The sequence below is a fragment of the Mauremys mutica genome, chromosome 7, assembly GCF_020497125.1.
Source record: "Mauremys mutica isolate MM-2020 ecotype Southern chromosome 7, ASM2049712v1, whole genome shotgun sequence".
In the NCBI taxonomy this organism is placed as follows: Eukaryota; Metazoa; Chordata; order Testudines; family Geoemydidae; genus Mauremys; species Mauremys mutica.
In genome coordinates, this window is record NC_059078.1 from 45,600,636 (window position 1) to 45,744,814 (window position 144,179).

General features: G+C 43.4%; 1 protein-coding gene across 9 annotated transcripts; it reads right to left on the reverse strand.

Moving 5' to 3' along the window:
* Positions 1-3,238: 3,238 nt before the first annotated feature.
* POC1A (POC1 centriolar protein A) lies at positions 3,239-121,006 on the reverse strand. 9 transcript variants are annotated; one of them, XR_006580765.1, is made up of 12 exons: positions 113,877-114,038; positions 112,859-112,943; positions 109,704-109,875; positions 105,193-105,372; positions 97,900-98,007; positions 96,278-96,393; positions 88,843-88,976; positions 62,294-62,362; positions 49,518-49,616; positions 22,048-22,084; positions 21,525-21,665; positions 3,239-5,644 (listed from the first exon to the last, which is right to left on the reverse strand). XR_006580765.1 is itself a non-coding variant. In XM_045022546.1 (12 exons), the coding sequence occupies exons 1-11, from the start codon at positions 113,895-113,897 to the stop codon at positions 15,919-15,921; spliced, it is 1,203 nt and encodes a 400-aa protein (XP_044878481.1). In that variant the 5' UTR covers positions 113,898-114,027; the 3' UTR covers positions 3,240-5,644; positions 15,907-15,918. The 9 variants fall into 9 exon arrangements, 6 of the variants coding, with proteins under 6 accessions (XP_044878481.1, XP_044878486.1, XP_044878483.1 ...); XM_045022546.1 differs by lacking the exon at positions 22,048-22,084 and adding an exon at positions 15,907-15,996 and having other exon boundaries at positions 3,240-5,644; positions 113,877-114,027; XM_045022551.1 differs by lacking the exons at positions 22,048-22,084; positions 113,877-114,038 and adding exons at positions 111,681-111,798; positions 113,386-113,475 and having other exon boundaries at positions 5,344-5,644.
* Positions 121,007-144,179: the final 23,173 nt, after the last annotated feature.

The following is a 144,179-nucleotide window of genomic DNA, read 5'->3' on the forward strand; positions in this document are numbered from 1 at the left end:
GAACCCAATGGCAATAATGAGATTCTTACACTGCCAACGCTTGGCCCCAGTGATCTCCCAAAGCTCTCCGTTGAGTCAGCTGTTTACAGCAGGATAACAGCTTGGATCGGTTGGTGTCCTCCACCTTCTCTCCCTAACTCCTGGAAAGTGTCCATATTTAATGAGATGTGGACATTTACTGCTGCCTTTACTAAACGTGTTTTTTTTTTTAAATCTAGCGACAGATACCAACAGCTGAAGTAACAAAACTCTTTCTCCAGGGCAAAGAACAGAGTCTCCTGAACCAAGCCCAACCTTGTGGCAAGATTGTACAGTACAACCTTGCATCTTGAGGGGTGAGGAAGGAATTCAGGAGTGAAAGCCAACTTGATGTCTCTGCAGTTAGCACGTGGCACCTGGCTACACTGATAATGCACTACACAAGTTAACACAGGCAACACCTTGTCCTATTACTGCCTCACCTACATACAGTGTATGACTTCACAGAAAGGTGGGAAGTAGTGACCTTGTCCTCTAACTGGGGTTCCATGGGGATCCTATTCACTGAATGTACAAAGCGAAGTGGTGAGACCACTCAGATTTCCAGAGACCCTTTTCGCTTGCTGTTTCAGCAGAGTGATGGAATTTCCCCCTCCATTAAGAATAAAAATACGGTATCAAGAAAGTCATGCTCCATGGCAAATTGCAGGAGCGTGCACCAAGGCCCATTTTTAGCTTTCCAGTAAAGGCTATGTGTGTGTGACAATGGAAACTTTCCTGAGTGCAGCAGACTAAGTGTTTTCATAGGCCCACGCTGGGGGAAGTCTGAATGGAACAGCTCCCAGACAGCTGTTAAGAAAATACTCACTGAGGGAGTGTAGAAGGGAAGTGAAGCAATGCTAAACCTCATCCAGGCAGCTATTCTGCAACTTCTGGAATTAACCCTTCCAGCAGGCAAACCAGCATTACTACCAAAAGATGCTGCCCCTCCTCCACTGTGCTGAAGGCTTGCAAAATGATTTAGACCTGCTGCTTATTTGCCATTTTCAGAAACACACACTGATGTGGCCTGCTAACAGTTTAGCCATACGAAGAGTCACTGTGCTCTTCACTGAAGCTGCATTAACAACGTGGAAGTGAATTATTGGCTGTGTGAAAAATGCCCGCAAGGAGTAGAAATGGCAAAGGGGCGCAGAAGCGATAGGATTCTGGACACTACTCACCATGCTAATTTAGCCTGGTTGTTTTTGTGACGATGTAAGATCCATGGGGTTCCCAGCATGCACTGCACTACTGGAGAGGAGGATGTTTATGTCCTAAGTGATGTACGGAGCATAAAGTAGTTCGGAGTGCTGCTAGGGAAAGGCCCCATCGTTTAGTGTACATCCAGAGTACAACTGTCTCCAAAACATTCCAGTCTGAAAAATCCTAAGTGACAGGAGCCAGTCATTCAAGCCAAGGTAAAGCAAATGCCAGAGAGGTGGGAAATTTGTAACTACACACTGATGGCTTAATTTGCTGCAGTTAGAAAGATGAACCAAAGTATGCTAAAAATCTACTTGAACAGAATATTGGTTCTCCCCCCCCCTTTAACAAACATACTGTATTAAGATCTATCATTTGCTCTTCTATAGAGCTCAAAGCACATTACAAAAGTTGTGTCATTATCCCTATTTTAGAGACTGGGAAACTGAGTCACAGAGATAATGAGATTCCCCCATGATGACCGTTTCATTTTAGAGCTGGAAACAGAACCCAGACTTCATGGCTCACAGTCCAGCATGCTATCGACAGCACCAAGCTGGCTCCACGCGAGACAGATGTTGGTTGGGTTCTGGTTTTTCCCCCAACACCTGGATTCATGTGAGCCATCCATGTTCTTCACTTCAAATCAGTGCTGTGTGGAACAAAGGTAACAGAATAAATCATCCCATTGGAAATGCACTTGGCATAGGGTGACTTTTTCTAAAACCTGGAGAAAAATTGCACCTCTGCCTTCTTAGCACCGCAAAGTGGCTATTTCAAGATGCTTAGGCTTTGAAAAGCAGTTTAATTTTAATGCAGATGTAACTTTTTTTTTCATTATTAAAAGACCAAGAAAATGTGTGATTTGTACCACCAGACTGGTAAGGACAAGCACAGCTTCTCCATAGTGCTGAGTTTAATCTTATTTTTTAGTTAGCTAACGGATGTCTGGTTATGACACTGCAGCTAGAGGTAATTTCTGCTGGGCACCCAGCCTCTAACCCAGAACAATCAGCATCATAGTGCTCTGTGCTTTTACCTACTTAGTTATGAGCTAAACTGTGGAATTGGCTTTCCAATTCCAGCTCTCAGACAGGAAGGAAAGTGGGCAGTGCTTGAAGATTCTTGCATTTTCACAGATCATGCTTATGTTTAACATGCTCCATACCCAGAACAGCCAAAAATCCATTTGCTGCAGCCTTCAGGCATATGTAGCTCCCCTAGGGACCAATCTCGGCACAAAGAACTGTTGCTAAAAGTTTAGTGAGGTCATATGTCTGGCAAACTTAATGCCAACAAATTAAACTACTTTTTTAAGAACTTGGCTTAGGGTTTGCCTTGGAGATCCAAACCAAAATCCTTAACCCCTGGTTGTCCTCCCAGGAGTCACCCAGAGCAAAATCAGCAAAACCGAGCCCTTTTCAGACTGTATAGATGTACATTTTGGAATAAAATTACAATCCATCCCCCCCCCCCACTCATCTATTCAATTGCTTCCTGAAGTAGTAGTTTTGCAAAATGGTCATTGCAGATTGTCCAGTGCCATGAAAATGAGAAATTTAAAAGTGTGAGGAGATTTAAATCATTCGGGGGGGGGGCGGGGGGAGGGGAGTATTTTGTTCTAGGTTCTGTTAAGATACTTTGTCAGTCTTTCTGAGATCACAGAAACCTGGAGCTACATTAGTAACATGAAATGTGGAATTTCCAAAACCGCCTAAGTGAATTAAGAGGGCAATTCTCATTGAAGATCCATGGCACTTGTGTTCCTAACTTGAGAATACAACCTCTAATGCTCAGGAGAATAACCGGAAATGTATTGATCCCATCTACCTATATACACACAAATGAGTATCTTTGAAATTAGTTCACCTTAAAAACTAAAAGGAAAAGGATCTACATTGAATGTTATACCCAAATTGCTTTTATTGAAAGCTTCCATCAAAAATACTACACAAAATGCTTACATCTCCAAGACGTTAATATATTTACACTATTAAGAGCAATACAAAGCATTGTTTGATAAAGTTTTAGATGAAAAGCACTTAAGAGAATCAAGAAACTGGAGAAAATTGAAATTTAACTTAACTAAAGAGCGTTCCAAGATCTTTCGATTCAATTGACAAGATCCAATTACAAGTTCTCATTCCATGAAACCACTTTTTATTTTAATCATTTCTGCCAGTCAAATTAGATCAGTTTAGGGATAGCCCTTCTCCTTTAAAAGCAAATTTTCATTTTTTTTAAATTTTTCTTTCTCCATCAATGAAAATGATGTAATGACTTCAAAACAGAAGGCCACTGAAAGTTTCTAGAAAGAGAATTAAAAAAATGGCTGTTAGGGGAAAAAATATCACTGTATCGATTCCAGTAGATGAATCTAAGTGAAAATAATGATTTCTCAGATTCACAGCTTGGAAATGGAGAAAATAAGCATTCTTAGTCTGTGGTTATGCAGAAAGAGATTCAAATTCATCAACCAAAGATGCTTGGAAATAAAACAAAACCACTGGCTGCTTGCAAACCAAAAGGAGTGAAATCTATTATGTAGCTCCAGCTAGAAGGAGTTGGAGATGTGGGAAGCACTTGCATAGGAGGAGATAAGGAACTTTCTGGTGCTGGGAGACACAATGTAAAGAGTTTTATCCTGGTGGAAATAAGCATCTCTCAGTCAGATTTAACAAGGTTTCAATAGAATTCAGGGGGACACAGCCTTCCACAGAAACAGGTGCAAGAAAAGGGCTAGTTTTGCATAGCCCTGTGTGAAGACAGACATGCCAGCCAGGCCTCAGGCAAACTTCCATAATGCCCAGAGGATTTGGAAGCTATGTGGGAGAGGAATGAGGCCAGGAGTCAGTGCAACTGAAAGGGTCAGAAATGCAGCAGCTAGGAGGATTTCAGCAGCCAAGTGATGCTGGGGCTTCTGCAGCCGATTTCTCAAGGTGGGTAGGTAGTAGTGACACAGCAAGCAGTTACGTCGGGGGAGGTCATGGGTGAATGCTGGGAGGAGTATTAGCAAAGGTTCCTGTGCAGTCACATACTAGACACATGCATAGAGCCCTGACAGTAGAGTATATGGGGGGAAAATATCAATGTGAACTGAAGTGCCATTCCAGCTATAAAATATCAAGATAAAATTGATTTGAGACAGTCAGAAAAAGTAAAAGGCTGCGCTAGCAGTTCTGCTATTTATCCTCCTCCCCACAACTCCCTTAAAAAAATGAATCAAGATTTATTAAGGAGAATGTTCCTTGGGACCATATTGTTTCTTACTAGCTGGTGCATCTCATCTCACCTTAGGCCCTGCTATTTTCACTCTCTATACACTGCATAAGAGATGAGTAGATCCCACATACTACTATATCCTTTGTGCAAAGGACATTCAGATTCGCTCTTCATCAAATTCCCTAGGAGCCATTTGGGACTTGGATGATGCAGAACCTTCTAGAAGCATGAGTCACATTCTCTGCTTGATGCTTGCTACAATTTCAGAATAGAAGTACACGGCCACCATTTGGGCATTCTTTGCCTGTGAGCAAACCCCCCAGCACGCACGCAGACACCTCAACTATAGATCAGCAAATCTGGTACAACACTTTCCAGATGCTTCACATTCCCCAGATGCTCAGATTAACTAGTTTAACTCAGCAGCAGCTCCGAGAAGTTAGGCTCTTCCCTTCCCCTACACTCCACATACACTTGTGCTCTCAACAGAGCTGGCGCTAGGCATAAGCAGACTTCGAGTTTGTACACACTAGTGCTTACTTCGGTATAACTTATGTCACTCAGGGGTGTGAATAAGCCACACCCCTGAGTGACCTAAGCTACTGCTGCTCGGGGAGGTCTACTAATGATGCCGATGGGAGAGCTCTCCCCTGTCGGCATACAGCATCTGCTCTAGCAGCGCTACCGCGGCGCACCTACAGGCATACAGCTGTGCTGCTGGAGCGATTCTAGTACAGACTAGTGCTAAGTAATTGCTTAGGGTCCCGAGCAACTCATAGGGGACCCCTATTCACATTTTATTATGTATTGTGGAGACAAAAAATATTCCTGCTTAGGGCCCCCCATGGGCTAGCACTGCCTCTGCTCAATGGGGATTTAACTCAAAGGATCACAAATTGTTAGCTGTGTTTAGTGAAATAAGAGAATTTTATTCTTACAGTAACAAAAAAGTGTATTTACAGATGCCATTGGCTGTACATTTTATTTTAATAAAATAAGTGATTCCATCTGTTAAAAATGATTCACCCAAAGTATTAGAAACACACAAACAAACCCCCAAGCCTCCAGACAACTCCGGCTTGGTCAGCCCCTCGTGGAATCAATTCCCTTTACTGTGCATGAGCTTCTGCTGATTCTCAAGACACTCCTTCAGCTTGTCTTCAGTCAGCGTCAGTCTCTGCTCCAGAATGGAAACAGTCTGCAAAGGGAAATAATAAAATAAAGGGTGCTGCTGAGTGATATATGAAGATAAGCCACATGCTGTACGTTTACTGCTCAGCACAGCTGCTAAATATAACGTATCACAAGCTATTCCAGGGCTATTCTCCACAATCAGAATTTCCAAAGAGGCTTCAAGCTCAGCAACTTCTATGGAGGATAATGGGAGCTGCTGAGCTCAGTCAAAAATCTGGCCCTAGTTATGGGTGTTGAGCACTTTCAAAGCGTGGGCCCAGATTTCCTCTTCACTCCCTCCCTCCTTTTGGTGGAGTGGTGTCTCTTTTGACATATAGGCCAAATACCAGAGAGCTCATGTAATAGGTGTACACTTTAAACCCCTGACATACAGGTGTTTTGAGTAGTTATTCCCTTTTTTGGCCTGTTGTCTTTGATTTCATGTCTTAGTTCCAATTCTTTTCTCCTTTCCTGATTGCTGTGACAGTTAGCTTAGATGGGCTGCGGATTTATGACAAACAGACCAGAAATTAAATAAGCAAAAAATCAAGTCTAGAGTAGGCACAATTGCAAAAACAATGGTAAATATTCTTAGATATGCTGTGACATTACACTCCATATTCTTAATGAAATATGCTTATGATATGGATATGACATAACTGATATACTTTATGTAAGATATCATGGGAAAGGTTATGATTTACTGAATGTGATTATCCAATCTGTATGCCTGTATCATTTCTGTATCTGAAGTTAGGAATATTGACTATCTGTATTTCAAATGTGTTACTTTGAGTGTCATCCCCAACTAGCCCTTCAGGTACAACAATGGAAAAGCCACACAGGACTAATGGGCTGTTAGCAAAGACAATGGTCTTCCTGTGGACACTCCAGACAGCCTCGGAGTAATGGCTGCCACAGCCCTACAGAGACATGAGTCTGGGCCACCTGGTACTGGACCCACCTCTTGGAATGCCAGTGTTCTTCCACTGGGAGACAAAGGGTTCCCACCATACACAAGAGCTATATACAGCAGGGGAGTGACATCATCATGGTTCTCCTCTTCCTCCCCACCCAAAGAGACACTGAAAAACACCTGGGAGCAAGAACTGAACTGAGGGGAGAAGGCTTGAACCCAGGCTGGGAGGGTGTCCAATCTGTGAGTGGAAATATCTGAAGTCTCAAGCTGCAGGCCAGTGCAGCTGCCTTTCAAGACTTTCTGTAATCTACCTGTGACAATATTTAGGGTGAGAAATTATATTTTGTAACCTGTTTCTTTAGTGAATTAAACTTAGTTTGCGTGTTTTGTTTTATTTGCTTAGTAATCTGTTTTGTTCTGTTTGCTACCCCTTTAACCACTTAAAATCTGCCTTTTATAGTTAATGAAATTTGTTTTGTTTATTATTAAACCCAGTTTCTGTAATTTTTAACTGGGGGGGGCAAGTTGTATTACATATCTTCCTCCACATTGAGGGAGGAGGCAAATTTATTAGCTTGCGTTGTATAGATTTCTCCACAGCGCACTACAATATACCTTTGGGTCTGCACTCCAAGGGAGGTGGACACCTGAGTGCTGGGGCTTCCCAGAGCTGATCTCAGTGTCTGTCGTTTTGCAGTTGGGTGTGGCCCTCCCTGTGTGTGTGCTAGAGACGACTTAATAGCCTGGCTCAGCAGGACAGGGTAAAGGGGGCCCAGGCTGGCAGAACAGGTGGGCTCAGTGGTATCCCAGCACAACAGGTGGCATCTTAAAGCATCACATGCTTATTTTAAGATTGTATTTGTTCCCTCTAAAGAGACTGATTAATGCCTTATGAATACGATCACCACTAGCTCTTTCTCATAGCTCTAAAATCTAGATACAGACATGCAAAGTATGCAGGAAGCATATTTTAAATTACATGGAGATAAAATTTTCTACTGGAAGTCATTTATCGATTACTTTGAAGTAATCCAGGATAGTCAGCAAGGTAAAAGTGCATTTCAAGGACACTGGAGCAGTTGGTAATATTGAAACATTAGATAGAGAAAGCATTAAATATAATTAATCAATATTTAAACACTAAAACACAATAATTTCACATATTTTTTTACTAGGGCTGTCAACTAATTCCAGTTAAGTCACACGATTAACAAAAAAATTAATTGCAATTAATCGCAGTTTTAATCGTACTGTTAAACAATAGAATACCAATTGAAATTTATTAAATATTTTGGATGTTTTTCTACATTTTCACATATATTGTATTCTGTGTTGTAATTTAAATCAAACTATATTTTTTATTACAAATATTTGCACTGTAAAAATGAAAAACAAAAGAAATAGTATTTTTCAATTCATTTCTTACAAGTACTGTAGTGCAATCTCTTTGTTGGGAAAGTGCAATTTACAAATGTAGATTTTTTTGTTGTTGTTACATAACTGCATTCAAAAACAACAACAAAAAAATGTAAAATTTCAGAGCCTACAATTCCACTCAGTCCTACTTCTTGTTCAGCCAATTGCTAAGACAGACAAGTTTGTTTGCATTTACAGGGGGAGGGATAGCTCAGTGGTTTGAGCATTGGCCTACTAAACCCAGCATTGTGAGCTCAATCCTTGAGGGGGCCATTTAGGGAACTGGGATAAAAATCTGTCTAGGGATTGGTCCTGCTTTGAGCAGGGGGTTAGACTAAATGACCTTCTGAGGTCCCTTCCTTCTATGATCCTACAGGAGATAATGCTGCCCCCTTATAGATGCATAGACTTTAAGGTCAGAAGGGACCATTATGATCATCTAGTCTGACCTCCTGCACAACGTAGGTCACAGAATCTCACCCATCCACTTCAATAACAAACCTCTAACCTATGTCTGAGTTATTGAAGTCCTCAAAATTGTGGTTTGAAGACCTCAAGCTGCAGAGAATCCTCCAGCAAGTGACCCGTGCCCCATGCTGCAGAGGAAGGCGAAAAACCTCCAGGGCCTCTGTCAATCTGCCCTGGAGGAAAATTCCTTCCCAACCCCAAATACGGCGATCTTATTTACGTCACCAGAAAGTAAGAGCAGGCACGTTTGTAGCCAGCACTGCAAGGTATTTACGTGCCAGATATGCTAAACATTCATATGCCCCTTCATGCTTCAGCCACCATTCCAGAGGACATGCTTCCATGCTGATGACGCTCATTAAAAAAAAATAGTGTTAATTAAATTTGTGACTGAACTCCTTGGGGGAGAATTGTATGTCTCCTGCTCTGTTTTACCCACATTCAGCCATATATTTCGTGTTATAGCAGTCTCGAATGATGACCCAGCACATGTTCATTTTAAGGACACTTTCACAGCAGATTTCACAAAACACAAAGAAGGTACCAATGTGAGATAGCTATCTAAAGATAGCTACAGCACTCGAGACAAGATTTAAGGATCTGAAGTGCTTCCAAAATCTGAGAGGGACAAGGTGTGAAACCTGCTTTCAGAAGTCTTAAAAGAGCAGCAAAGAATCCTGTGGCACCTTATAGACTAACAGACGTTTTGCAGCATGAGCTTTCGTGGGTGAATACCCACTTCTTCAGATGCAAGTGGTGGAAATTTCCTGGGGCAGGTATATATAAGCAAGCAAGAAGCAAGCTAGAGATAACGAGGTTAGATCAATCAGGGTGGATGAGGCCCTGTCCTAGCAGTTGAGGTGTGAAAACCAAGGGAGGAGAAACTGGTTCTGTAATTGGCAAGCCATTCACAGTCTTTGTTTAGTCCTGAGCTGATGGTGTCAAATTTGCAGATGAACTGGAGCTCAGCAGTTTCTCTTTGAAGTCTGGTCCTAAAGTTTTTTTGCTGTAGGATGGCCACCTTAAGATCTGCTATTGTGTGGCCAGGGAGGTTGAAGTGTTCTCCTACAGGTTTTTGTATATTGCCATTCCTAATGTCTGATTTGTGTCCATTTATCCTTTTCCTTAGAGACTGTCCAGTTTGGCCGATGTACATAGCAGAGGGGCATTGCTGGCATATGATGACATATATTACATTGGTGGAAGTGCAGGTGAATGAACCGGTGATGTTGTGGCTGATCTGGTTTGGTCCTGTGATGGTGTTGCTGGTGTAGATATGTGGGCAGAGTTGGCATCGAGGTTTGTTGCATGGATTGGTTCCTGAGCTAGAGTTACTATGGTGCTGTGTGCAGTTGCTGGTGAGAATATGCTTCAGGTTGGCAGGTTGTCTGTGGGCGAGAACTGGTCTGCCATCCAAGGCCTGTGAAAGTGTGGGATCTTAAAAGAGCAACACTCTGATGCGGAAACTACAGAACCCTAGCCACCAAAAACGAAAATCAACTTTCTGCTGGTGTCATCTGATTCAGATGACGAAAATGAGCATGCATCGATTCGCATTGCTTTGGATAGTTATGGAGCAGAACCCATCATCAGCATGGACACATGCCCACTGGAAAGGTGGTTGAAGCATGAAGGGACATATGAATCTTTAGTGCATCTGGCATGTAAATATCTTGCGACGCCAGCTACAACAGTGCCATCAGAATGCCTGTTTTCACTTTCAGGTAACATTTTAAACAAGAGGCGGGCAGCATTATGTCCTGCAAATGTAAACAGACTTGTTTGTCTGAGCAATTGGCTGAAGTAGGACTGAGTGGACTTGCAGGTTCTAAAATGTACACTGGTTTATTTTTGAATGCAAGTTTTTTTGTACATAATTCTACATTTGTAATTTCAACTTTCATGATAAAGAGATTGCACAACAGTACTTGTATTAGGCAAATTGAAAAAATACTCTTGTTTTTTTACAGTGCAAATACTTGTAATCAAAAATAAATATAAAGTGAGAACTTTGCATTCTGTGTTGTAATTTAAACCAATACACTTGAAAATGTAGAAAACATCCAAAAATATGTAAATAAATGGTATTCTACTATTGTTTAACAGTGCGATTAATCGCACAATTAATTGTGATTAATTTTTTTTAATCACTTGACAGCCCTAATTTTTACTTTTATCAGTTAAAAGCTAAAATGAGCTCTGTTATAAACACTGATAAAACACTCCTCACACAAATGAAACTGGTGTTTATCCAATAAACACTAGAAAAACATGAGAAATGGTTATTAGTATCCAGGGCCTTCTCTACACAGAGCAGTAATGCAGACCATCAGCAGGTTGGGGGGTGATTTCTAAAATTAGTAATTCTATTGGCTACTGACTCCTCAATCAACACAGCAGCAGATCTAGACACGAGAGGAACACCACACATCCCCCTGGATAGTTGGGAAGTGGAATCAGTCTAGCAAGATGACTGGTCAATCCAGCAATCTGTTTTGGCCTGGGTCTGAGGGTGAAATAGATAAAAATATAGATCAAAGACTTAATGCCAGGGACTAGCACAGCCCCACTAAGACATCTACAGGTGGATGCTATGGACATTGTTGGAATTATTTTCCTTACTCCCTCATCGTTAAAGATTTTACAGTACAGAATCTGTATTTTTTTTTAATTGAGATTTGAAGAGTTTACAGCTTGATCTTTTAACTTGAGGAGTCTTTGTTATTTCAAATACAATTTGGATGAAACTTGTTTGGTGGTTTTATGATAAGCGGAAGCTAGTATTTTGGACACAGTTTGGAACATGTTACCTTAGAAATATTTGGCAGAGCATTAGCATATATTGTATCAAATAGAAAAAGAGCTACTATTCCTACCTCTTAAGATTTTATTCTAAATCACACACATTAATTTATAAAGATATGTTTTCATTCTACCAAAAGAATCTATCAGAACAGGACACAATGGCAAAAATCTTTTAGTGGAAAAGGAATTAAAGGCATCCTAATAACTTAATTTTAGATATGAGGATTTTCAAACCAAAAAGCACAAAGGGGACACTGGGGGGGAGGGATAGCTCAGTGGTTTGAGCATTGGCTTGCTAAACTCAGGGTTGTGAGTTCAATCCTTGAGGAGGCTACTTAGGAATCTGGGGCAAAAATTGGTCCTGCTAGTGAAGGCAGGGGGCTGGACTAGATGACCTTTCAAGGTCCCTTCCAGTTCTAGGAGATTGGTATATCTCCAATTATTACCTTTTATTACGAATGATTACATTTTGGCATTATGAATACGTTATTTCATTTTCTTCAGTTTTCATAATCTCATAATGATGCTATCAGTATAATAAGGCCAACACAGATTTCTAGACCTAATGTATGAAACAATCCAAGTCCCACAGAATAGTTTGTGATCCATATCCATGCCAATGTTCCTGGTAGTATTTGCCATATGAAAAGCAGTGCTGAAGCACCACAATATTGTACTGACAAACATCAGAATATAGACTTAGACTCAGACTTTACGGTCAGAAGGGACCATCATGAACTTCTAGTCTGACCCTCTGCACACTGCAGCCACAGAACCTAATCCACTCACTCCTTTAATAAACCCCTAACCTCTGGCTAAGTTAGTGAAGTCCTCGAATCATGATTTAAAGACTTCAAGTTACAGAGACTCCACTATTTACACTAGTTTAAACCTGCATGTGACCCGTGCCTCGTGGTGCAGAGCAAAGTGAACCTCCTCAAATTATGGCTGAAGTTTTAGGGTGTAATACTCCTCACAAGGCCCTCACAATTCTCATGGACACTTATGACAAACATGGCCAAACTGCACTGGTGTTAATCGTGATGTATTTATCTGAATCATACATTTATTGTTGAGATTAAGGAGTTACCTGGAAGTATCTACCTGAGCAAGGACTGCTTCGAGATATTATTTAGGCTTGTTAATGCTATATTGGAGTAGCTAAAGCCTTTCACACAAGTCCCTAGGGGAAGACTGATACATTCCAAACATACAAACTAATCAAAGAAAGGAAAGAAAAAATACAAAGTAACTCAAAGCCCCAAAGCCCTGAGGGCTTTTTCATAATTACACCAAGAAAAATGGGCTTCAAAAAACTAAGATGGGGTGGGCCACATGATTCAATGTCATCAAAACAATGCATGCTGGATTATAGCAAGGTAAACTCTGAAGGGAACTGCATATTGAAGGACTGTAGTCTCTAGGGCTGGTCTACACTAAGGGGAAAAATCGATATAAGATACGCAACTTCAGCTACGTGAATAACGTAGCTGAAGTCGAAGTATCTTATATCGATAACTTACCCGTCCTCACGGCACGGGATCGATCTCCGGGGCTCTCCATATCGACGACGCCACCGCCGTTCGCGGTGGTGGAGTTCCGGAATCGATATAAGCGCGTTCGGGGATCGATATATCGCGTCTAGATGAGACGCGATATATCGATCCCTGAAAAATCGATCGCTACCCGCCGATACGGCGGGTAGTGTAGACGTAGCCGTAGTGTCATATTTTTAACCAAAGTGGCAACATGAGAGTTTGCTTAATCATTCTTTATTGCATTTAAGACACGATCATTTTTAGAGCACTTTAATGGTTAGATTATCTTAATATTATATTGGAGTTTTATTTAAGGACACTGCATGGGATATTTAAAGATGGAAGCTGTTCTTAACTTTGATTTTTGGTCTCCTCCCCCGTGTGTTATTTGGTGACCTTTCAGACGTTTACACTGTTTTATAGTATATAGAGAAATATATACAATATACTCCTAAAATTATCTACTTTAGTTTAGCCACAAATATATACTGAATATGCATAGCTAAATATAGTTCACAGTGATCTAAACACTGATACTGTCACAGTAGCTCTGCAGAATTAGTCATTTTAAAGGCATTCAAACCACTTTAAACATATTTAGTCTATCAGATTTCTTCTTCAGCGGACATGGACAACAGCCCAGGTTTAAAGTAATAGCTTCTAGAAGCCAAAGTCCCAGTCCTGCAAGATGCTGTGCACCTCGGGCCTAATCCAAAGACCACTGAAGTCAATGGAAATATTCCCATTGACTGCAGAGGGGGATTGCATCAGGCCATTTCTGAGAGAGCTTCTTCTCATTGAAGGCCAATAGAAGCTGAAGGTCCTCAGCAGCCCAAGGGAGGTGCTCAGCACAGGAGTAGAACTTTGGATTGTATCGTTCAGTGATACTACAGTGAGACACGAGGAGCATAAGGGTGGTATTTAAGCAGTTTTAGAAGGAAAAAACCTTCCACATTTCCAGATTATAAAGGACTCAAAACAAGCATATTTCAGAGAGTTGCTTTCAGCAAACAGTAGCTACAAGAAAATAATGCAGAGCACTGTCAATATCCTGCAAAGAAATGAAATATCCTGAATGAGTCAGAGCTCAAAGCTATTGTATCATCAAAAGGGAGGACTGAGAATATGAAAAATAGTATCTTGGTCCTCTAGATGAGGTTAAGATGTCAAAAAGCAACAGTTCCTCCAGTATTTCAGAGGTTTTTCAGACTGAAATGTTTCTAAAGATATCAAATAAGGAACACAGCATTGGAATCAAAACTGAGTCATTTAATATGTTCTAAAAGCCTCTCTTCTGATCTCTATTATCCACTGGTGTGTTTGTGTAGTGACAGAGGCACAAGAGCCAAAATTTGCAACTATTTAAAGTCATCAGTGAATTTTACTGAACCACTTGCTTGTTCTACACTTAATGCATCTCAGAGAAGGGAAGGGCCATTTCATTCCTTTGCATTATGTGTTTTGAATAACATTTCTGAATGTAAGCACAATAATGATTTTGCTTTACTTATTTTAGACTACATAATTTATTTTGAAGACCACTTTCAGTTTGAATTCAACTCATTCTCCCCCCACCCCAACTGCATTTTTATACTAGTGAATTTCATTTAAAAACTTACCCCTGCTACAGTCACTTCCGGAATAAGTGAAATGATCTTTTAATCTCACACAACCTAGACTGTCCTGAGTTCCTGGTGGGGATTATCTCAGGGCTTTAGGAACTCTTCTAAATTTAACTGTGTTGTTTTTCCCCTGGCTTTAATGCAGGATTAGTTTGGATGCATATGAAACTCCATTTCCTGTGGGTGGATTCTCTCAGCAATTTATGAATTTTTATGATAACCTGATTCTGAACTCGGTTTTCATTTGGAATAGACACATCTTTCTTCCCACACAAAACAGAAGCTATTTCTCCCAGCAAGTGCCCACTGTGTACTAGTGTTACATATATTTGTCCTACTGATAATGTCAACTGCAGGTGTTTGTGATAATGGCAAAGTATATTAACCTTGCATGCTAATCATTCCAAATTAAGTTTTCCCATTACAGCTGAGATATTCATTCACTAACCTTCTGCTCTTACAGAGGAATACTTGAGCTGTAAGTGCAGCTAAGAAAGAGTGTGAGATAGCACACTTTAACACACATTTGAATACCAGCTTTGCTCTAGTTACATCAAACATATCCTAGAGCAAACAGGTTTTGAATGAAAAAGCTACCCAAAAGAAAACATCTTTGTTGCCTCATAAAAATGTTATGAGAATATTCATTCCAACTCCTCATCTGGACACATTTGGTATGACTACACTGCAATTAAACACCAGTGGCTGGTCCATATCAACTGACTTGGGCTCAGGAGGCTCAGGCTACTGTGCTGTTCAACTGCGGTGTAGTTGCTTAGTGGAGCCCATGCTTGGGACCCTCCCCACTCCACCCCGGACAGGGTCCCACAGCCCATGCTCCAGCCCAAGCTTGAACACCTCCACCGCAATTAAACAAATCCATTGCCTACGCCCCTCGAGCCCAAGTCAGCTGCTGCAGGCCAGCTGTGGGTGTTTAATGCAGCATAAATGTACCCATTGAATTGAGTGCTGCATCTTTAAGTTTAGCCCATTTCTGAGAACAGCAAAGATATGAATTTCATGCTGCTACTCAGGAAAATGAAGCCTAAAGTTTTTAACTTTTTATCTTTGCAGGTCAAATCTAGGATAACACTCATATTTAAGATTGTGTGTGTGTGTGTATATATACATATATATATATACACATACATATATACATACATATATACATACACACACACACAAAATATTTGCAAAGTAAATCAAAACTAAAAGTGATTCTAGTTAATATTCTAAATACATAATTCTTGCTTACATGTCATCTTAAAATCACTTCATCTACAAAGTAAACAAAGGAAGATGGAGTAACATTTACTCTCAAGTAAAAATATACAATATTGGTTAAAAACATTTGCACAAACCAAGAGTAAAACATCATAACATGATGCTAATGGGCATAACAAGAAGCATCATCATGGACATTAGCTACATCAAATTCACCTACTGTGTCATTGCTAAAAGTGGTATGCAGCAGCCACTAGTCCCTTCTCATACAGCTTTCTAGAGTTAGTTAACGTACTTCACTGAAGAATCAACCCCGCTTCAGTACGTCCAGTTGGGCAGGCCATAGCGTCTCTACAGCTTCATCACTTCTACTTCCAGCTGGCATCTGGCAGGAAGAGGCCTCTTAGTAGAATCAAAACAGTCCTCCTGTCTCATAAGTAGACAGCACTCCACTTCTTTGTTACAGCCGCTCTCGGTGGAGGGACGGTACTGACAACCGGTGAGCAGACAACGTAACTTCACAAATTTGCAACATGGACCAAAGAACTGTGCGTTGGCCGCAGCACAGTTCTCAACTTTCAGATGACAATGTTCAACTGGTTCCCTAGTACAAATGATCTCTCAGCATTGCGAAGTCATGAAAAATCATCTTTTCTCCCCCCCGTAAAATACTATTTAGGATATAAAATTATAAATCATTTAAGTGATGGGCGAAGTAAAAAGAGACATTAGAAGGGGGGAGGGATAGCTCAGTGGTTTGAGCATTGGCCTGCTAAACCCAGGATTGTGAGTTCAATCCTTGAGGGGGCCATCTGGGGCAAAATCAGTACTTGGTCCTGCTAGTGAAGGCAGGAGACTGGACTCGATGACCTTCAAGGTCCCTTCCAGTTCTATGAGATAGGTATATCTCTATATGTTAAAAAATGAATAGGAGATCAATGTGATGTTTGCAAAATTTCCAACCAAAGTAGTTTATTACAACTACAGTGTGTTCCCCACATTATGTTAATTAAAAGGTTAGAGCTGAGTAAATTCAATGAGAACAAAAGAACATCATGATCACAGTTTTACTCCAACCTTCTCAAGATAGTTTATTAGAAATATACTAACGCTCCCTCGATGCTAAACAATTAAAATGCCTGGGAAAACTGGGACAAATGTGCAAATATATAGCATGTGGAAATATCACAGCAGAAGCCTGTCTTGTTTTCTTAAATGCGTGGTTCCGCTTATGAACGTAAAGCTTTTCTAACTGGTGCTATTCAGGCATATTAATTAAACGGTTCATTGTAAGATACCAGTAAGAGACAGCTAACATACTCCTGGTCTTTTTCCAAGCAGACCCTTTGTGTACCTTTAATTTTACGGAGACACCAGAATTTTTTTTAAGAACCACTTGAAATGCAGTGGCATTTATATATTTTAGAGAGAGAAGCCTTTTATATCTGGAATCTGAATTCAAACATGCAGCACCAGTCAAGAGGTAGATCGACACTTCACTAGGCAATGGGCAGCATGCAGATGAGTTGCCACCAGAGCAGCTCAGGAAGAAGACTGGTATTCAGAGTCACAATCTCCTTCCCAGTTTACTCTTGCTCTGGATGGAGGGCATTGCCTCAGGGCTACATCCAGCAAAGGTCATGTTACCTGGTTACCAAGGCTTCTCCCAGTCCCCAACCACCTGTGTGAAAAAGTAGTAGTGGTGGCTTCGCAGAGCCTACTTCCTCAAGTGTTGTAATCCATGGTCCATGTAGCCTGCACAAGACAGGAAGAGGCATTTTACACCCCTTTACTCCCTTGCATGGATCCAGAGAGCTACTGGTGATCTAGGGCCAAGGCCTCAGGGAATGGTAAATTTAACCAAACTCTAATAACATGGTTAGTTATGTCCTCCAGACTTGCAATGATAAAACTCCACAATCCTTTGGAGCGCCTGACTCCACAGAAGCACAAATTCAGTCCTTTCTGACCTCCTCTGGCCTCCTATTCTCCACACATGCCTCTCCTCTCGGTAATAAGAGTAATTATTTCTACTGTTCCCACCTGCAGCACTCTGAAGTCTTAGTTGTTTTTGTCTTGTCTCATTCAGCCAGTCACACACTCTAAGGGGTACAATACCATCATAGTGCTTGCAAAATTATGGAATTGTTTAATATCATTAAATGCACAAATCACCTCTCACATAAGTATACTGGGTGCAGCTAAGGATACAGACAGTGTCAAGTGAAAATTAAAACATTAACATTAAATTATTTTAGTGTTATTCTGGTGTCGGTACAGCTTGGAAAACTTTTTCCCTAAATGCAGCTATTTTTACCATCTTTTCAGACTTCATTTCCAACTTTATCCTATGTTCTAATTTATTCCTCCTCCACTCCTCTCCCTGCTAGGTCTAAAATAACATTTGGAATTTCTGAAGTTACTGAACCTCTTTTTAAAAGGTATGTTTGCATTGCATAGATCTATTTTAAACCTCACATATAGTGTTTACTACAGTATTTTTCCTCCTATAAAAACACCTGTACAGTAGGAATAGAGCCCATTACACAACAATTAGAATTGTGTATCAGAATACATAATGAAAGAAAGAATGCATTCCAATCCTACTACTGGTGGGATACTGTATGAACTACTAGTTTCCATTTTATTCATGTGTACAACATTGGAGATGCTAACCAGAACGGTTTGAAATAGATCAGCAGTAGGATCTAAAAGTACTCCCCCTACTTCCCACCCCATCGTTTTCTTGTATTTCTATTGAATAGCATTATGGTTCTTTTGAAAGAAAATGTTTTTTGGTTTTTACCTCCCTATTTCCACTCAAGATGTAAGTGTCGCAAGATTCAACACATTTAGATAAAACTAAGACTATTTTGACAATCCACCCCAACCTCCACACTTTTCAATCATGTTCATGTTCCTCAGGAGCAGAAGACTGAGTTGGAATGAGAATTAGTGTTATATATATGATGATACGATACATTCAGATTCTTCTGAATTCTATGAAAAGGGCAGGATTTCTTTTTAATATGAGAAACAAGGGAGACAAACCTGTTATATAAATGCATATAGAGACACTAATTTTTATATCCCCCTCAGACAAAAAAATACCTTAATTAAAAAACAAGTATGTGCACTTGAATAACCATACCACAAATATAACCATTAAGATAGCTATGAAGCCACTTGTTAAATCTTCTCACTCAGCCTTTCCAAATCACAACCATGAATTAATCTTCTTTGCATTATGTCATCAACATGCACAACTCTAATACGTGGCTTCTCCCTGCACCTCCACATACAATATTTAATCTTTCCATTCCACATGGTTACCATTAAGAAATTACAATTTTCTAACTGGAGTGATGAACTGGTGTTTTGTTGAAGGTGGTGTTGATTTTTAGTTGCTGGTTATGTTTTGTTATGCTGTTAGATTTGTATGTGTTGCATGTTCACGGTGGGGATTGTTTAAGTGGAAATGGTTTGTAAGTTGTTTATCATTTTAGGAAGCTGGTATTGTAATGTTTAGAGTATGTCATTTAAGTGATACTGTAAGTAAGAACAGTATGTTAAGATTTTTTCAACAGTTAAATGTTTGTGGTTGAAGTTAAAGAAGTGTGCGGAATTAGTGGAGGCTGGAGTTGTGTGTGGTGGATGTGGGTGAGGTAATGTGGTTAAGACAAAATTAATGCTTAAAAACTTAACACCCCCCCCCCCCACACACACCCCACAAGACAGGGCTGTGGTGAGACCCAGATATGTGCAAGGGAGAAGCATGGTGGAGAGAAACAGGACAGAAGCTGTTGAGGAACATGTTGGAACTTCAAGTATGTGGAAGGAGTTAGGGAAAGAGTAGGATTTGAGCAGGGGAGGGGACAATGGAGCTACGCTGATTTTACAGGCTGAGGATCTAGAACTGAAGTTAATTCTCTTATGCAAGATAGCGATGCATTCCCCAAACGGAAGAATACTATGTGTAGAATCTACTGACACGGTTTTTTTAAAATATGAATTGAACACATAGATTTCCTTAATTTCCAGAAAATAGTATGCTACTAGACCACCCCTACCATGATCCATGCAGGCTTTCACACTTGTGGAAAAGGAAAGTTTAAAGGACACAAAGAAATTTATTTTAATGTTTGGAACGCCACATGATTGTAAATTCACAGAAAGTGGTCTTAATTTTAGTATATGATTTGTAACCACTGCAAATTTAAATTTTACAGTGCTTTGAAAGCATAAAGTGCTTATATAAAGGACCAAGAATTAATTGCTGCAAAGGTTACTGCTGACATACATTTTAATAGAATAATCTAGATCTGAATTTAGATTGTTATACTAGCCCCTGTGACGCATGACCAGAAAGGTTAAGTGTCCTGCAGGATGAATGACTCAAATTCAACCCTTAAAGACATATGGGGAGAAAATGTTTGTGTTTTTGTGAGTTTACATATATATTGGTAGTGGTCAACAATGTAATCAAACAGTCCCTATCTATGCTATATTCCGTTAATTCAGAGATCAAAGGGACATAAATGAACTGTAAACATAGGCTGTCTGCAATATTAATCTCTCTTTGAAATATATAGCAAATCTGCAAATGGTGGAAAAACAGGCAATTGCCTTATGTTAATCTGTGTGAATAATTAAGAGCAATGCTTAGGAAATGAGAGTCTATTGTTTGCCGAGGGACTCCAAGCTATCAAAGGCCTGAACTTTATAAAAATGGGTTGGGTCCTAATCCTATCATCTCAGATCTGCTTAAGCTTTATCAGCAGAAGTTTAAGTCGCAAGATGAGATCCCAGTTAGGCTGTAAAAGCAGCAAAGAATCCTGTGGCACCTTATAGTACCAGTTAGGCTGGTACTCCCTGGATATGATATTGGACATTGGACTATAACCTATGGACTAAATTCTAAAAGAACTCTTTGAAACTACAAAGCTCATCTCTGTCATAAATCTGAACCTCAAGAAAAACTCACGTTTTTATGTATATTGAGCTGTTAACCATACTCTCTCTTTTCTTTTTAATACATTTTAGTTAATAAGAATTGGCTGTAAGCGTATATTAGGGTAAGATCTGGAATATTTATTAATACGGAAAGTAATGGTGTGATCCTTTGGGATTGGTAGAACTTTTTTATGTGATGAAATAAGATTTTCATTAATTTTCATCATATCTGACTTGGGTAACTAGGTGGAGGCCTGAGGCTGGGTTACTTTAAAGGAACTATGTTTTAGACTTCTAAGTAACCAGTAAGGTATAACAGAAGCTGTTTAGTGCTGGCTTGGTAAATCTAAGTATTGAAATATCCACCAGCTTTGGGGTTGTCTGCCCCATTCTTTGCAGTTCACCTTAATTGAGTAACCTCAGCTGGCTCTCCATGGGACTCCAGTCACACAACCCTATATTATTCTCTAATGAGCTCCAAAGTACTCCCTGAAAAAAAGTTAAGATTAGCTCCACAAAAGGGGATAAAATATAAGGTGGGATTTTGAAAAGCCATCAGCACTGGACTAACTCTGCTCTCAATGAAGCCAGTAGAATGTGGCACAATGCATATGCCATAGATGTTGAATTCACTAGCCGTTTGTGTTTTACCATAAAGCAAGATAATAATAGATGGAGATGGGATTATATTTAAATTACACGTTTTGTGGAGTGTAAACTTCTCTATGTCCTTCCAATACTTATCAGAAACAACATTTTAAGGATATTGTGACAACTTTTTAGATAATCCAGAAATTTGACACTCCATCATTCTACAGAGATTTACCAATAAGCTTATGTAAAACAGATGAGTTTTGAGACTACTCACATATTTACTTTAAGGATCTATTTCAAAAAGTCCCTATTTCACTTGATGACTGAAGATGGCCTATTATCAAGAGCCTATAAAGCATTTCATACCTGAGTAAGAACATCTAACTGTCCCACAATATGTTCTAGGGTATCTGCAAGACTTGTCTCCTCCTCTTGCTGGTGCTGGTTCCTGGCAGATTCTTGTATTTTGTTTTTCTTAGGAGGATCACTGCAATCCATTTCTGATTGCTAGGAAAGCAAAGAGACACTATATGTTAGTACAATGCAAGCAACAGAAGTATTTCTGCCTCAGGGATAGGTGGCAATGAAGTATGATCTGACCTGGAGAACTGAATCTGTGCTATGAAAAGGGACTGATGGTGTTGAGGCAACAGCACACAGCTAGAAATCAGGAAAGCTACCATGGACTTGTGTGACTTAGGGAAAGTAACCTCTGGAATATGGCAATAATCGCAAGATTCAAGTTACTAAAGATTGTGAAGAGCTATGGGCTATTAGGATGGAAGGTGCTACAGAAATATGAAGTGTACCTGAAGAGAGAGACACCAGGGAGACAATTTGTATACTTTTGCACACACACAAACATGATTATAAATAATATACAAGTTACCATGGTGATGAACATCTCCTACAATTTTAGTCCAACACTGTAAAAAGCAGAGAGGTTTATATCAATAATACAGGGAACAACAGGCTCTCTTCTCAGATCTATTGGCTACACTAAACTTGACTTCTACAGCTAAGCATGTAAAATTAAGCAAAAATGTTCCAATATACATGTAAGTTAAACATGCATAGTTAGGTTCAGCCATTTTAATTTTGTTTAGATCTTGAACTCTCTCTCTCGCCTCACAAAAACAAGTCAACTTTGAAGTTTCAATCTCAGCTGTTTTTGTTATGCAAGCTTGATAATTTCACTACATAAACTAAAACATTTTTGCTAAAACTTCTCCCGTCCGTCCTCCTTAAAAGGTGATCTTTTATGTGAGACAAGCCCTATAACTTTATCTACCTTCTGGATGCAAATGAACTGGGGTCAGCTGAATAAACTGAAAGCTGTTTTTGGTAATGTAAAAGCTAGCTGCTGGAATAAGTGATGCTGAATGTTCCAATACTTACTACTTTACATAAACGATCAGAATTCGACATGGATTTGAACCTAAACTCCAGATCCAGACATCCCCAGAATCTGATCCTCCATCACCTTGCACAGTAATTGATAACCAAAGAAGAATGTTAGCATCTTTCACTTGCTTGGGACTAGTGTAAATGACTGCAAAATGTCCAAGCCAGAGAATCAGGCACTCAGACTTTGGATTGCTGGAAATCATGCTGCTCAGGCGCATCTCTAGTTAGAACGTGGCTAATGACTCCTTGCCTTCTTCACTCCTGACCACAGTATTAATAATCTGTTTCTCTGAATAATGCTGTTTATTCTGTCCCAGCCCTACTTGATGTGAGTCACTTGAATACATTATACAACAATGCTGTAATTTTAAGACTAGGACAAGTTCTTACCCCATCTGAAATATTTTATATATTTCAGATGGGGTGTGTGTATATGTAAACGGGTCGGACTCACCCCTGCGGCGCCTCCTGCTGGTTGCTTTCCGAATCTAGCTCTTTTTCCAGTCCGGAGCGCCCTCTGCAGGCTGGTGATCCACCTGCTTTACTCTCGGCCCCGTGTCCCTCCCTGGACCCGGTGCCCCTTTAACTATACCTGGGTCTCCCCCTCCCAGGGGAACCCCCACTCTACTATCCCCACTTTGCCTCAGTAGTGGCCACTGACAGTCATGGTCTAGCCCCACACCCTGGGGCAGACTGCAGCATCGGCCCACTCATCACAGGCCAAGGGGGTTTGGACCTGCTGCTTTGCCTACTCCTGGGTTGTCCCTTGCAACCCCCCCACAGTACCTTCTGGCCTACCGCTAGGCTGCAGCCTGGGGTTTTCCTGGCCAGAGCTCCCCAGCTCCTTAGCCTTCCCAGCCCTGCTTCACCCAGGTACTCTTGCTCTGCTTCTAAGCAGCCAGGCCCATCTCTCTCTAACCACAGAGAGAGACTGTCTGGGCTCCTGGCTTCCCTGCCTTTTATATGGCCCTGCTCCTCAGTTTGGGGCGTGGCCCCCAGCTGCAGCCACTTTCCCAATCAGCCCAGCCAAAAGCCCCTTCCCAGGGCTGTTTTAAAGCCCCACCAGGCAGGAGCGGATAGCCACTCCACTACAGTATATATATATCAACAGCCCTGCTCCCTAACAATCCACATTAATTCTACATCCCTTGGCTTTTGAAGTTAGAAAAGCATAATTGTGAAACATTTGTTTTAAATATTAATTGCATTGCTTGGTGCCCTACATTCCTTCCAGCTGTTGCTCAAAATAAGGCCCTGATCCTGCACTGGTGTAATTCACTGTCTGCGCAGAACCCCACTGAAGTCCATGGATCAGCAGGCCATCTGAGCAGATCACAAATAAAGTCAGAACCTCATTTGTACACAAGCTTTATTTTAAGCAAAGAAGTTGTTGGGAAGAGGGGGAAACCAGAGCCCTACAAAGAATCTCCACAATTTGTATATTAGATCTGTTCCAGGAATGTTTAACCACCAAGGATTGCACTCCAAACAGTGACCGTTTACTAATATAAGTTTGCTCTAGCATAAGCTAATCAACTCCAAAGGAAACCTGATAGAACTGCAATTTGTCTGAGTTTACTTAAAAGAAAAATTTGATGTGCCCAGTAGATGATCAGCTTAAAAAAAAACCCCAAAATATTCTACTGTTACTAACCAAACTAATTTTATATTTTGATTGACTGCTCTATAGTTACTCCATACCCATTCCTGTGTATCTGAGCTTCAAGCAAACGAACATTATACAAAATCTTCACTTAAAATGTTTACGGGCTTTCATGTCAGAACCCATTAGAAGAAGTTGACTCGCTGAAGCAGAAAAATAATTGTACTGATAAACTGTTATCCTTCTACCTTTAAACAAAGCAAGAACCTGACAGCTTTTCTTTTTTTAAAAAATGGTTCAACTTATAATAATCCTGAAAAAATACTTATAAAAGTTTTTTTTTTTTGGTTCTTCGTATTTAGAGACAGTCAAGAAATAAAGGTTTAAGAGCCCATTGCCTCAACATTTAGCTGGCACTACCATTATTCTATGTGATCTTCCCTCCCCAACAAAAATCATCACTTTTCCTTTTCTGGGGTAAGTGAAAGCATTTTCATACAGATTTCCATCTTGTTCAGATTCTGGCAGAGCTATTAGACTCTAAAAATATGGATTTGATTAAAATGGGACAGATGAGGCTCAGAAGCCTGTAAACGACACTATTGCCCGAAACATCCTAAAACAGAAGTCAATGAGAGTTTTGCCTGTATAAGAAACAGAACCAGTACTTTGCAGGGCAAAGGCTGCGTAGAGTAACTAACAGATTTTAAAACATACCAAACCTGATTGGGGCCTCTGGGATTTCTTTTGTGACCCACTTAGGGGGAAAAAAGGTAGACAAATTATTATTTTTAAAAATGAAAGAAGTTCTCCTTGGTTTAAAAACAAATAGATGGGAAAGAGCCTGTGCTACATAACTGTGTGCCAGGCTGAGCGGCAGTTCTTCCAGAAGCAACTTCCAGCCCTTTTGGCTCAGTGCAAATACAACGAGATGGGGGAGGGGTATCTCAGTGGTTTGAGTATTGGCCTGATAAACCCAGGGTTGTGAGTTCAATCCTTGAGGGGGTCACTTAGAGGAATCTGGGGCAAAATCAGTACTGGGTCCTGCTAGTAAAGGCAGGGGGCTGGACTCAATGACCTTTCAGGGTCCCTTCCAGCTCTATGAGATAGGCATATCTCCATAGGTTGCTGCTGCATTATTGGGAAATAACCTGCCATTATTAACTAGTTACTATGTCCCCCAGATTACAGTGATAAATATCATTGTGGGGTCCCAGGAGAGCCTGCAGGAGCTCTCTTGTCCTCCTTTTGTTTTTAATGAAAGGCCCAAGTGCTTGCAAACTTTTCCGTAACAACCACCACCAACTTGTGTCTGGGATACTGGAAGTAGTAACATGGCCTACTGGAATTTTGTACCCAACTGAAGAAAAATAAGGAGAATATGAATATTGACACTGTTTTCCATTTTGTCATAGGGCTATTTTTGTTCCTTTTACTGTGCTTTGAAAAAAAGCAGCAGCTATCTTGTATTTAATAGATGTATAGGGCACGTGGTAAGCTGGTGACTACAATGGGACGGGAAGTAGGTTCAAGAGCCCATTCTTCAAGCAGATGAAAAAGAAAAAAATGCTACAAAAATAATACATGCTATCAACAGCATGAAATAGGTACCAGCTTCACAATTGTTTCAGCACTGTCAAGTGTCATCATTACATAAAAAGACACGTGTACTCCCTCACTACTAAATTATAAGGTAACATGCCCGATGAACTCTGGGAAAGGACACTAAAAACAATGACACTGCTGTGGAGGTTTAATCTTTTTTAGTCAGTTCAAGTGAACAGTTTATTCAGCACAACTGAGTAAATGTATGTGCTATTAAATATCTTATTACAACATCTGCTCATCTAGCATTGAAAGTACACCTCTACCTTGATATAACGCTGTCCTTGGGAGCCAAAAAATCTTACCGCGTTATAGGTGAAACCGCACTATATCCAACTTGCTTTGATCCCCCAGAGTGTGCAGCCCCGCCCCTCCGGAGCACTGCTTTACCACGTTATATCTGAATGCGTTATATTGGGGTAGAGGTGTATAGCGAGAAGCAACTGAACATTAAAAGAAGACTGGATAAGCAGTTTTTGAATACAATACAGCTCTTAGCACTCACTTAAATGGCACACTTCAACTACTTGGAGGGCCATGGAGACAGGTGAAATAAATCAGCCTTCATTCCAAAAGTCTTCACATTGAAACTTTTTATGAAAACTGTTCTAACTAGAGAGCATTCTACTAAGCTACTGTACTGCTGGGTCTTGGACGAGTCAATTTTGGAACATATAATCCAGTGGAAAATATAAATTGATAAGCATTATATAAAATTACAGCTAGCTTCTGAAAAGCTAATCTTAAAAAGGGACACAATCAGCTTAATCACATTTCTATCTGAAACCTTTATACTGACTATTGTTACAATTAACACCCAAGATTAATATAACAAAGTAGGAGCAAAAGGTTTTTCTGGGGTTTTTTTGCAGTCTATTTTATCCATTTGACAACACCCTGCCTCTAGTCAGTTTCTCTGTTTCTCATTGACTATTAAGTTTCTCCCTTACTTGACAGACCCTCAGAAGCTAAAAGGGGGAGCTAAAAACTCACTTAAAATAAAACAAAAAAAGGAATTAACAAGAAGTCAACAGACACTACTTAAAGGGTACTTTATAAAAAACTGGAATTTTTAAAAATAATGTTAATTTAGAAAGAAAACAGTTGACAGTCTAAACTATGGATAGTCTGATATTACAAATATTAGACTGTTTGAGGGCTTAGCTGGAATAAAACAGGAACTAATAGAAAGAAATTGGGTAGTACAAGTTGTCTTATCTGGGTTCTTATTATGCAAGTCAAACAAAGAAGATACTTAAATCTCTTTCAGAGTCATTTTCACTACAGGTAAAATGTTATTTTAACTGCATCTGTGGAGAGTAACAGTGACATCCAGTGGAAATTCTCATTAGCTTCAAGATAAACTAATCAGGAAGGTCACGAGTACTACACAATACCAGTTCTTGGGCACTCCCCATCGTGAGGTTCTCTTGTTCCTCCCTGCTCATCGATGCAAAATACCATTATCCAAACAAATACAACATGATTTTAAATGTGTAAAACTATTCAAAAGCAGACTGTGAGAACTTAGAGAGGGATCTCACCAAACTGGGTGAATGGACAACAAAATAGCATGAAATTCAATACTGAAAAGTGCAAACGTAAGGCATATTGGAAAAAATCATCCCAGCTATACATACAAAATGAAGGCATCTAAATTAGCTGTTACCACCCAAGAAAGACCTCAGAGTCACAGTGGCTAGTTCTCTAAATACTTCTGCTCCATGTACAGCAGTGGTCAAAAAGGCTAATAGAAACCATTAGGAAGGGATAGAAAATAAGACAAAATATAATAATCCATAAATCCATGGTAGGCTCACACCTTGAATATGTCCAGTTCTGATTGCCCCATCTCGAAAGAGATATAATGAAACTGGATAAAAGTTCAGAAAAGAGTAATAAAGGTGATCCAAGGGTATGGAACAGCTTCCATACGAGGGGAGAGACTAAAACGAGTAGGGCTTTACAGCTTAGAAATGAGATGACTAAGGGGGGATATGAAAGATCTATAAAATTACGAATGGTGTGGAAAAAATGAATTGAAACGCATCCTTTACCCTCTCATACAATACAAAAAAACAGGGTCACATGATGAAATGAATAGGCAACAAGTTTAATACACACAAGAGGAAGTACTTTTTCACACAACACACAGCTAACCTGTGGAACTCATTGGCATGTGATATTGTGATGACCAATTGTATAACTGGGTTAAAAAAAGGACCAGATATGTTTATGGAGGATAAGTTGGTCCATCAATGACTATTAGCCAAGACAGTCGGGCTGCAACCCCATAATCAGGGCGACCCTAAATCTCTGACTACAGGAAGTCAGGAATGGAAGTTGTGTGGAGCATTCCATAATTGCCCTATTTTACACCTTCCCCCTGAAGTCTGATACAGGCCACCATTAGAGACAGGATATTGGGCAAGATGGACCATGGTCTGATAATATGGCAGCTCTTATGCTTCCTTGTCAAGTCAGTGTTAGCATTTGAATTTCTGGAATGCTCAAATTCGGAACTATTCCACAAATCAACATATTTGCATCTGTAGCTAAGAAAACACAAGCTGTACTAATTTGGAGGAACACTCAGATACACACCATTATGGCTCATCTCTAGAGGCAGCCTGTCAGTCTACCACACAACTCGTTTTTGATTCTCTAAAAAATAGAGCATATCCCCAAAACACCATGCGCGTTTTTGTTTAAGGTATACTTCTACACCGTGCTGAAATGCAGGATAGATCAGATAGCCCACATGTGCATACATCAACTTTATCCAAAAATATTTCAAATGGAATCCCCTTTTCCTTTTGCTGGCACAGAGAATGTTAAGTTATAACATTAATACATGGCTCATCTACATTAGCGCCCTTGGTTTTTGTAAACCATGGAGTATTCTTTCTAGTATTCCATGATTATATGGAAGATAAAGACATTAATTTCAATCAATCAAGTAACTTTAAACTCAAAAGGGACCATTGCCAGATGCCTGACATCTTCCTACACTGATAAAACTAGGCACTGACAAATTTGGGATATTTCCAGTGAAAGAGCATCATCATCTAGCTTTGCTAAATAAGAAACAAAATAAAATGCTGATGGGGAGGACAGCTAATGGCCAGTTAGCAATCTTACTACATGTATTTCAATAATCAATTTAAGACAGAGAGCTTATGAACAAAAAGGGGGGGAAATGTTTATGGAAAAAATTTAGATTTTCATAAAAAACATTTGAGTGTCCAGTCGCTCATTCCTTTAACACCCACTTCCTCCCCAGCATTTTTATATTAAAAAAAAAAAAAAAAAAAAGAGCAGCAGTTCCTCTTTTCTACAGATGGGCATTCCTAGCATGAGCTTCTCTTTTCCCTACCCCTTTCCTCCTGTTTACCTAGCTCTTCTCTTTCACTTTCTCAGTCTCACCTTGTTCTACTCAGCTGTGCTTTATCTTTAGCAAACGTCACTTTGCAGACTAAGAGATAACTGTTATTAGATAAGTTTTTAAAGGTAATGTGCAGAAGCATAAAAAAAACCAGAATTCCTACAATGTCTCTTCAGAGTGACCAATTTCCACGGCATCCAGGCATTCCATTTGGTTTGTATTTTGTGCCAAAATTCCATGGTATCCATGGTTTCCATCCATTATTATGCTCACGTTTTCTGGGCCATATTTTCCTTGTTTCCATGCCAGAGCTGGAAGAAAATAACAGTCTGTGGTGTTTTCCAGGCAAGAGAGTATATCTAGTAGTTGGCTCTCAGTCCTGTGGTCATTTAAGACACTGTGATTTTGGCAAGAAAAACTTTACACCTCAGATTACTTATAAAGACTAGTGAGTACTTACCTAATTAACAGAAGCAACAAAGAGTCTTGTGGCACCTTATAGACGAACAGACGTATTGGAGCATAAGCTTTCGTGGGTGAATACCCACTTCATCAGACAAAGTGGGTATGCACCCACGAAAGCTTATGCTCCAATACGTCTGTTCGTCTATAAGGTGCCACAGGACTCTTTGTTGCTTTTTACAGATCCAGACTAACACAGCTACCCCTCTGATACTTGACTCCTTAACAGATGTTTTGGAGTCAGTGTCTAATGCAGGCTGAGAGACTCAAATATGGGATAATAAAAGCAAACAATGGAAGAACTAATTCCACAGTCTTACTATGGAAAGTTAAAACATAGGAAGAGATTTTTTGGTGAAATGTCGTGCAAAGTTTCCAGGTCCTTTTCCACTCCAGTAACAATTTGAACTACCTAATTACCACAGTGATCAAAGAACCTGCCAAATCCTGTGTGAATTTGTTAAGAAGACTACATCGGGAGGTTGTGGAAGCTTTTTTGCTGGAGGTTTTCAAAAGGAGGCGGCTGGATAGCCATCTGTCTTGGATGGTTTAGATATAACAAATCCTGCATCTTGGCAGATGGTTAGATCAGATGACCCTTGCAGTCCCTTCTAACCCTGTGATTTATTACTGTACGTACATGCATACCTTTGCAAGTTACAAAATGTTATGACAAGGTGTGCAATTACAGAGCCAGATGTCTGGTGCCCCCTTCTAAGGATAATTCTTTGGGAAGGTGGAACTTCAAGTACTATCAGCTGGTCCTAAAGAAAAAGCTCCATTCTATTTATAGTAAAGAGAAGCTAGAAGCAGGATTCACATCAGAAGTTTTCACTAGGTAGGATAACAGCCAATTGTACTGATTTTTAGATTAAGGTTATGTCTTATTCCTTCCTGCTCTCTCAGATCAGGTGATTAGACTCTTTTCTTCTTGTTCCTGCTACTTCCCAACCCCAGGAGGCAGGTCTTCTGATCTCTGATCAGAGGAGATAGTTTTAGTTTTACCTTCCCGAACCCTCCTGGGCCATCATATCTCCCTACCACAATGCAGCCTGAGCATTTTTGGCAAGAGACATCAACACCCCATTGCAAGTCTTGGATGCACACAAGTGATCCCTGATGGGTCAACATGATATTTGACTTCAGAAGGATAAAAAACAATACAAATTCAGAACAGTTTCTGTGCTTAAGGCACCCTGACATGAATTCTGTACTAGGGCCGGAGACGAATTTGAACAGGAGAGTTGGTCCAAAGGACTTCTACCACAAAGCTTACTGTTTTATAAACCACTCAAGATAATTCAAGGAAAGTATATGAATGAATAGCTATCAACACACCAATATTTTAGGTGCTTATGCACAAGTGTTCTGAGATGTATGTGTAACTGGGTGCTTTTAAAAATCAAAAAGACATGGGCTCAATGATAGAAAGCAAGACACACATGAATGACACCTTCAATAAAGCAGCACAGCAGAAGCTGCTATGATTTACATTTAGTGTCTCACTTTATTTACTGGTGTCATTTTCCTTTGTAGTCAAATAAGAAATTACAACCGTAACAGTTTCATTTGGTATTTCATTCACTTTAAACTATTAGCGCAAAGAAACAGTCTATGGTTTTATAATTAGCTAAGGAGTGAATCATTTATGCCACCCATCTCTCTCTAAAGCTGACATAAAATAATGGTTTGGAGGGGAAAACAAATCTTGCTTTTGTCTCTCTCTGAATTATGCCTGAAGTATTAAAATAAGCCACAAAGCAGCAGCATAAGTGGGTGAATTTACATTAATTAGCCTGAAATGGCACTCCTGAAATAAAGGTAATTTTCCCCTCTCCAATAATGCCTTGTCGTGACTTGCTTTATTGTCCAATAGGCTGAACACTCAATAAGTGCCAGATATTAGCTGAAGAAAAAGTCTACTCACTGCTACAGGAGGAAAACAAAAGTCTGATTATTCTCATTTGTATTTCTGCAAAAAAAGAAATTGTCTAAGCAGGACACTTTCTCTTAAGGAAAATAATTGTCTCAGACTTGGCTGTTAGTATCTATTAATCTTCATAGTGGTTAAATCAAATCACTCAATGAATCTTCAAAAGCAAAAGCTGATGCCACATAGCTCCTGCTTTGAGGAGACAACGTGGAAAAAGGTGAGTAAACAATCTGAGGCTAGGTAAGACTATGGAAGTGTTACAGCTCAAATAAGAGGACAGCATAAAGTTTTAGCATCCCTCTCCATCAATACAGTCAACGCAGCAGGAGTAAACACAAACTCAAGGGAGGAGTACTTTAAAAGGTGGGGAATACTATACGCTTGTGAAAAGATCTGTCATTTTAGTTGGCTACCAAAAGCTAAAAGTGCACAAAAAAGACTAGAAAGCTGTTTCAAGATACTGTACCAATACTTTTTACATAAGCCCAGATTTTTAAAAAGTATTTAGATATTGCTGCACTTAGCATTGCAATGCTTAGCTGATTTGGGAGTCTATGTCTCATTTTCATTGCTTGTTTTGATACAGTTTGCAATCAAATGTACATACTTTGCTCACTCTGCATCTGAGGTAATGCTTCATGAAAAAAATAGTCTTGTTTGTCTAGCTCTGTTCAGGTAAATTCAGACACCTTTCTAACATCCAAGATGCAATTGACTCCCTCCTTTAATTGTGTCTTGTCTACACCAAGTCTGATGCTGCTGCAAGGTTTATTGCGGTATTTACACTAGTGGTCACAACAGTGGGACTATTTCCTCCCACATACCCACGCCACAAACCACCCAATTTAGTGCTTTGGGTGGCCTCAGACTAATAGTCTTCACAACTCAAGTCACTGTACCTTCAAAACAGATACAGAACTTACAGCTGTAATGTAAACTTCCACAACCAACATGTCTCAATCCTAACCTAGAATGTCTTCCGCTAGAAGACAGCTCTGTTTATATGCCCTTTCAACCCTGGCCTGTCTGCTGGAGGCTGCTAAAAAGGTGCCATCAACTGTGGATTTTAAACAGTTTAAATCCCAACTTCGAGAATCATTTCTCTAGAATGCTTTGAACATCTTGTTGGATATCAAAATGTTTTTAACCATTCAATATGTAATTCATCAGCTCTCTTAGAAGTAGAATAAAAGCAATCATCTGCCACAAAATGAAATGTGTAAGCTTTATTGATGTAAGGCTCTTGATCAAAAAGTAAAATATCAATTTCTACAGCTATGAGTACATATTTCATACAATTTGGCTTAACATAGCTTAGCATATGTTATACAGTCAATGAAATTGGGAATAAAGGTCCAGTTGTCATTTCCAATTTGGAAAAGGTTACTTGTATGCAAAACAAAAGTGCACAGAAAAAAATGCAGTTTTAAATCTCTAATTTAAGAGACACCTGTATTCACTATGCTCTGCCCCTCAACTAGAAAGCCAGACAAAAAACATTTGTTAGTAAGAATAAACTCGGAAATTAAATGACAATTGCCTTTTCTAAGAGTACAACTTTTAGCAACAGACTTCCTTAAAAAAGTGGCATCTGAGACCTTGGCAATACGGAAGTTCCAAGCTAAGTGATTCAGAGACATTTACAGGTAAATATTTTCCTTCCTGTAACTCCGATACATGACTCTAGAACTACCTAGCAGCCCCTTTTATAGAAAATGGAATATGGAAGGAAAAGATTGTTCAGGAACAAGTGCCTCCAGCACTTTACAGCTAAAGGTTGCATCTGCTGTGACATGTCAATGCCTTAAGGCCGGGTGAAAGAATGCAAAGAAGCCCAAAATATGAAACTGCAAATCTCAGCCTGTCTCATGGGCATCCTCTCTCTTAGCCAAAGATGGACACAAAGACCTGACGCTGCTTGTGTATTTGTAATGCTTCTGGGTAGTAATTTGACCCACCTTCCAACAATCTTAGAGATGGCTTGTTTTATTTCGTTAATGTTTGCACTACCAATTAATATTATATCTGTTCACTGAAATATTTCTGGTAAGATGTAGTCCTGTGCCACCCAATGCTCAGGATGCTGAAGAACTGAACTTGCATGCTCTAATTCCATCATCTGTAGAAAGCATGCACCCAAGTGTGAACCTCCATTATACATTCTTTTTATTTAATTAGAAACTTATCCACTGAGTTTTTATTAATCAGCAAGGATGAGAAATAAAAACCCAGGAAAAGTGAAACAATGAGATTTTCATGTGACTTCACTCAACCCTGACAATGGTTCTTTATGCATCACAGCTTGTCAGAAACTACAGTTTAATACAGGCCAGTAAAAAGACGTGTAGGAATTAAAAATAGTACACTGATTCTATGTTTCTATAGTTTTATAGAAGATTAGGATTGGAAGGGACCTCAGGAGGTCATCTAGTCCAACCCCCCTGCTCAAAGCAGGACCAACTCCAACTAAATCATCCCAGTGAGGGCTTTGTCAAGCTGGGCTTTAAAAACCTCTAAGGATGGAGGTTCCACCACCTCCCTAGGTAACCCATTCCAGTGCTTCACCACCCTACTAGTGAAATAGTGTTTCCTAATATCCAACCTAGACCTCCCCCCACTGCAACTTGAGATCATTGCTCCTTGTTCTGTCATCTGCCACCACTGAGAACAACCAAGCTCCATCCTTTTTGGAACCCCCCTTCAGGTAGTTGAAGGCTGCTATCAAATCCCCCCTCACTCTTCACTTCTGCAGACTAAACAAGCCTAATTCCCTCAGCCTCTCCTCGCAAGTCATGTGCCCCAGCACCCTGATCATTTTAGATGACCTCCACTGGATCTCTCCAATTTGTCCACATCCTTTCTGTAGTGGGGGGCCCCACAACTGGACGCAATACTCCAGATGAGGCCTCACCAGTGCCGAATAGAGGGGAATGATCACTTCCCTCGATCTGCTGGCAATGCTGCTACTAATGCAGCCCAATATGCCGTTAGCCTTCTTGGCAACAAGGGCACACTGCTGACTCATATCCAGCTTCTCATCCACTGTAATCCCCAGGTCCTTTTCTGCAGAATTGCTGCTTAGCCAATTGGTCCCTAGCCTGTAGCAGTGCATGGGATTCTTCCATCCTAAGTGCAGGACTCTGCATTTGTCCTTGCTGAACTTCATCAGATTTTTTTGGCCCAATCCTCCAATTTGTCTAGGTCACTCTGGACCCTATGCCTCCTCTCCAGCATATCTACCTCTCCCTCCAGCCTAGTGTCATCTGTGAACTTGCTGAGGATGCAATCCATCTCATCATCCAGATAATTAATCAAGATGTTGAACAAAATCGGCCCCAGGACTGACCCCTGGGGCACTCCGCTGCCAACTAGGCATCGAGCTGTTGATCACTACCTGTTGAGCCCGACAACCTAGCTAGCTTTCTTTCCACCTTATAGTCCATTCATCCAATCCATACTTCTTTAATTTGCTGGCAAGAATACTGTGGGAGACTGTATCAAAAGCTTTGCTGAAGTCCAGATATATCACGTCCACTGCTTTCCCCATATCCACAGAGCCAGCTATCTCATCATAGAAGGCAATCAGGTTGGTCAGGCATGACTTGCCCTTGCTGAATCCATGTTGACTGTTCCTGATCACTTTCCTCTCCTCCAAGTGCTTCAAAACGGTTTCCTTAAAGACCTGCTCCATGATTTTTCCAGGGACTGAGGTGAGGCTCACTGGTCTGTAGTTCCCTGGGTTCTCCTCCTTCCCTTTTTTAAAGATGGGCACTATATTTGCCTTTTTCCAATTGTCCGATCAGACACATTTGTGTAAGTATTGCAAGAAAGGTCTGCCACACATTGCATAGGTATCTGCTAACATATTGACAGTTCTAGTCCTGTTCAAAACTTTTAGATGTCTTTGTTCCCTTTAATGCACATGTTTTGAAGATGCATGTTTTCTATAAAGAAAAAAAGCTGCTGCCATCAAATCCAGTTTGAAAAAAGAAGACCCCCCCAATTTATTATAGGTGATAGAGTGATATATATAGTTACGATTGCCTGACACTTTCCATTATCAGACCCCTGTTTTCAGCTGCTTATAACCAACATTGTCAAATTTTAATAATTTGTGCTGAAATTTTCCATGGTGTCTGCCTGCCTCAGGCTGAACTTTTTTGAACGTTTCAGCCATTCCAGAGCATAAGATAGGGAAACATGTTCTCAAAGAGGAAACAGAAATTCCACCATGTGGCATCATGTTGACATCCACAGCAGGGTTGGAACCTTTAGATCCATTGCACTGAGCTAACAGAGTAACTGATAGCAGCAGTAGACTGTCATCCACTAAGTGGAGCAACACTAGAGGAGGGGGATAAGAGACTCCCACTGCACCATTATCATAGAATCATAGAATATCAGGGTTGGAAGGGACCTCAGGAGGTCATCTAGTCCAACCCCCTGCTCAAAGCAGGACCAATCCCCAGATTTTTTTTACCCCAGCTCCCTAAATGGCCCCCTCAAGGATTGAACTCACAACCCTGGGTTTAGCAGGCCAATGCTCAAACCACTGAGCTATCCCTCCCCACTATCACTCCTATTCAGTGTGGTGTTTTTGGCTATTCCTGTAGAATACAGTAGCGGTTTATCTGAAGGGCAAGGTACAGTATATATTCACATCTGACTGTGCAGGGCATCATCAGTTAATGGGAGTTCTAGCTCCATGCAGTTAGATGAAAATTCACGCCACGAGGGGATGCAACAGCAAGTAGAAAAAAAATGCTAAAAGGGAAGTATGAGCTGATGCCAAAAATAGAGATTGTTACTAATTTGAAAACCAAGAGGTCAGAACAGAAAAAACATCTGACATATGAGTAATTCAGGAAGAATTTCCTTACATAAAGAATGACTGGATAATGGAATGAATGCAGCACTCAGCAATAAAAGCAATGTGACAGACCACAGGGCAAATGTGGAAAAGAAAACGGTACAAAACACTACACAGATTTAGCTGGGAGAAAATGAGACAGGTAGATTTGGATAGTCTATAAATTCATAGCTCTTACAGCCTCCTCCAGGATACTAGGCAAGGATGCCTGCTACTTCCATTGCTTTTTGATTTGGCTCTTGAGTCCTTGGCAGTAGCTATATAGGATCATCTAGATACCCGAGGCATATAAATGGTTCCATGGAATATAAAATGATGTTCTGTGCAGCGGATGCCCTTTGGTATATATTCAAACCAGAAACCACTATTCCAGCTCTCCTATCACTAATTCAAAAATTCAGAGCAGTATCTAGTACTAACTAAATTGGAAAAGATTGAAACTACTGGAAATCTCCTGGTTATCATGTAGAGGGGCTTTTTCCCAATGGAATTTCCATAGGCAAACAAAAGTAACAAGAAACATTAATGAACTATTTTCTCTCATATAACTAGTGATACGAATAGGTGGCATTCTCTCTCCCTGAGCCTGTGGAGAAGGGTTAATACAATAAAAATGAATAGTCTGCCTAGGCTCCTCTGTATTCTAAATAGCCCATCTTATTCTAGACAATTTAACAACAATTATGAGAGCTTTTTGGTGGGGTCCAGGTCAATGCCCATGACTACCTTTTAAAAAGCTCCAGCTACCTTTAGTCTGGGTAGGGTTGGGCTCCCAGACCTGCAAAATTACGATTATGCTTTTATCGTGTCAGATGCCAAAGTGGGTCCAGCATACTAACCTCGGTATACTCGCATGGGCAGAAACTGAATGGGTATTAATCACAGTTAACTCACGCGATTAACTCAGAAACATTAACTGTGATTAAAAAAATAATTGTAATTGATTGCAGTTTTAATTGCATGGTTAAACAATAGAATACCAACTGAAATTTATTAAATATATTTGGATGTTTTTCTACATTTTCAAATATATTGATTTCAGCTACAATACAGAATACAAAGTGTACAGTGCTCACTTTATATTTTTTATTACAAATAGTTGCACTGTAAAAATGAGGAAAGATAGTATTTTTCAATTCACCTCATACAAGTACTGTAGTGCAATCTCTTTATTACGAAAGTATCAGAGGGGTAGCTGTGCTAGTCTGGATCTGTAAAAAGCGACAGAGTCCTGTGGCACCTTATAGACTAACAGACGTATTGGAGCATAGGCTTTCGTGGGTCAATATCCACTTTGTCAGACACGTGAAAGTGCAACTTACAGATGTAGATGTGGAGGCTGCATGAAGAGTCTGGGCTATCCTAGCTAAGAGGTACCAATTTCATCCTCAGCATTATGCAAGAGCATCTATCTGGGGTAACCCAGCCTTGCATATTGGGGAAAAAACTATAATTTGGAAGAAGTGGCTGAGCAGGCATCATATGGATTCCCAATTAGTCATGGATAAGGGCTCTCTCTCTTTTCTAACACTTAAACTAGTGGTTCTCAACCAGGAGTACGCAGATGTCTTCTGGGGGTATATCAACTCATCTAGATATTTGCCTAATTTTACAACAGGCTACACAAAAAGCACTGTTGAAGTCAGTACAAACTAAAAATTCGAACAGACAATGACTTGTTTATACTGCTCTATATATTATACACTGAAATGTAAGTACAATATTTATATTCCAATTGATTTATTTTGTAATTATATGGTAAAAATGAGAAAGTCAGCAATTTTTCAGTCATAGCGTGCTGACACACTTTTGTATTTGTGTTTGATTTTGTAAGCAAGTAGTTTTTAAGGGAGGTGAAACTTGGGGCATGCAAGACAAATCAAACTCCTGAAAGGGGTACAGTAGTCTGGAAAGGTTGAGAGCCACTGACTTAAGAAAGCAGCAAAGAATCCTGTGGCACCTTATAGACTAACAGACATTTTGCAGCATGAGCTTTCGTGGGTGAATACCCACTTAAGAAACTACATGACCTGCCAATCTCAGTGGAATGGCAATACTTACAACAAAAACACTTGATAATGCATCAATTTGGTCCAGATGCTCTAGGACTTCCAGATTCTAAATCCCTAGATCTATTGGGAACTTTGGAAATACTTCATGAACTCCACAGGCCCATGTCCACTACGTATGCTTTACTAAGGTAGAGGACCTCCACTGGTCTGGAGTTTGAGAACCTTAGAAGGGGAGTTATGACAGCCCTTAAAAGAACCCCAGTGGCAGAGCATATTACAGAACATTAAAAATGTTTCTGTGGATTTCAGGCTATAACTGACACCACAAAAGATTCTATTCAAAATGTATTGGACGCCACAGATATTGTACAAGATGGGGGGCCTTGCCTTCTGATATTTGTTGGTGCTGTAATAAAGAAAAAGGAAGCCTGATGCAAATGCTATGTGACTGTCCAGTAGCCAGGCAGCTGTGGAAAGAGGTGGATACAAGAATGGAAACAATGCTTGGCTTGAGCAACCAAACCTGAGCTGAAAATTATATCCTAGGGTATATACCTACTATGCTGAGTTTAACTCCAACGCAAAAATGTTGATTCTTGAGAGCTGCAATGATTTCTAAGCACATGTTTTTACAAAAAAGGAGGAGTAGGCTTATGCCCAGAACAGAGCAGTGGTATTCGGACATGTCTGAGTTAGCAGCAAAAGGGATAGCTTATCTATGTAGGGAGCAATTATATGAGTTCAAAGAAATTTGGACCTCCATTTCTCGATATATTTGGATAAGGAATGCTGAGATAGGTAGAATGGAAGCTTAGAATTATTTGAGCTGACTTCTCACTTTTTCCCCACCTCTTCCCCCTCCTAGTCCATCCTCTCTTCCCCTTTTTGCTAATTTGTGCATGTAGTTTTGTTGATTATTGCTACCCCACCTTAACATGTTATGTCTGAGTAATATTCTCTAATTTTGTATTGTCAAAGCTGCAAGACCAGACAAGTTAGAAAGATGCATAATTGCATTATATTGTTAGATATGTGAAATGTGCAGTATTTGCTGACATATACAAACTGTAAGTGATTTACCTTTTTGTATTTTTACTGTTTGCTTCTTTATGAAAATTAATTTAAAAAATCATCATACAAAAAGTGTCACAGATCTTGGTGAACTATATGCTTTACTTCTACATCATCATTATAATAAGTAACTGGTAAGTAAACTGTATTTGAAAATAATGGTTTCATGCCTTGTCATATATTGCATTTTTTAATATTTTTGAAAAAGAAAAACAAGAGACAACATGAAAGACATCGCAGTTAAGCATATGAAAATGAATGCACTTAGATGGCAAAGATAACATGGAAGCACACAGCAGAGTTAAAAGGGTAGAGCCAATGTGTATCAGAAGACTATTCACTAGGGCTGTTGAAAATTATTCAGTTTCTTGGTTGTTTGGGAAGGATTTTATCCAACTTACCAAGTAAAGCCATTTTTACTGAAGTTACTAAGAATCAACATTAAACTTTTCTATAGGAACATGTCCCAGCTCCTTTTATGCAGAGCCATTTTAGAATGACAGATGCTATGGAATTAAGACATTCATTGAGTAAGCGACCATGGGAGGAAGTATTAAATCCACTAGTGCAGTAAGAGTTCCAAACCTACTTCGCTTTTCCAACAAGACAAGGTCAGGTCAAGTATACTTAAACTAGAAAAGCATCTGTTTAGAAAGAGAACAGGCTACCGTCCCTTTGGTTAGAATGTACTGCAACTATACCACTATTGTTCGTGAGTTTGCTATACCATTAGCTTCCAAATTTCACAAACTGTTAAACACAAATTGAAAATTAAGATTACTACTGGAAAATGTGTTACTGAGCAGTGTTCCCCTTAAGACATGTAGAGGATGTGTCCGTATACACACGCATCTACCCACATCTACACCCACACAAATTATAATTTAAGAAGGATATGAGGACTATTTGTTAGTGGAAGCACGAAGCTTGGAAACTAATTTTGCACATCTGAATACACAAGTTCAGCCTTTAAAATAGGCACATCAAACATTCAGTCATATCCAGATGTGTTGTTCTAAGTTACGGTGACTAATTTAATACATGTGCTATCTAAACACATCCATAACATTTCTAGGCTTGAAAGGATTAGATGTTTAATGGTAAATGTTGATTTCATTGTACATACAAAATGAAGAAAAAATATTTCACCAATAACCAAAATTTAGATCCAGAAAGGAAGAAAAATGCTGCTTAAGAACTTGGAGTTTAAGGATACTTACTTTGTATATTTTGACATGTGATATTGAAATTTTTGTTTTAATGGTCATAAAGGTTTAACTTTTTGAATCTCAACATCTACAGTAATTAAATTATCGTGTGACCCCATCAATAATTTACCCCAACTTTAAAAATTTAAATAGATAACAGAAAAAATGCTTAAAAATAAGTATCAGTATTAGCTGTTGAAATTATTTTTAAAAAATTGAATTCTGCCAAGCCCACTTATTTCAAAAACCAAGATTCGGCAGACAGACCAAAGGCACCAGGCCTCATTCTGGAATACATATAAACCATGTTTGTTTAAAAAAAGTATTTGACTCATATAGTTGCAAAATTCACATCTGAAGAGGTATAGCACACTTTTTCTGCCATCAGTGATCATCTTACCTTTTGCCATGTCCATCATCATACTCTCAGATCTTCACACTTTTAAAACTCCCTTACTCAAGACCATGTCTCTCCTTTTCCCATAGAGTGTAAAACTTTCCCCACAGTAAAAAGAATTTCATAGAAGGGCCTAGCACAAACTTGGCAAGCATCAGACAAAAAGCAGGGCTTTCAGAAAGTAAAAAATCAGCAGAAAATACAGGTTTACATTCTAAAATCCATCTCAGCCTTATCTAGTGTAGCTACTGCACTGCAGTAATATCACATACTTCAAAATCCAGATGCTAACATGCCTAAACAAAGGTCAATATTTGAGCTTAAGGAAAATTCAGTATCTTAAATAAAGACTTTTTTCTTATTTTCATATGTATGAAAAGTTATATTTACAAATTTAACTCACAAACTACAATCTTTGTTCACCACCACACTTTTTAGCACACAAATAAAGATAAATATCTAAGCAGTTTCCAAATGCCAATGTGATATCAATTGTTCAGCATTTGCTCTTCTAAGAATTTACTATACATAGTCTTCCTAGAATCTGGAAAATGATACCAACAAATATATCATATAATGAAATACATATGCTAGTAAAATCACATCAATGATAACTATGTAAGGGAATTACCTCCCGTCAATATGCTTTCTTTATACTGACAAGAAAATATGACAACAGTGTGATCAACTCTCTCTGCGAAGAATAAATTATAGGATTAAAGATTTCAGATCACATGTTCCAAGAAGATGGAAATATGGTCTATGGACCTCATCTTGTCATATGCACAGACTCCTGTGCCCACAATGATCCCCACTGATTCAAGCAGCCTCTGCACAGGCATAAGCATCTATCCATTTGGAGTCATTTCAGGATCCAGACCCCCATCCTTAACTGCTTACATGCATGCTTAGCTTTAGGCATGTAAGTAGCCCCTTGGAATTCACTCACTAGTCACACGCTTAAAGTTGAGGTCTGAAGTGTTTACAGGATTGAGGTCTAAAACTAAGCTGCTTTTGCCTGGAACCATGTCTTCCTAGGAACTTACAAAGCACCTAGTGTGACGCCCCGATCCTGATTTGGGTCTCAGGGAATTAATGCAATGCTACTAACATCACCACCTGATCCAGTTTGTAATTCAGACACAAAAGTTTGTTTTTTTTTTATTTGACAACCTTAGCTTTCAAGTTACCATATAGAACCTATGATTGACTCATTTAAATCAAGTGTTGTTGTAGCCATCTTGGTCCCAGAATATTACAGACAAGGTGGATGAGGTAAAATCTTTTATTGGACTAACTTTAGTTAGTGACACACACAAGCTTTCAAGCTTCCCCAAACCTGAAGAAGAGCTTTGTGTAAGCTGAGTCGAAAGATTGTCCCTCTTACCAAACAGAAAATGGTCCAATAAAAGATATTACCTCACCCACCTGAGATATCACATTTAAACAAACACATTTAGAGCTCACAAGCCCAAGTTACACATACGAGCTTTAGTTTTGTTCACACAAGACATAAATAAAGGGAACATGTCATGCCTCTCCTTTGCCTAGCAAGGTTTTTATGTCATGCCCATTATTGTAGTTCCTTATGACCTTCTGTTCCAGATGTGCTAGCTTGAAGTGGGACAGGGCACTGAAATGGACAAGAATTCTATTTCTGAAATGAGCCAGGATACCCAAACCTTAAGAACATAAGAACGGCCATACTGGGTCAGACAATGATCCACCTAGCCAGCAGCCTGCCTTCTGACAGTGGCCCATGCTTCAGAGGGAATGAACAGAACAAAATTCCTTTTTGAACCCAGTTATCCTTTTGGCCTTCACAACATCCTCTGGCAACAAGTTCACAGGTTAACTGTATGTTGTGTGAAGAAGTAATTCCTTTTGTTTTAAACCTGCTGCTAATAATTTAATTGTGTGACCCAGAGTTCTTGTGTTATGTGAAGTGATAAATCACTTTCTCCACACCATTCATGATATTATAGACATCTTCTAATATCCCCCTCTGAGTTGTCTCTTTTCCAAGCTGAATAGTCCCAGTCTCTCCTCATACGGAAGCTGTTCTACACCCTTAAACATTTTTGTTGCTCTTCTCTGTACCTTTTCCAGTTCTCATATTTTTTTCAGATGAGGTGACCAGAATTGTATGCACTATTTAGGTGTGGGCATAACATGGATTTATATAGAGGTATTATGGTATTTTCTGTCTTGTTATCTATCCCTTTCCCAATGGTTCCTAACATTGTTAGCTTTCTTGAATGCCAATGCACCTTGAGCAGATATTTTCAGAAAACTATCTACAAGGCCTCTTTCTTCAGTGGTAACAGCTAACTTAGACCCCATCATTTTGTATGTATAGTTGGGATTATGTTTTCCAATGTGCATTACTTTGCATTTATCAACAGTGAATTTCACCTGCCATTTTATTGCCAGCACCCAGTTTTGAGAGATCCCTTTGTAACTCTTTGCAGTCTACTTTGAACTTAGCTGTCGTGCATAATTTTGTATCACCAGCAAACTTTGCCACCTCATGGTTTACCCCTTTTTCCAGATCATTTATGGATACATTGGCCAGCTCCAGCCCAGTACAGATCCCTGGGGAACACAGTTAATTACCTCTCTCCATTCTGAAGACTGGCCATTTATTCCTACCCTTTCTTTCCTATCTTTCAACCAGTTACTGATCCATGAGAGGACCCTTCCTCTTATCCCATGACTGCTCAGTTTGCTTAAGAGCCTTTGGTGAGGGATACTGTCAAAGGCTTTCTGAAAGTTCAAGTGATATCCACTGGATCCACATGTTTGTTGATTCCCTCAAAGAATTCTAATAACGTGGTGAGGCATGATTTCCCTTCATGAAAGCCGTGTTGACTCTTCCCCATTATACTGTATTCACCTATGTGTCTGATAAATTTGTTCCCTACTATAGCTTCAACCTATATACTTGGTAATGAAGTTAGGCTTACTGGCCTGTAATTGGAACTGAAGCTGATTCAAGTGATAGGTTACATACCACAGTTAGTAGTTCTGCAATTTCATATCTGAGTTCCTTCAGAACTGCTGGGTGAATACCATCTGGTCCTGGTGACTTATTACTGTTATATTTACCAATTTGTTCCAAAACCTCCTCTACTGACATCTCAATCTGGGATAGTTCCTCAGATTTGTCACCTAATTCCTCAGGTATGGGAATCTCCCTCAAACCCTCTGCAGTGAAAACAGATGCAAAGAATTCATTTAGCTTCTCCACAATGGCCTTGTCTTCCTTGAGTGCTCCTTCAGTACCTCGATTGTCCAATGGCCCCCACTGTTTGGCAGGCTATCTGCTTCTGATGTACTTAATTTTTTTGCTGTTAGTTTTTGAGTAGTTTGCTAGTTGGTCTCCAAATTCTTTTTTGGGCTGACTAATTACACTTTTATATTTGACATGCCAGAGTTTATGCTCCTTTATTTTTCTCAGTAGGAGTTGACTTCCAATTCGTAAAGGATGCATTTTTGCCTCTAATCACCTCTTTAATTCTGTTTAGCCATGGTGGCATTTTTTAGGTCCTCTTAATATTTTTTTAATTTGGAATATACATTTAATTTGAGCCTCTATAATGGTGTTTTAAAAATGTTTCCATGTAGCTTGCAGACATTTCATGCATGACTGTTCCTTTTAATTTCAATTTAACTAGCTTCCTCATTTTTGTACATTTCCTCTTTTTCAAGTTAAATACTACTGTGGAGAGCTTCTTTGGTGTCCCCTCCCCCCACCCAGGATGTTAAAATTAATTGCATTATGGTTACTATTACTAAGCAGTGCAGCTATATGCACCTCTTGGACCAGATCCTGTGTGCCACTTAGGACTAAATCAAGAATTCTCTCTCCCCTTGTGGGACCAGGACTAGCTGCTCCAAGAAGGAGTCATTAATGGTATCTAGAAATTTTATCTCTACATTTGGTCCTGAGGTACCCAGTCAATATGGGGATAGTTGAAATCTCCCATTATTACTGAGTTTTCTATTTTTATAGCCTCCCTAACCTCCCCGAGCATTTTAAAACCATCATCCTTGTCAGGTGGTTGGTAGTATATTCCTATTGCTACACTCTTATTATTCAAACATGAAATATCTATCCATATAGATTCTATGGTACAGTTTGAGTCATTTAAGATTTTTACTACATTTAACTCTATACCTTCTCTCACAGATAATGCTACTCCTTCACCAGCACGACTTATTCTGTCATTCCTATATTTTTTGTACACCAATATTACCGTAATTAACATTGTTCCACCAAATTTCTGTGATGTCTATCAATATCTTCATTTAATACCTGGCACTCAAATTCACTCATCTATCTTTTCCTCTTTGCAAGAATATAGAAAACCCCCTTTAATAGAGCATCCCCTCAGGGATGTGTCTGTCTGAACCATGTGTTCTTATGCACCTGTTGGCTTATGCACCTCAGCCCTTAGTTTAAAAACTCCTCTACAATCTTTTTAATTTTACATGCCAGCAACCGGGTTACATTTTGATTTAGGTGGAGCCCATCCTTCCTTTATAGCCCAGGTCCCTAAAGTCTGGATCATGGAATCATAGCAGATTAGGGTTGGAAGAGACCTCAGGAGATCATCTAATCCAACCCCCTGCCCAAGGCATGACCAACACAAATTAAATCATCCCAGCCAGGGCTTTATCAAGCCAGGTCTTAAAAACCTCCAAGGATGAAGATTCCACCACCTACCTAGGTAACCCATTCCAGTGATTCACCACCCTCCTAGTGAAATAGTGTTCCTAATATCCAACCTAGGCCTCAACTAGCTGATATCTTATAAAGCTGTATCTTATAAACGATGCAGCAATTTTATTCCCCCCTACTACCAGGATCAGAATGGAAGTCATTTTTAGATCAAGTTCTGTTTTGAGTCCAGCACAATGATGCAATGTCAGGCCAATATGATCTCAAGTAGTCTGTTGCAAAGAGTAGTAGGAAGATAGAAGCGTCATGTATAATTTAACATGCAATCACTCGTTTCTTATTATATCCATCACTCGTGCTAACCTGCTTCTCCTCTCTCAAAGAGGCTATCAGAAAAGCTATCTGGCATTATATGTTCTGTTTTTGTTTACATTACCTCTACTTCGGTCAGAATACACATTTTCACAATGCTTAATAAAGTAGCAGGACTTTGTAGCCCAAACTCATTAGGAAACACATTTATTGATTTAGGTTAAAGACAAAATGACACAGGCAGTACTGAAGTATAATGCCTAAGTGTATCCCCAGTATTGGTAAGGAATAATAGACAATAGCCCTTGAAGGGATAACTCAGTAACAAGGTTAAAGGATTCTGCAGACAGCCTTTTTAAAAAACAAAACAAAATTCTCAGTACAGTCATGCAGCAGAGGTGGAAAAGATTAAACAGCTTCCCTTTATAGTGGGTGAAGTTATTGTTCTTAATTGGGAAATCAAAAGCTACTTATGAGAAAAACAAAAACTGCAGTTTTAAAGTTTGATTTTGTAAATTTTTTGAGAGGTGGGTTGAGCACAAGGATGAGGGGAGAAAGGAAACTATAACCTCTTAAAATCATAATAAAATTTATCTGCAGAAATATCTTGTTTTTAAACCACTCTAGCTTGCCTGAGACAAAACACAGCCCTTACATATAAGGGAGGCTGAACATACCTCAGTTTTAATGCTTGCAACAAACTGGAGTTATAAGAAAGTGCTTTAAAAAAAACAAACCCAGATTTTACCTTTAAAGTATTATCCAAAAATAACATTTAAGGATAAGAAGTCATCAAACTGATGTGCAAGTGCAATGTTACGGAAACTAGGGCTCAGCGTTCAAGCTATTTACATCACTTAAAATAATAAATCAAACCACCTCCAGAATCATTAACCTCTTTTCAACAACCATACCTGCTATGCTTTACAGACCATTTCACATCAATTTTAAAGCTAGACAACCTATGGAATTTAAATCAGTGCTTGGGCTCTTCACAAGGAAAAATGTATTTAACATCCTCTCATCCTCTTACAATCCAACCTATAACAGGAGAACTATGGATTCATAAAATGAAATATTCTTAGTAATCCAATGTATATCAGGATACTGAAAACTGAGGCTGTTGAGCATTTTTATTTTGAAACAAAAAAGGACAGGACCATAATTTTGATTATGTGTAGCAAATCCACTGATAAAGCACTTGTATAGGTCCTGCCTTCACTATATTTATAAGCAGGTTGCAATTCACCTGTTTACAGTATGATTGTTATACACATGGTAAGAACAGTGACAACCCTGAAGCCCATGAGTGTAATCCTGTAACCACTGTAGCCAAGGGGGGTTTGCCACTGATTTCAATGGGGCAAAGATTTCATCCTAAAGTCTACTGTTCTGCTAAGAATCAGAGCAGTCTCTCATCCACATGGCAACGCTAGAACATATTTTAATCAATTCCCGTGATACAACAGAATTTACACTGTGGTTGGAATCACAGTGATATAGCATGGAAGTCCTGAATTGTTTTAATGGACTATCCATTCTCAGACTGTGTCAGCTAGTGTTTTTCTTAACTTCCACTCTTACTAACCCCTGTGCAGTTCCACCAGCTGTAGTGCTAGCATGGAAAGGCACCTGAGTGTTTTTAACCAAGATGTCTTCTAACCATGGTCACAGCAAGTCAAGAAGACCCGGTGGTTAAACACCATGCCATCCCACATGGTGCAATGGTATAATATTTTTCTTAAAAGTTTCCCTGTCACTAGGCCTCATACTAAAACTTCACTCTGCATCTAGTTATGCTTCACTCCAGTATATGCAATTTCTACTGGTCTAATATTTTTGGAATGCAACAGCTTTAACAGATAGATTATGATGCTTTCCTTGGAAGTGTTACTTCCCCTTGCTCCTCTGTCCAGTCGAGAAAAGTCTCCACTGTCATGAGAAAGAATGGAACTGAAGTGACTGCAACTACTCTTAACATGGAATGAAGAGCTGATCTTCCAGACACAAGCATGCACACAACAACGGCCAGCACAACCAGTGGCCACTGGAACTCCGGGGCGGGAGAGGAGATGGGGGAAAAGAGGGCTGAGTAAAGAGACGGGAGGATCTGCCTGGTACACCTGCTTCTTTTGCAGTGACACACTGCTTTTAATGAGTGAAAGGGCAGCAGGGGTCAGGGATGGCAGGCCATCTGAAATTAGGGAAGACATTAATAGTCTAAAATTGTCTAGTTCATTTTAGTAAAGTGACAACTAAGGGGGGATATGATAGATGTCTCTACAATTATGAACAGTGTGAGGGGAAAAAAGTTATTTACTGCTTCATATAAAACAAGAATCAGGGATCATTCAATGAGATTAATAGGCAGCAGCTTTAAAACAAACAAAGTAGTACTTCTTCACACAACGCACAGTCACCTGTGGAACTCGATGCCAGGGGATGTCACGATGGCCAAAAACATAACTGGGATCAAAAGAGATTTAGGTAAGTTCATGGAGAATAGGGCCATTAGAGGATATTAGCCAAGATGGTCAGGGACCCAATCCCATGCTCTTGGTGTCCCTACGTCTGGCTGCCAAAAGCTGTGACTGAATGACAGGGGATGGACCACTTGATAAATTGACCTGTTCTCTTCACTCCCTCTGAAGCATCTGACACCAATCACTATGGGAAGACAGGCTACTGAACTAGATGGGCCATTGGTCTGATCCAGTATGGCCTTTCTTCTATTCTTATTACAAAATATATTTTAGCAATTCTGACACAAGCCTAATGGATTTATTCATAAGACTAGACTTCAGTTGCTGCTAATGTTTTGTTTTCTTTTAAATGAAACATCCAGATGGTAACTATATCGTTAAGAGCAATTCTATTCAGGTTATTGCTTATATATTGCCCTCTCGCTAAGGCCATATTATTTATCCAGTTCTTTAATTGCACTTTTTATGGGGTAATCAGAAACAATACCAGCCTCATCAATAAAACAGACTTTCTGCAACTTAAGTTTATGCTGGAGAACAAGATGACTTTGCAGCCTGAAATGCAGCCAGACACCTCATAAGGGTAGGTAATGCTAATCAAATATCCTCTGAGTTTTTCATTGAAAAGGGAAATAGCTGGCTCACAATATACGCAAAAGCTAAAAAAGTGTTAGAAAGAATATCAGTGAGTGGTGCTCACACAGATTTCAAGAGCTATTGTTAGGCACTTGATTAGAATTTAGCTTCACTTGGTAATGACTTGAAACAGGGAGATTAGCTGATAGGGAAGAGAGAAGATAGCTCTTCCTGCAAAGCTTCAAAGAAAATCTAGTGTCTCCTCTCAAATATATTATATAGGTGGTAAACTAGGGAAGTCAAAACATCAACAATAATCATCAGTGTTAAATGTAATATGGTCTGACCTACCAGATTGTGAAGAGTTCCTGTTACATTAGTGGCATACTTCTGAGTTTTCAATACATCTCCATAATCAGCAGCATCAAAGTTAGTTTTCCATACCATCACCTGCAGAATAAAAACCAGCTGGCTAAAATTAATCCTTTTAAAAACCTCAATTTACATATATACATTCATTTTGCTGGCAGTCTGGAAAAGTGTCAGCACACCCAGCGTTCTGAGAGGAAAGCTTTGCCAGCAAAGAGCAATATAATAAGCTTTGGCAAAATCAGAAAGATTGTATTCAATAGAGAAGTTATATAGGGCTTATCTACATAAACATTTAGTTTGCTGCAAGATGGGGCATGAATCTATCCCACAACTAGTCTGCCATGGACTAGCCTGTCTGGACCCTACTGATGCACATTAACAATATGTTAATGTGCTTTGATCTACTCCTCAATGAAATGGGATTAGATCAAAGCGTGTTAACATGCATTAACAACATCCACATGTTCAGTCAGTCCACAAAAGGCTAGTAAGAAGTAAAGTCACACCCAGCAAACTGCAAAATTGTTTGTGTGGACAAGCCCATCATTTGAGTTCTCAAAAGATAATGACCTTTTCTGACCTCCCTTTGGTCAAGTATCCCCTGGAACTAGACTGCTAACTAGGTAATACTAAAAATGTTTGAATACTACTAAGAAATCCAATAAGAAGTTATAATTTTACATTATACTAATCTTCAGGAATGGACTTGACTACCAGTACTTACTTTTTTACCTATGGATTAGCACTCAGGAGAAGAGGGCTTAGTTGGCAAAGTAAAATGAGACCTATGGAAACATACTATCTACCAAAAATGAATCTTAACAACAAGCAACTTCTCTCCATAATTACTTACTTATCCACCATAAGTACTTTTGGAGAGTGCCAAGACAAAAAAATCTGGCTTCTCTTCATAAACTGACCATTTGAACATATGAAAATGAACAGGGAGGAGGGAAGGGAATTCCTTAAGACAGTGAATTCCCATTTAAGTTGGTACGTGTTTAAAATATTTTAAGCTAGTCAACAAATAAAAGGACATTTAAATATCTGTGGGTTTAACATTTGTGGAGTTTATTTTAGCTACTAATTAAATACCAAAAGTATTTGTGGTGTAAAAAACTGTTTACAGTTTTATTTCCATGTTTTTAGAAATATTAATCGTATTTCACATTATACTTCCATAGTTACAGAAACTTATTGTGCAATTGTGAAACAGTAGCCAAAATAGAAAGACACCTTTGTGTATAACCTAAAGCCCCCAAAAGACTTATACCCAGGCTTAATTTTACACACAGAATAACTCAGTGCATAAAGTCAAGCATGTGTATAAAACTTTGCAGGATCAGGCTATAGGCATTAAACTAGGAGATGGGTAAAAGCCGACTGCTGCAGAGGAGCGTGTGGATCGGACACAGACTTTTCTTAGGGGAGAATCTGATGATAGAGAATCTCCAGGTTATAGTCAAGAGCAGAGGACTGAAGAGTATAATGTAAGGGCCGGATCAGATGATAAACAGTCACATAAAAAAGAATCTGGCACATTAGAAAAAGGCAGGCTAATAAACAGGGACAAGTTTTTTAAAGTGCTTGTACAGAAATGCCAGAAGTCTAAATAATAAGATGGGTGAACTAGAGTGCCTTGTGATAAAGGAGGATATTGATATAATAGGCATCACAGAAACCTGGTGGACAGAGCAATCAATGGGACACAATCATTCCGGTGTACAAAATATATCGGAAGGACAGAACAGGTCGTGCAGGGGGAGGAGTGGCACTATATGTGAAAGAAAGTGTAGATTCAAATGAAGTAAAAATCTTAAGCAAATCCACATGTTCCATAGAATCTCTATGGATAGAAATTTCATGCTCTAGTAAAAATATAACATTAGGGATCTATTATCGACCACCTGACCAGGACAGTAATAGTGATGATGAAATGCTAAGGGAACTTAGAGAGGCTATCAAAATTAAGAACCCAATAATAGTGGGGGATTTCAATTATCCCCATATTGAATGGGAACATTTCACTTCAGGACGAAATGCAGAGATAAAATTTCTCGATACTTTAAATGACTGCTTCATAGAGCAGCTGGTACGGGAACCCACAAGGGGAGAGGCAACTCTAGATTTAATCCTGAGTGGAGCGCAGGAGCTGGTCCAAGAGGTAACTATAGCAGGACCGCTTGGAAATAGTGACCATAATACAATAGCATTCAACATCCCTGTGGTGGGAAGAACACCTCAACTGCCCAACACTCTGGCATTTAATTTCAAAAGGGGGAACTATACAAAAATGAGGGGGTTAGTTAGACAAAAGTTAAAAGGTACAGTGACTAAAGTGAAATCCCTTCAAGCTGCATGGGCCCTTTTTAAAGACACCATAATAGAGGCCCAACTTCAATGTATACCCCAAATTAAGAAAAACAGTAAAAGAACTAAAAAAGAGCCACCGTGGCTTAACAACCATGTAAAAGAAGCAGTAAGAGATAAAAAGACTTCCTTTAAAAAGTGGAAGTCAAATCCTAGTGAGGCAAGTAGAAAGGAGCACAAACACTGCCAACTTAAGTGCAAGAGTGTAATAAGAAAAGCCAAAGAGGAGTTTGAAGAACAGCTAGCCAAAAACTCTAAAGGTAATAACAAAATGTTTTTTAAGTACATCAGAAGCAGGAAGCCTGCTAAACAACCAGTGGGGCCCCTTGACGACCAAAATACAAAAGGAGCGCTTAAAGACGATAAAGTCATTGCGGAGAAACTAAATGGATTCTTTGCTTCAGTCTTCACCGCTGAGGATGTTAGGGAGATTCCCAAACCTGAGCTGGCTTTTGTAGGTGACAAATCTGAGGAACTGTCACAGATTGAAGCGTCACTAGAGGAGGTTTTGGAATTAATTGATAAACTCAACATTAACAAGTCACCGGGACCAGATGGCATTCACCCAAGAGTTATGAAAGAACTCAAATGTGAAGTTGCGAAACTATTAACTAAGGTTTGTAACCTGTCCTTTAAATAGGCTTCGGTACCCAATGACTGGAAGTTAGCTAATGTAACGCCAATATTTAAAAAGGGCTCTAGGGGTGATCCCGGCAATTACAGACCGGTAAGTCTAACGTCGGTACCGGGCAAATTAGTTGAAACAATAGTTAAGAATAAAATTGTCAGACACACAGAAAAACAAACTGTTGAGCAGTAGTCAACATGGTTTCTGTAAAGGGAAATTGTGTCTTACTAATCTATTAGAGTTCTTTGAAGGGGTCAACAAACATGTGGACAAGGGGGATCCGGTGGACATAGTATACTTAGATTTCCAGAAAGCCTTTGACAAGGTCCCTCACCAAAGGCTCTTATGTAAATTAAGCTGTCATGGGATAAAAGGGAAGGTCCTTTCATGGATTGAGAACTGGTTAAAGGACAGGGAACAAAGGGTTGGAATTAATGGAAAATTCTCCGAATGGAGAGGGGTAACTAGTGGTGTTCCCCAAGGGTCAGTCCTAGGACCAATCCTATTCAATTTATTCATAAATGATCTGGAGAAAGGGGTAAACAGTGAGGTGGCAAAGTTTGCAGATGATACTAAACTAGTCAAGATAGTTAAGACCAAAGCAGATTGTGAAGAAAAGACGGTTACTCACCGTTGTAACTGTTGTTCTTCGAGATGTGTTGCTCCTATCCATTCCAGTTAGGTGTGCGCGCCGCGCGTGCACGGCTCTTCGGAACATTTTTACCCTAGCAACACCGGCGGGCCGGCTGGGCGCCCCCTGGACTGGCGCCGCTATAGCACTAGATATATACCCCAGCCGGCCCGTCCGCTCCTCAGTTCCTTCTTGCCGGCTACTCCGACAGTGGGGAAGGAGGGCGGGTCTGGAATGGATAGGAGCAACACATCTCGAAGAACAACAGTTACAACGGTGAGTAACCATCTTTTCTTCGAGTGATTGCTCCTATGGCATTCCAGTTAGGTGATTCCCAAGCCTTACCTAGGCGGTGGAGTCGGAGTGAGACGTGGCAGAGTGCAAGACTGCGGAGCCAAAGGCTGCATCGTCTCTGGATTGCTGCACCAACGCGTAGTGGGAAGTGAAGGTGTGGACAGAAGACCAAGTGGCCGCTCTACAGATGTCCTGGATGGGGACATGGGCCAGGAAGGCGGCAGACGAGGCGTGCGCTCTCGTAGAGTGAGCGGTGAGACGGTTAGCTGGTACACAAGCAAGCTCGTAGCATGTTCTGATACATGCAGTGACCCAGGAGGAAATCCTCTGAGAGGAGACCGGCTTGCCTTTCAAGCGCTCCGCAACTGCTACGAACAGTTGGGGCGAACGCCGGAAGGGTTTTGTTCGCTGTATGTAGAAAGCAAGGGCCCTGCGGACGTCCAGCGTGTGCAGCGGTTGTTCCCGACTCGAGGCATGAGACTTCGGGAAAAAAACAGGAAGGAAAATGTCCTGGTTTAAATGGAAGGCCAACACCACCTTAGGGAGGAAGGCCGGGTGTGGCCGAAGCTGAACCTTGTCTGCATGAAAGATGGTGTACGGTGGACCGGCCGTCAGGGCATGGAGCTCGGAAACTCGCCTCGCTGAGGTTATGGTGACGAGGAAAGCTGTTTTCCACGAGAGATGGAGCAGCGAACACGTGGCCAAGGGCTCAAAGGGGGCTCTCATGAGCCTGGTCAAAACCAGATTCAGATCCCAGGGCGGAGTAGGACGCCGCACTGGCGGGAACAAGCGATCTAGGCCTTTGAGGAAGCGGGAAAACCGTCGGATCGGAGAAGATGGACCGGTGACCGACGGGCGGCCTGAAGGTGGATATGGCCGCTAGGTGCACTTTCAACGATGAGACCATGAGACCTTGCTCCTTAAGTGACCAGAGGTAGTCCAGGATCGTTGGTATAGGGACAACGAACGGATTCAGGTCTCTCTGATCGCATCAGATTGCAAATCGCTTCCATTTCGAGAGGTAGGTCAAGCGAGTGGAGGGCTTCCTGCTCTCTAGCAGGACTCGCTGGACCGCCACCGAACAAGCACGCTCCGCTTGGGTCAACCACTCAGGCACCAGGCTGTAAGATGGAGGGACTGCAGGTCCGGGTGGCGGAGCCTACCGAAGTCCTGCGTTATCAGGTCCGGCCATAAGGGGAGAGGGATGGGATCTCGTACCGAGAGCTCGAGCACCAGAGTGTACCAGTGCTGTCTCGGCCAGGCCGGAGCGACGAGTATGAGGTGGGCCCTGTCCCTCCGAAGCTTGAGAAGCATCCGATGTATGAGCGGAAACGGAGGGAAGGCATATAGGAGGTGACCCGTCCAGGAGCAGAGGAATGCGTCCGACAGGGAGCCCGGGGCGCGACCCTGGTACGAACAGAACTGGTGGCACTTCCTGTTCTCTCTGGAGGCAAACAGGTCTATCCGGGGAAACCCCCACCTCCGGAAAATTGTGTGCACCACATCTGGGCGGAGGGACCACTCGTAGGAAAGGAACGACCTGCTGAGATGGTCTGCCAGCGTGTTCTGCACCCCTGGAAGATAGGACGCTACCAGGTGAATCGAGTGGGTTATGCAGAAGTCCCACAGGAGCATCGCTTCCGTGCAAAGCGGGGAAGATCGGGCCCCACCCTGCTTGTTGACATAAAACATCGCCGTTGTGTTGTCCGTCAACACCGTGACACAACGCCCTTGGAGACGGGGGCGGAAGGCTTGACACGCGAGGCGAATCGCCTGCAGCTCCCTGACATTGATATGTAAGGAGAGCTCTCGGGGCGACCAAAGACCTTGGGTGTGCAGGTCGGCTAGGTGCGCCCCCCACCCTAGCTCTGAAGCATCCGTGGTCAGAGTGACGGATGGTTGAGGAGGGCGGAAAGAGACTCCGGCACACACGACTTCTGGGTCCAGCCACCAGGTGAGCGAAGCGAGGGTCGGCTTCGTGGGCGTGACTACCAAATCGATGGAGTCGCGGTGGGGCCGGTACACTGACGCAAGCCAAATTTGAAACGGGCGAAGGTGCAACCTCGCGTACGGAGTGACGAACGTGCACGAAGCCATGTGGCCCAGAAGGCGGAGGCAGGAACGCACCGTTGTCCATGGAAAGGATTGTAGGCCCCGAACTAGGGAGACCAGAGACTGATGCCGAGGTTGGGGCAGGCAGGCCCTGGCCAAATTGGAATCCAGGACCGCACCGATGAACTCCACTCTTTGCGATGGAGTCAACATCGACTTCTCGGCATTTATCATAAGTCCTAGGCGCTGAAACAGGGCTAGGATCGTGGTCATGTGGGACGCCACCAGTTGGCGGGATGGTCCTCGGACTAGCCAATCGTCGAGATACGGGTAGACATGTATCCGACGACGGCGGAGGGCCGCAGCAACCACTGCCATACACTTGGTGAATACTCTCGGCGCTGTGGAGAGGCCGAAGGGTAGCACTGCGAACTGGTAGTGCGTACTGTTGACAACGAAACGCAGGTAGCGTCGATGAGGAGGGTAAATCGCGACATGAAAATATGCGTCCTTCATGTCGAGGGCGGCAAAACAGTCTCCCGGATCCAGGGAGGGAATGATAGTCCCCAGGGTCACCATGCGAAACTTGAGCTTGACAAGGTATTTGTTGAGCTCTCGGAGATCGAGTATGGGTCGTAGACCTCCCTTCGCCTTGGGGATTAAGAAATATCGGGAATAAAATCCCCTGCCTCGCATATCGCTCGGCACCTCCTCTATGGCACCCAAGCTCAGCAGAGACTCGACCTCTTGTAATAGGACTTGCTCGTGAGAGGGGTCCCTGAAGAGGGACGGGGTGGGTGGGTGCGAAACAAACTGAAGGCGGTAACCGGACTCTACCATGCGTAGCACCCAGTTGTCCGTTGTAATCTGGGACCACGCCGGGAGGAAGTGGGAAAGACGGTTGAAAAATAATGGGGAAGGATCCAGTGGAGAGAGTGATGGGCCGTCCTTGGGCGTCCCATCAAAACGCCTGTTTCGGCCCTTGAGGGGCCTTGGAGGGCACCTGGGACTGGGTACGCCGATTGCCCAATGGTCTACAGCGGTTCAGTCTGCCTCTGCGTCCATTATCAGGCCTCGACCTGGACTGATTGAATGGGCGATAGGGCTGCTGCCTGAAGGACCTCCGCTGGGTCGCAGGTGTGTGCATGCCCAGGGTGCGGATGGCAATGCGCCCATCCTTAAGGGTCTGGATTCTGGAGTCCGTTTTCTCCGAGAATAGGCCCTTGGTATCGAAGGGCAGGTCTTGCAAAGTATACTGGACCTCTGGCGGCAAGGTGGACGATTGCAGCCAGGAGATCCTCCTCATGGTCACTCCTGATGCCAAAGTCCTGGCTCCGGAATCTGCAGAGTCCAGTGAGGCCTGGATGGAGGACCTGGAGGCTTTCTTGCCCTCTTCTAGCAGGGCGGAGAACTCCTGCCTGGAGGCTGTGGGAATCAACTCCATGAACTTAGAGGGAGCCACGAAGTTGTCGTAGGCATAGCGGCTAAGGAGAGCCAACTGATTTGATATCCGAAGCTGGAGGCCGCCAGCCGAATAGACCTTTCGGCCCAACAGGTCCATCCTGCGTGCGTCCTTGGACTTCGGCGCTGGCGCGGGCTGCCCATTTCTCTCCCGGTCATTCACTGACTGTACAACGAGGGAGTCCGGGGCCGGGTGTGTATACAGGTACTCGTACCCGGTCGGGGGTACGGAGTACTTCCGCTCCACTCCTCGAGCAGTGGGAGGGATGGACGCAGGCGATTGCCAGATTGTAGTGGCATTTCTTTGAATAGTCCGAATAAAGGGCAGGGCCACTCGCATGGGGGCCTCAGCTCCAATCACATTAGTGACTGGCTCCTCGTCCTCAGTGACCTCTGCGACCGGGAGGTTGATGGCTTGTGCCACCCGACGGAGGAGGTCCTGATGGGCACGCAAGTCAATTGGTGGGGGATCCGATGATGAGGACCCCGCCACCGCCTCATCCGGCGAGGAAGACGAGGAATGGCCCTGACCCATGGCTAGCGGCTGTGGCTCGTCCATGGGGTGCGAAGTCTCCGCCTCTACGGGATGTTCCGCTGGTACCGGTGGCGGTGGAACCTCAACCGGAGGTGATGGAGGGGGCCTGCTGACGGTGGCTTCCGGCACCCTGTGGTAGGAGGGCCTGTGTCGCTGGAGGGAGGGGGCAGCACCCTGGGCCTCGTGAAAAGCCCAGGGGGTACAGAAGCCCCATTGCTGAGGACCGTGGTCCTGTCCTTGGGGGTCTGCTCGGTGATCTGCACCGCTGTCCTCGTGCGAGGCGACCGACGGTTGGCGGGAAGGCCACGGGGGGGCAGAGGCGCTCAGTGACTGCGCCGTCAATGCCGCTAGTCTGTCCGTGTACAGTGCCGGGGACCGGTGCCGATCGTCGCGGTACCGGGAGCAAGAGCGGGACCTTCGACCGCATGAGTATCGGGAGGTCGACCGCGATCTCGACCGTCATCGACAGGAGCGGCTCCGAGAACGGCGGCGGGAGCGGTGTCGTGATCCGGACCTTCTTCGGTGCCGACGGTCCGGAGACCGGGACCGTGATCGCCTCCGGGAGTGCGACCGGTACCGCGATGAGGAGTGGTACCGGGACTGCGACCGGCGCCGAGACGGAGAGCGGTACCGGGATGGTGACCGGTGCCGGGACCTGGATCGGTGTGAAGGTGACCGTCTCCTGGATCGGGATCAGGACCTGGATCGCCTTCTATCCCATCTGTCAGGGGAAGGAGGCCGTATCATGGCCGGCTTGCCCACTGACTGCACAGCCCGCACCGGCGGTGCCGGGGGCCGGAGGCTCGGTGCCTCTGTTAGCTCTATGAGCTCCCTCGCCGTCGAGAACGTCTCGGGCGTGGACGGGAGAGGCAGCTCGACCACGGCTTGCACCGGGGAGCACGGAGGTACCGGACTCAACGGCCCTGTTGGCGCCGGTACCGCGCACGGTCCGTGCGCTGTCGAGGTCGGTACCGAAGGCGCCGCCACTGGCTGCTGGACAGGCGGCCTCGATGTAGCAGTCTTCCCAGACTTGGGCTGCGGCTTCCGTTTCCCGGATGGTGAGAGGGAACGGTGCCGGGGCTTCGGTGCTGGCTGTTTCTTAAGAGTCTCGGTACCGGACCGGTCGGGGACCACTGGAGCGCTCCGTGCCGAGGACGACGGCGGAGCTGATGGTGTCGGCACCGCAGGGGTAAGCGCCGATTCCATTAGGAGCTGCCTTAATCTAATGTCCCGCTCCTTTTTCATTCTAGGCTTGAACGATCTGCAAATAGGGCACTTATCTGGTCGATGGGCCTCACCAAGACAACGCAGGCAGGAGTCGTGAGGGTCCCCAATCGGCATGTGCCGCTGGCAAGCCGCACAGGGCTTAAATCCCGGTGTCTTGGGCATACTCCCGCACCGGACGGGAAAAGAGGGGTTAAGCCCCCCTAATTCCCCTCAATCTACTTAATAACTTAGGGCTAGTCTACACTTACCAGCCGGGTCGACGCGGTGAGTTCGACTTCTCAGAGTTCGAACTATCGCGTCTAATCTGGAAGCGATAGTTCGAACTCCGGAAGCGCCGCGGTCGACTCCGGTACTCCACCACTGCAAAAGGAGGTGGCGGAGTCGACCTTGGAGCCGCGGACTTCGATTCTGCGGCGTCTGGACAGGTGAGTAGTTCGAACTAGGGTACTTCGAATTCAGCTACGCTATTCACGTAGCTGAATTTGCGTACCCTAGTTTGACCCCCGCCCTTAGTGTAGACCTGCCCTTACTTAACTAACTATTTTAACAACTATATACACTAACTACAAAACTAGAACCAAGGTGAGCTAGGGAAGTGGAGGACAAACGAGCACTCCACAGTTCCAACTGGCCGTCACGGGCGGGAAGAAGGAACTGAGGAGCGGAAGGGCCGGCTGGGGTATATATCTAGCGCTATAGCGGCGCCACTCCAGGGGGTGCCCAGCCGGCCCGCCGGTGTTGCTAGGGTAAAAATGTTCCGAAGAGCCGTGCACGCGTGGCGCGCACACCTAACTGGAATGCATAGGAGCAATCACTCGAAGAAGAACTTCAAAAAGATCTCACAAAACTAAGTGACTGGGCAACAAAATGGCAAATGAAATTTAATGTGGATAAATGTAAAGTAATGCATATTGGAAAAAATAACCCCAACTATACATACAACATGATGGGGGCTAATTTAGCTACAACAAGTCAGGAAAAAGATCTTGGAGTCATTGTGGATAGTTCTCTGAAGATGTCCACGCAGTGTGCAGAGGCGGTCAAAAAAGCAAACAGGATGTTAGGAATCATTAAAAAGGGGATAGAAAATAAGACTGAGAATATATTATTGCCCTTATATAAATCCATGGTACGCCCACATCTCGAATACTGTGTACAGATGTGGTCTCCTCACCTCAAAAAAGATATTCTAGCACTAGAAAAGGTTCAGAAAAGGGCAACTAAAATTATTAGGGGTTTAGAGAGGGTCCCATACGAGGAAAGATTAAAGAGGCTAGGACTCTTCAGCTTGGAAAAGAGAAGACTAAGGGGGGATATCATAGAGGTATATAAAATCATGAGTGATGTTGAGAAAGTGGATAAGGAAAAGTTATTTACTTATTCCCATAATACAAGAACTAGGGGTCACCAAATGAAATTAATAGGCAGCAGGTTTAACACAAATAAAAGGAAGTTCTTCTTCACACAGCGCACAGTCAACCTGTGGAACTCCTTACCTGAGGAGGTTGTGAAGGCTAGGACTATAACAATGTTTAAAAGGGGACTGGATAAATTCATGGTGGCTAAGTCCATAAATGGCTATTAGCTAGGATGGGTAAGAATGGTGTCCCTAGCCTCTGTTGGTCAGAGAATGGAGATGGATGGCAGGAGAGAGATCACTTGATCATTGCCTGTTAGATTCACTCCCTCTGGGGCACCTGGCATTGGCCACTGTCGATAGACAGATACTGGGCTAGATGGACCTTTGGTCTGACCCGGTACGGCCACTCATGTTCTTATTATGTATTTAACTTCCATAAATAGCATTTTAATTCTAACCTTAGAGGAAAATTTTACTGAACACATAACAGACGTGTGCAGAAGACTTTAAATATATACACAGTTTAAGAGTTATTTCTTCCTCCTTGCATTAAAGTTTTGCACATGCACATACACTTTCACAAAATCACCTTTTTGCTGATATTAAGTACAGAAAATTACAGCCAGAAGGGAGGATTTTTCAAAAAGGTATAAAACTGGAAGTTATAAAGGAACTTGCTACCACAAAAGCTAGATGAGTAGGACCTTTTGGAAAAAAGAAAAGATCAAGTGTCATAATTCAGTTTCCCAGCTTACCAGTAGCAAGAGATATTTCTAAACATGAGAAATGTCATCTCTGAGAAAAAAAGGTCTAGCTGCCAGATACAACAGAGATTGCCTCATATGAAAAAAATATACAAATTCAAAATCAAATAAAGGAATCCAAGAAACCTTTGTAACTTACAATTAAAGGGGAAAAACCACCACATATCCAGGTTACCACACAAGTCATCCAGTTATGTAATGGAGAGAAAAATAGCTAATAGTGTCCACTTTCTTCATATTACTTTAAATTGGAAATTGAGATGTGTTAAAAAAGTCACTTACAGGCATCTTTTTATATGGTAACTATTTTTGAAGTGTATCGTTACTACAGCTTTCAACACTATCCCAGTTTCTTCAGGAAAAAAGTCAATATTAGCAGAAAAGCCACAATACAGCCAGCTTGCTATTTCTATTAATCTCTTTATAAACACACAGAGTTAGGTAATTATTTCAAAAGCAAAACTACAAGTAAAACCTTAATACAATTACTCTTATTATTTAACAATGCAAGAAAAAGGGGGGGACGGGGGAGTAATCAGACCAGTGCCTCAAAAGATGCTGTCTAAAGGCTAAAAAGAAAAAAAAAATCTTATTTAACTAGTAAAGTAACCTTTACAAAAATACATGTGCCATTTCCTAGCAGTGCTGATAAACTATGTCATGAGTTGAGGGTAGAATTTTTTTCTCCTTAAGAGCATAACACTGAAGAAAGCAAGCTAAGGAATAGAGCAAGCCAATTCAAAGGGATTCAGATGCATGGGGCTTACATGTTGATATAAGCCTCATATAGACAACAGGGAACAAAATAATCAGAAGCTATTATAAAGGAACATTAATAAGGAATGTAGACCAACACAAAGAGCATAAGAGAATGAAAACTTGCAAAACAACAACTGTCACCTACCCCCACCACACATGCCTGCCTATCCAATCTCTCAAGTGGTCAGAGGAAAATGAGAGTGATATCCCACTGAATGCAATAGCAAAACTTTAATAGAGCCAGAATTTCACCCTGCAAGCCAAGGTCCTTGAGTAATACCGCAAACTCTGGTATTCTCAAACTGTTTGAACAACCCCCCTTACTGTGCCTCAGTTTATCCATGAGGAATGGGTATAATATTGACTGACCTCTTGGGGTGACACTTAGAGAGCCCTTTACCTTACAAATGCTCCAGAGGAGATATTCCATCTATATTTCATTCCCTAACCTTAGACATGCAACTTTCTCAATTTTAGCCAAATTTCAAATGCTATCATCTTAAAAAGGTCATCTGTGCTAAAGCTAATTTATCCCCTCCTCCCCAAACTACATAGTTCCACAAACACTTGATTTTTCTGCAACATAATTAAACACATTTTCTGTTCACTCAATTACATCAAGAATCTAGCAAACAGAGTTTAGCAATGTCAGATTAGGCAGATACATCACACACCTGTTCATCTGACCCTCCAGAAGCAAAAAAGTCCCCAATTCTTGAGAAGGCAACACAGGTAGCTGGCCCCTGTAAAACAAAAACATTTATAGATGAGAGCTACAATGTTGAGGTTCAAGATAGATCTTCAGACAAAAAGTATTAGTATAATTTTAACTCAGTCAAAATCAAACACTTCTTCCTCAATACAGATTGGCAGGTGCTACTTTAAATGAGAAACTTCTAGTAACCTCTTTTTAATTTAAGATACCCAGCTCTTCAATACCAAATAGCCAAGTGTAAAAAGAACTACAGTAGGTGTTTTAGTGAGAAGCAATTAAGGACCATGTGTAAAATTTTCAAAAGTACTTAAACCAGTTTGAGCCAGATTTTCAAATGGTATTTAGGTACCCAAAGAGACTGCTTCTGAAAATCCCACTAGGCACTTATCTGCATCTTCAGGCACCTAAATGCCCCTAAAATCTGCCTTCTAGACACTTAATAAACATCACTCCTCATCTTTTAAAGAGTAACCCACCCTTTGTACCTTCTCTGTACATTCAAAATAATGTTTAAGTGATTTTAAAATTCAGATTTTAGGAGTGGAAGAAGCAAGAGTTTCCGGGGCCCCGGGAGCGAGTGAAGGACCCTGCTCCAGGGGCCCCGAAAAACTCTCATGGGGGGTCTGGGCGGCCCTGTTTTCAAGAGGTAAAAGACTGACAGTAATGCAACCCCAAACATTCAAAAGTTATGAATCAGCACCTCCACCCCACAAAAAGAAATAATGATTAACTTTTAAAACTGACTTTGAAAAAGCATATCTAACTATTTGGGACTCCATTTTTTTCTGAGCCTTTAGAAGTCACATTTTCAAGCTTCTCCTCCCCAACTACAAGAACTAGATGTTTTAAATAACACACCCACCAAGTTGAGATTCACACAATCATGTATCTGCAGGAGCTGGTGCTTTCAGAGACATCAAATATTGTGAGAACTGGTAATACTGGGATTGTAGCCCTCATCTGCTCAGATCAGTGAATCACACAGAGCATACCAGAACATTAATCCAATTATCTTTTTATCAGTATTTTTTTAAACAAGACAGAGAAACCTGTTAATGCAAAATGGACATGTCTCAACTGATCTGTCCCTCTTAAATGTAATCCCATGCTATGTTACTGCATTTCTTCACTCCCTGCTATAAATGTGTAGCTGTAGCTGGCATGAGGGAGGAGGCAGAGGGGACCAGTGTGGATGGGATGGAGAAAGGATGGATGATTAGGACTGTGCATGCAGCTTGAGGTGGGGATAGCCCAGTGCTTCTCTGCCAAGTTGTCAGCAGGTGAAGAGTATCCAATGCTGCTACCACAATTCACCAATGTACCAATTTACTAGTACTACAGCACGACCTTGGTGTGCTAATGTCTCTGTGCTGAATCACCAGGATCTCCCTGCACTCCTCCCCCACACTTCATTGCAGAAGCCCTATGTGACCCCAAAACCCCAGTCAATCCGCCATGCCACAAACATCCCCAAAGTCCCACTCATGCAGAGCTTCATCTCTCCTTTGGAGCCCACTTCTCCTATCCCCACTACCCAGCCTGCCTCCCAAGGTGCTTTGTGCTGAGCAGAGCAAAAAGAAGGGAGGCAGGCTGGCAGGCAGTGTCAGAAAAGAGCTGCAGCTGATAAATCTGAGCAGCCCCCTCAGCTAATATTTGCATAGTTCAGGTCAATATTCAAAATCGAGGCAATAACTTGTGTTTCATTTTAAAAGTGCAACAGCAGCCTGTGTCAGAAAATCGCTCTCATGACATCTAAGTAGTCCGGGACAGTGGTTAGTTAGAGGAACCCACAGAAGCCTGAGGAACATAGCAACATTTCAACAAGGGAGCATTTCCAAAATCAGTTTCCTCTGCAGAAGTCAGTAAATATTATACTAAAAGAGCTACACAGAAAAGAGTCACTGTGTCAAACTTGGAAACTAAGTGTAACCATTAAAGAAAGCGGGACTTTTTGCTTTAAGTACAAATCTCATGTCTACAGTGCCCTGACCAGACCAAAATCCACACTGAGATCCAGACTGTGTTAAGTCTACCCGTTACGAGTTGTGCAAGAATTCCTCTCCCCCCCACCCCCGCCCCAACATGATGTTGGGAAATGCACAATGATTACCGCAGTTTGCCCTATCACCATTATGTTTATAAAAGTAGACAACGTCGGCATCCTTGAAGTCCTGTGGCACTGATTCTTGCTCCCAGATAATGCGGAAGAGCCATATAAGATGCCTTGCAGTATGGTAGTCACTCTGCTTACAGAGCTCTGCTGGACTGCCATCTGGTGCAGGTGCTTTCCCTTGTGACATCGCTGCTTGATTGTTGTTATTGTCTCATAAAATAGGGGACTAGTGCAAGCTTTACTTGTAATGGGCATTGTGGAAGAGCATTAATTGCTTTCTTGGAAATGTTGGAAGCATGACTGAGAAATAAACTAAAAAACTTTCCATCCATTTGGAGCAAAAACGTGATCTTTTTATGGTGGTCGTCAACTTCACTAAAGCTTCTGTAAATCATGAGGGACTCTGGTGACTTTTGCTTCTCGCTGGCTGCCCTGCAATGTTCATTTCTGTCATTCAGTCCTTCAATGATGAGATGAGAGCCCGAATAGTGGAAAATGGTAAGATGTGTGTCACACTGCCTGGAGTGGCTCACAATCGAGTGCACCAAGCTCAGCGCAGACTGTCAAAAAGCTGGGCAGACACTCCAAATTGCTTGTATGTTTTAGAATTAGATTTCACCAACCCAGTAACAAATGTAAACTCCCAAAGTACTATAATAGTCTTATAATGGACAGTCCCCTTGGACACTCCAGTCTATCTTGCAACCCATGAAAGCTGGACTATGTGATAAATGGTCACTTACACCAAAGATCACAAAATATTCAGGCTACTCCTAGTCCCAAGAGACCAGTCACTTACCTCAGATCAATTTGTATCTTAGATCTCACACCAAAGACAACGTTTATAGTCAATCCTGTACTAAGTTAACTAAAGGTTTATTAACTAGGAAAAAGAAAGGAGAGCTATTTACAGGTTAAAGCAAGCAAGCATATATACACAAATGAGTTTCAGTCTAATTCAAAAGGTGACAGCTGTAGTCATCTCAATTCAAAACATCTTTCAGGGCTAAACCATACTAAGCTGCATGGGGGTCTCTCTGCTTATGTTTAGGAATCTTTGCTGCTCGTAGTCCAGACAGCATAGAAGAGATTCAGTTTCTCTTTGTCAGGGATTTTTGTCCCCTCCACTCCAGAGCACAAACTGATGGGATGAGTTCATGCATAGGTTCCTCCTTCCTGGATGGAGTTAGCAATGCAGTCAGTCAACAGGGCTTCTGTCCTTTGATGCTATACAATACCTCAGTTGCTTCAATGGGACATCTTGTATGCAGGACAAGCATTTTACTTTAATTAATGCTTTTTGTCCTGTTTGGCGAGTTACCCAATTACAGAGGTTTACAATGCAAATACTCAATATAACTTTATACCATGGGCTATAGAGGTTATAAGAGAGATCAATACATGCAGCATCCTACAAGCATTGTATAAAAGTCTAAACACACTCTTAACTTAAAATCTAATATCTATTTTGATTATGCTAACACACAGGTAAACACGACTGTTTTCTAGCTATGCATTTGTAAATGTTCAGTGAGGCCTGGGGCCTTGGCATGAGCTGGCACCTGGTCTGCCAGTCACTATCAAACCCCTTTCCTGTCACCAACAGCTCCAAACAAGGTTGCGTGCTGGCTTCCACTCTTTTCTATCCTTTGTTTGGCTATGCTCATGGATGCATCTCATGACATTGATGGAATATTTATCCACTGATGGGAAGACATTCAAGGAGCAATGCTTCCGTGCTCATGCAGAAGAGGCAGATTTACTCATTAAGGAGCCTTTATTTGCTAATGACTGTGCACTGCTTGCTTGCTCAACTGATGACATTCAGTTTATAACTGATCACTTCGCTCATGCACTTTGATTTCACAATCAGTCTAAAGAAAACTGAAATACTGTAGCAACCTGTGGCAGGCGATGCTAAGATCAACAACACTCCTCTCAGGTGTAGCCTTTTATTTATTTAAAGTGAATTTTGTAATGTGGTATTACACCACCATGGGTTCAGCTCTGGCAGCTACAGTTTCAAGCCTAACAGAGTGAAAATTACCTCTGCTACTTGCTTTAGATTTAGAGTCTCTAGGAACACGTAGACCACGGGTAGTGACCACACATACATTCATAAGTACAAGGTCTAGTCTGTTTTATACGTTTTATTAAAAAGTTACAATTAAAGTTATTACCCAAGTATATAGAAATTCTGTACAAACCTATACACAAGTTACAAATATAGTTATGCTCCCATCCTTAACAACAGTGTTTGGGTCTGATGGGTCGCTCATAGTTTGATCAACAGTAGAGGGATGGTTCCTGCTGGAGTCTCCCATAGGGAGCTCGATTTTCCCATTATGGGAATCTCATTTTTATAATATGATTCTGTCTATACCTACATTTTGTGCATGTGCATAAAAGGGTCAGCCCTCTTTTCTCTTATTGCTCGGTGTTCCCTGGAAACTTAAGAGACCCCAATTTTCTATGGGCTGTGTAAGGTCGCTTTAGTCTCAATGGCACTGATTCAGAACCTGTATCCTGTGGTTAAGACACATTTCGGAGACAGATGCACCTTTACAATATTTTTATGATCTAATATTAATCTTTTGGGTGATTTTGTGAATTACTACCACTTGGTACCTTTTCCCCCCCATAATCTTCAGGCATCAGGATATTTTTCAGTCACTGGCTTATGTCATCATTTCTTGTCTCCAAGGCCTACAATAGCTAAGCTAAAATCTTGCAGGCCTCGGCCTATCAGTTCTTGCATTTCAGCTTGTCTTACTTATGTCTAATACATGATTCTTCTAAATACATCACACAATAAATGAATAATAAACTAAAATCATTGGCTACACAGGTCTGTGGAGAATTTTTGCTACCCAGGGAGTATGCTATCACAGAATACCACAATTGATGAGGAAGGCCAGCTCTGCATTTGGAATGCTCTCATATCCTTATGGAATGATAGCGGCATCAAAACAAGGAGTAAGCCAAATGTCTACCAAGCAGGCATGCCTCTATGCTTCTGTATTGTGGTGAGATATGGATAACATCAGGAGTCAATTCTTTTAGACGTGAAATAGTCTTAACTAGTCTTCCACTGAAGTAGTGGTTGAATAGAAGTGCAGTACTATTCACACAGGTTTAAACATCTGGTTTAAAGTATTTTCACAAACATTTAAGTAATACACAGTCTCAAAAGGATTAGGCAGACACTTATATGCAATAAAGCAGAGTTAGGAAATACTTATCTAAGTACAGACGCAATAGACAAACTGTTCTATTAGGAATAAATAGTGGAGAATACCGGGAATGAAATATTATGACAGACACTAAACAATTACTTTGCAGCCTGCTTCAATAAATGTATATGGCTGAGCTTCTGTCTAAGTCTGGATCAGGTTTCCAGAGACTGCAGATGACTAAGGCTTTTGGGAAAGTTAATTTAACAAGTAAAAACATACACAGAGAACACAAAATGTATACTTTGACTAAAGTAGAGTTTGAGTAATCTTGCTATGTTACTTCAGGTCACACTGCACCCAGACAGGCAGAGAAGCAGCTTTTCATTATCCTTAATCAAGTTAAGGGGATGTGCTACTTTAATAGCATTGCACTTATTTTCCCAAAAATCAAGCCATGCCCCTTTACCCAGTTCACCTTCATACTCTGATGTGCTTAGAAAATAACATACATTGAACCTTACAAATGCTGAACATATACAAACACATATAGGACAGATAAATTGCTGTTGTAAACCACTAAGCTCGTCTGTTTGTTGTCAAACAGACAACTGCTGCTACTTGCATCCACATTTCTTTGTGCATGCAAATACACAGGCACAAGATTATACCTGCACAAGTGGAGGCTATGAATGTCTGGAGATCCCAGGACATCTGTCCATCTATGGTTTTAAGGGGGCTAAATCTCTTGCTAATTCCTTAAGAGGACAAATCCAATGACCCCATGGAAGGATTTGAAATAAGTTCTTAAAACAACTTTCTTGTAACATAAATCACCTCTTAATGGAGAGGTCTTGCCAGGATTTGACTTGGCGATTCCAATTTCTATATGTTTGTACAGGACTTACCACAATTAGAGGCCAACCAGTGTGGGCTATAGGGACTATTAACAATACAGTAACTCCTCACTTAAAGTCGTCCCGGTTAACGTTGTTATGTTGCTGATCAATTAGAGAACATGCACTACCTGCCGGATTGGCCGGCAGCGCAATGCTCCCTTATAACGTTGTTTGGCAGCCACCTGCTTTGTCCACTGCTTGCAGGAAGAGCAGCCCGCTGGAGCTAGCTGGTGGGGGCTTGGAACCAGGCTGCACCAGCAACGCCCCCCATCAGCTTCCCGCTCCCCTAAGTTCCCTGTGCAGCAGCCGCCCAGCAGGCTATCAATTGCCAGGCAGTACAGCTGTCCCTCCCCCCCACTGCCATGTACTTCTCTTGCCCTCTGCCTTGGAGCTGCTCCTGGGAGCCTCCTGCTTGATGGGGCCGGGGGGGGGAGGGGGGAGGGGGAGGGGAGAGAGAGAAAGAGGGGTGATCATGTCAGGGTGTCCCCCTCCCCCCTGCTTACCCTATCTCCATAGAGCAGGTGAGGGGGGACATAACAGGGCTCAGGACGGGAGGGAGCTTGCTGGCAGCAGGGGCTGTCTCAACTTGCTGATCTACTTAAAAGGACAGTGTACTTAGAGTCGGGTCAGCATACTTAAAAGGGCAATGTGCGTCTCTCTCTCACACACAGTGTATGTCTCTGTGTCATGCAGTCTCCCCTCCCTCCATTACTGTTGCTTTGTAGCGTGTAAGGCTACATTAACAACGTGATAACCTTTGAGGGCTCAGCCGAGTGCTAGTTCATCATTTAGCAGTAAGGCATTCCCTGGGAAATATCCCACCCTCTGACTCCACCACCTCAACCAAGCTTCACAATGATCATTGCATTGTTTGTTTAAAACTTATACTATGTATGTGTGTGTATATACATAGGGTATGTCTACACTACCTGCCGGATTGGCGGGCAGCGATTGATCCAGCGCAGGTCGATTTAGCACATCTAGTCTAGACATGATAAATCGATCCCTGAGCGCTCTCCCGTCAACTCCTGTACTCCACCACCGCAAGAGGCACAGGCAAAGTCGACAGGGGAGCAGTAACAGTCAACTCACTGCAGTGAAGTCAACACAGTGAGTAGGTCTAAGTATGTCGACTCACGTAGCTGAAGTTGCGTAACTTAGAACGACAACCTCCCCCCCACCCCCCCAGTGTAGACCAGGCCTTAGTCTTTTGTCTGGTGAAAAAAAAATTCCCCCCCATTTACATTAATTCTTATGGGGAAATTGGATTTGCTTAACATCGTTTCACTTAAAGTAGCATTTTTCAGGAACATAACTACAACATTAAGCAAGGAGTTACTGTACTAGTAGCCCAGCAGTTCTCAAACAGTGGGTCGGGACCCCAAAGTGAGTCGCAACCCCTTTTTAATGGGGTCACCAGGCTAGTGTTAGACTTGCTGGGGCCTGGGGCCAAAGCCCCCCCTGCCCCCTGAAAATGTTACAAGTGGGCAATGGAGGCAGCATCGTGGGCTGATGAGAGATAGGAGTCAATGTGTCGACAGTTAGAGAAGAGAGGTAGTGTAGAAACTGGCAGCAGGGCTCAGGTTACAAGCCCCCTTTACCCCCCCGCCTGAAGCAGGGGGGCTTGTGTGGACTCAGGTTTCAGTCTCCCCTCCTGGGGTCAGAAGGGGGTCATGGTGCAATGAAGTTTGAGAAAAGACGGTTACTCACCGTTGTAACTGTTGTTCTTCGAGATGTGTTGCTCCTATCCATTCCAGTTAGGTGTGCGCGCCGCGCGTGCACGGCTCTTCGGAACATTTTTACCCTAGCAACACCGGCGGGCCGGCTGGGCGCCCCCTGGAGTGGCGCCGCTATAGCGCTAGTTATATACCCCAGCCGGCCCGTCCGCTCCTCAGTTCCTTCTTGCCGGCTACTCCGACAGTGGGGAAGGAGGGTGGGTCTGGAATGGATAGGAGCAACACATCTCGAAGAACAGTTACAACGGTGAGTAACCGTCTTTTCTTCTTCGAGTGATTGCTCCTATGCATTCCAGTTAGGTGATTCCCAAGCCTTACCTAGGCGGTGGGGTCGGAGTGAGACGTGGCAGAGTGCAAGACTGCGGAGCCAAAGGCTGCATCGTCTCTGGATTGCTGCACCAACGCGTAGTGGGAAGCGAAGGTGTGGACAGAAGACCAGGTGGCCGCTCTACAGATGTCCTGAATGGGGACATGGGCCAGGAAGGCGGCAGATGAGGCGTGCGCTCTCGTAGAGTGGGCGGTAAGACGGTTAGCTGGCACACCAGCCAGCTCGTAGCATGTTCTGATGCATGCAGTGACCCATGAGGAAATCCTCTGAGAGGAGACCGGTTTGCCTTTCATGCGCTCTGCAACTGCTATGAACAGTTCTGGCGAACGCCGGAAGGATTTTGTTCGTTGTATGTAGAACGCAAGGGCCCTGCGGACATCCAGGGTGTGCAGCTGTTGATCCCGACTGGAGGCATGAGGCTTCGGGAAAAAAACGGGAAGGAAAATGTCCTGATTTACATGGAAGGCTGACACCACCTTAGGGAGGAAGGCCGGGTGAGGCCGAAACTGGACCTTGTCCGCATGAAAGATGGTGTACGGAGGACTGGCCGTCAGGGCCTGGAGCTCGGAAACTCGCCTCGCTGAGGTTATGGCGACGAGAAAAGCTGTTTTCCACGACAGGTGGAGCAGCGAACACGTAGCCAAGGGCTCAAAGGGGGTTCTCATGAGCCTGCTCAAGACCAGATTCAGGTCCCAGGGCGGAGTCGGAGGCCGCACTGGCGGGAACAAACGCTCTAGACCCTTGAGGAAGCGGGAAACCGTCGGATCGGAGAAGATGGACCGGTGACCGATGGGCGGCCTGAAGGCAGATATCGCCGCCAGGTGCACCTTTAACGATGAGACCACGAGACCCTGCTCTTTAAGTGACCAGAGGTAGTCCAGGATCGTTGGGATAGGTACGACGAATGGATTCATGTCTCTCTGGTCGCACCATATGGCGGATCGCTTCCATTTAGAGAGGTAGGTCGAGCGAGTGGAGGGCTTTCTGCTCTCCAGCAGGACTCTCTGGACCGCCACCGAACAAGCCCGCTCAGCGTGGGTCAACCACTCAGGTACCAGGCTGTCAGATGGAGGGACTGCAGGTCCGGGTGGCGGAGCCTGCCGAAGTCCTGCGTTATCAGGTCCAGCCATAAGGGTAGAGGGATGGGATCTCGTACCGAGAGCTCGAGCAGCAGAGTGTACCAGTGCTGTCTCGGCCAGGCCGGAGCGACGAGTATGAGGTGGGCTCTGTCCCTCCGAAGCTTGAGAAGCACCCGATGTATGAGCAGGAACGGAGGGAAGGCATATAGGAGGTGACCCGTCCAGGGGCAGAGGAATGCGTCCGACAGGGAGCCCGGGGCCCGACCCTGGTACGAGCAGAACTGGTGGCACTTCCTGTTCTCCCTCGAGGCGAACAGGTCTATCCGGGGAAACCCCCACCTCCGGAAAATCGTGTGTACCACATCTGGGCGGAGGGACCACTCGTGGGAAAGGAACGACCTGCTGAGATGGTTGGCCAGCGTGTTCTGCACCCCTGGAAGATAGGACGCCACCAGGTGAATGGAGTGGGCTATGCAGAAGTCCCACAGTAGCATCGCCTCTGTGCACAACGGGGAATATCGGGCTCCACCCTACTTGTTGACATAAAACATCGCCGTTGTGTTGTCCGTCAACACCGCGACAACGCCCTTGGAGACGGGAGCAGAAGGCTTGACAGGCGAGGCGAATCGCCCGCAGCTCCCTGACATTGATATGGAGGGAGAGCTCTTGGGGCGACCAAAGACCTTGGGTGTGCAGGTCGGCTAGGTGCACCCCCCACCCCAGCTCTGACGCATCCGTGGTCAGAGTGACGGATGGTTGAGGAGGGCGGAAAGAGACTCCGGCACACATGACTGCTGGGTCCAGCCACCAGGTGAGCGAAGCGAGGGCCGGCTTCGTGGGCATGACTACCATATCGATGGAGTCGCGGTGGGGCCGGTACACTGACGCAAGCCAAATTTGAAACGGGCGAAGGTGCAACCTCGCGTACTGAGTGACGAACGTACACGAAGCCATGTGGCCCAGAAGGCGGAGGCAGGAACGCACCGTTGTCCGTGGGAAAGATTGTAGGTCTCGAACTAGAGAGACCAGAGACTGATGCCGAGGTTGGGGCAGGCAGGCCCTGGCCAAATTGGAATCCAGGACCGCACCAATGAACTCCACTCTTTGCGAAGGGGTCAACATCGACTTCTCGGCATTTATCATAAGCCCTAGACGCTGAAACAGGGCTAGGACCGTGGCCATGTGGGACGCCACCAGTTGGCGGGATGGTCCTCGGACTAGCCAGTCGTCGAGATAGGGGTAGACATGTATCCGACGACGGCGGATGGCCGCGGCCACCACTGCCATACACTTGGTGAATACCCTCGGCGCTGTAGAGAGGCCGAAGGGTAGCACTGCGAACTGGTAGTGCGTATTGTTGACAACGAAACGCAGGTAGCGCCGATGAGGAGGGTAAATGGCGACATGAAAATACGCGTCCTTCATGTCGAGGGCGGCAAAACAGTCTCCCGGATCCAGGGAGGGAATGATAGTCCCCAGGGTCACCATGCGAAACTTGAGCTTGACAAGGTATTTGTTGAGCTCTCGGAGGTCGAGTATGGGTCGTAGACCTCCCTTCGCCTTGGGGATTAAGAAATATCGGGAATAAAATCCCCTGCCTCGCAGATCGCTCGGCACCTCCTCTATAGCACCCAAGCTCAGCAGAGACTCGACCTCTTGTAAGAGGACTTTCTCGTGAGAGGGGTCCCTGAAGAGGGACGGGGTGGGTGGGTGGGAGCGAAACAAACTGAAGATGGTAACCAGACTCTACCGTGCGTAGCACCCAGTTGTCCGATGTAATCTGGGACCACGCCAGGAGGAAGTGGGAAAGACGATTGAAAAATAACGGGGAAGGATCCAGGGGAGAGACTGATGGGACGCCTGCTTCGGCCCTTGGGGGGCCTTGGAAGGCGCCTGGGACTGGGTACGCCGATTGCCCGATGGTCTACGGCGGTTCAGTCTGCCCCTGCGTGCATTGTCAGGCCGTGACCTGAACTGATTGAACGGGCGAAAGGGCTGCTGCCTGAAGGATCTCCGCTGTGTCGCAGGCGTGTGCATGCCCAGCGTACGGATGGCAATGCGCCCATCCTTAAGGGTCTGGATTCTGGAGTCCGTTTTCTCCGCGAATAGGCCCTTGGTATCAAAGGGCAAGTCTTGCAATGTATATTGAACCTCTGGCGGCAAGGTGGACGATTGCAGCCAGGAGATCCTTCTCATTGTTACTCCCGATGCCAAGGTCCTGGCTCCGGAATCTGCAGAGTCCAGTGAGGCCTGAATGGAGGACCTGGTAGCTTTCTTGCCCTCTTCTAGCAGGGCTGAGAACTCCTGCCTGGAGGATGTGGGAACCAACTCTGTAAACTTAGAGAGGGCCACGAAATTATCATAGGCATAGCGGGCCAGGAGAACCAACTGATTGGCTATGCGTAGTTGGAGGCCGCCAGCCGAATAGACCTTTCGGCCCAACAGGTCCATCCTGCGCGCGTCCTTGGACTTCGGTGCTGGCGCGGGTTGCCCATTTCTTTCCCGGTCATTCACCGACTGTACAACTAGGGAGTCCGGGGCCGGGTGGGTGTACAGGTACTCGTACCCAGTCGGGGGTACTGAGTACTTCCGCTCCACTCCGCGGGCAGTGGGAGGTATGGACGCAGGTGACTGCCAGAGTGTGGTGGCATTTCTCTGGATAGTCCGAACAAAAGGCAGGGCCACTCGCATGGGGGCCTCCGCTCCGACCACATTAGTGATCGGGTCCTCGTCCTCGATGACCTCTGCTACCGGGAGGTTGATAGCTTGTGCCACCCGACGAAGGAGGTCCTGATGGGCACGTAAGTCAATCGGTGGGGGATCGGATGACGAGGATCCCGCCACCGCCTCGTCGGGCGAGGAAGACGAGGAATGGCCCTGACCAATGGGAAGTGGCTGAGGCTCGTCCATGGGGTGCGAAGCCGCCGCCTCCACGGGATGTTCTGCCTGCACCGGCGGCGGTGGAACCTCAACCGGAGGTGATGGAGGTGGCCTGCTGACGGTGGCTTCCGGCACCCTATGGTCGGAAGGCCCCTGTCGCGGGAGGGAGGGGGCACCCTGAGCCTCGTGACAAGCCCAGGGGGTCCAGAAGCCCCATTGCTGAGGACCCAGGTCTTGTCCTTGTGGGTCCGCGCGGTAATCTGCACCGCTGCCGTCGTGTGAAGCGACCGACGGTTGGCGGGAAGGCCACGGGGGGGCAGAGGCGCTCAGGGACTGCGCCGTCGATGCCACCAGTCTGTCCGTGGACGGTGCCGGGTACCGGTGCCGATCGTCTCGGTACCGGGAGCGCGAGCGGGACCTTCGACCGCGAGAGTACCGGGAGGTCGACCGCGATCTCGACCGTCGTCGACGGGAGCGGCTTCGAGAACGGCGTCGGGAGCGGTGCCGGGATCCGGACCTTCCTCGGTGCCGACGGTCCGGAGAGCGGGACCGGGACCTGGAACGCCTCCGGGAGTACGACCGGTACCGCGATGAGGAGCGGTACCGGGATGGAGACCGGTGCCGTGACTTTGAACGGCGGGAAGGTGACCGTCTCCGGGATCGGGAGCGGGACCTGGATCGCCTTCTATCCCGTTTGTCAGGGGTGGCAGGTCGTACCATGGCCGGTTTGCCCACTGACGGAACAGCCTGCACCGGCGGTGGCAGGGGCCGGAGGCTCGGTGCCTCTGTTAGCTCTATGAGCTCCCTCGCCGTCGAGAACGTCTCGGGCGTGGACGGGAGAGGCAGCTCGACCACGGTTTGCACCGGGGAGCGCGGGGGTACCGGACTCGACGGCCCTGCCGGTGCCGGAGTCAACGGTACCGCGCACAGTCCGTGCGCTGTCGAGGTCGGTGCCGAAGGCGCCGCTACTGGCTGCTGGACCAGTGGTCTCGACGTAGCAGTCTCTACAGCTTTGGGCTTCGGCTTCCGTTTCCCAGATGGTGAATGGGAACGGTGCCGGGGCTTCGGTGCCGGCTGCTTCCTAACAGTCTCGGTACCGGACCGACCGGGGACCGCTGGAGCGCTCCGCACCGAGGACGACGGCGGAGCTGAAGGTGTCGGCACCGCAGGGGTAAGCGTCGATTCCATGAGGAGCTGTCGTAATCTAATGTCCCGCTCCTTTTTCGTTCGCGGCTTGAACGACCTGAAAATGAGGCACTTATCTGGTCGATGGCCCTCGCCAAGACAACGAAGACAGGAGTCGTGAGGGTCCCCAACCGGCATGTGCCGCTGGCAAGCCGCACAGGGCTTGAATCCCGGTGTCTTGGGCATACGCCCGCACCGGACGGAAAAAGAGGGGCTAAGCCCCCCTAATTCCCCCTAATCTATCTAATGACTACTCAACTAACTAATTTTAACAACTAACTATGTACATTAAACACAAAAGTAGAACCAAGGTGAGCTAGGTAAGTGGAGGACGACGAGCATTCCACAGTTCCAACTGGCCGTCACGGGCGGGAAGAAGGAACTGAGGAGCGGACGGGCCGGCTGGGGTATATAACTAGCGCTATAGCGGCGCCACTCCAGGGGGCGCCCAGCCGGCCCGCCGGTGTTGCTAGGCTAAAAATGTTCCAAAGAGCCGTGCACGCACGGCGCGCACACCTAGCTGGAATGCATAGGAGCAATCACTCGAAGAAGAACTCCTGTAGTAATCCAACTATCCCAGCAGCTGTATCTTCCCCCAAAAAAGAGAATATGCATACATGTGTGAGCAGTGTGTAGTTTTCCCCCTGCCTTCTCCATATTAAGAACTGCTAAACTCTCAATTACTACCACACACTCTCAAGAAGAGAGATTCTAAATAGAATAAACCAACCAGGAATGACGCAAGTGTGAAACATACAATCTGCTTGGAAAAATCTAAATACTGGTGCAATATTGAAGGATATGACATTTCTGAAATAAACAAAGAAGTCTTACAAAGAAAGATCAACATTTTGGAAAGATTATAATCCTCCAGGTATTACGTACTTCATCTGAAGTTAACACCTTTCTAATGCAAGTTCCATTGTGAACAGCATGACTGTAATGAACAGGTGGGGAAAAGACAGACAGAAATTTACATCAGACAAGTTATTCACAATCAAGACCAACCCAGATGTCTAAGCTGTAGAACTAGTGTTCTTTAAATGATTTTATCAGTCACTAAATATTTGAGTATATTCAGGTAAATTTAGCATGCTACAAAAATCACTCCCAAAACAAGGAATGTAAACAGCAAGAACAGCAGCTACCATATGCCAGAGGAAAATGGAGATTCAACAGGATGTAGTGGGCTAAAAATAGAACCTGATATAAAAGAATACATGTGTGTACAAATGGAAAGAACAAGGGGAACAGACAGGTCAATAGATGCAACACACTTAATTTGTTGACATGAAACAAACAAGGAACACTGAGCTTAAGATGCAGTTTTAGACAATGTGTATATTTTGGGATTAGTAGAATCTTTTAAAAGTTTTTACACTCTCTCAATTGTTTTAGTACTACAAATTGAAGCAAAAAAAAAGTGTTTGAAGTATACCTGTGAGGATGAAAAAGTTAGAGCAAGCCATCTCTTTGAGTAACATCACCCTGTCCAAGTCTTAGATAGGTCTCTAAACTTCCTAGTTTGCACCATTCCTCAAATCTTTGGGACTGCAACAGATCTCTAGCAGATAACTTTGTCCATCCTTCTGTACTTTGGCAGGAATGCCTTTTGTTATTAATATTAGTATTACTGTAGCACCTAAGAGCTGTAATCATGGACCAGGACCATGTTGTGCTAGGTGGTGTATAAACACAGAGCAAAAGACCCTCCCCTGCCCTGGACAGCTTACAATCTATATACAAGACAAGATATGACAGATGCACACAGACACATAGGGGAGCATGAGACAATATTGGTTAGCATCACAGGCTGTGGTCTGCCTACATTAGCAGGCTTACCATTGCCAAGGTTTTTGTAGGTATGTTCAAAAGAGACTAAGGAGGGTTTTGAAAGCGGTAAGGAGTTAGTTTTGCAGATGTTTACAGTGAGATCCTTCCGAGCATGAAAGGCAGCATGGGAGAAAGGACAAAGATGCTCATTTGAAAATGTTACAAGTGGGCAATGGAGGCAGCATCGTGGGCTGATGAGAGATAGGAGTCAATGTGTCGACAGTTAGAGAAGAGAGGTAGTGTAGAAACAGGCTGTGAAGCATACTGAAAGAAAAAAATAAGCTGATTATGTCTGGCATGACAGAGAAGGTGGAAACCTGTATACAAAGAAGAGGGTCACAGTCAAAGTGATGGGCTAGGAAAGTGATCTTTGCAGCAGCAGCAGCATTCTGAATGGATATGGGAGGGACAAGACTGCATTTGTCAAGACCAGAGAGAACAACGTTGCAGTAATCAAGTCGCAAGACAAGGAGAGCCTTGACAAGAGTTTCAGCAGCATAGATGGATAAGAAAAGCCGTATCTTAAAGATGTGATGCAGAAAGATTCTGTAAGACTTAGACATAGCCTGGATCTGAGAACCTGGAAAGGTCTGAGTCAAAGACGACATACAGGCTGCAGGCCTGCATGACAGGCAGGATGGTGGTGTCATCCACAGTGATCAACAAAGGAACAGGAAGGGCAGGCGGTGGTGGGATTAAGAGCTGTTTTAGCCATGTTGAGCTTGAGCTGCTAGACACCTATAAGCAGATGTCAGACAGAGAGAGAGACCTTGAGATTTTAGTTTGAACAGGTGACAGGTCCCGAGTAGAGAGGTAGATCTGTGAATTGCCAGCATAGCAAGGGTAGCTGAATTTACATTTGCAGATGAGATTACCTAGAGATAAACTATAGAGGGAGAAGAGAAGGTGACCAAACAGAACCCTGTGGAACTCCAAAGAAAATTGGGGAGGAGGTGAGGAGGAACATACTAAAAAACAGTAAGAGGTAGGAGGAAAATGAGGAGAGAATAGAGTTATGGAAAACAAGGGAGGCCAAGATTTCAAGAAGAGCATGGTTGACAGTGCAGACAGGTCAAGGAAGATGAGAATGAAATGCTGATTTTGAGCTTTGCCTGGGAAGAGATCATAAACTTTAGTGACAGCTATTTCAGTAAGGTAAAAGGAGTGCAAGCTGAATTGGAGAGTGTCTAGGATGGAACTGAGGGAAAGGAACTCTAGATAACTATTTTAAACTGCATGTTCTGAGCTTACAGATGAAGAAGGCAGATGGGGTAGTAGCTGGGGAGGCAAGTACTGTCAAGGATGGGTTTGTTTTAAGATTGGAGAGACTTGTATTGAGGAGAAAAGTCACAAGAGCAGGAGCATAAGGAGACAAGTAAGGGAAGGAGAGAGTGGGCACATGGGAGATCAGGAAATGGGATCAGATCACTGGGGCAAATGTAGGGGTTAGTCAAGGAGAGCAGATGAGAAACTTCTACATTAGTCACAGGTAAGAAGGGGGAAGAGACCTGTAGGAGAGGAAGACAAGACAAGACAAGGGAGAAGGGAAGGTCACATCACATTTGTCCATTTTCTCTTGGAAGAAGTCAGTGAGATCCTGTTCAGAAAGAAGCAGAAGCAGGAAGAGGGAAGGGTTTAAGGAGTGAGTTACAGGTGGCTAAAAGACATGCTGGCACTGCATATGTGAGATTCAATCTAGGTTTGATTTCGTCCCATTAAGCTATTCGAGTTTGGCTTCTACCTCAGATGTGGTAATATTTACCTCCATATCCTCATTCCCATTTGTCATCCTACCATTATCCCTAAGCTCCTCATTAAAGACTGAGGCAAAGTATTTGTTTAGATTTGGGCCATGCCTAGATTATCCTTAACCTCCACTTCATCCTCAGTGTTCAGCGGTCCCACTTCTTCTTTCTTTGTTTTCTTCTTATTTATATGGCTGCTGCGTCATTGCGTACTTCCAGTTCCAAATGAGGTGTGGGGTTGACTAGTCAGTTTGTAACTCTGGTGTTCGTAACTCTGAGATTCAATTATATTAACCAATAAGAATGCACCTTTCTTTTAAAAAATAAAGGAAGTACAAATGGAAACGTTGATTAAAATAATTTAAAATCAAAGCTTTCCACCTGGTGATTTATATTGCTGATTTAAAATTGCCTTGATTTAAAATCAATCCACCCTAATTCTAATAGGATGGGTATCATAGAAAGGCCAAGTGACAGGGCATAAAAGTGGGAGTTGATGGGCAATGCTGAAAGAGACCAGATGATGGTTGGAGACAAAGCACTTAGCAACAGTAAGAGATAGGTGTCTGCTTAATGGAGACCAAGTGAAGCACATGGCCCTCTTGGCAAGAAAGTAAGTTGAATTGGGGCAGGAGCGATGCAGCAGGTCCCCCTACAAGGCAGCTAGGACACATTGCCCCAGGGAGTGGGAAGAAGACTATTGTAAGCCTTTCAGAATAGAATATTGTCTTATTGAACCTTCAAAGTCTTCATAAATGGAGATTCCAGAGCCCCAGGTAGGAGCAGGCTCTATTGTTTAGTGGTTATTGGGGTTAGAGTTTTTCTTAATACTTAACCTACTTAACCCTGCGGTCCTGCAAGCTCACTACTTTTTGGTTGTAGCTTCCTGTCCTCTTTGCACCATCCCTTTATGTATTTGCAGAGTTATGTCTCCCCTCAGTCATTTCATCCAGACTCCTCTCCCTTCCTGCATTCCTTGCACATCCAGAACTCCTAGAGCAGGGGTTCTCAAGTTTCATTGCATCATGACCCCCTTATGACAACAAAAATTACTTCACAACCTCCAAAGGGGGGGCCAAGACCTGAGCCTGCCCAAGCCCCACTGCCCCAGGTGAGGGGTAGGGGGGTGCACCAAAGCCTGAGCTCCACTGCTCTGGGCAGGGGGGCCAAAGCTGAAGCTCAAGGGCTTCCACCCCAGGCAGGGGGCCTGCAACGTGAGCCCCACCAGCCAGGGCAGAAGCCCTCGGGCTTTGGCCTGGGGCAGTGAGGCTCAGGCTTCAGCCCTGGGCCCCAGCAAGTCTAAGCCAGTCCTAGCCACCCCATTCAAAAGGGGTCCCGACCCACTTTGGGGTCTACTGTCCTAGAGACTTCAGGAGGAGCAATGCATGTACGATCAGGCCCGTAGCCATTAAGGAAAAAAAAAAAAAGTCAGTCTTACAAATTCTGCATTCACCACCTCCGATTACTAAAAGGAGTCAACATGGATTTCTTGATGATCACCTGTTCTGTTCATTCCCTCTGGGGCACCTGGCACTAGCCACTGTCAGAAGACAGCATACTAGGCTAGATGGACCTTTGGTCTGACCCAGTATGACTGTTCTCAATTACCCATCTGTATTTTGAAAATACTCCTATGTATTATTTGTTATACATGACTATGAATACACCTCTACCCCGATATAACGTTGTCCTCAGGAGCCCAAAAAAATCTTACCGCATTATAGGTGAAACCGCGTTATATTGAACTTGCTTTGATACGCCGGAGCGCGCAGCCCCGCCCCTCCCAGAGCACTGCTTTACCGCGTTATATACGGATTCGTGTTATATTGCTTTACGTTATATCGGGGTAGAAGTGTACTTCTATATAAACACATGCATAATATGGTTCAATTTGTGACACTGCAGAGGAAACCAAGGTAAATCTCTGCCATTGATACCATTTATTTTTTAATTATTGAATTTATGGTGTAATATATTATGTCATTTCTTCAACAGAAAGCAGTTTGGCAAAAACAGTAATGTTTCATAGTCAGAGGTGGCAATTGTTTTAAAGAGATTATCTTCACTAACTATTTTACTATTAAAAGGTAAAATAGTACTATTTGTGGTAGCCATCGGTTACACAATAAATATACCTGTTAGGTACTATAAATTGCCATTTAGCACCACCACACCCTGTTATAGTAATTTTGCTCAAAAAAGAGTTTGAACATTACACGTGCTGCTGCCAAGCTTAAAACATTCAGTTTATAAAAAGACACCACTGTAACCTGGGACTCTCATAAATCAGAGACCCAAAATTTATCTTAGTTTCTATCATCTGTTAATAGGATTTGTGCTTTTATTTCCTCCCTCCCATTTCTGTTTGCTATTCCCATCTCCACTCTCAAATGCTTAGTACTTTTTTCTTTTCTTTTTTTTTTAAGACAGTGCCAACAACCCCGCAACAAGCTACTGACCCCAAGCAAATTTAGTTTTCCAGCATCAAATTTTATTATAAATAAAAATGTTTTTAAATTATAAAAATATTCTTGTAGTACTGCTCTTTTACCTTCTTTCCAACACACACCTCCCTCACACAACTCTGCCCCTCCTCCCTCTTACTCTCCTGGCATGTCTTAAGTTACACCTAAATATAATCAAGACAAAAAGTTATTCGCCTTTTGGAGAAAAAGCCAACACCCCACCCCCACCCCCAAAAAAAACGGAACAGAAAATATTCGTATCAGATTTCTAAACTACTTGCAAAGCAGGTTTCACAAAAATAAAATCTCATCTACCAGGGGATTCATGAAGCTCTATAAAAGCTGGGGATTGTATTGTCTAGCAATAAAGCACTATACGAGTCTAACAGAAGCAGTCCTATAACTTTCTGTACAAATGCCATAATGAAAACCTAATAGTTCCTCCCCTGTCAAAGCTAGAACAAGCTTTCCATTATAAGCTTCATTTTTTAAATCCTCCTAAGCCTCCTCACCCAAAACGTTTCATGAATGTCTTCAGACCCAATCACCCCAAACTTGAGGCTAATTAGACATGGCAAGTCTGGCATATGGAAGGTCTTTTCATCTTTAGCCTGGTCTACGCTACGAGTTTATCTCGAATTTAGCAGCGTTAAACTGAATTAACCCTGCACCCGTCCACACAACGAAGCCCTTTAATTCAATATAAAGGGTTCTTAATATCGATATCTGTACTCCTCCCCGACGAGGGGAGTAGTGCTCAAATCAGTATTGCCATTTCGAATTAGGGTTAGTGTGGCCGCAATTCGACGGTATTGGCCTCCGGGAGCTATCCCACAGTGCACCATTGTGTCCGCTCTGGACAGCATTCTGAACTCGGATGCACTGGCCACGTAGACAGGAAAAGCCCCGCGAACTTTTGAATTTCATTTCCTGTTTGCCCAGCGTGGAGAGCTGATCAGCACAGGTGACCATGCAGTCCCAAAAACAAACAACAAAAAAAGAGCTCCAGCATGGACCGTACAGGAGTTACTGAATCTGATCTCTGTATGGAGAGATGAATCTGTTCTATCAGAACTCCGTTCCAATAGACGAAATGCCAAAACATTTGAAAAAATCTCCAAGGCCATGATGGACAGGACTCAACACAGTGCTGCGTGAAACTAGGGAGCTGAGACAGGTGTACCAGAAAGCCAAAGAATCAAATGGACGCTCACGGAGGGAGGGGCGACTGACGACTGTAGCTATCCCACAGTTCCCACACTCTCCAAAAACCATTTGAATTCTTGGCTGAGCTCCCAGAGCCTGAAAGGTCAAAAACATTGTCGCGGGTGGTTCAGGGTATATGTCATCAGCTCCCCCCTCCCTCCCTCTGTGAAAGCAAAGGGAAAAAAATCGTTTCCCACCTTTTTTCAATGTCACCGTATGTGTACTGGATGCTGCTGGCAGACACGGTGCTGCAGTGCTACAGAGCAGCATCCCCTTCCCTTCCCTTGCCTTGCCGACAGCAGAGTATGACTGATATCGGTCATCGTCGTCCCGTGAGTGCTCCTGGCTGGCCTCGGTGAGGTCGGCCGGGGGCACCTGGGCAAAAATGGGAATGACTCCAGGTCATTCTCTTCTTTAAGCTTTGTCTAATGGAGATTCACTCCTGCCTGGAATATCATAGCAGCTGGAGGCTGCCCTCCCCTCCCCACTTTGCCTCTGCAAGCAGAGATCAATAAAGTCAGTGTTTCTTATTCATGCATTCTTTATTACTTCATCACACAAATGGGGGGATAACTGCCACAGTAGCCCAAGAGGGGTGGGGGAGGAGGGAAGCAACAAGTGGTGTTGTTGCAGGGGCACCCCCTAGAATGGCATGCAGCTCATCATTTCTGCGGGATGTCTGGGGCTCTGACCCAGAGCGGCCGTTTGCCTCTCTGGTTCTTTAGTAGGCTTGCCTGATATTCTAGGCAGGACTGACTCTCCCTTAGACAAAACTTGAAGAAGAGAATGACCTGGGGAGTCATTCCCATTTTCGTCCATGCGCCCCCGACCGACCTCACCGAGGCCGGCCAAGAGTACCCATGACAGCAGCAGACGGTACAGTATGATTGGTAACCGTCATTGTCAACTTGCAAAGGCAAGGAGATGCTGCTGTGTAGCGCTGCAGTACCGCGTATGTTAACAACATCCAGTAGACATACGATGACAGTGAAAAAAGGCTGAACGGGCTCCATGGTTGCCGTGCTATGGTGTCTGCCTGGGCAATCCAGGGAAAAGGGCGCAAAATGATTGTCTGCCATTGCTTTCACAGAGGGAGGATTGACTGATTACATTTACCCATAACCACCCGCAACAAATTTTTGGTCCCATCAGGCATTGAGATCTCAACCCAGAATTCCAATGGGCAGGGGAGACTGCGGGAACTATGGAATAGCTACCCACAGTGCAACGCTCCGGAAATCGACGCTAGCCTCGGTACATGGACACACACCACTGAATTAATGTGCTTAGTGTGGCCGCGTGCACTCCACTTTATATAATCTGTTTCCAAAAATCAGTTTCTGTAAAAGCGGAATAATCCCGTAGTGTAGACATACCCTTCGGAAAGGAGAATAACTTCTCTTACTATGTCATCTCAAAAATGGCTTCGTCTGGAAATCTGAAGTTCTGTTCTGTTACCTGCAATGAGAACTAGCGTCCAAGTATTTTTAGAATAGTTGGGAAGTCAATTTTGGAGAGTCACTCACTGTAAAACTCCCAAAACTTTTCAAAACGGTTAAGTCCTGACAGAGGTGATGAACTCCTCTGTTTAAGCTTTTGTTAACAAGACAGCTTCTAGCTCTTTTTGTTAAAGATAAATTGAAAAAGAACATCAATCACTACACTTGGCAAGTATCAGAGGGGTAGCCGTGTTAGTCTGGTTCTGTAGAAGCAGCAAAGAATCCTGTGGCACCTTATAGACTAACAGACGTTTTGCAGCATGAGCTTTCGTGGGTGAATACCCACTTCTTCGGATGCAAGCGAAGAAGTGGGTATTCACCCACGAAAGCTCATGCTGCAAAACGTCTGCATCCGAAGAAGTGGGTATTCACCCACGAAAGCTCATGCTGCAAAACGTCTGTTAGTCTATAAGGTGCCACAGGATTCTTTGCTGCTTCTACACTTGGCAGTTCACCAAGTTAATCTTTCCCTCAAAGTCATTCAGTTATTCATGGGCCTCCTGTACCACCCTCCTCCACATCCAGGAAGGAAAACATGTCAGCCACCAGAGCTGCCCGGTAGAGTTTCTGCTCCTGACTGAGAGCATCTATGCACACCCTTCCTACCATAATGGAGAGCAGATGGGGAAATCCTAGACCTCATCTTCAATTCAGTGACTCCTCCAGTGATTCTACAAAAAGACACCATGACCCACCAGTCCTTGAGCCAATGTCACTTTCCTTTCCACAGAGGTAACTGCATACTAACGTGCCTCAGCAGCAGTCATTGTCCACCCATTTATCCACTGACAACCAGTTGAGTAGTGGATAAGGAAGATGTAGTGGTAGAAATTCACCCTACTGACGGGTGAGCCCATGATGGCATGATATTTAATCCCTTCTCTCAGGTAAAAAGAGTGGTATAGACAAAGACAATTACTTCTTTAAAAATGTTGAGGTAAGAAGGCATTATACAGATAAATTATCTTGTCACAGGAAAAAAATTTAGATGACTTCAGGTCACAGTTAGTAAAAAGAGCATGTATGCCAATAAAAAATAAGTACATAAATACTTACAAGATACTTCTTCACTAGCTTTTTGACCACAATTTTTTTTTTAAGTTTAAAAATGGAAAAACAAAAGCCTCCACTTCCTATATTTATTTCAAGTGGTATCTAAAAATTTCACTACTTATAAGACCCCTATACACAGACACACATGCATCTACCTCAACCCTCCCCCTCCTCCCCAACACACACACCCTGAAAGCCTGGAACTACATGCAAATCTGATGCTGTCCTCTATATATTCTGACAGCAGATAGCGGAGTAGCACACCCTGCACAAACTGATATACCTGTTTAAAGTGTCTTACAGTTTTAGTCAGTGAAGTGGAGAGTTTCTATAGTTTTACCACTTACCAATCAGGTGGGCAGAAGATGAGGATTATATGGCCAAAGTTACGTTTGCTTGCAGAATCTTAACTCTGCATTTTTTGGTCTCCTATTTATAAATATAACAATACTAATGTTTTACATAACTATTTGCTTACAACTCCTACTCTGTTAATGAAGTTGTCTGGAAGTAGTCATTAAAACCTTCAGAGAAAGTATACATACAGGATACATATTTACATTTTTCTAATGACTACCCAAGAATGACTTAAAGGTCCTGTAACATTCTGTTCCTGTATGATGAACAAATATCAATGGTGGGCCTGCATACCAAGTCTCATTTGTATGAGAGTGAGTGAAAGTATTTCACAACTTGAAGCACTTAAGAATAAAAATGTGCAGCTACAGCATGATATTTTGCAGCTGCAAGATGTCAGCTCAGAGCTACAAACTCCAGTCTCTCTAATGATCTTTCTGGTATGAGAGGCCAGCTCCATTATAATTAAAGACAGCAATATAAACTTGGCAATTCTCCCTATGTAAACTAGAGCTAATCAGCTGGTAACACAAATTCCTGGCACTCCAACAGTTGCGTCAAAGCATGTTGAAGGAACTCAAGTCTTTCTTCTTGAAATTTTTGCTTACGAATAACTGTCCCAGAACAGCAATCAGCTGTCAGAAGAACCACCAAATCTGGACCAGGCATATTCTCCCACACAAACTCACAAGTCAAGAATGTCTTCAGAACAAGCTGTTCATCTGGGTGACTAATATTTCTACAATCTTGCTCATTTAAAAAAAAATACATGTGTCTTTTAACACTTCATTTTCAACCACAGCAGTTACTGACACTGACTTAGGAGACGTCTACACTGCATCAGAAGTGTGACAGCAGCACATGCAGACATCACCGAGCTAGCTAGTTCAGGTACCAAAAGCAAAGAAGCTGCGCCAGCAGCAGATGGCAGCATGGGCTAGCTGTCCAAGTACATACCCAGGGTCCCGGGCACAGTTGTATAGCCCATGCTGCCATGGCTTCACTGCTACTGTTACTTAAACTAGCTAGATCAAAGCTAGCTTGGATAGGTGCACACTTGCTGTATCTCTCTGTCACTGGGGCGGTCCAGACAGATGTGTTAAGGTTAGAGAGGAAGGGGTAAAGACACAATACATATCACAAGTTTTTCACCCCCCAAAAAGTGTGTGTTAAAAATCAGCCTCTAAATCAACATAGTAGATTTTATAAGGTTGGGGAAATCAACCCAGGGCCAGAACAGGTCTGTTGAACCAGGCCCTAAGTTAATACACTACTAAGATCGCACAAGAATGTTTGATTTTTAGAAAAAATGCTCTCTCTCATCCCCACCTCCTTCCATTACTCCCTAACTGGAGGACCTAGCGTGTTGCAATGCAGATTGTAGCAGTCCATCACTGCAGAAGAGTTTCCAGCTGTTGCTAATATAATGTAACAAGGAATGCAGGATTCCAGCAGAAGATGAGAGGCATGTCTGATTGATCTAGACCAGACTCAAAACTGAGGGACTTGTATGTCTGTGTCCATATGTATCCAATGCAAAATGGTTAGTCCCACATCTGACTAGCTGATTCAAGAAAAATCTAGTCATTTTTTTAAAATATAGCATCAATCCACATAAAACTACAAATGAAGACTCCTCTAGTATTGCACAATGCAGAGTTTAATGACTCTCAGCTATTCACTACCTTTTCAGTTCTGGAACTACTCCAGGCCAAGGTCAAAGAGGGAGGGAAAGAGATGGAGGCAGAAAGAAAAAGAAAAAAAAGTCTGTGTAGAAATCAGGCTCAGGCTCCTAATAAATAAGTTCATCATTTACTAAAAAGGCACTCTTCCTCCCTCTGCTCCCCCCCTTCTCCTGCTCTCAAACTAGGACTCACTTTAAAAGGCACAAAGTCCTTACTCTCCACTACCTAAGCCCCCTTCCAGTAAATAATTAATGCCCTTGTTCCCCCTAACTTAAGTATGAAAGAAAGCGTGTGTGTGTGTGTGTGTGTGTGTGTGTGTGTGTATTTTTTTTTACATGTCCTGTATTTAGTGGATAGCTCGTTTTTGTATTTCATGTAACTCACCTTTCTATACAGCTTCAGGCTAGGGTTTTCAAAATGGGGCCTACAAGAGTTGAGCTTCCAAGTGGGGCTACAAAAGTCCAAAGCCCTTTGACTTTGACTGTTGGGTTAAAATTTAAGTTGTCACTATCATCATCATATTTTAGAACTTGTTTGCTTTTCATTCTTCATGCCTTTGCTGCCTCACTCAGCTTGGGCAGTAAAATTAGACTATTTATTTAGATTTAACATTTAAAAAACACAAGAACTCCAAGCACTCTAAATATAATTAGACCTATCGCAACAAAACACCCAGCAGCATAAATACTAGAATACAAATAAGTTAAGTATGCCAATCAAGAATATTAATTAATCAAATGAAGATAATTTAACTTAGGCAGCTGCCAAAATGGGTGGACTCCAGAAAAACTCTCACCCCAAAATCACACCCAGGAACATACCCCTCCTCGTCCCCAGAAACCCTATCAGGCAAAGTAACTAGTCTGTGTATAGAGCCAATTTCCAATATTAATCTCCATGTATTAGCACTTTTTATTTCAGTAGCTGACTCTCTAGGAAAGATTGTTTTTAAATTGTAAGAACTTATTTTGTAAAACAATTTTAAAGCCAAATCTAGAACTGAGGTGTATACGGTCTCCTTTTTTTTCTTGCTTATGAAAGCAGTACCTTAGATTAATAAGTTACATTTCTTGTCATGTTTTCTCTACATTTCCTCCACCACCACCGATGAAATTTCAGGTTTAATTAAAAATCTAATCAAGGAACCTTAAGAGTTATAGGCCGAGAGAACTGAAGCCTAACACTTGACTCAACATCATTTCTCTGTCCATCTGCTGAGTCCATGTGCTTTATGCATTACTTTACAAAAGCAATAGTGAAGATTCTCCTCACCTGATGACCATGAAGAGTATACAGCAGCCTTCCTTCTAGTAAATCCAGAATTTTAAGGGTTGAATCATTGGAGGCAGTAATGAGGTAGTTTCCAGAGGGGTGAAAGGAAAGACAGTTTACCACAGCACTGTGCACTAGGGGAGAAAAACAAAACAAGCAAATAAATAAATATACACACACACAAACCAATGTACACAATAAATCGTGCCCCCCCCCACGTTCTAATATGTTTAATGTGTTTTCTGATCATAATTTTCACATTATGCAGGAACCCTTTTCAAACCATTCTACAATGAGGGTCATATTCAGGTCTGGGGAAGAGTAAGTTTTGCCAGTTACTCCAAAGCCCAGTTTGGCCCTATGCATTTTAGGTTTAAACCAGAAATTTGAACTCTACACCAAGGTCTTCTCTAACCAGTGAAAAGGGATTCTGTGAGTCAAAACTGAACATTAAACATTTTTCCACCAAGGCTTTACTTTTCTCAAATTCTAAGCCATCTTAAAATGAAGGCAAAACCTCAAAGCCAGCATCTCAGGGAGAATGTTAAGTAACACTTTTGTGAAAAAAACTACGGCAAGTGATTTTGTTTTGACTTGCCAAAATTTCGTCTTCCTCCAAAATCTGTAGTCTTAGTTTAAGACACTTTGTAAGAGAAGTACCAGCCAGCTTGAAAACGTATGTTTGACAGCGGCCCTATTTGAAGGTCTAGCATGAGATGTCTTTATAGTTTCAACAAAACTCACCAGGACATTGAAAGTTTGTTAAAACAGTAAGTAGTATTTGGGGATTTTTAATTTTGAAACATGCATGTCCAGTGATACAAGCCTTTCTACATGGGGACAGAGCCTAAGAGCGGTACTTAGAAGAATTTAAAAAAAAAAACTTCAGGAAAAGTCTGAATTAATCTTCTGAATAGCATCTTTTTCAAACCTTCTGCAACAAAATGATCTCCTTATATTTATGTATTATAGCATAAATATGCTATTGAGCATATTTATCTGTGGGAACATATAGTACTTCACATAATGTATAACTGCTTATGCATATGTGATATTACAGGATACCAGTAACCACCACTTAAAGATGTTTTGAATATGAAGTCTAATTTGTCTCTTAGTTACACTATCTGGCTCAAAATGTTCTAGCGCCTTGAATTTATGCTTTATTATAAAAAGAGACCAAAACTAAATTCTTCGTTTTTATTTCAGTCCAAGTTGCATTTACCTAGTCTTACTACAAACCACAGATAGAATTTTAAAAGCACATAACACTGTGCATTATCATTAGATTGTAAAATCTGAAATAATCTTGTTGAGTTAACACAAAATGTAGATATTTCCCCTTAAATATTACTAACAGTTGTCACATCATCAACAATTCTTAAAGTTTTTTTTTTTTTTTTTTTTTTGAAGGACAGAGGCCCAACTATACAAAAGAAGATTCTTAATCCAACCCAGGTAACCTGGAAATGATTACTGCCTCAGGTAAACACTTAACCTTCTCATGTAATTGAAATAATGAATTTATGCCATCATGTACACTACTTTCTCAACTGGTGGGCAGTGGGGAAAAAAACAAACAAACAAAAATGCAAACATTTCTGGAGACAGAAATTGATCCAGAGATCGAAAATAGAACAAATTTTTACTATAGATATTTTATTTTGGCTCATGTCACAAGAATAGGGTTGTTAGTACAAGAATCCATCACAATGGGATAATATTTCACCTAGTAATAATTTTCTACTGCTAATGAAATGTATATAGCCTCCACAGTCAGATCTATTATCCCCCACTCCATATACCCATTCAATTAATGGACGTACATGTATTTTATCAAAGGAATAAGTTTCAGAACAGAATACTTTGACTAAGCCTGCACAGAAAAGTGACCAGAAATATGGTGGCCAAGAGTGGATCCTCTGAAGCCCGGGACAGGAAATGAACTACTTCCAACTTCAACAAAGAGCATGGGAACTTTCTAGGATGGAAGGAAACCATACAAACCCCGTAGACAGGTCAAGGCCAAGCTTTGTAGGCAGCCACAGCTTTTGTGTCCAAGTACTTCTTGGTAGCCATAAGCTCAGAGAAAGGTCTATCTGTCCTCGTCTGCCATCAATTATTGCTATTTATTATCTGTACTACCTTAGTGACTACGGACCAATTCATAGATCAGGGACACCACTGTTCTAGGCATTTACAAACACAGAACAAAAAGATGGATTGTAAGCCTCTTGGGGCAGGGACCAAGTATAAAATGAGACAACAGATGGATATAGACAGAGGGAGGAGTACTAACAATGAGGCAGTGGTCTCAGCAAACTAGCAGCATAATCATTGTCAAGTTTTTTGTAGGCTTCACAGCAAAGGAGTTTTGAGGAGGGATTTAAAGGTGGATGATGAAGTAGCTTTGCAGATATTAATGGGGAACACCTCCCAAGCATATCTGGCAGCATGGGAGAAAGCACACCGGATGTTTGAGAGGTTAACAAGTAGTAGAGGCTGGGATCATGGGCCGGTAGGAGGTGATCATCAACAGCTCAACTGCTTCCCATACCAGCTCCCACACCTCAAGAGATACTTACCACCACCACCACCACCTCCTTCCCCAATCCACTCACACTGAGCTTGATAGCAAGAACTGTGATCCAACTCTATTTCATGCTGCAACTAATGATACCAATGAATGGTAGAGACAACAGGGGAAAGAGGAAGCCCCTGCCACTGACTTGTCCATTTGCCATTCAAAGCTTAGAAGCGTGTATGGCCAATATTAGAGAGACAAGGTATCTCTCCAATATCCTGGGACCAACATGGTTACAACTACACTGCACGTGGCCAATATCAACAGCCATTTATGATTAGCCCAGTATTAAGGTCATACGCACATCTCTTTTTGCAGATTTATCCATAGGGTGAACTTAAGTACTGTGAACAAAATGTAAATCATGAACTGTGACAATGGTCAGCCCATTGAGTACCAGAGATTAGTTAATACTAATTTAGCAGCCATTGACTAGAATATAAATTAAGATGGCCATAACAACCTCAATAAAGGTGGTTTCCATTGTACATCTATTGTTCGATATTTTTCATCGTTTTTGTTCTTTATCAACAGTTCTAATAAAAAAATATAGTCATCATGTTACAAAAAAAAAAAATGTGTAGGGCTGTTCCAGTAGACTAATGTAAGCACAACTGCAGAGCCAGCAGAGTTGGATGCTAAAGTACTGTAATCTGGGATCACCTCTGATCTGATGGCTTACTCACAGATCCATGACTCTGGGCTGTAGGTTTTAAAAAAGAGAGAGAAATAATGGGAAAAACTGAAGGAAATCCAAAGGATTTTAAGCTACTATTAGTAATACAACCTCTGTTCTCCTCTGCTGCAAATGATGCCTCCCTCATACCAAAAATTTAAACAAAAAACAAATGTGGAAAACAAATATTTTGGCAATGTACAATGTGATCAGGATGATTGCTCAGGGTACTTAACTCCATGAAATCTGCATTGCACTATTTTTTATGACCTAAAATGTACAATATGTGATATAGTAATTTATTCCATATGTAATAAGTATAAATGGAATAAATTACTATCAACCTTTATTATTAATTTGGATTGTGGTACCACCTAGGAGCCCCAGCCACGGACCAGACTCCATTGTGCTAGATGCAAATAAACACAGAACAATAAGTCGATCCCTGCCTCCAAGTGGCTCATATAGCATAATCTAGTCCCCTAAATTATTCTGTTACTAGCCAGAACCCCCAAACACACTTCTATTGACATCTCTGAGACTAATGCGAAATAACCAAGTACAAAGACAGATGGCGGACATGGAAAATGTATTTCATTAGGCTACCTCTAATTATTTATGCACTTGCTGTAATTAGACTGGTAAGAGATGTCACTATAACCTTATGCTGCTACCTATAAGAGTAGTGCATCATGCCTAATACACACAGCTTCACACTAATAAAATTTTATGTCTGAGTAAATTCAGATAGTCATTCTGAAGAGTCCACTATTTACTCCTCCTAGATAATGAGGAATTGAAGGTTAAGTCATATCACTAGGATGCTAGTTTTCCTTATTTTGCAATATGGCATCAGATTTGCCCCACACAACAGGTTTTAACATATTAGTGAATTTCATACCAGTAATACTGCTATACAGACTTTTTTTGATTGATTTGCTGTACAGGAGTACTCTTCTCAGTGTAGTGAGTAAACAGTTCATTTGTCTGCTCATTAAGTATGTCCAGATTATTTATAAGTTAGTTTATTGAGACACCCTATAGAAAAGCAGAAAGCAAATTGTAAAACCTTTAACTATCATTTACAAACGTTGCAGTTGGAACAAAGTCATGGCAACAACAACAACAGACTAATCAGTGATTGGGTAACAACCAAAGCATTATTCACCTCTCTATCGGGGGGGGGGGGGGGGGGGGGGGGGGGGGGGGGGAACACTACTCATCAATTACAGCTCTTTAATCAATCCAATTTGACTCTTAAAATGGATTCGCTTGAAAAATCAAACAAACGTGTCAGTTTCTTAACATGATTATATATTGAAGGAAAAGATGCCCTCTAGTGGAATTTAGTGATTTCATGGTTACCTGTTCTAAAAATATAATTTTCACATGTGGAATACCTGTAACTTCTATCTAAATCAAATGAGTTAGGTATATAAATCCTTATGCAAGAAAGAGAGAGAGACCCATTTGTATCTGCAAAGCAACTGGAATGACTTCACTGTGCTCATAACCATTGCAAGTTATTAGTTTTAATTTATTATTTCAGATTGAAAGTTTGGTGTCTAATTAGGATTTATGCAGTAGCTGGTTTTACAAGATTTCAACAACAAAAGTGTAACAATAAAATGCTACTCAGGAAAAAGATACAGTTAAAATTCCAAGAGACAAAAATAATCCTGGCAGTCAAATGGCAACTAAGCCACACTGGACCCAGACAATTTAATCTCTCTAAATCATAAGCAGGAAGAGATCACTGTAGAGCCAAATAATGGTGTGGCTAGAAATACATGCTGTATATCCTGCCACTGTATAAAAGCTGATAAGCAGTTTCAGATTGCCCTTTACCCTAGTTTAAGGATTTAAAAAGTTCTGCCTGTTTTAACAGCAGAGGTTTTATACCCATTTCCAAGTTTCACTAATACACATGCAGTTTGGAGTAAGCCCTTCTCGCAATACACAGACAACTTTGCTAGTGGAGTTATGGCCATCAGAAAGAATATACTCCCTTTACCTCAGACACTCATATTTGGTTTGTGTTGAAATTCTCGGTTACAACTATAGTGTAACCAATAATATGGTGACATGCATGCACCATCCACAAGCATTCTGCACTTCACCTCTTCTGGAAGGTCTTTGTTTGCCTTAACATATGTTCAACAACATAAATGTTGATACATTGGAAAGGGCTCACAGAAGAGCCCAATAACGATTAAAGGATTGGAAAACATGCCTTATAGTGGAAGACTCAAGGAGTTCTATCTGTTTAGCTTAAAGAAAAAGTTAGAGGGGACTTCATCACATTTAATAAGTATCAACAGGGGAACAGAAATTTAATAATAGAGGGCTCTTGATTCTAGCAAGCAAAGGTATAATGTGATCAAATGGCTGGAAGTTGAACCTAGACAAATTCAGACTAGAAATAAGGTGCAATATTTTAACACTGAGAGTAATTACCGGGTAATCATAGGCACAATTTATCAAGGGTTCACCTCCCTTCCTTTGGTCAGTTTGGAAATGCAATGAGGTAATGCTCAACTGACTCTGAAGGGGGGGCAGGGGCAAAGCCGAGAGGTAAGAAAGGACATGATGAAAGGGAGACGTTTGCCATGCTCTCTCTCTCCCACCTACATCTACAGACACCACACCAAGCGACTGAAGTGCTGATCAAAGGGGAGAGCCTGGCTGAAGGGCAACCAGCCAGCCTGTGGTGAGAAGCATCTAAGTTTGTAAGAACACTGAAAGTGTTAAGATCAGCTTAGAATGCGTTTTGCTTTTATTTCATTTGACCAAATCTGAGTTATGCTTTGACTTATAATCACTTAAAGTCTACCTTTATAGTTAATACATCTGTTTATTTTACCTGAAGCAGTGTGTTTAGTTTGAAGTGAGTCAGACACTCGCCTTGGGATAACAAGCTTGGTACATATCAATTTCTTTGTTAAATTGACGAACTCATATAAGCTTGCAGCGTCCAGCGGGCATAACTGGACACTGCAAGATGGAGGTTCCTAGGGTTGTATCTGGGACTGGAGGTATTGGCTAGTGTCATTCGGTTGCACAATCTAAGGAGCAGCTTACATGCCAGAGGCTGTGCGTGAACAGCCCAGGAGTGCGGGTTCTCACAGCAGAGCAGGGTAAGGCTGGCTCCCAAAGTCAAGGACTGGCGTGACCTAGCTGATAACCAGTCCAGACAACACCAGAGGGGAAGTCACAATATGCTCTAGTGCAAACTGGAATTAATTCAGGGAAGTCCTGTGTCCTATGGCCTGTGTTATACAGGGAGTCACACTAGATGATCACAGGCCTTAAAAATCTATGAACAGTAAAAACAGCTCTATATATGCGTGATTACAGTTCTGAAGTTTGCAGACTGGTTCATTAAAACACTGCCACTAGGAAGGATTATTTACTAAAATGTGGTTAAGCAGGGACGTGGTCATTTAACAAATGAGTGCAGCAGTCTCTGAAGGCTAACTCTAGGGACTATCTCATCACACTTAGACTACAAGGAGAACATCATGTAGCTTTGAATTTCAGAAACCCTCAGAGAGAAAGGAAGGTAAATTCTCTCTCTCTCTCAAAAAAAAAAAAAACCACACAAAACAAAACAGTGCTGCTGTTCACTTGCTTCCTTATGGTACCAAAGGACTATGACAGCCTCAGTGGCCTCTTTGCACACTTCCTGATTTACTATTGAACGTGTTCCTCTCAAAGCGCACATCTGTAACAAGAGTTTAAGCACATGCTTTTAGAGGTAGATATGAAGGAGGAGCTGGCTACTCAGGAGAAGTGATAGGACAGCTCTGCTCTTTTGGCATTGCTACAGCTTTCCACACCTTTCAGCCATATGTACATTCACTATTTATTAATAATATAGGGAGGCTAGAGAATGATTAGTTCTCCCAGTCTGACTTACGTAAACAGATGCAGAAAGCTGAAAACATTGTTGGGTAGGAAGATAGCACAGGCTATATAAACACCAGAGGTGCCAACAGTTTAATTTAGAGCTGGCAAGTTCTATTTTCATCTTGTAAAGTGAGCAAGAATTCATTGCAAGCAATATTTTGTCCTTTGCCTAGCCTCCTGGGGATCCAGTTATTAGGTTAAACACCACAGTGGAAAAAAAACAAACAACAAACAAAAGAAACAACTCTCTTAGGTCTGTAACTTACCTTGATAATGCTGAAGGAGTCTGTTCATCCTAACATCCCACACCTTCACTGTGTTATCTGTACCAGCTGCAGCAATGCAAGTACCACTGGGATGAAAATCCACATGATTCACAAACCTATAAAGAAAAATCCAACAATTTAAACTTGAAGGGATCCCTTTCAAGAAGAAGCACTACAGTATGTTAGTGTAATAATATGGGGGCAGAAGGAAATCTGACTTAAAGATACTAAACACGGCTCAAGTCAACTAACATTTATCTTGTGCGTCTCACATCCCTAAGGCAGGATATGATATAGCACTCTATTTTATATATATTTGTATTAAAAAGAATTTGAGGACAATTACGAGTTCCAGAAGGCTTGCTTCTGGAATTTTGTAGATTTAGATGTCTTAACATTAATTTTCAAAAGTTAATATTTAATAGAAGTAATTATTTTTTACTAAGAGTTCTTAATTGGTGCTTATGAGATACAAGATGCAGCCATATCCTTTGAACACACTGTTATTTTTAAAAAGTATAAAATAGATCCTTTGTAAGGTGCTTTGCAACTCTTGCTCCATTAATACAAGCAAGACATCGGATAACAAGAAAACTGACTGCCCTATTAGAATCCTTACATTGCATCATATTAAGAATACCACCAAGCGCTTATATAGTGCTTTTCATCAGATTTTTAGATCTGTTGTGTGGGGAACCATGTATACTAAAAAGGCTTATGAAAAACAACAATATTGTACCATGCCATTAACGAGATCAGAATCAAAGGTCATGACATTAAATACAACCTTATGACAAATTCAGACATTATCTTGAAACAAGAGAATTGTATGAAAGGGAAAATAAAAAAGGCAGTATGCAGTTACTGGTGTATTGAGGAGGGGTGTGTCAAATGATGCCAGGGAATCGGAACCTAGAAAACATGGATTCTGGTCTCAGTTCGATCATTGACTTGTTCTGTAACCTTGGACAAGTCCCTTAATCTTGTGGTGGTTCAGTTTCAGCTGTAAAATAGGTATAACACTTCCCTACCTCACAGAAGACATGTAGGAGATTTGATTAATTTTATGAATGGTTTAGAGAGCCTAGAATGAAAGGTACTGCACAAGTGCAAAGCATTATTGCAAAGACCTTTTAATTCTTGAACTTCATTAATTTAGAGCACAATAAAAATAAAGTTTTGGAAAATCTAGTGAAGAGAAGTGAGATTCAAACCTCCTTAACTTTCCTAGACCGAGAGAGAGAGAGAGAAATGTATGTATGTATTTTGGGGGGGGGGGGGGGGGGGGGGGAGAAGAGATGTGAAAAGTTTCATTTAATGTGGTTTTGTCCTCAGCATAATATGGCTAAAATGATTTCTAAGAACTGTTCTCATATCTAGGCCATTTACACTAACATTTATGTTTAGCTCCATTTACACTAACATCCATGTCACTTTCAAGCCCAGCAGTAAGGGATCTGGAAGGAATGGTTGGTGACTAAAGGTCATTTCTGTATAGCTAGGATCTATGTGACCGTGCAGTCAGTCACGATTTAACCTCTGCCAAACAGTGAAAAAAGTGTGGAAGGCTCAAATAAGACAGTCTTGTGTGTCTTCCCTCTGTGCATTCTACTGGTACTCACCCACCGTGCTCACAAAAAGAATGTATACATTCTCTGCTGGTTTTATCCCATAGTTTGATAGTTTTATCATCACTGGCAGAAGCTATTAGTCTTCCATCTGGAGAAAATCTAAAACAAAGACAGGAGTTATAACAAAGTTCAGAACTAACAAGAAGCTGGAGGGGACAGATAGTCTGGGCTAGATCTGGATACCTTACTCATGGTAGGATGCATTTTAGGGTTTGTCTACACCAATATTTAGTTCACAGCATGCTGGGATGTAAATCTACCCCGCACTAGCCTGCCATCCACTAAATGTCATTGTGTGCCCTTGCTGTTCTCTAGTGCACTTCGATCTACTCACATTTCAAAGCAGGGTAGATCAAAGTGCACTAGGGAATGGTTAGTGTGTAGCAGCTAGTTCCTTAGACAGTTAGCATATGGTGGATTTACACCCCAGCTTGCCACAAATGAAATGTTCATGTAGACAAGTACTTACTCTTTGAGTAGTCCCACTGATGTTAATACGACTACTTGAGGAGCAAGGGTAGCAGAATGCAGAGCTAAATCTGAAAAGCTGATTTCTATTATTACTGAGAAAAGCAACCTAAAAGGACTGAAATTATTGAACAGCATGCAGATAGATTAAATAACTTCAGAAAAATGGTTAAACTGATCTCAGATCATCTATCCCACTTGTTTCCATTTAAGGCCGTTTCAAGTGCTTCATTTCTAGGCACTGCTTCGGACAATTTCTAGATTCACTACCAGTAGGAAAGGTAATTTATTTGTCCTCAAAATGCCTATATTTCTGGTTAAGGCTGTTAGGAGAAGTTCAAACTAGATAACAGTAACTGTAGCATTAGAAATACTGTTTGACAGTACCAGACAAGTGCAACCTTAAGCCGCCCTCTCCAACAAGTAGGACCACTGAGATCAACACATCTACTCACATGCATAAATCTTTACAGGATTAAGGCTTTAGCTTGCAATGAAAGAATTATGGCCATGTATATAACACAACGGATGTGACGTTGCACTCTATGTGATTTTATGAAAATATGCTAATGTGTGAATATAATGTAACTGGAATATGCTTCATGCAAAAGGTCGCATGTAAGGTATCATTACAAAGCTTATAATCTACTGAGTGCAGTCCTCTTATTTGTATGTACGTATCATTCTTGAATCTGAAACTAGAAATATGAAATACAACTCTGAGGGCCTACTGTAATTATGAAAAGTGTAGGCCATTAACAGTGGTTTGGAATCTTGACGTAAATTTGACTGTGGATGGCTCTGTTTGCTTGCAGGCCTTCCTGTGAGTCAGGCTGGGAGGAATGAAGGCTTGGGGTCTCACCGGACATGTGACCATGGCACCTGGTACTGAAATCCATCTTAAACCTGGTGCTTTTCCATTTTATTTTTTTTTGGCGGGGGGTGGGAGAGGAACCCCAGAGAGGAACAAAGGATTCCCGCCTTGTGCAAAAGTTATATATGGGAGTGGAACAGAACAAAGGGGGCTGAGAAATCCCCTAGCTACCACCTGAGCTGGAATAAGGGCTGTACCAGGGGAAAGGATTGTGCCCAGACTAGGAAAGTATCCAGTCTGTGATAGAAGCTTATTGAAACATCTCTGGAGGTGACATTCCATCTGTATTCACTTTCTTACTGTATTAGGCATAGGCTTGCATGGTTTATTTTATTTTGCTTGGTAATTCACTTTGCTCTGTCTGTTATTACTTGGAACCACTTAACTCCTACTTTTTTGTATTTAATAAAATCACTTTTTACTTATTAATTAACCCAGAGTATATATTAATACCGGTGGGGGGGTGGGGGAGAGACACAACTGTGCATCTCTCTCCATCAGTGTTATAAAGAGAAAACAATTTATGAGTTTACCCTGTATAAGCTTTATACAGGGTAAAATGGATTTATTTGGGGTTTGGACCCCATGGGGAGCTGGGCATCTGAGTGTTAGAAACAGGAACACTTCTGTTAGCTGCTTTCAGTTAAGCCTGCAGCGTTTAGGGGACGTGGTTCAGACCTGGTCTGGGTTTGCAGCAGACAAGCGTGTCTGGCTCAAACAAGGCAAGGTTCTGGAGTCCCAAGCTGCCAGGGAAAATGGGTTCGAAGTAGTCTCAGCCCATCAGTTGGCAGTCCCAAAGGGGTTTCTGTGATTCAACCTGTCACAATGGGGATAACACTATTTCTGATATCCCATCAGGGTATGAAGAAGTGAAACAGAAGTGCATCAAGGTAAGAAGTAGTGAAATAGGGCTGAAGTAACTAGACAGTTAGCTTCTCTTCTGGACAGAAAAGATCACAAGAGTGGCCATACTAGGTCAGACTAATGGTCCATCTAGCCCAGTAGCCTGTCTTCCAACAGCAACTAGTGCCAGATGCTTCAGAGGGAATGAACAGAACAGGGCAATTTGAGTGATTCCTGGATGGGAACCTAATGTTTTTTTAATCCAGTTATACTTTTGGCCTTCACAACATCCTCTGACAAGTTTCATAGGTTGACTGTACAACTGTATGAAAAAGTACTTCCTTTCGTTTTCAACTTGCTTACTTATCCACTTTCTCCACACCAAGTCACAATGTTTAGACCTTTATCATATTCACTCTGAGGTCATCTCTTTTCCAAGCTGAAAAGTCCCAGCCTTTTTAATCTCTCCTCAGATGGAAGCTGTTCCATACCCATAATCATTTTTGTTGCCCTTTTCTGTACCTTTTCCAATTCTAATATATCTTTTTTGAGATGGGAAAAGCAAAACTGCACACAAGGTGTGGGAGTACCATGGGTTTATATAGGGGTATTAGGATATTTTCTGTCTTGTTATCCATCCCTTTCCTAATGGTCCATAACACTGTAAGCTTTTTTGACTGCCACTGCACATTAAGATGTTTTCAGAGAACTATTCACGACTCCAAGATCTTTCTTAAGTGACAACACCCTGTATAGAACCCATTGTGATGTTACACTCCATATGTTTATGAAAATATGCTTATGAGTGTGAATATAATGTAACTGGAATTTGCTTTATGCAAAAAGTCTCTTGTAAGGTATCACTACAAAGCTTATGATCTACTCAGTGTGTTCATCCTATTTGTTTGCATGTATTATTTCTATGTCTGGAGTTAGGAGAATAAGATATACACTTGTATTACTGATGTAAACATGTTAAGTGGAAGCCATTAAGGGTGCTTCAGAATCAATGAACTGTGAATGGGTTTGTTTACCTGCAAGCCTTCCTGTGTAAGTGTCTCCCAGCTACTAGGTAATGAAGAAGGATGTCATACAGTGACATGTGACCATGTCACCTGGTATTGGAATCCATCTTAAATCTGGTGCTTTTCCATTTAAAAGGAGGGGTGGGAATCTAGGGAGACAAGATTCCCACCTTGTGCCAAAGATTAAAAGGGGGTAGAACAGAGCAAAGGGGGCTGCCAGTCATGAGAAAACCCCTAACCACCACCTGAGCTGGAACTAACAAGAACTGTACCAGGGGGAAAGGATTGGGCCCATACTAAGGAGGAGTCTAGTCTGTGAAAGAAACTTATTGGAACATCTCTGAGGGTGAGATTTACCTGTATTCAGTTTCTTAAATGTATTAGGCTTAGACTTGTGTGTTTTGTTTTATTTTGCTTGGTAACTTACTTTATTCTGTCTGTTATTACTTGAAACTACTTGAATCCTACTTTTTAAAGTTAATAAAATCACTTTTGTTTATTAATAAACCCAGAGTAAGTGATTAATAAACTGGGGGAGCAAACAGTTGTGCATCTCTCTCTATCAGTGTTAGAGAGGGCAGACAATTTATGAGTTTACTCTGTATAAAATGTATACAGAATAAAACTGATTTATTTGGGGCTTGAACCCATTGGGAGCTGGGTGTCTGGGTGCTGAAGACTGGAATACTTGCTGGGCTGTTTTCAGTTAAGTTTGCAGATTTTAGGGGCATGGTTCAGATGCTGGGTCTGTGTTGCAGCAGGCTCAAGCCAGGGAGAACTTCTGGAGTCCCAAGCCATCAGAGAAAATGGGCTCAGAGGTAGTTTCAGCACATCAAGTGACAGCCCCAAGGGGGTCTCTGTGACAGAACCCATCACACCCATCATTTTGTATGTATGGTTAGGATTGTGTTACTCAGTGTGCATTAGTTTGAATTTATCAACATTGAATTGTATCTGCTATTTCGTTGCCCAGTCACCCAGTTTTTAAAGATCCTTCTGTAATTCTTCACAGGTTGCTTTGGACTTAGTTATCTTGAGTAATTTTGTATTGTCTGCAACCATTGCCACCTCACTGTTAACCCCTTTTTCCAGATCATTTATGAATGTATTGAACAGCACCGGGCCCAGTACAGATTCTAGGGGGACCTCATTATTTACCTCTCTCCAGTCTGAAAACTGACTGTTTATTCCTACCCTCTCTTTCCTATCTTTTAACCAGATACTGATCCACGAAAAGACCTTCCCTCTTATCCCATGACTACTTACTTTGCTTAAGAGCCTTTGGTGAGAGACCTTGTCAAAGCATTTCTGAAAGTCCAAATACACTATATCCACTGGATCACCCTTGTCCACATGTTTGTTGATTCCCTCAAAGAATTCTAATAGATTGGTGAGGCATGATTTCCCTTTACAAAAGCCAGCTCGACTCTTCCCCACTATATTGTATTCATCTATATGTCTGATCATTCTGTTCTCTACTATAGTTTCAACCAATTTTCCTGGTACTGAAGTTAGGTTTACCAGCCTGTAACTGCCAGGATTGCCTTTGGAAACTTTTTAAATCATGGGTGTTACATTAGCTATCCTCCAGTCGACTGTACCATGGCCGATTTAAAGGATAAGCTACATACCACAGTTAACAATTCTGCAATATCATATTTGAGTTCCTTCAGAACTCTTGGGTGAATACCATGTGGTCCTGGTGACTTCTTATTGTTTAAATTTATCAAGTTGTTCCAAAACCTCCTCTAATGACACCTCAGTCTGACACAGTTCCTCAGATGCATCACCTAAAAAGAATGTCTCAGGTGTGACAAACTCACACACATCCTCTGCAGTGAAGACTGAACCAAAGAATTCATTTAGCTTCTCCACAATGGCCTAAGCTTCCTAGAATTCTCCTTTAGCACCTCCATCATCCAGTTGCTCCACTGACTGTTTGGTGGGCTTTGCCCTACTTCTGATGTACTTAAATTTAGCTGTTACTTTTTGTGGTTTTGCTAGTTGCTCTTTAAATTTTTTTTTTGGCCAGCCTAATATTTTTTGACTTGCCAGAGTTTAGGTTCCTTTCTATTTTCCTCAGTGAGATTTGACTTCCAATTTTTAAAAGAATGCCTTTTTGCCTCTAACCGCCTCTTTCACCCGGTTGTTTAGCCACGGTGGCATTTTTTTTGGGTCCTAAAAAAAACAAACAAACAAAAAAAACCCCACAACCACACACAGTAAAAGGGTACACATAGTTTGAGCCTATATTATGGTGTTTTTAACGTTTCCATAGAGCTTGCGACTGTCCCTTTTAATTTCCTCATTCTTTTGTAGTTCCTGTTTGAGAAGCGCTGATTTAACTTGAAAAAGGGGAGTCATGAGGCTATTAAATGGGGGTTTGCGAACTGTCAGCCACGACCACCAAACCCTGCTTTGCCTCCAGCATTTATAATAGTGTTAGATATAAAAGTGTGTTTTTAATGGGGGGTGGGAGGGGTGTCACTTGTAGTGGTGAAAGGGGTCACCACTACAAAAGTTTGAGAACCACTGAATTAAATGCTACTGTGGTCATTTTCATTGGATTTCCCCCCCAAGTATGTTAAATTTAATTACATTATGGTCACTATTACCGAGCGGTTCAGCTATAATCACCTCTACGACCAGATCCTGTGCACCATTTAGGACTAAATCAAGAATTGCCTCTCCCCTTGTGGGTTCCACAACTAGCTGCTCCAAGAAGCAAATTAGTGGTGTTTAGAAACATTTATCTCTGCATCCCATCCTGCGATGACACATACCCAGTCAACATGGGGATATCTGAAATCCCCCATTACTGGATTTTCTGTTTTTTGTAGCCACTCTAATCTCCCTGAGCATTTCACAATCACCCTTACCATCTTGATCAGGTTGCCAGCAGGATATTCCTACTGATATAGTCTTATTATTCAAGCACACAATTTCCATCCAAAGAAATATTATACTGTTTGATTCATTTAAGATTGTTACTATAATTGACTCTATGCTTTTATTCCCCTACATATACTGCCACTCCCCCACCAGTAAGACCTACTCTGTCATTCCTATATTTTCTGTACAGTGGTTTTACCATGTCCTATGATGGAACAATGGCAAAATTCCCATGATGCCTATTATAACAATATCCTCATTTAATACCTCAAGTTCAACCATCTTACTATTTAGACTTCTTGTATTTGTATACAAGCATTTATAAAGTTTGTCAATATCTAGTTATCTGCCTTTGTTTGACTGTTTCTCTTCAGTGCCTAACTACTTTATCAACTTCTATTGTCTCCTCTTTATTAGACTAGTGTACACTTTAATAAATCCTCTCCTCAGGGATGTGTCTGTCCAAACTGTGTGCACCTTTATACCTGATGGCTTTCCCCCAGTCCTAGTTTAAAAACTCCACTACAAGCTTTTTAATTTTACATGCCAGCAATCTCATTCCATATTGGTTTAGGTCGAACCAGTCTTTCCTGCATCGGCTCCTCCTTTCCCAAAAGGTTCCCCGGTTTCTAATGAACCTAAATCCCTCCTCCCGACACCATAGTCTCAGCTGGCATTGAGACCCCATTGTTTGACTATCAAACTGGCACTGCACATAGAACTGGAAGCATTTTAGAGAATGCTATCATGGAGGACTTAAAAACAAAAAACAAAACAAAAAAATTATCTTACCTACTGCCCTAAATTCAGCCTCCAGGACCTCTCTCTCCTATCTTTCCCTATGTCATGTACTATGACTACTGGTTCCTCCCCAGCACCGCTTACAAGTCTATCTAGGTATCTCAAGAGGTCTGCAACTTTTGCACCCAGCAGGCAACTCTCCATGCAGTTCTCCCAGTCATCACAAATCCAACTGCTAAAGAAAAAAATTTAGAAGTCGCATCTACCTGGGGGTTGGGCAACGAGGATATATGGATCTCTATACCTGTTCAAAATTACTTCAGCTCAGGACTGATTTGAAGCATAAGGCAAGGTTGTTACACCAAAGCCACATGTTGAATGCACTCTTTGTTTTAAGACATACATCACCACCACTGTTTTTTGCTGGCAGGTTGTACTTACTTGGCACAGCGAACCCAGTTTATGTGCTGGCTCAAGGAAAAGAGAAATTTCTGTCTGTGAACTGTCCATACTTTGACTGTTTTGTCATCAGAAGCTGTAACCAAGGACTGTCCATCACTGGAGAACTGAACGCTTCTTACAGTTGCCGTATGAGCCTTGAACACAGTAGATTCTCCTTTGCTGGGTAGAAAAAGGAGTGAATGATTTTTTTAAGTTTCACAAGAGGCTAAGACACTATGTTCTAAACAGCCTGAAGTTTGTGTACACTAGACAGAGTGTTTCTAACCGCTATTTCTATGGACACCATATACATTTATGTTAGGAGGAAACTGTTGACCTATCCTGAGCAGACAAGTGTTTAGGAACTATACAAAACATAGCACTAAAAGAAACTGCTCTGTTTGATTTTAGTTACTGGAGCCCATCCTAACTTGAGACAATTTATGTTTGTGTTGTCTATACAGAGGTAAGAAAAAGGACATGTTTTTAATTAGTGTAAATCAAATAGTCTGCTAAAAAGACTGTTTACATCAGTGATGCTCAATCAGTATACAAAGACAAGAACAATAGTGGCTGAATTTCTGGGCTGACATCAGGTCTTAATTGTCACTGCAATGAGGAAAAAGAAAGGTATAAAGGAGAGTTTCAATTATAGTCAGATAAACCATTGATACCAAATGGAAGTGTGTCTAATATTACAGCAAATACTTTTCCTACACAGCATCTTCTGAGAAATACATGAGTTACTTTTAATCAGAAATACGAGAAGTGGACAAAGTGAGACCAATTTAAAAAACACAAACAAGCTACAGAATTTAATATTATTAGTTCTTCCTCTCACCAACATTTTCAAAGTAGTGCAGAAGGTATTTTTCTGGCAAACAAATACAAGACTGCAGAACAAAATTCAGAGAATTTCAGGATTCAATAGGTGCCTGGTAGGCTACCAGTCCTGCACCACTCCCTAGTATAGAGTGGGCTAGCAGTAGCACAATGCTGAACGATCGAAGAGCTCAAGCCAAGAGCTGAATGAGAGAAGTGGTGGGGTTTTCTCATTAAAGCTAATATTTAATGGACCAGCTCCCAAGTGCTGTAACTGGAAATCCAGGTTCGGTTACCAGATTCTTGAACCCTTGGATTCTTAAATAAAAAAAAAAAAAAAAAAAAAAAAAAAAAAAAGAGAGACATGAAGTGCTGCAGAAGGAATGCACTCAGGCCCTGGGAAGAGACAGCTTTCTCTTATCTTTCAACAGCAAACCCCCATTTGACTGGCTCCAAAATAAATCCCATCCAGTCCTAATCTGCCAGAAGACTGGTGGCCTCAAGTCTTTAAGGTTGACAAGGGACAGGGAATTCTGGGTTCTGAAAGCTATATAGAATATTCCCTAGTTTTAAAAAGAGTCTATTGGTAACTATTTTTTCTTGCCAACTCAAAAAGCTTCAAATTGGCATTTAAATTAAATAATAGCAGTGTGAAGTGGCAAGATTTGTAAACATGGTCCAACAACAAACCTAAGGCCCCAATTCTGTAATCTATTCCCTGCAGACAAACTCTGCACCCATATACAGCCCCACTTAATTCAAAGGGGGTCCATTTGCTGAGAACAGTTTGCAGGGGCCCCAAGTATTTTACCAAGACCACCTTTCTCCATCTAGTGTAGATCTCTGCTTCTTTGGAAAAACATAACCCCTTATCCACCAAGGAGCAGATTATAAGAGCTCACTGGTTCACTCCTGAGAACCTCACAAGGCATTCAGCAGCCAGCCCTCCTGGGTGAGCCCACCCTTAATTCCCTGATCTTGCCATGCTTGCTTGATAATAAGATAAGGTCTCCAGACACGGTCACAATCATCATTGTAAATGCTCATAATAAGGGTAGAAAAAAAAGTGTGTCATTTAGTTTAAATTTTTTTTTACTAATTAATTTTAAAAAAAACCCTGGATTAGAGAACAGGATAAGTGGGATCAAGGAAGATCTGAAGAGGAAGGAGAAGGAACGAATGAATGAATCTCAAAATGGATAAAATCCATGTTTTCAGAGCAAGACATGCAAATGTTAATTTGGTACTGAAAATTTCTGAACTAACTACCTTCATTTTTAATGAAGTCAAGACCTTCTCACACAGTACAACACTAACAGCAATGCTACTGACCTTCATGTTTTGTTAGGTTACTCAAGACTATCCTTATTGCTTTTTAAGTTCTCCCCTCACTAAAGATATTGCAGTGCATTCATTGGACTACATTTAATCAAGCTGTGAATTTAACACCCTAAAGAGGCATCTGACTTAAACTTGATATTTTCCTTGAGTATAGTTATAGAAGTTCAGTGATTGATAACAACCATACACACACAAATCAACAGTACTGAAAGTTGCCACATAATGAGCTGCCTCAAGACAGGCAGAAGTGGAATAATTGCCTTTCCATTCTAGTTTACTTCTAAGATGGCAACCACACATACAGCTTCAATCACTGAACTGATATTTTCAAGGCACTGAGATTTCATCCAGCACAATTCATTTAAATTCAGCCTCCTCAGAAGATCTAGTCTTTCCACACAATTTACACATTTACTTCCAAGAACTCCAGTAAGTGGTGTTTTTTTGTTGAATTTATTTTCAGGATTACATATATTAGCAGCCAGGCTCTGGACGCAGAAGAAGAAACTGTCACTCCCTTTTTTTTTTTGTCTAGATGGATGAACAATGAGGTTAAATTTTAATCAAATATAATTTATCTAGTGTCTTAAATAATATACATGTTTTTATATACAAGTGTGTCATATTTCTTCCAGGGAAGTTCTACTAAACAGAAGTTAACTATAACTGAAATTGCAATCTGCATATTTTCATCCTGCTTCAATGTAAGTATAGCTTAACTTTATCCAATTTCACTGTAAAATGGATCTATTGTACAGTCATGCTGTCATTATGAAGGTACAATGGCACCTCCATATTAAAAGACAAATTGAGATTTGCACTAAAAGCAGGGATTAAACTTTTGTTATATACGAATAATAGAGTAATACATTTAGGGAAGATGCACTGAGTACATAACAAAAATTTAAAGAATTTACAAGAGAGCCTATTAATTTATGAATAAGAGGGTTTTTTTAAAATGGGTCTCAAGACTTGAGGGGGGCAAGGAGGGAATCTAGTTTTGTTTTATTCTTCTAGCAAATAGATTCTGGATTTTTTAAATCTGACACTTCTAGATTATAGCAAGAACTAGGGCACAGGCTAATTTAGGAGTACTGTGTTAACAAACAAAAAAAATTACTCATAGCCATAAAACATTCCAACAAAAATAGAAATGATTTATTTTAGAATATCTTCCCTACTTCCTGGGCTGCTGTGTTTAGTTTCAATTGCTAAAGAGTGCAAACCAAACACCAATAAGAGAGACCCACCACGAGTCTGCTTCCCTCTCAGGGCCCAGACTCACTATTTCTTTATAGTCTTTAACAGTTGCACTTCCCAGAAAGCCACCCTTCCCCAGCTCTCTGGGCCCAAATCCTCACGCTGGCTACCACATGAAGGGGAAGATCACTTCCCCAGTTTAGCGAAAGAGGAGGGAGACATTCTCAGCTCCATACAGAGGTCCAACAGATGTTACTTGTAGAAAAAGAAAAGTTGCAGACAGAAGCGTGATTTGAGTCTATGTTGCAAGCATGCCTTTGCCACTTACGGTGTATTTCAGTTGGATGAGTAGTAGATGGGCCTGCTCTGGGCTAACTAACATACTTCAATCATTTTAAGGCAGCAGCACAGACAGACTGGACGGTTAGAGGAATGGTAAAAATAATGGCTAGCAGCTGCCAGACAAGCATTTCAAAGCACATTACAAACATCAAACTAAGTCTTCTAATCTCCCAGTTTGGTAGGCCACCATCACAATTTTAGAAGTTACGAAAACTGAGGCACAGAAAGGGTAAGGTCTCATGCAAGTCCATGACAGCGTAAAAAATTTAGGTTTCCTGACTTCCAGGCCTATGTTTTAGCCATATACCATCATTCTGCTATTAATGGGACAGGGAGTTATTAACCAGAGGTCATGAAAAGTCACCCATTGTTTGGCGGGACAACAACAAGCAAGTCAGAAATCCAACTCCTAGAACAGATGCCTATATTACAAAACCTGAGCACTGTATTTGTTAGTGCCAGAGCAAAGCAAAGGACTAATGAGCCATGAAACATGAACTGGGAGGGACACCAGTACGTAACTATTTAAGTACAGTATTACAGTGTCAGGAAGTTTACAGATATTGTCTGTGCTGGACCTGTTCTGTAGACAGAGGATTTCAGTCTCTAGGGCTAACAAGCTGGCATCTTCTTCAGGACTAAATTCACTTTATAGAAGAGTTCTATGCAGAATGGCTGTTGCATCACCTAATATTTTTTCCTTTAGCAAATAACTGATTCCCAACTCCCACACTGGAGCACTCCTGCCAACGGAAATCACACACCACAACCTAATATAAAAGAGTTAGGAAGCAGGATATACTTACACATTTGGAACCCATAAACGGACAGTTTTGTCTCTGGAGCCTGAGGCCACCAGATGGCCAGAAGGTGAAAACTGAACACACATCACTGCATCTTTGTGACCCACAAAGCGATAGGCTCTCATTTGGGGTCTCATACTCCAGATCATCAAGCACGAATCCATAGAGCCACTTGCTAAATTTAGAGGAAAAAGACTCACTTAATATCTTCTCTTAGTACACTGGAACAATCATATACACTGAAGGGATCAGCACAGATTTCAGCCCTTTCAAACACTGGGTCTCTCCACTGAATTAAGACATTTGTTAACCTGGGAGACCACTACAATTCTATTTTTTATTGGCAATTCAAACCAACCATTCAGAATCACTTATTAATTGAAAGTAGGCATGGCAATTAGTTCATGTAATTCTGTTATTGCAGTAAACAAACAAAAAAGTACAAATATTGTAAGAGCTATTCCAATAGAAGGCAATACACACATGTGCTGAGGCTCTAAGATTTGAGACTCAGTGTCTCTTCATCAAAATATTTTTTTTTTTTGGAGAGCAAACAGCAATCACGACTTTGCTTGGTTAATTATCCAAATGTAGATACACAAAGCAGACAAGCCCAGCAAATTAGCAACATATAAAACACACACACTTGTGACAGTGCTTTGTGCCCCAGGAACCTGGCTTTTCTATGATTACACAGTTACCAACATGTCCTTCTGAGGCACTGCTTCAGATGAATGTTCCCAGCCTTCTCTATGCCACTGTCCCTGATGAAAGTGCAGCTTCCCCTACAGCCTGCCATGTTTTATATGTCCGTAGTGCAGTGCACACTTACTGTGATGTATAATGGCACAGATATTTTTCTGTAAGTTGCCATTGAATATTAGACAACAAACCTCTAAAATGGTGACAATTAAAATACCTCTTCAAACTAATCCTACATTTAAACTACAGAAATTTTGTGGGAAAGGAGTTGATTTTTTTGTGGGTTTTTTTAAAGCAAACAAACAACAAACAGACAACTATGCGGTATAAAAATCTTAGCCTGTCAACAGAAAAAAGCATCATCTTTAACTCCCTGTCAGAGCACCAAGTGGGACATATCTCCAGTGAACATAAAACATGCCTAGGAAAAAAAACAGATTAGTTTTTTATATTAGGTTTAGATGCTACAGTATCATAATCACAAGTAGATTTTAGTTCGTTTCAGTTGTGGCAAAGTACCAAATAGCTTTTGCTGGAAACATCCTTTTATTTCGCAGTCATTTCAATACAAAAAGAATAGCTCTCTCCTTTCTTGGATAGGATTCAGGATTAACCTAGACCCATTTCAGACAGGGATGTTCCATTATTCATGTTCCTTTAAAGGGAAAAAGTTCATACATTTCCATTCAGTGGCTTTTTGCCAGCGACACCTTTCCCTAAAAACATTAGGATTAAAATAAAGAAGGCAGCTAAACATATGTGGATTGAGGACAGGGCTGAGACTCTAGTCCTAAGTATGCTACTGATTCACTGTATGATGAAGTTACTTAACTGCAGTACCACAATTTCCCTATCTATGACATGGGGAAAAATAGCACTTAGCCATCTCTGTAAAGCACTTTGAGATATAAGCAGTATTTTGCAGTTTATTGTTGGTGAGTCATTAATAGCATTGGGTAGGGTAAACACCCCAGTAAAATGGCATTAAATGAAAGCTCACTTCTTCAGCTTAAAAATACACCTCTACTTCGATATAATGCTGTCCTCGGGATCCAAAAAAATCTTACCGCGTTATAGGTGAAACCGCGTTATATCGAACTTGCTTTGATCCACCTGAGTGCGCAGCCCCCCACCCCCGGAGCACTGCTTTACCGCATTATATCTGAATTCATGTTATATCAGGTCACGTTATATCGAGGTAGAGATGTATGAAGAATCAAATATAAAGGATGGGAAGTGTACAGGTTGCTTGAATATAGAGTAGCTGACTCAATATACCTCACTCAAATATTTTGAGTCTTCCTGCCTGCATTTTCATTCATATAAGTGCTGTACCCACAGCACCTGCTATGTAGGACTGTAGCACTGCTCTTGCTCTGCAGTTGCTGGCCTGAACCTAAAAAGAAGAGCAAGGGAAGGGAGACAGGAAACAAAAAAAGAATAAAGAAGCCACTGAGAAACAAAAGGGAAACAGGGTAGGAGGGAGTGGTAATTAAGGGCTGGTCTACACTGGGGGCGAGTGGAAATCAATCTAAGATACGCAACTTCAGCTACGTTATTCGCGTAGCTGAAGTCGAAGTATCTTAGTTTGACTTACCTGGCCATCCTCACAGCGGCTAGTCGACTGCCACGGCTCCCCTGTCGACTCCGCTTACTCCTCCTGCCGAGGTGGAGTACGGGCATCGATTCGGGGATTGACTTATCACGTCTAGATGAAACGCGATAAAATCGACCCCAGTAGATTGATTACTACCTGCCGATCCGGCGGGTAATGTAGATGTAGCCTAAGAGAATATGCTAAACTTTGATAATCCCTAATTTTCATAGCAAAGGGTCCTGATAAGGGATACTGAAATATGCCTTCTGACAACCTATTGGGACTACTGAATTTCAAGGTGTTTAGCCCTGCTGTATCTGTATGAGTCTACTGGACACCTTTGCCATATAATTTCTTTGTTCACCACCTCTGCAACAGACATAGCAATTCTCTCCTGTACTAAAATGCACAGTGGGCCTCAATGTAAGTAGTAGGCCAACGGACATCTGTTAATTTCTATTTGGTTCTCAGAAAAGACAACTGATTACAATGCAATGCATTGTATTAATGGACAGTAGATGGAAAACAAGCCTTTGTTTAAGTCACACCAAGTAGAACTGAAGTTTTGCCATACAGTGGTTTCAGAGTAAAGTGAGGCACACAAATATGCAAGACACAGTGTAACACTCAATGCTCCTTGCAACTTTGTCAAGATAAACACGCACTCACGCACACCACTTAAAAATGCCATTTCTAGAATGTAAGCAAAAATGTGGGCCTTTCAGACTTGAAAATAACTCTTCAGTGCTCTACAAGTGATTATTTCTGAGCCTGTTTTGTAACTCAGCAGCTCTTTTAATTTCCCTGAAAAAAGGAGAGACTTTTGAGGTGACTGTCAGAACATAAAGAGATAATTTACCCAATTGTTTCTTATTGAGACTGAAATCCACACTGGTGATGGCATCTCGATGGCCTTTAAAGTGTTTCTCCAGAGACGGATCCTCCTGAAAGACAATAAAATTTAAAGAATATAGGCTAATGTTAATAGTGACCTTAATACAATAAAAAAAATACATATTTTTATGACAAGGCTTGGCAATTTCCCCACCCTAAAATATTCAAGACCAGATTTCCAAAAGAATAGTAGCCCAGCATTGGGTGATAAAACAGTCTACATACAACTACTTGTATAATTATGCATATAATTACAAAAACAGTATATGCAGCTAGTCAGTTGCACATCGAAGGAAAGGTGTGGGGGAAGGGCAAAGAAGAGAAGCAGATCAGAAAGACCAGAAATAGCAGCAGGGTGGCTATAACATCACTATCTCACATCATTTGTATGCTTAATGAGATTTGTGAGACACCAGACATTGGTGGCCAACTACCAAAGTATATTTTTGGCCCACTGGGCTACAAAGCAATAAACCTAGTTGCAAAAGACACCTTCAAAAAGCGAGGATGATTTCAATAAGAATTCATAAAAATAGTTTTGGTTTTTAAAACGCCAGGACTCAGCAGGGAAACCCTCGCGGATCCGGTAACTGCCTGTCCCCCTCTCTGTGCCTAAACCAATCGGCCCCTAGCTCAGGCAGGAAAGTGTTCGCGCCCCTTTTCAAGCTGACTGGGGGCTGCACCGAGCACCCCACAAGGCCCCGCCCCGCAGCTCAGGCCAGGCTGCGGTATCCTGCAGGGCGGGACCCGGCAAAGCCCCCCCCCGGAGCACTGCCACCACCTACCGGGGGGGGGGGCAAAGGCGGGGCCGCGGGGCGGGCGGCTCTGCGGTTGGCAATGACTTTCTGCAATATTAACAGGGCGGCAACACGCTCCCTTCGCCCCTGGCCCCACCCCAGCCCCGGCAAATTTAGCCCCCCCGCCCAACTGCTCCCCCAGCCCCACAAACTTAGCCCCCGGCCCCACTCTCAGGGGCTCCCTACCAGGCCGGCGGCGGCGGCCATAGCGTGCGGCGGGAGCTGCCGGGCCTGTCGCTCTGGCCGCAGCGCCGGTTCAGTTTCCGCGCCTCCCCGGCCGCCCTAGTAACGGCGTCAGCCCTTAAAGGGAAGGTCGGGCCGAGCCGAACTTCGCCTCCGACAGGAAAAGCGGCCCGGGGCTCGCTTGGCGTCATGCTGGGGCGGGGAACGTGGGCGCCGTGCGCGCGCACTCGTTCTTACACACTCAGTTCCTTCAGCTGTGCACACTTGAGCTCCGTCACACATACTGTTCACATGTACACGTTCATACACACACACCACATGTGCACACATGCAATTCACACGTTACTCCTGAGGGCATTCTATGCCAAAAAAAATAAAGTCTCCACCAACAAATCAAAAATTCTGTCCACAATATTTTAAAATTCTGCAATTTTTATTTGTCAATAAATAAATGCAGATGCTCCAGCATGACAGTGGGGAGCACAGGCCACTGGCTGCACGAAGGTGGGAACTCAGCCTGCAGCCCGGGGGGACATAGACTCATTGGTGAGGCTCCATCCAACCCTGACACAGCACAAGGCCTGGGCCTGCCCCTCTGTGCCAGGCGCACCAGGTGTGGGGCAGGCAGGCTCCAAACATGGAGGAGCTCAGTGTGGGATGAAAGGATTCTGTGTGGGACAATCTGGGCGCAGGCAGCTCAGTGGGGAGGTTAGGAGGGTTGCCAACTTTCTAATAACACAAAATCAAACACCCTAACCCCATCCCTTCCCCGAGGCCATGCCCCCTGTCCCACTCCTTCCCTGAGGCCCTGCCCCCCATTCACTACATTCCCCCTTCCTCCATGGCTCACTCTTCCCCATCCTCACTCACTTTCACTGGACTGGGACGGGTGTTGGGGTGTTGGAGTGTTGGAGGGAGTGAAGGCTCTAACTGGGGGTGCGGGCTCTGGGGTGGGGCCAGAAATGAGGGGTTCAAGATGTGGGAGGGGACTCCAGGCTGGGGTGGGGGGTTGGGGTGCAGGAGGGGGTGAGGGCTTTATCTGGGGGTGCAGTTCCTGGAGTGGGGCCGGGGATACGGGGCTTGGGGTGCATCAGGGGGATCCAGGCTGAGGGTGGGGCAGAGGGGGTCAGGGTATGGGAGGGGTTTCTGGGCTGGGGTTGGGGTGCAGAGGAGGGTGAGGGCTCTGTCCTGGGGTGCAGGCTCTGGAGTGGGGCTGGGGATGAGGGGTTTGGGGTGAAGAAGGAGGCTCTGGGTTGTGGGGGGGCTCAGGGCTGGGGCAGGGGTTTGGGCTCAGGGTTAAGGCATAGGCTTACCTCCAACGGCTCCCAGTCAGCGGCACAGCAGAGGGGCTAAGGCAGGCTTCCTGCCTGTCCTGACTCCGCGCTGCACCCCGGAAACGGCCAGCAGGTCCAGCTCCTAGGCAGAGGTGCAGCAGGTGGTTCTGCGCGCTGCTCTCGCCTGCAGACACTGCCCCCATAGCTCCCATTGGCCACGGTTCCTGGCCAATGGGAGTGTGGAGCCAGTGCTCGGGGTGGGGGCAGCACACGGAGCCCCATGGCCCCCCCACCTAGGAGCTGGACCTGCTGGCCACTTCCAGGGCGCAGCGCAGTGTCAGGACAGGTAGAGTCTAGCCTGCCTTAGCCCTGCAACACCAACAACCGGACTTTTAATGGCACATGCACATTTGCACACACACACCAGGGCCATTTCTGCTGGTGCTTCCCTCTAACTGTGCTCCCAATTGCCACTGCCTCCCAATTCCCTCGCCTGCATGCCATGCTGTGGGCTGCCCCTGCCCTGGTCTAGCTCTGCAACAGGTAGGGAGCAAATCATGACTTAGAATGGTTTTGCATGTCAGCGCTAGAGGTTTGCAGTGATGTGACTACACCAAGGGCTGCTCACCGCTGGATGAAATTGCCAGGTAGAGCTAGCTGACAATTTGTTAGAACATTTCAATTTTCCTGAAAATTTTTGATTTTCCATCTTAAAAAACCAAAATGATGGAGGCTGACTGCCCGCCAAGAAGGCTTTTGCCAATTTCACTTTCGGCAAGCAGGAAGAAAGTGAAATTGACGAGATGCCTCCAGGAGAACAGCTGCAAAGGCAACAAATTCTTTTCTGAGAGAACCCAAATGGATTTTTTCTGGAAATTTTGTCATTTTTGACATTTGCCCTGATTCAGGATGAATATTTTTTCAAAAACATTAATTTTTTTATGGGATGGTATTTTCATTTTCTGGCCAGCTGTATAGTGTCAGAAGAGTCTTCAGATTCCAACCCCTGAAGCCCTGGGGCTCTCTGCTGAGATTGCCTAGAGAAGGCTCCAATGGTGGAGATGGCTTTAGTGAGATAGACACTTTTCCACCAGACAGCCTTCTCCAGTAACATTCAATCACTAGTAATTTTAGTCAAGACTAATTCTCTAGGGATGAAAAGCTCTATAACTCTGCTAATCCAATGAGCCATCCAGATTGCCATTGTGTTTTGGAAATCATCAGCCAGACCTGATTAGGACAGCCATCTGTGTCATTTTGAGGGCAGAGATACAGATACACATTACTAGATGTTGCCATGCAGCTGAGCACAAAAAGCTCCCCAGATCATTAACTTTGAAAAAAAAAATCTGCATTGCCTCAAGAACAGAGCTTCGCCCAGTATTTCATGTGTCTAAAGAGTGTGGTTCATGAAGCCAGTTCTGCAAGCATTTACTAAGCAGCAGAGATAGTGCTTACCACTGCGAGTAACTTTATTGATGTCAGCACTTACACATAAGCATTTTTGAAGGGTCCATCCCCTATTATAGTTTAAAATTGTTCTATGAAGCAAGAAGTGTGTCTGCCTCGGTGTTCTGTTTACACTGATGGTGCTCCGTAATAATATTATTGTCATGTACTTCTTGTACATGGTAGGTTGCAGGTCAGGCTCTTGTACCAGATATGCACTGATTACAGGGCTTCCTTTGTAGAGAGATACATCAGATACTCCTGGGAGAATTCTGTACCACTGTGCGCATACATAATTAATAAGCTGTGCATATTTTTTAAATTTTTGTGCAGAAAAAAGCTTCTGACAGAAAGTTGCTGCAGTTCCACCTTTTGCCCACCAGATGGCACTGTGGCAATAGAACAGAGCAGCAGCTCCTGGCCAGCTAGTTAAGAGAAAGAGCCTGCATTCTTCACAGCTCCTGTCAGGAGACAGGGGCTATGGGGAGACAGACAGTGTGGGGCTGCTGGTGGGGGGGGGGTCACAGACAGGGCCTCATAAGGGCTAGTGGGGGAGGACAGACTGGGGCAGGGGCTGAATGGGAGTGGAGGCACAGGGTCACAGGAGGGAGGGAGGTGCAAGGCCAGATGGGGAGAGGGTGTAGAGCTACTTAGGGACAAGGGGCGGCTGAGTGGGGGCACAGGGACACATGGAGACAGGGGTGGGGGTGCAGGGCCACACAGGGACAGAGTAGTGGCTGAGTGGGGACACAGAGACACATGGGACGGGGGAGGGGGTTCAGGGTCACATAAGGATGGGGGGTTTCTGAGTGGGGGTGCAGGGACACAAGGACGGGGGGTGCAAAGACATATGGGGGCTCGGGGACACATGGAGACAGGGACAGATGTGCCTGACTGAATGGGAGAGGCTAGGGGTCAGCCAGGGTCTGCATGGGAAAAGCTCCCTAACAGTCCCTCCATGCCCCCCCCTCCCCGCTAAAAACCTGTTCCATACTTTTCCCACCTATACGCAACAACCCTCCAAGTTCACACCCAGGCTTCTTCCAAGCAATCCCTCTCCCTCAGCTGCTCCTTTACCCAACTCCCCTAAGCCTTTGCACTGCTTCTGAGGGGTGTGGGAAATGCGGTTCTGTATTGTAGTTTACCGTATATACTTGTTCATAAGCTGAATTTTTTTAGTAAAAAAGGGGAGCACCAGAGAAGGGGGTCGGCTTATGAACGGGTATAGAGAGGGAGAGGTGGGACACAGCCCCTCCTCCCAACAGAGGGAGCAAGGAGAGGCAGCACAGGTAGCAGAGCCAAAAGGGAAGAGGCAGGGCCAGAGTCTCTCCACTTCTGGACATGCTGCTCTCCCCCCAGCCTCCAAAGCAGCTGCAGCTCTGGGGCTGGCAGGCTGCAGCCGTGCCACCTGGTCCTGCCCACTGGAGCACGCTGCGGCCATGCTGCCTGGCCCACCTACCAGAGCACACTGCAGCCGCACTGCCCGGTCTGGCCCACCAGAGCAGGCTGCAGCCGCACTGACCAGTCTGGCCCACCGGAGCAGGCTGTGGCCACGCCACCCAGCCTGCTGGAGCAGCTCCGGCCAGGCCAGAGCCGTCTTCCCCTGGCCCGCTCCAGCTAAGATGGGAAGGGATGGGATGGGGAGAGTGGGGGGGGTTCTGGGCTAGGGGTGGGGTCATGTGGGGGGTGGTAACAGGGGTTACTCCCCTAACCCCCAGCTTCTCCACCCCCCCACAAAATTTCCCCACCAATTGCTGTCCTGGCCCATCAGGGTATGCCACTGGTGGACCAGGACACTTTGTTTACTTAGATTTACCTCTGTGCCTGCAGATGCTTGAGATAAACAAACCATCTCAGCCGGCCAGTGGCTTATCCTGATGGCCTGAGAGCCAAAGTTTGCCAACCCCTGAATTATAGGGTCGGCTTATGAATGTATCATAAAATTTTTCCATTTTTAGTTATCCATCTTGGCGGCGGGGGGGGGGGGGGGAGTCAGCTTATAAACAAACCAACTTATGATCGAGTATATACAGTAAATGAATTATTGCTCGGAGTTCTGAATTAATATGCCTAGTAAGGAATCTATTTGTCAAAAAACATTTCCTGAATCTTTTTTTTTTGTTGTTGGTGTCTGTATTGTTACAGACATGCTTGCTGACAGATATTTTGAAACAAATGACCAAAAATAATTGAAACTGGTGTGATTACATTGTGTTATTTTGACAAATAAAATATGCAGAATTTTGCAGAATTGAAAATATTGTGCACATAATATTTAATTTTTTGGTGCAGAATTCCCCCAGGAGTAATCAGAGATGGGTTCACCATAAGATTTAATGCACTGCCAGGAACAGCTATTGTCAGATTTAAGTATATTACACATGGCTCCGCCTACTAGTTAAACAGTATAATACAGTTTCACATTCTATTACAAATATAACTATTTGAATGCAGAGACGGATTTAAATTCACCTGAGGATATTTTTGTTTTATTTTGAAACTCTAAACTGAAAGAAAATCCACCTTCAAACAACCAAGTAAAATATCCAAAATAACAAAGAATGATAAAAACCTAGTAAAAGAAATAAAAATATATAACTAATATATAACATCAGTTGTTAAAGAGCCTTACATAGGCTGGTTCCTAACTAAATAAGGTTGCCCAGGTCTGGCAGAGGAAAGGGGCTTTATGTGCATAGAGTGGACCCAGAGCCGTACAGGAAATGGTTTTCCCATCCCATAAGAGCTTTTGAAATTTCAAAAAAATCTCCCCATCTCGAGTCAAGACAAAAAGTCAAAATCTTGATAATTTGCACTTGTCAATAATCTGATTTTTTTTTAAATTGGATCAATGAAAACATTTTGTTCTGATCATTTCAAAACATTGTTTCAATTCTGACCTTTGTTTTTAAAAAAATAACCTTCTCTTAAGTCTGAATAAATTAAATTTAGAAAGAAAAAGTAATTTCAAACCAGAAAATTAAACTTTTCATTTAGAAAAATGTCAAAAGGTTCCATTCTGACTGTGATTAATCTCTGAACAAAAGTATTGCCAAGCTAGGGTGACCAGATGTCCCGATTTTATAAGGACAGTCCCGATTTTTGGGTCTTTTTCTTATATAGGCTCCCATTACCCTCCACCCCCATCCCGATTTTTCACATTTGCTGTCTGGTCACCCTATGCCAAGTTTAAAATGAACAAAGGTATTGTCAGTGTTAGGCCTCAGACTTCCACTTTGCAAAGTTAAAAAGGGCACACTTTGCAGAGGTAAAAAGGGCACGCTTTGCAGAAGTAAACTAAAACTTGTGGTCAAAACACGCTGCAACCAGATAACACAGTATGCTGACTCCTATAAAGCGAGATAAGTTGTGCCCCCGGGCACAGCTTGTCTAACCCACATTTAAAACAATTGGCTACAAGGAAATAAGTAAGCATAAATTATACAGTCAAAGCGACACAAGGAGATAAGTAAGCATAAATTATACAGCCAAAGCGACAACGCAAACCACATTAAAGATTTGGCTGATCCTAATTGGTTGGCCTGTTTTAAGACATGGCCGGCAGATCAGATAAAAACTACGAAGGCACGGGACTGTGGTGTGTTTCGGTCATAAGGGAAACCTGACCCACACCCCCTGAACTGAAGGGACGTGCACTTGTCGACTATCTGTACCTGACCAGTGTGAAAAACGGCTGACTGAAGGATAAAGTATTTTTGGACAAATTCAGGGTAAGTTTATGGAGTAAAGAAGTCTGCTTGCTTGAGCTGAATTGATCTCAAGTCTGTATCGATACTATAGCATTAAGAATAGTATTAAGCAGCTAATGAATAATAACTTTACATGTACTCTATAGTGTTAAGAATAGTAGTAAGTAGCTGATGAATAATAATTTTACATGTACTTGTGCTTGTCTTCAGTATAACTTGCCATTTATATTAATCCTTATTCAGTGTTGGTCTTTATTCTTCCTTTTCTTATTTTGTCTCTGTTGCCTTTACAGTCAAAAGTCATTAAAAACCTTTTCTGAGGAATAATCAGTAGTTTTAATTTTTCTTACATGGGCACTACTCAACCTCATTACATCTGTGTTGGGTGGCGGGAAGTAGCCATCACCCAGGGCCTAATTAGGGCCCTGACACGTGCCTCCTTCTTCCTTTATCTCCGTACTGACAATTTAAAAAACCTTTTTCTCCGAAACATTTTCAAATTGGGAGAGTCAACAAAACAGACCTTTTCCCTCTCAAACAGTTCTGGTTTTGACCAATCAGCTTTTCCAATGAACAGACATTTTGCTGTTCCCAAACAGCTGTAGTGTGTACCCTGGGTCAAAAATCTTTCGGCCTCTGTAGGTCACATCATCCTGGATCTCAATCTTCTGGAAAACATACCTTCAGGCTGGCTCCACGTCTACACCCTGATGGTGGGCGATGGAGCAGAGATTAGGCTTCCTAGTAGGATGTTCTCTCACACACTTTCTGATACCTCTTGGCAGCTCCTTTTCCCAGCCAACTTTCTATTATATCCTGCAAGGTGCCAGCACCCTCAGCTCCCACTGAAGCCACAAGTAGTTCAGGGGGCTCAGCACCACCCGTGAGGAGTTCTGCACCTTGCAGCATCAGGCCTTTGCGGTGGCCAGACATTCTGAGAGTCTGGGTAATGGGCATGGAAGTGAGACTGACAGAAGGAAATGAATGTGTTGTGTATTTGGTTGTCATGGTTTTTGGTTCCTATGGTAACTGAGTTAGATTATTAGGGGATAGCTCAGCCAGCTTCAGCCGGCTGGGTGAGTTCTCTGAGTCTGTAAATAAAATGGTGGTTTTGTTAGCTGTCTGCTGTCTGGCCTCAAGTGATTTCTTCCTAAACCGGCTGCCCCCAAGGATATAACAAGTGGCGACGAGGATGGGATCCTGGTGCTGCTCCAGTAACAGAAGGAAGTAGAAGTCAAGGTACAAAACAAACAAATAAAAATACTGCTTGTTTGCACTGACTGTGAAGTGAAACTAAAATCATGGCTACTCTGACCAGGCCACTGGAACCTTTTGATGAGAATATAGAGCAGTGGCATGTGTATACTGAGCGTTTTGAGCTTTTTGGTGTTGCAAATGACATTACAGAAACAAAGAAGGTGCCAATATTCTTAAGTGTTGTAGGGGCTAAAACCTACTCCCTGCTACGCAGCTTACTACACCCTGTTAAGCCTGAGACTAAATCTTACAGTGACATTGTGGAAATCCTGGGGTCCCATTTCTCCCCAAAACCACTGGTAATTGCTGAAAGATATAGGTTCTACAAAAGAGACCAAAAGGAAGATGAAACAGTTGTACAATTTGTACCCATTTTAAAAAAGCTAGCAGAACACTGTGAATTTAAAGAGATGTTAAATGATGCCCTGTGTGACAGGTTAGTGTGTGGCCTGTACAGTGAACCTATACGGAAGCGCCTACTGACAGAGGCTCAGCTTACCTTACAGAAGGCTGTTGATATTGCTGTCTCCATGGAACTGGCTACAAGGGAGGCGCAATACATCAGTGCATCCCCTATGGTGCAAAAAGTGTCACAAGAACTGACCCACAAAACGGTGCAGAGTCAAGAATGTTACCGCTGTGGTAAGCCGGGTCACCAGGCATCGGAATGCTGGTGTAAGGACCTGGTGTGTCGACACTGTGGCAAAAAGGGACACATTGAGTGTGCCTGTAAACAAAAGAAAAGGAGGCCTGTGGTCTGGCCGACAAAAAGAGGAACCCTGCATACCCTAGAGCAGACCCAGGATGATCAAGGTGACACCTCAGCGCAAGAGGAAGTGGCACTGCATATTTTGTCTTTGGCAGTGGGCTCACATGAATACTGGGTAACCCCGTTATTGGATGGCAAACGTATACGCATGGAACTGGACACCGGTGCAGCCGTCTCACTGATCTCCGAGACTGTGTATAAAGAAAAGCTACAGCATCTTCCGCTTAAGGCAACAAAAACTGTTCTGAAGACGTATACGGGAGAAGCTGTGCCTATGCTGGGCACTATTGATGTTAAGGTGGAGCTCAATGGACAGGTGGCTAAATTGCCACTGTTTGTGGTGAGAGGTAACTACACAGCCTTAATGGGTAGGTCTTGGCTTGGGAAGATTCAGCTGAACTGGGCAGAAGTGCACCGGATGACTAAAGAAGAAACCAGTCTAACCCCTATACTAAGGAAACATGCTGCTGTTTTTGGAGATGATTTGGGAAGTATGAAGGGAATCACTGTGACATTGAACATTAAACCTGACAGTCCACCAAAATATCTGAAAGCCCGAACTGTGCCATATGCCATCAGGCCAAAAGTTGAAGCAGACCTGGAGCGCCTGGTCTCCAATGGAGTCCTAATACCAGTTACCCATAGCTCATGGGCCACTCCTATCGTTCCAATAGTGAAGAAAGATGGCTCTCTCCGGATTTGCGGTGATTTTAAAGTCACTGTCAACCCAGTGTTGTGTGCAGAGCAATACCCGCTTCCCCGCATCGATGACCTCTTCGCAGGCCTGGCTGGGGGACAAAAGTTCAGTAAGATTGATCTGAGTCAAGCATATTTACAGATGCACGTCGATGAAAAGTCCCAAGAGCTGTTGACTATTGTGACTCATAAGGGGCTTTATCGATACTGCCGCCTACCCTTCGGAATAACATCTGCTCCTGCCCTGTTCCAGAGGGCTATGGACCAGATCTTGTGTGGCTTGTCAGGAGTTCAGTGCTATCTGGATGATATCCTGGTCACTGGAAGAAATGAAGAGGATCACTTAGCCTTTGGCTACACTTACACTTCAAAGCGCTGCCGCGGCAGCGCTTTGAAGCGCTAAGTGTAGTCAAAGCACCAGCGCTGGGAGAAAGCTCTCCCAGCGCTGTCCGTACTCCACCTCCCTGTGGGGAATAACGGACAGCGCTGGGAGCCGCGCTCCCAGCGCTGGGGCTTTGACCACACTGGCGCTTTGCAGCGCCGCAATTTGCAGCGCTGGAGAGGGTGTGTTTTCACACCCTGCTGCAGCGCTGCAAATTTGTAAGTGTAGCCAAGCCCTTAAAGAATTTAGAGGCTACCCTACAAAGACTGGAAGAGTATGGCCTACGAGTTCGCAAAGACAAGTGTGAATTCTTCAAGCCCTCTATTGAATATTTGGGACACATCATCGATTCTGCAGGTCTTCATAAGGCCCCTGCAAAAGTTAAAGCTATTGTGGAGGCTCCCCCACCTTGAAATGTAAGCCAGCTGCGCTCGTTTCTAGGACTACTGAACTACTATGGAAAGTTCATCTCACAGTTAGCCACACTGCTAAAACCACTTCATGAGCTCCTTGGGCAGAACAAGGCCTGGAAGTGGACTGAAGCCTGTGATGTTGCATTTAACAAAGCTAAGGATGCATTGCTAAATTCTGAAGTTCTAACGCACTTTGATCCATCCTTACCCCTACAATTGGCCTGCGATGCCTCCCCTTATGGAGTGGGAGCAGTCGTGTCACACATTATGCCTTCGGGAGAAGAGAGACCTATTGCTTTTGCTTCACGCACTCTAAGCAAAGCAGAAACTAACTACACCCAAATCGAACGTGAGGCATTAGGAATTGTTTTTTGAATTCGGAAGTTTCATCAGTACCTGTTTGGGCGAAAGTTTACTCTTCTCACAGACCATCAACCTCTGACGTCAATTTTTGGACCCTAGACAGGCATTCCCCCATTAGCTGCTAGTCGTATGCAACGTTGGGCATTGTTACTTTCAGCACACACATATGAAATCAAATATCGGAAATCCACTCTGCACGGCAATGCAGATGGCCTCTCAAGGTTGCCTTTGCCGGTCAAACATCAAGATAGTACCCAAAAGGAAATCTTCTACTTTGAACAGGTAGAGAATACACCCATCACTGCTACTCAGATAAAGAAGGCAAGCCGCGTTGACCCAGTATTGTCCCAAGTTATGGACCTGGTGATGCATGGAAAATCTCGACAAACCTCTCCGGTCTCATCTGACCTTGTTCCCTACATGTCCAGAAGGACGGAGATATCGGTCCAATCTGGTTGTTTGTTGTGGGGGAGACGTGTCATTATTCCACCACCACTGAGATCACAGCTGTTAGAACAGCTACATTCTGGTCACTGTGGAATAGTGCGCATGAAGGAAATTGCACGAAGCTATTTTTGGTGGCCTGGATTGGACAGTGCTATTGAAGAGAAGGCAAAAGCTTGTATGTCATGTCAGGGTGTGAGGAATGCACCCCAGTGGGCACCCCTACACCCATGGGACTGGCCTGAAAACCCTTGGCAACGTATTCATGTTGACTTTGCTGGCCCCCTTGAAGGAAGCATGTTCTTGGTGGCAATAGATGCCCATTCTAAATGGCCAGAAGTCTCTATAATGCAGTCCACTACTGCAGAGAGTACTATCCAAAAACTACGAGGACTCTTTAGTCGTTTTGGTCTGCCAGAACAACTTGTGAGCGACAACGGACCGCAGTTTGTCTCTCAGGAGTTTCAAAATTTTATGAAGGCAAATGGGATACACCACATCACGTCAGCACCATATCATCCATCCACCAATGGATTAGCTGAAAGATTTGTGCAGACAATGAAAAACGCTTTGAAATCAGCAAGGGGACAACACTCCATTCAAAAGCGTCTGGATACCTTCTTACTTTCCTACCGAAACACACCTCATGCTACGACCCAGGCATCTCCGGCCTTTCTAATGATGGGACGACAGCTGCGCACTTGCTTTGATCTGCTGAAACCTTCTGAACCCAGACAAACTGTGCAACATCAGCAGCAATATCAAGTCATCAGACGGGCACCCAGAGCAAAAGACCGAACCTTTAGCCCGGGACAGCCAGTTTTGGCTCGGAATTATACTTCCAGAGCTAAATGGGTCCTGGCCACAGTCATCACTCAAACAGGACCTGTTTCCTACACAGTCCGGACTGCAGAGAATCTTACCTGGCGGCGACATGTAGATCAGCTGTTGCCAGGTCACGCCAGTCCTCAGGACACATCTGCAATTGAGGGGTCTGACTTCACCTCTTCTGGTGAGACACCGAATCACGAATCACCTATTCCTGACTGTCCTCCTCCATTACTGCCGGCGGCTGAGATGCCCCTTTGCCCAGCACGAGCTGATACCACCTCCTCACCCGTTCGTGCTGCGGACCCTGAGCCCATGGTACTTTCGGGTGCAACAACACCAGAAGTTCACCGTAATCCACCTAGAGACAGAAGGCCTCCTCATCGGCTGGATCTTTAGCTAGGGCGAACCCATGGTTATGGGGCAAAATAATCCCCAGGGTTTAGCCGGTAATGGAGGCAGTCTACCCTCCTTCTCTAGTCTAGTGTGTGTTTTATTTAGGGGATGTTCTTATTAGGGGGGGAGAAATATGTTGTGTATTTGGTTGTCATGGTTTTTGGTTCCTATGGTAACTGAGTTAGATTATTAGGGGATAGCTCAGCCAGCTTCAGCCAGCTGGGTGAGTTCTCTGAGTCTGTAAATAAAATGGTGGTTTTGTTAGCTGTCTGCTGTCTGGCCTCAAGTGATTTCTTCCTAAACCGGCTGCCCCCAAGGATATAACAGAATGGACCATCTGAGGCTCCTGTCATTGACAGAGTGGATGGGGCAGGAGGGCATGCAGTAGGATTCTAGCTGGGCCAGAGTTTAGGGTTGCCAACCCTCCAAGTTTGTCCTAGAGTCTCCAGATTAATCTTTAATTAAAGCTTATGTTATGTGATGAAACTTCCAGGAATATGTGCAACCAAAATTGGCAACCCTACCAGCACTGTGGAGAGCCTTGGAGGCAAAAACAAGAAGTTTAAATAGATCCAGTTGGTGATGAGGAGCTAGAGATGGGATTCAAACAGAGAACAGTTTGAGGTGGAAGGAAGGTAATTTTAGCAGCTGTATTTTGGATGGACTGGAATGGGAATGGTGGGACTCAGCCAAAAGATTCTGAACCTCAAAGAGCATCTGTCATTCATTCTTTTTCCTGTGATGCCATCTAGTGATGATTGTATTACAGAAATTTGAAACTATTTACAAACTCGCTTTCCCTTTCTTTCTCCCTCTCATTCCTGGAATCCAGTGCACTTTGGATACTGATATATGTTTCTGTAAATTCTGAGGAAACAAACCAGAATATTCAGGAAGCATCAGATATGTCTAAGTTGTTGGACAGAACAATACTCAGCCTAGGGTGACCAGATGTCACGATTTTATAGGGACAGTCCCGATTTTTGGGTCTTTTTCTTATATAGGCTCCTATTACCCCCCTCCCCCGTCCCGATTTTTCACATTTGCTGTCTGGTCACCCTAGCTCAGCCCAGCTTAAAGAAGCAGTGAAAGTAGAACATTTGAGGAGCATATTACCAATGTGGAACAACAAGCAAAAAGTATTAAACAGGAGCATTTTCTTTCATGCCTTCTGCACCTGCCAATTGAGGTGCAGAAGAAAGATATGAAACATGAGGTATATTTACATGATCCATAATTATTATTTACGTCAGAAATGTTGAACCAATTGAGGTTAAGGAAAACTTATGTGAAGGGGAAAAGAAATTCTCCCTCATCCTGAATTTTAATTTGCCTTTTTGAGTCTTTCATTTTGGACACTAGAACCTAGAAACCCAACTGAGATCAGGGCTCCATTGTTGTAGGTGCTGTACAGATACACATTCTGATCCAGATACAGATGGTCCATTCTCTGAAGAACTTGCAATTTAAACAGATAAGCCTAAATAAAAGGAAGTATTATTGGAGACTGAGACCCATAGTCTCACAGAGAATCTGTAGCAGAGCCAGGAATTGAACCCAGGTGTTGAGTTCAAGCGCACTGCCTTAACCTCATGATCATCTTTGCTCTCTTTGTCTCACCCTCGGATCTTGTCAGCTTGAGAGGTGTGCATTACGGTGGCAATGTCCTTTTGTAGATTTAGCTCTGTATTTTAGTAGGGTGGAGGGTAAAATGAGGCCGAACAGCTGTTAAATTGCTGCATTGATTGAAGTAGTTCTACAACGTAGCCACCAGGGGGAAACACCTATTCACACCTTTAAAAGTACAGCACAACTTTATTTTATATAGTGCCTTCTGTACAATCCGTATCCCAGTGTTTTCCATAGTTTAAAAAAAACGGCCATAAAAGTGCACAAAATGAAAGCAGAGGGAGGAAAATTTAGACACAGAGACAAGGGAGAAAAGAGCTTTTCAGAGGAGATTTGAAAATAGATGGAGAGTCAAACAGGCAGATAGACAAGACACCAGACAGCAGAGGCTGTGCAGGAGAAGGCTCTCCGAGTGGTGAGACTGCAAGGGCCAGGGAGGAAGCCAGAACAAAGCAGGAATAGGAGTGAGTGGAGGATAGAGAGAATTTCCCTGAGCTAAATGAGAGCAAATCCAGGGAGGGGTTTGTAAACAAGGGCAGTTTTGAGCTGGAGCGTCAGGAGTCGGGGAGCAGCCTGGCTCTGAGGAGGTGGGTGATGTGATCACATTGCACATGAGGGAGTGTGGATAGCTCGTAGAGCCAGTTCTGGGGCAGGGAGGCTGGCAGCCCTGGGGTCCTCAACCCTGGGGGAGTCTGCATGGCAGGGGTTCCCTGAAGCTACAGACCCCGGTAGCTTGGGCTCTCCAGCAGTGCACCAGGCCAGCTGGCAGCAAGGCAGGCAGGTTTCAGAGGGAAGCCCGCCTGGCAGGCTGGGTTCTGCCAGAACCCAGCCTGTGATTCGTCAGAAGTTAATCAAACCCAATGTGCCTCCATAAAACATGTGAGGTTCAGCAAATCTGCATTTTTCACCTAAGCCCTCAAAATTCCTAACCCGCTCATGTACACAGCTCGATCGTTAGCCTGTAGGTGGTTGTCTGGGGTAAAGTGGCAGAACAGACAGTGAGCCTTCACTTCTCACTTATGGGTCATCTGCATTGGGGATGTTTTCATTTCAAACTTCCCTATAGTAGACAAGCCCTTAGTCTTACACTGGGCATATTACTAATCCCTCTTGCAAGGACTTCCCACCACTAGATGTCTCTAGCCACCTTTTAGCTCAGGGGTGGGCAAACTTTTTGGCCTGAGGCTGTGCCTCCCCAAACAGCCTGCCCCCCATCTGCTCCCTCCCACTTCCCGCCCCCTGACTCCCCCCCTTAGAACCCCCAACCCATCCAACCCCCCCCCCTGCTCCCTGTCCCCTGACTGTCCTGACCCCTATCCACACCCTCGCCCCCTGACAGGCCCCCTGGGACTCCCACACCTATCAAACTGCCCCCTGTTCCCCATCCCCTGACCACCCCCCCAGAACCGCCCCATCCAACTGCTCCCCGTCCCCTGACTGCCCCCCAGAACCTCCTGCCCCTTATCTAACTCCCCCCGCTCTCCACCCCTTTACCATACCGCTCAGAGTGGCAGGACTGGCTTATTGGAAAGCCTGGGAGGGGGCGGGCGCAAGCCTCGCGGCCTGCATGGTGGTGTGGCTGCAGGGAAGGCAGGACAGAAGGGGAGGAGCTGGGGGCTAGCCTCCCCACTCGGGAGCTCAAGGGCCAGGCAGGACAGTCCCATGGGCCATAGTTTGCCCACCTCTGTTTTAGCTGCTCAAAGGGCCAGCTCCTGGCCCATCAATCAGGAGGAGAGTTAGAAAAGAACCTTGAGAGAGAGGGGTTTTAGCACAGAGGAGGAATCCTCGCAGTATGCTCCCAGTGTATCTTCCACAGAGGAGTGTAACCATGGAGGGCCCAGAGGATGTGAGTGATCCAGAGATGATAGGCAGATACGCAGACCAAAGAGATATGGGTAAATGAGAGATGAGGAGGAGGAGGGAGACAAAGGCAGAGTTGTGTGTAAGGATGTTCTTCTTGCCTGAGAGAAGCACTTCTGCCTTGGAGACATTTAGATGAAGGAAGCTGAGATGAAGCCACAGATTGCTAGACTGAGACAGGTTGAGATGGTGCCCTAAATCTTGACAGACTATTATCTAAATTTGAGTCTAGACTACATATCAACTAACAATACAAAACCAGCTTTAAACTACCTGTAAACCCATCAGTTATCTGTGCGCTTCTCAAAGAAATGCCACCTTCTTGGTGTTGTAATCTCCCTCCTCCCTACCCAAGCCCCTTTGCCCTATATCTACTCAGCCTAGCATGTTATATTTCCCTTGGAAGGTCTTTAAGGCAGAGACCACATCTTTCACATGATCTGTAAAGCACCTAAAACTTTTGCCCATACTTAGATATCTCAAAAATTGCAGAATTTTATCAGCCTTCCCCCCACCCAAAATCCACCTTTAGGCTATAAAACAAGTCTGCACAATTATCATAGCAACCAAAAAGTGCCTTTTTCAGCAAAGGCTTATAATGAAAGTGCCTCTTTAACCATAATCATGCGATTACTGCTGCAAAGCAATAATGTCTACAATAAAAGGCTCATTAACTTATATCCTGGGACTGCATGGCTACAATATCACTGCATACAATTTTCCAACAGGACAGTTTTCTCCTCAGAAAATGCTGATTGGACTAAATCAAAATGTTTCAGGAGAATGTATCAATTTCATCATTTCCAATGAAAAATTATCAAAAGGTTTTGTTTGTTGAAGTGCTTTGATTATATTTGAAATGGTGAAGTCCAATGTAATGTATAATATACAACAGATAATATAATAGTCAGAATGCTAAAGTCGAAACAAAGCTCTTCCACCTTATTGAACCAAAGCACTTCCATAAAGGTCATTTCAATATTTCCAAAACACATTTTTTCTGAAATTTTGTTTTATGGGAAATTTCAAATCTTCAACTTCTCATTCCAATTTGGAGTAAAAGGAAGTTTCAAAATGTCGGAATTTCCCATGAAACAAAAATTCTGCATTTCAACCAGCTCTAATCAGTAGTAAAACCAACCCGATTCTAGGGTGAACTATACCCTACTTCTCCTGAGCTTTCATAAATACAAGATATGTTTGTTCCATTAGACACCTAATGTGACTTTAGGGTTATTTCTTCAATACTGGGGCCACCTGTAGGTCCTGATCCAACATCCTTTGAACTCTCTGGGAATTTTTCCATTGATTTCAGTGGGAGTTGGAATGAGTTCTACAGTGCTGGGTGTATGAAAAGGAGTTGGAATATGAGATGGCAGATGCAAGTAGATTTGAATTTTCCCTCACTGGGCTGATTGCAGTGACACATCTGAAAATGTTAAGTATTATTAGTTCAGAGAAACTTGCAGACTCTGCGATCCTTTTGAGATTCTCCTGATCCCTGATATTTACATTCAGCAAATCTCACTGACACTTCTCAGTCCAATTACGTGCTAGCTCCAAGGTCCAGAACCCAGAGGCTATTCCTGAAATTAGCAATTTATGCATGTGAGTTGTCTGACTGTGGGTTGCAGAACTGAGTCCCCAACCATTTTGAAGTCCACTTTCCAGCCTTGCATTCACTGCCCTGGCTATGTTCTAAAAAATTAGAAGCTAATTTACAGTGAATCTTTCAACATAGGCTATTTATATAACTGTGATATAGCAGCAATCCAGTTATCACATGGAGGTCTTCTTATCACCCACCTGATTTATAACTGAAAAGACCTTCTCTGAGCATTTCCAGCCCCTGCCAAGGATACACACTGAAAGCCTCTCTATTATTCTGTGTAACCATAGAGACACGAACTAGCATCATAACTCCTGCATTTCATGAATAAAGAGTCAAGGATAAAACAGCAGCCCACTTTGTGCAGTACCGGTATTGTTAAGCATGCAATCCTTCCACAGAATTCAGGTCAGACAGTTGTTACAAGAAAGTACAGTGAGCCTTTGACTTCAAAGAAAAAGCCTGATTCAGAAAGCAATTGGGTATTAATTTTATCGCTAGACTTGTCACTCAGCCTATTGGATCTAAATTTATTACTCACTAGATTGGCCACTTATTTTTGCATTACATAGCACAGTTTGGAAAGGTTTCTCTAATATTAGAGAGGCCAAAAATAACCCCAAAATATATTATATATTTCTATTTCTTACCTTTTATATTGTGGTAGCACCTAACGGACGCAAATGGGGTCAGGCCAGCTCTGGGCTAGGTGCTGTACAGAAGGACAGGCCCTGCTCTAAAGAGCTTACAGTCTAAATAAACAAGAGACCAAGGAGAAATGGAGCATTATTATCCCCATTTCACAGATGGGGCACTGAGGTGCAGAGAGATAAAGTGACTTGCCAAAAGTCATACACAAAATCTCCAGCAGAGACAGGAATTTAAGCTGGATCTCCTGGGCCCTAGGCCATGCTTTAACCACCAGGCTCCTATTTTCCAGCCAAGGGTGATCCTCAAGAATGAATTTCTTTGGCTTTGTACTTTTATCTTGGAGTTTCTAATTAAATAAGAACTGTCCAAGCTTAACCTGCCACTGACAAACAGTTCAGAGAGCAAAGTACCCCACTGTGAGGCCCTGGGGACCTGGGAAGGTCGCAGCAGAGCATGGGTGAACATAAGAATATAAGAATGGCCAAAGGTCCATCTAGCTCAGTATCTGGTCTTCTAACAGTGGCCAATTCCAGGTGCTTCAGAAAGAATGAACAGAAGAGGTAATCATCAAGTGATCCGTCCCCTGTTGCCCATTCCTAGCTTCTGGCAAACAGAGGTTAGCAACACCATCCCTGTCCATCCTGGCTAATTGCCATTGATGGACCTATCCTCCATGAACTTGTCTTGTTCTTTTTTGAACACAGTTATAGTCTTGGCCTTCACAACATCCTCTGGCAAGGAGTTCCACAGGTTGACTGGCGTTGTGTGAAAAAATACTTCCTTTTGTTTGTTTTAATGGGCTGCTGTTAAGCACAGAGCTGGCGATCTCTTTTCATTATGTGCTGGCACAGTTTAAAATGGAAGCTGAGGCAGGTGCTGCAGTTTCTCCAGTCTGAGAAGTTTAGTAAGGCCATATCACCCCACTGCATCTCTCTTCTGGGTAATTCCTCCCAGGAGAAAGTTCAGCCTGAGCAAGGTAATGCATCTGATTACAGTGGCCCTGTTCCCATGCCAGAAAGCTGACTTCCTCTGAGCACATCTGGCCAGACAAGGACTGCAGCAGGTGTTCGCAGCAAACACAAGCTGGAGCACTTCACGTGCTTTTCTGATTTGTCCTGGGGACTGGGTCCCCCAGGATCAGGGGAGTAACTTAAAAGCTGCCATCATTTCTTTCCTGCCCCAGTGCTTCTCATCAGTCCAGAGAATCCGGCCCACTGATTTCAGGGAAGTTATTACTGACTGAGAGCAGAATCCAGCCCAGTGGCTTTTAGAATGTTAAAGCAACTCAAACCAGGTCTTGGGATGGAACAGCCACCTCGGCATTAACGACATCACCACCATTGGGACACTATCTTGTGAACATAAACAGCTCAGGCAAGTTGTCATTAGCTCCGAGGGGCCAAATCTGCAGCTGATGTTGGTGTAGCAAAGAGGATCCTGGTACACCAGCCACAAGGAGACCTAGTGTGGAGGAGCCCCTCCACCGTGGTAGTATCCCCTTTATACGGTGGTGATCCTTCTAGGCCTGATTAAACCAGCTTTAGGACCAAATGACACCAACCATGTAGTGCAAAGCAGACACAGTCCACTGGAGAAGCTGGCCCATAGGATCAGTAGTGTTATACATCACCCCCTAGGGTCAGATCCCCCGCCGATGTAAACTGATGTCACGCTGTTAGCTTCCATGGAGCTATGCTGATGTACAGCAGCTGCGGTGTGGCTTCTTATATCCCTGTCACTTCTTTTCTCTGTACGTACATGGCCTACTTTGTCCTGCCAGCAGCTAAGAGTGAATTATTCGTTTGTTTGTGTCTGATGGTTTTTCCTGTGCTCATTTTCATTTTTTAGAGTTCAGAAAATGTCCAGGGGCCAGATCTAATTCCTAGTTGAGCAAAACTCCCGTTGACCTTAATGGGAGTTTGCCAGAGTAAATATTGAGTAAGGACCTCAGAATTTGACCCTGTGTTAATGGAGAAAAAAGAAACGTCACCTGTATTTATATCAGAAATCCTTATTGCTATCTAATCACTATGCACAAAAGTCATCAGAGTTTAGAGAAAAGGGAGAAGAACTCTGCTATAGGTCACTAGAATCCATTCTCTGGACTCTGATAACAAATGTGTAAACCAGTGAGAGGGATGGTATAGCATTCAGCTTTATAATGATATTAACCTGAAAATGTCCAGGAAAGAGAATTGCTGTCTGGCAGAACTACCAGCTCCCTCCCACTTTCTGTCTTTTAGAACCACCGGCGGTACTTTTAATTTTTTTTGAACCAAGGGTTTTCCAAGTGTGGGGTATGGAGCAGCACCAGGTGGTGAGTGGAATGCCTCTGTCACAATGATGAAGCACCTGGCAAGGTGTAAGCCTTGATGTTACCTACTTCTTGTAACCCAGCCCTGGTTTCTTTAAGAACTTGTCTTCACCCAAAAGCTGCAACGCTTTAACTATAATGGTATAGTTAAAGTAGTATGGCCCCTTGTAGCGGGGTGGTTACCCACTCCTGCCCTTTTGGGGCTTTAAAACAGCCCCGGGAAGCAACCTTTAGGCTGGGCTGATTGGGGAAGTGGCTGCAGCTGGGGCCACGCCCCAAACTGAGCCACAGGGCCTTATAAGAAGGCCAGGGAAGCCAGGAGCAAAGTCTCCCTTTGCCTGTAGAGAGAGAAGGGCCTGGCTGCAGGGAGCTAGACGCAAGGTACCTGAGTGAAGCAGGGCTGGGGAAAGACAAAGGAGCTGGGGAGCTCCAGCCTGGAAAGCCCCAGGCTGTGGCCTAGCATTGGGCTAACAGGTACTAGGGGTTGCAGAGGCAGGCCAAAGCAGCAGGTCCAAACCTTCCTTGCCAGTGATGAATAGGCTGATACTGCAGTCTGCCCCAGGGGGTGGGGCTAGACAATGACTGGCAGTAGCCATACACTGAGGCAAGGTGGGGATAGAGGGTGGGGGTTCCCTGGGGAGGGGAGACCCTGAGAGAAAGGGGTTACTGCCAGGGGGCAGCACCCCATGTGAAAGGGCACCGGGGTCCAGGGAGGGACTCGGGGCCAGGGAACAGGCGGATCACTGGCCTGCAGAGGGTGCTCCGTGCTGGAAACCGAGCTAATTCCCTGGGATCACCAGCAGGAGGTGCCGCAGGGGTGAGTCCAACCCAGTTACACCCCTGCAGTGCAGACACAATTATCCCAGCATAAAGGTGCTTGTACTGGTATAGTTTCCCCCCACCACCCGCATAAGAGAAGGGGAATAAGATAGACTGGTATGAAACACTTTTATACCAATATAACTGTCTATATTAGGGGGTGTACCAGTATAACTATATCAGTTTAAAAAAAAATCAGGAGATCCTAGTCAAAATGGTTATATCAGTACAAACTGTGTGAGAGACCAGGCATTAGGGAAAAATCTAGTTAATACAGGAAACCCTGTCTCCCTCACTTTTTCTTGCACAGTGCTGCTGCGAGGAAAGAGTAAAATTGGGATAGAGAGGAGAGATCTCCACAAGAGGATCCCTGTTTTAAGAAGCTGTCCACAACAGGAAAGGATTAGGTCCTGCCCCAATAGGGGACTGGTCCTGCTTTGAGCAGGGGGTTGGACTAGATGACCTCCTGAGGTCCCTTCCAACCCTGATAGTCTATGATTCTATGAAAGACGCAGGAGGGTGAAATCCTGGCCCTATGGAAGTCAATAGGAGTTTTTTCATTGACTTCAGTGTGGGCCAGAATTTTACTCTGAGATTCCAGTGTCCCATCAACAGCAGTGAAATTGTCTAACCAGTTTTAATACTGCTTAGAACCATAGTGCTAACCCAGTTTTAGGTGTCTTAAGGTAACCTGAGGTCTTGAAACCAGTGGCTCTCGACCTTTCCAGATTACTGTACCCCGTTCAGGAGTCTGATTTGTTTTGCATGCCCCAAGTTTCACCTCCCTTAAACTACTTGCTTACAAGATCAGACATAAAAATACAAAATTGTCACAACACACTACTAATGAAAATGCTGATTTTCTCATTTTTACCTTATAATTATAAAATTAATCAATTGGAATATAAATATTGTACTTACATTTCAGTGTATGGCATATGAAACAGTATAAACAAGTCACTGTCTGAATCTAATTTTCTTTTGTACTGACTTTGCTTGTGCCTTTTATGCAATCTGTTGTAAAACTATGCTAATATCTAGGTGAGTTATCATAGAATGTGAGGGTTGGAAGGGACCTCAGGAGGTCATCTAGTCCAACCCCCTGCTCAAAGCAGGACCATTCCCCAGATCCCTAAATGGCCCCCTCAAGGATTGAACTCACAACCTTGTGTTTAGCAGACCAATGCTCAAACCACTGAGCTAGCGCTTGGAAGACCTCTGTGTACCTCCAGGGGTACATGCACACCTGGTTGAGAACCACTGAGTTAAGGGAAAATGGATCAATCAGGCCACGTTAAACTCCTTAATCTGTTCTAACTGGTTTTAAAACTGTCTCTGCTGAACAAACTTTAAAACCAAGTAGAAAAATTTCCCCACTGTATACAGGACCTAAAAATATGGAGCCACTTCTTTTGTAGATTGCAATGAACGTTAACAATGGGCAGGGGAGGGAGGGTATGTGCTTGTACACCATTCCAGGACTGATTATACCTCTCATTCTGTGCATTTTTCCCCCAAAGCAGCCCAGCCTCCAGCCCCTTAGCTCTGAATGTGTTTAATCTTTGAGTAAATGTTCGTGCCTGCTAAGTAAACATGGAGTCTGCCATCCAAGGCCCTGGCCTTGCTGGGCTGGGACACACAAGCACTGTACATGGAGTTTCCGACCTTTTTCCTCTGCCTTGCAGGGCTTGCACGAAAAGGCCATGGGAGTTCACAAGGTCATGGGAGTGCACTCACAAGTATGCTGACACAACCACAATGAACACAGAGATCGGTGCCAGGTGAAAGTCACTGGAGTTCACAGGAATGCACCTGATCTATTTAGGGCCCAAGTCTGCGGCTCTTACTCACAATGAGGAACACCTTACTCTGCGAGTAGTCCTAGATGCACTCAACATGGGTCTCAATGGCAGGAAATGGCTCCCACTTCACTAACCCCAATACCATCAACTTCTCCATACTCTGCTGATCTCTAAAGGCCAGACTCTGATAACCTTACTTGTGTGGAATAATATCTGAGTCCAGGAGCAGTCCCATTGCTACTCAGTGATACCCTAACACTGATTATCTAATAGCATGCTTCCTTGTTCTAATTACTGTCTAGCATGCTGACTAGTATTGACGCCCTAGCCTGAGGCCACCCTGTATAGTACCGTACTATGCAAGCTGAAATCAACAGGACCATTTCTGAATCTGAGTCAGGATGGTAGAATCTGGCTCATTTACATGTCTGTGAAGTTTGTTGGTGTCTTGCTTATGGTCCAGCTCTGCAACCCTTCCTCCTATCAGGTATCAAGACTGCCTACTCGTGCAGTCGTCCCACTGAAGCTCAGGTGCATAGATTGCAAGCTCTGTGAGGCAGACAATATCTTCCTCTAGATTTTGTACAGCACCAAGCACACTGATGGCAGACGATAAATTATAACCATGATACAGCACTGAGGTGAATCCTGATCTTGGGTTATCAGTCCCTTCCTCCCAGCTCTATCCCTTCATTTGTAGAAAGCTCATTTAATCAGCCTGGTTCCTGGTTCACCCCAGTTCATGAATATCATACCACCAAACTGAACTCTCCACTGACTACATTCAGCAGCTTCTTGGTCATTACATACTTTTTTTTTTTGTTTTAAACTTTGACTGTACTTCGTGGGCCTTGGCTGCACACAGTTAGAGCACTGCAAAGCAGCCAAAACATCAGCTCTGATAGAAATTCCAGTACTAATTAACTCATCTCAGATGTGTCCTTATTTGGATCACAGCAGCTCTCACACATGCACTGCAATAGTTCCTCCCCTGCTAGCCTTAGCATTTACCTGCCTGTTAATAGCTGGCTAAGACACATGATTGCAGCAACTTTATCTTGGCATGCTGAACTCTAGCCATTACATCTGGTCATGTTGACCCTTTAGAGAGAGAGTGGAATGTTTAAGAATTCAAAACCCAGCACAACACTGTCTGTCATCTATCGATGTATGAACCCTCATTCCCTTTTGCCTCACCCCTGTGTGGCAGGGCACTGCTATTATCCCCATTTCACAGGTGGGGAAGTGAGGCACAGAGAGGCTAAGTGACTTGCCTGAGGTTAGCCAGTGAGTCTGTGGCAGAGAAGAGAGCCCAGGTCTCTGGCCCCCGCTCTAACCATTTATAATCATGATAGGCTATCCTGGCTGTCAGACACAGTGAGGGGAATCTCTCAGCTCTACAGTACTCTCTCCTCCTGTAAGGCGCAGAAACTGCAACAGCTTCCTGGACCTGCCGAGCTACTCTGGTGACTCACCTTGGCAGTCAGATCAGATGGCTCTCATTAGTTTCCACTCAGCAAAGATAAAAGGCAGAGAGGCCTCCCTGAAGCAGGGAGCTAGTGTAACCCCCTCTATGTGATGCTCTTTCCCTTTCTGGTGATGACTAGGCCACTGATGAGACTGCTACAGTCTTAACTAACAGAGCAGTTCATGCTTTTGTATCAGGAGATCCCATTCCCACGTTCAATCCCTGCTACTCTCCACTCACCCAGGGGTGTGGTGCTACTCCACCAGTAGAGAATAGGCTAAGAACTTCTGCCAGGGAAGCCCCTGTGGCTAACCCATTGAGGCTGGAGCTAGAGTTAACTTTACCTTGACTAGTTTTGAATTGCTTCACATTTTCAAGATGTAAGGCCAGATTCTGCTCTCTGTTAAACCAGTTTAAATCCATCAACTTATCCCAGTGCAATTGAGATCTGAACCTGATCCTGTAAGGAGAACAAGGAAAATAGGAATCTGCCCAACACATCCACAAAGCATATTACAGCTTAAGCATTATAATGACCTTGGGGCCAAATTCAAGCCTGGCTTAACTGGATGAAATGCCAGCAAGGAAGTTTCACAACTGTTTGTGCTAGTTGAATTATTAAGCAGCATGAGCCTCTGCGCTGTCCAGATGAGCTGGGACATTTTCTGCTGCTAGAGATTTTGTGGCTTGCACGGTTAATTGGCATTGTGTTAGCAGATGAGCTAGTCAGATGTGCCCAGAAACCTCCCAGTGCACACAGAGCAGAAAGAATATCTTGTTGTCCCCAAACCCAATTAAACTGCAATGTAGTTTCTCTTGAAGTCCTCTCTCATGGCACAGTGTGTGCATATCAAGGGAAGCCATCTCCTTTCTAATCCAACTCCCCATTTGTGCCTGATTCACTTAATGATCTTGGCTCTCACCCAGTACAGTTGCCAGTTACGAGGATGCACATTTCTGGACTGGGGCATCAGTGAACGACACACTGGACCATAGACAAAGCTGGCTGTATGATTCAAAGGACCCCAAGCTGCCTGAGCAGATCTAAAAAAGGGGATTTTTCTGTCCTGTGGGTCAAGTAGTGGGGTGAGGGGGAGAGAATCTGTCCCCTTCTGATTCCATTACCAAAGGGCGCTTACAGGCTAGCCTGCAACTTGCAAAGCCTGATGGGTAGAAGTGGGAGGACTGGTACATTTTTTTCTTTTCACATTTCAAGTCTTGATGAAAAAAAGGGGAGGAAACACTTTTTGGATGAAATTTTTGCACCATTTTCCAACCAATTCTAGAGCTGGTTGACATTTTTCAAATTTCAACTTTTCCAGTTTTGATGCATTTTCACAAATTGTATCCCTCCCTCCTCCCACCCCCGTTTTTCAGCCAGAAAGGGCTACTTCATTGGGGTGTGCTCCAGGGCAGATGGACCAAGCATTGCTTTGTGGGGGAGCAACCAAATCATTAAGGCTGTGGGAACAACTGGGAAACAAACCCTTAGAGAGGCTTGGAAAATTGCTGTCTGTCCCCAGTTCTAGACTACAGGAATGGAGCATCTGATCCTGATTCACCACTCACATGGTTCGATGATGGAGTAATTCCATTGGCTTTACTGGAATTACTCCAGATTTACACAGGGATAAATGAGATAAGAATCAGGCCCCTTGACTTCAGTAAGGTGGCAGCTGAGGGGTTCTGGCTCATAGCCAGAGAGCTAGGCTGAATTCCCTGCTCTGCCACAGACTTCCTGGATGACCTAGGGCAAGTCACTTAGTCTCTCTATGCCTCAGTTCTCCAGCTGTACAATGGGGCCAGGAAGCCGCTCCCCTCTCTGTTCCTTGGTCTCTCTTCCCTCAGCATACTGTGTGTCCTGCCTTCCCTCTGTACTCCCCACCCCTGCCCCACAGACCCTGCAGCCCAAAGTCACACGGCCCCTTTGTTCTCAGTATGGGCTGGTTGCAATACTGGAAAGTGGTCAGATACAACAGTGAGGGGAGTGGGTAAGAACCTGTATAGAACAGAAGATCATACAGGTGAAGTTTCTGTAACTAGCCATTATGGGGATCCTTTTGGCAAAGCTCTCTCTTTATACCTGTTTCTACTTATATCTCATCCAAAACCCACGTCTCAGGTCAGATTCTGAAATGAGCCAAGTCCTACTTTGTTTCTTTGCCCTCCATTGTCCTCTTCTTCCCTCCCCAAATTTTGAATCATCATCACCTCGTTCAATAATTGCACTGCATGTTCCTTCCTCCAGAATGCTGATAATAATCTCCGATGGCCTGACTCAGCAAAAAGCGAACCAAATAAAAGAGTTTTGCTGCTGGCCTTCATGATGTTCTGTTCGTCACACCTCTTTCCATCTCAAACCAGCACCACTCAAAATTGTCCCATTTCTCTTAGATCCTAGACAGCTCCTTTTCCATTGAAGATGTTCACCCCCCTTCCCCACCCTTATAGACAAAAAAAGTTCTACAGATGGGGTGCAAAACTCTACACCTCCTATTGGCGACCCCGCTACCACTCTAGAACATGGCTGTTTAGTGTGTATTAGGGAATTGTTTCTGGTGCGTTAGAAAGTCCCGGCCATTCCTTTCCCGCTCCAACACTTTTTGTTCCTGTCCCAGAAACTCTTCCTTGGGACACTAGATTTGTTAGGCATGACTTTCCTCATGTGAATCCAACGGCTAATGAAATCATAGCCATCTAGGTGGCTGCCTTGTTCTGTCCTTGCTTAACACTTCCAGTACACTCCCTGCTGGCAGACAACCTTGGAGCGCTATGATAGAGACAAACACATTGGCTGGCTAAAATAAGCAGCACCCACCGACCTTCATCAGTCCCAGACGCTACCCTGAACCAAACTACACCAAAGGCTTCAAAGTGTTCTGTGAAGTTTGATCAGGGTTTGTCAGTTTTGTTCATCTCTGCAGTGGGAGTGAAAGCTCTAAATGCCACGTGGAAGGCTGTGGCAGTTCTCCCAGCTCAGACAGCACTGGCTCGGAAGCCAGTAATCTTGACAGATGGAGCTTGTTTGTTAAAGATTTGAAGACCAAGGGTCTCAGTATGTAGCCATTAATCACACTGGGGCAGGGCCTGGTCCCTTTACTTGCACTGCAGAGCACCTTACTCTAGGGGGAGCTCCACTACAGTCAGAGAGCATGTACGGAGCAAGGTATTACTCAACCCACGTAAGGGGGTTAAACTCTAGCTAAGGAGTAGAGTCATCAGGAGCAAGGGCTGCAGGTTTAGACCCCCATTTTGCAGACCCAAGGGGTTCAGAAAGGACTGGTAGAATCCAGCCCTACCTGGGTAATACCTTATCAGAGGAGTAGTATCATTGGAGCCACTAGCACTGCCCTCAGAGTGACATACTCCTCCCATAGGTGGCGAGTTATATGGGCCCGTGGTGCCCATGCTCCATCAATATTCAGGAATGTGGGCCCGGCTTCACCAATGTTTGGGCTTATGTTTTCAGAGCCGTCTCGTCCATAGGACGGACCGGGGCAACCACCCTGGGCCCCATGCTTAGGGGGTCCCTGTGCTTGAGGAGTACGTGGAGCCCTGCCCCTGCCCCATTCTCATTCCGCCCCTGCCCAGCCCCCACTCCATCCCAAGCCCCTTTCCACCTGTAGCTTCACCACCCAGCCCTGAAAACTACGACCCTTACCCACTGCGCTCAACCCCCATCACCATGCAGTATAGCCATCCTGGAGTGCAGCACTCATTGCACAGCACTCAAAAAAGGAAGGCTGAGTATGATAACAGGACATACACAAATCTGTGATTTTACTGTTCCCCACCCCACCCCCTTGCCCTTTCTGTTTCCCAAGCAATTGTGTTTCTTTTCAATAAATGGGTTTTTTTGCTTTGAAAACATTCTTTATTATTGCATAAAGTAAAAGATACCTTAGCCCAGGAAAGCAACAGGCATTGCAAGTCAGTGTATCATATGTAGCAAACACAGATTCCTACTAACATTGGAACCACTGCACTTCACTCCCGTGCAGGGCACCAGACATTACTGGTGGTTTTCAGCCTCAAATTGCTCCCTCAAGGCATCCCTAATCCTTGCAGTCCCGTGCTGGGCCCCTCTAATAGCCCTGCTCTCTGGCTGTTCAAATTCAGCCTCCAGGTGTTGAACCTCCGAGTTCCATGCCTGAATGAATCTTTCACTCTTCTCTTCACAAATGTTATGGAGGGTACAGCATGCGGATATAACCGCGGGGATGCTGTCATCGGTCAGGTCCAGCTTCCCATACAGAGAGCGCCAGCGGCCCTTTAAATGGCCACACTCCACAGTCATTCTGCACCAGCTCAGCCTGTTGAACTGCTCCTTGCTGCTGTCAAGGCTCCCTGTGTAGGGTTTCATGATCCACGGCATTAAAGGGTAATTGGGGTCTCCAAGGATCACAATGGGCATTTCGACTTCCCCTACGGTGATCTTCTAGTCTGGGAAAAAAGTGCTGGCTTGCAGCTTCCTGAAGAGGCCAGTGTTCCGAAAGATGCATGCGTCAAGCACCTTTCTGGGCCAGCCTGCGTTAATGTCCATGAAATGCCCACAGTGATCCACAAGCACCTGGAGAACCATAGAGAAATAGCCCTTCCAATTAATGTACTCGGAGGCTAGGTGCACTGGTGCCAGAATTGGAATATGCGTCCCATCTATCACCTCTCCACAGTTAGAGAAACCTGTTTGTGCAAAGCCAGCCACAATGTCATGCACGTTACCCAGAGTCACGGTTCTTCTGAGCAGGATGCGATTAATGGCCCTGCAAACTTGCATCAACACGATTCCAACGGTCAACTTCCCCACTCTAAACTGATTAGCGACTGATCGGTAGCTGTCTGGAGTTGCCAGCTTCCAGATTGCAATAGCCACCCGCTTCTCCACCGTCAGGGCAGCTCTCAATCTTGTGTCCTTGCACCGGATGGTGGAGGCGAGCTCATCACAGTCCCATGAAAGTGGCTTTTCTCATCTGAAAGTTCTGCAGCCACTGCTCGTCATCCCAGACTTGCATGATGATGTGATCCCACCACTCGGTGCTTGTTTCCTGAGCTCAAAAGCACCGTTCCATGGTGGTGAGCATGTTCATGAATGCCACAAGCAAACTCGTGTCATATGCATTACTCAAGTCGATATCGTCGGAGTCCTCACTGTCACTTTGGATCTTAAGGAATAACTCGACTGCCAAATCTGATGTGCTGGCGAGACTTGTCAGCATATTCCTCAGCAGTTTGGGCTCCATTCCTGCAGACCGAAAGGGAAGACAGAGCGCGCAGTACAAAAAACATTGAAAAATGGCACCAATTGTGGACAGAAGCAGAGCGATTGCTGGGATGCGAACTGATGCATCACGGGGCATTGGGACAGGACCCAGAGTTCCCCGCACCCCCTACCCCCTTCCCACAAGCCACAGTGCCGGAATGGGAAGAGGTGCTCTATGGGATAGCTGCCCACAATGCACCGCTCCCAATGCCACTGCAAGTGCCGCAAATGTGGCCACGCCAGTGCGCTTGCAGCTGTCAGTGTCCTACTGTGCTCTACGAAGGCTGGTTTAACTCAAAGTGCTCTACATCTGCAAGTGTAGTCATGCCCTGAGTTATTGTATTTTGTTGCTCCTCCTCTTTCCCATTGGGCTGTGATTCAGTGTAAGCTAAACAGCTTCAGAGGATAACTCTAGCTGCTGCAGGAAGTCGTGTTAGTGATTCAGTAGGTGGCGCTCTTCTCTCGGAGTTTGCACTGTGGGACTGGAGAGCCTGTCTTTCAGGAGAGCCTGTGAAAGCTGGGCCCTGGTCATTCAAGATTTGTTGATACTGCACCAGCAGGGGCGGCTCCAGGCCCCAGCACGCCAAGCACGTGCTTGGGGCGGCATGCCGCGGGGGGCGCTCTGCCAGTCGCCGGGAGGGCGGCAGACAGGCAGCCTTTGGCGGCATGCCTGCGGAGGGTCCGCTGGTCCCACAGCTTTGGTGGACCTCCCACAGGCGTGCCTGCGGAGGGTCCGCTGGTCCCGCGGCTTCGGTGGACCTCTGCGGGAGGTCCACCGGAGCCACGAGACCGGCGACCGGCAGAGCACCCCCCACAGCATGCCGCCGTGCTTGGGGCGGCAAAATGTCTAGCGCCGCCCCTGTGCACCAGATTAACCCTGGTGTCCTAACCAGATGCTAGTCTGTATTAATTG

Bases quoted from the DNA above. Each gene is read 5' to 3' on its own strand.
- POC1A (XM_045022545.1), bottom strand. From the start codon at position 113,897: ATGGCCGCCGCCGCCGGCCTG. The intron at 98,008-105,192 runs GTAAGTACAACC...TCTTTGTTTTAG, and splicing joins AACTGGGTTCGCTGTGCCAA to ATTTTCTCCAGATGGAAGAC. The intron at 88,977-96,277 runs GTAAGTTACAGA...TTTCTCCCCTAG, and splicing joins ACTCCTTCAGCATTATCAAG to TGCACAGTGCTGTGGTAAAC.